Source organism: Eulemur rufifrons, chromosome 25 (genome assembly GCF_041146395.1).
Source record: "Eulemur rufifrons isolate Redbay chromosome 25, OSU_ERuf_1, whole genome shotgun sequence".
Lineage (NCBI taxonomy): Eukaryota > Metazoa > Chordata > Mammalia > Primates > Lemuridae > Eulemur > Eulemur rufifrons.
This window is the reverse complement of record NC_091007.1, coordinates 2,545,830-2,650,872: the sequence shown is the minus strand read 5'-3', so window position 1 is coordinate 2,650,872 and position 105,043 is coordinate 2,545,830. Positions and strand designations below refer to the sequence as shown.

General features: G+C 46.1%; 2 protein-coding genes across 2 annotated transcripts; one reads left to right on the top strand and one right to left on the bottom strand.

Moving 5' to 3' along the window:
• Positions 1 to 263: 263 nt before the first annotated feature.
• ITIH2 (inter-alpha-trypsin inhibitor heavy chain 2) lies at positions 264 to 27,379 on the bottom strand. Its single transcript, XM_069458722.1, has 21 exons — positions 27,189 to 27,379; positions 25,265 to 25,339; positions 23,259 to 23,291; positions 21,679 to 21,842; positions 19,155 to 19,259; positions 17,944 to 18,106; positions 16,257 to 16,364; positions 15,622 to 15,750; positions 15,115 to 15,231; positions 13,194 to 13,362; positions 12,528 to 12,653; positions 11,558 to 11,739; positions 10,527 to 10,712; positions 10,061 to 10,200; positions 8,326 to 8,495; positions 7,575 to 7,712; positions 5,587 to 5,700; positions 4,937 to 5,135; positions 4,220 to 4,392; positions 3,458 to 3,569; positions 264 to 1,972 (listed from the first exon to the last, which is right to left on the bottom strand). Exons 1-21 carry the CDS (start codon positions 27,270 to 27,272, stop codon positions 1,825 to 1,827), a joined length of 2,835 nt encoding a protein of 944 aa, XP_069314823.1. The 5' UTR covers positions 27,273 to 27,379; the 3' UTR covers positions 264 to 1,824.
• Positions 27,380 to 39,000: 11,621 nt separating this feature from the next.
• ITIH5 (inter-alpha-trypsin inhibitor heavy chain 5) lies at positions 39,001 to 104,603 on the top strand. The gene is made up of 14 exons (XM_069458667.1): positions 39,001 to 39,161; positions 44,099 to 44,143; positions 54,426 to 54,589; positions 55,808 to 55,909; positions 59,284 to 59,534; positions 72,485 to 72,654; positions 73,392 to 73,508; positions 90,755 to 90,923; positions 94,098 to 94,407; positions 94,920 to 95,479; positions 98,052 to 98,105; positions 100,416 to 100,532; positions 101,384 to 101,761; positions 103,199 to 104,603. The coding sequence occupies exons 1-14, from the start codon at positions 39,072 to 39,074 to the stop codon at positions 103,495 to 103,497; spliced, it is 2,826 nt and encodes a 941-aa protein (XP_069314768.1). The 5' UTR covers positions 39,001 to 39,071; the 3' UTR covers positions 103,498 to 104,603.
• Positions 104,604 to 105,043: the final 440 nt, after the last annotated feature.

Genomic DNA, 105,043 nt, shown 5'->3' with positions numbered 1-105,043 from the left:
CAATCCATTAGTTTGGAATCAACGCTGTGGTTTTCTTCAGAGAAAGAATGTTTCGTGTCTGCCCCTCACATCAAATTCTTTCCTCCAACATCTCCATGAAATGATCTCAGAAGGAAATAAAGTAGTATAATTGAGATTAAATTCAATTAAATATTTTCAAAGCATAAAAATATGATTCTAGACTTTGGAACATTTTTTTCCCCTCTGAGTTCATAGAGCCCAATAGTGGTTATGTTAAACGAAATGACTATAGACAACTAAAATCAGGCCTTATGTTGACTTTTATTTTTGAAGCATCATAAGCTACTTTTCATTTTTTAAAAATAGACTTTTTAGAGCAGTTTCTACGGGATTTGACAAATGTATGATGACACGTATCCACGATTATGGTATCGTACATAGTAGTTTCCCTGTCCTAGAAGTCCCTTGTACTCTGTCTGTCCCCGTCCTCCCCCCAAACCACTGGCAACTACTGATCTTTTTACTGTCTCCATAGTTTTGCATATTCCAGAATGTCATGTAGTTGGAATCCTACAGTATGTGGCTTTTTCAGATTAGCTCCTTTTACACAGTCACACTTATTCATTTAAGGTTCCTCCATGTTTTTGTTTGTTTGTGGCTTGATAGCTCATATCTCCTTAGCACTGAATAACATTCTACTCTCTGAATGTACCCAGTTTATTTTTCCATTCATCTGCCGAAGGACGTTTTAGTTGCTTCCAAGTTTTGGAAATTATGAAGAAAGCTGCCATAACATCTGCGTGCAGGTTTTTCTATGGATGTAAGTTTTTTACTCACTTAGGTAAATGCCAAGGAATACATTTGTTGGATCATATGGTAGGAGTATGGTTGTTATTTAATGAACAGACCCCTAACCAATTGTGTTATATCTTATTTGGAGAATGGTTATGTGAACAGAATGAGGTTAATCAACTAAGGCCTGGTGATAATTCATCGTATGTGTCAACTTGACTGGGCCACAGGTGCCCAAATAGCTAGTCAGACATTATTCTGGATGTTTCTGTGAGGGGGTTTCTGAGTGAGGTTGACATTTAAATTGGTGGGCTTCAGTAAAGCAGATCACCCTCCCTGGTGTGGGTGGGCCTTGTCTGATCATAGAACAGAAAGGCTGACCGCCCCCAGGTAAGAGGGACTTCATGTCAGGGTCTCTTGTACTGGACTTACAGCCTGTGTATTCACATGAGCCGATCCTTATAATTATCTTCTGGTTCTGTTTTTCTAGAGAACTATGACTAATCCAGGCCTCATGAACTAAAAAGGGTCTTGGATCAACTCTGGGAAGAGAATCTTGGCTAAGAGTATCGGGCCATCACAGGTAACTGTGTTATAGCTATCCTAGCTATCCCTACGGCGGGTGACAGGGTTTTAGTAAAAATCTCTATAAAGCAACTAAGATCAAGTAACTTCTCCTGTTCCTTTCTAGTCCACACTCACCAAATAACCTTCTCTTAATTGAACTTCCCACATAACTAACTGTAAAAATGCAAGGTTGAGGACCCAAGGCTCAACAGGAGCAAAATTTTATCTCAGTAAATGCTAAATCTAGGGCTCTGTCCAGATGCCAGCTTGACATGCCAAAGCAGCTTTCCTTCGCCTCACCTTGATGAGCACACCTTAGCATCTGAAAACACAACAAAATCCTAAAGCTTCTTTGCAAACTATTTATTTTCTTCAGCTATGTTTGTAGGCTTTATAAACCACCATGATATCTGGTTTGCTTTAATTATTCAAACTGAAGCATATCTGCACAGGTGGCAGGAAGAAAGGTATATTTATACACATAATTTCCAAAACTCTAAACCTTTAAGGCCGTTTGAGAAAGCTATAGAGCTGAGGCACGAAATAGTCCTTGTAATGTCCGTCAATGAAGCCTTTCCCACTGTTGTGCACAAACCAGCAGGGAACGTCTGTCCCGAACACGATGTCCGTCCTGTAGTCTTTCTGCAAGCCTCTGCAGGAGAAATGACATGCGTGGTTAGGGAGCAGACCCCCGCACGGTGGCCGGGTGCGTCTAGAAACAAGACACCCTCTGTCCCCTCTTTGTGTCCCTTCTACCACATCTGCCCACCCCCCACTCACCCCTGCTCCCCAAATCGTATGAAACATCAGAGCTGGGGCTTAGTGTTGCAAGGACAGAGAATCAGCAGTGTGTCCTTAGATAATCCAAATAACCCTGATACAGGTTGACCCAGATGGACTTTTCCAGTAAGGTACGGAGCAGCAAATTAACCCAGATGGAAAGAAGGCAGGAACAGAACGCCAGGTGTTGTAGGCCAGCCCCACACATGACCTGAAGAATGAATCCGAGGCGCCTCTTAACTTCACTTTATGGGTAAGTGTTGTATTTAATGGTAGTGCCAGGTATTTTAGGGCAAATTCATGTCCTCCACTTGAAGGACAAAGAAGCCAGTGATTTGCGAAGGTGTACGGCACCTTGCCATTAATGAGCCTTAAACAGACGTAACTACACAGCCCACAGGTCAACTCAGTTTCGGTTATGCATCATCAGGTGCTTGAAGAAGGTGAAACTGAGGTTCAGCATTTACTTTTTGTCATTAGAGAAGATGCTGTTTGACCAACCACAGCGAACTTATTATTAGCATCATTCACTTCCACTCACCCTGTCTTCTCTAAAACGTGCTCACCGATGCCCATGGGGACTCACTGCTCTCTAGTAAACTGATGCCAGCTCATGCCATACTCACTAAGAATCCATCGCTTCAGCTCACAAACCTACCAGTGGTGGTACCTATTATTGTCATTTTAAGGTTTAATTTTCATCGTTATGGTTAGGTCTGTGGAAGCCATTGACATTTGTATGCAAAGCAAAGTTGGCCGCTTTGTAAAAACTCTAAAAAAGGAGAAAAATGCTTTAAAATGATATCAAATTAGGCATCATCGGTGAGACAAGCTGTAAAGGACTCGGAAACATCATAAAGATTTGTGAGAATTTTACACTCAGAGTGCTTTACAAGTGTCCCAGTTCTCACCTCGAGTGAAGCGAATGGGTCTGGTTTGCGTAAGAAAACCTACCAAAAGGCAGTCAGTAGATCCGCACTCAAAAAGAAGGCTCCAGCCTTATATAAAAATATACATTCGTTCTCCAGCACAAAGGTGCGAGGTAGGTATTTTTATGATTCTCTCCTTTGATCGACTTTTTCAAGTATCCAACGTGTTAACATAAGGCTTCCGATGTATGAAGATTCATTAATCTTGGCATCGTATGACACACACATATCTAGTCATTATTTGCATTTCAGGAGGACTATTGGCAGTGTCCTTACGCAAATGTTGTGTGTGTGTCTATCGCTAATGTATTGTTTAGTCTGATGTAGGCAGCGCTTGCATCGCCTTTTCTTGCCCTTCTGTTTTGCTGCTTGAGTCCAGTTCTCCCAGGGCCCCTTTTGGTGGCTGTCTCATGCACCCCAAAGCCCACCTGCTGACGGTCAACTTCTGTCCTTTCACTTCCATGCTGGCCTCTGGCTTCCGGGGGTCTTTTCCCGGTCTCTCATTGAAGATGTGTATCTTGGGCTCCTGCATGAACTGGCCTAGCAGAACAGAACCCAGACACTTATCTCCATGTAATCCCATGCTAAACAGAAAGACAGGCTTGTCACTCGATCCAAGCTACATTTTGATCCTCCCTCTAGAAATTCTAGGGTAGAAGGACAAGTCAAGACAGACAAGTTGAGAGGAAAAAGGAGCGGTGATTTGCTCTCCTTCCTGAGAGCACGGCCATTGTGCAGATGAGGCTGCTGTACGGGACCATTAGTAACTTGGCCACCCCGACGGCAGGCGACGTGTGTCGCACTTGAGAGCACAGCTCATATCAGGAACCCGGTTTGTTTGTGACGTCACATGCTCATGTTTGAACCCTTCCTAAAATACGAGGGACAGTTGCCCAGGAGGCTCTGCCATTATCACAGACTTCCTAAACCAGTTCGCTTTGCTTCAGTTAGAAAAAAATTTTCAGCATAAAACGTAAAATTTATCTGTCCCTTGTCATAACTTGCCCCGTTTGTGATCCCGAAACCCTCGTCTGGAACGGCCACACTCCTGAACCACCCGGCACTGCTGTGTCCGTCCTCCGTGCCCTTGAGTTCCCACCTGCCACTCCCAACTTCTAGCCGCTGTCACCCAAAGTTGCGGAAGACCTAGGGTGGCCCCGCCCTTGCTGGAGGGTTGATTGACATTTTACCTATTAATCCGTGTGCTCTGGGCGAAAACTTGTTCGTGGGGGGAATGTAGATTCCCAGAAAGTCAACGTTAATCGGGTGTTTCTTCCACACACGGTGCAGTAAAACCGAGAAGGACATCTCTCTATCCAGGGTGATGGTCACCGTTTTTTCTTTCTTCACTGAGATAACCACCCTGGTGTGAAAGTCCAGATGGAATTAAACAATTCCAGAACAGACTTTTCTAGAAAGTAATTTTTCTCACCCCCAATATGAACTCTCCATTCCTCCCACTAGTTTTCTAAGAGTTTTATTTATAATGTGTTTGTTATGGAATGTTGTTGTTGTAACTCCCAGCTCTAAAATTCTTTCAGTGTACATGGGTGTAGATAAACGCTCAGATCCTAACAGGGAAGATGCGACACCCAAGATACAGTGCTCGTGTCTGGAGGGCCCTCCCTGACGTCAAGTCAGATACGGGTTCAGGTAATGGATTCGTTCACTGATCCGACACGTGTGTCTTGGTGCTCACTAATGCGAGGCACTAGACTAGGCCTGAGACACAACAGTGACCAAAACCACTGACCCTGCTGCCAGGAACACGGTAAATTTTTCTGAATCTCAACTGCTTTATATTTAAAATGATGATTTTAAGTTCTGTGCTGATGTCCCTGATGCCTGGATTGATTTGTGCAGTGGTGTGTCGAGGACAGGGCTGGGCTCGGTGGACTAACACTTGCCTCTGATTGATGACACGAGCCGTGTCGGCCCAGGTCAAGACTGACGCACGGGACTTCCGGCTCAGGGTGATGGTTTCTGTGCTGATTTCTATTTTCATGTCTTCGTTTTGGAAGTAAAACCCCAATTTTCCAAAATAGGTGCTTAGTTTTCCATTATTGGGCTTCTTGGCACCAATGAGCTGACCATTGACTGAAATTCCTACAGAAAAGAAAAATGTTTTTGTCTCTTGTGTACCCTTTTTTTTTTTTTTTTTTGGCATGTGTGGGCACCAAAATTCAAATTTGTTAAACTTGACAATATGGGAAAATTATTACTATTTTGCTTCAGGATTTAGATAACATTTTTTTTCTTTGTGATTCTTGTTTTATAACTGTGTTTAAATTAATTATATCACAATAAGATCTGCTAGTTTATGCTCAGAGAGAGTATATATTTTGAACTATAATTGTATAGTTGTATACAAGTGTATAATTGAGCTATAATTGTTCAAAATAGTTAGATACATACATAATTTAATCCTCACTAATATCAGAATTTGGAAAATAAAGAACTTCAATTAAGGTGAGAAAGAAAGAAATCCCAGATAGTGACAAGGAAGCATGACAACAATCTAATTGTCTAGTTCGAATATTATTTCTTTTTATTTTACCTGATTCTGGATCAGAAACCAGGTTGAGGATTTTTCCAGGTTCTGAGTCAATATTGAAACAAATGTTATTTTGGCTTTTGGGTAGGTAAATGATGAAATGGGGGTCATTTTCAACTGGAAAATGAAAAGAAACAAAATCAGAAAGAAAGGAAGATAATTTTGAACAGTATTTTGCTCCCAAACACATTTATTTAGCCAGAACAAATATTTATTGCGCTACTACTATGTGCTATCTACTGTTCCAAGCACTGGAGACTCAGTGGTTCATACCCCATTGTCCCTTCCCCACGGAGCCTCCATTAGCATTTTGTTTTCTTTTACAAATACAGTGGATATTTATTCTGTAGCTATCATGTATGTACTAAGCTGGGTGCTAGAGATAAAAAATAGGAAAAACATAAGTAATAAATACACACACCCACACATACATAAGATAAGATATATAGAGAGATAGATAAATAGAGATGTGTTTTTTAAGGAGCCATATATGGTGCAGAACAATAAAGGAGACATGTTATTGTTTACATACAGATTAATATTAATTCCAATAGCAATGAAGAATCAGGCTATTCCCAAGAAATCACTGCTTTGTTATTGAACCTGATTATCCAGCTGATCCTTCCTGGCCTTTTTTTTTTTTTTTTTTTTAATTCCACAAATATTTGGTGAAAGGGAAAAAAAAAACTTACGGACAAAACACTAAATTAGGCAATGTTTGGTGCAGCTATAAATACGTCATGTTTTGCACCTTCAAGAAAGTAATACTTCCGTGCAGGATGCAGACATACCACTAACGTGAGATAGAACCACGTAAACGGCACAGTAATGGCCCAAGCAACATGCTGTGGGAATGAAGATGGGTTAGTGTCCCGGGCAGAACGAGCAAGGGCGTAAGAGAGAGGGAACTGGCTTTTGAACTAAGTCTTACAGGGGAGGAAAGGGAAAGACGGAAGACACAGGAGAGAGATATTATTCTGAGTGAACAGAATCAGAAAGGTAGAACAGTATATGATTTGTTTAGAAAGTAAGTTAATAATGGCCAGAATATAGGTTCTTGGCAAATACACAAAAAAGATAAGACTAAAAATGTAGATCATCAAGACCCTGAAACACTAAAGAATGGGACTTCGTTCTGTTGGGTAGACTCCACCATGCCCAGCTGCTCCTAATCTTTAATAATAACATCCATTTCTTGAGCGATTACTATGTGCTAGCACTTTAGAGATGGCTCCGCAAATAATCTACAACCTAGCTACCAATAGGTATATACGCATCATGATGCCCATTTTCAGTATGAAGGAAGTGAGGTGCAGAAACATTAAGTAACTTGCTCAAGTCCACACAGATGATGTGAACTCCAAAGAGAAGGTTCTTTCCCCTGATACCCCACTGGCCCTTCTGCATGAGAGGAGCAGGTCTTCCCTGCCAGAGGGTTCGCCCCATACCATTGGCAAAGGGTCCTGCGGACTAAACTGTCCCCCTCAAAATCCATCCGTTGAAACCCTGACCCTTCGTGTGATGATATTTGAAGATGGAGCCTTTGGGAGGTGATTAGGTATAGATGAGGTCATGAGAATGAGGTCCTCATGATGGGGTCAGTGCCCTTATAAGAAGAGACACCAGAGACCTCATTGTCTCTCTCTCCCCGCATAGACACACAAGGAAGAGGTAGTGTGAGCACCCCGTGAGATGGTGGCCCCTACAAGAAAAGAAAAGAGTCCTCTGAAGGAAATCTACCTTGTCAGCACCTTGATGTTGGACTTCCCAGCCTCCAGAACTGTGAGAAATAAATGTCTATTGTTTAAGCCCCCCAGTCCGTGGTACTGTGTTACAGCAGCCCCAGCTGACTAATGCATGGAGCCATCTTCTTCCACTGCCTGTCACCTAGTTTGCCAGGACACAGTGATTTTATTAACACACACAAATGCCTCCCGGAATCGTGATCCGTTGAGCTCTGAGAGGCGCAGGCGGCGTGGAAGCTCTCTTACCTCTTATCACGTGTGGGGGGGGCGTTGACTCCAGCACGCGGGCCCCTTGCGCGGGCATCGGAATCACTGGGGTCGGTGAGGGGTTGGCCCACGATGGGACTGAGCCCGGGGCAACTTTGCTGCCATAATACAGGGCACCTGTGCAGAAACACCTGCCTCTGTTAGTTCCCAGGTTTACGTTTCTGTGGAAATTGCCTACCATTTCAGGAATCTGTTTTATGCAGCCCCTCTGGAGGCTGTCAGCTGAGGGTTTCTTCCCTATTTTTATTCCAGAAAGTAGAATGGAAATACAAGTTCAACTAGAAAAAGCACAATATAAAATTTCCAATAATTAATATAGAATTTCTTCATGTATTTTTTTTTAAATGAGCGATGGTGTGCGTATCAAATTAGGTATCCTATTTCATTGGCTGTATTTAAAACAGTGATGTAACAGTTTTATTTTAAAAGGTCAATATTTATAATATTCCAGAAATTATGTTTGTTGCAACTATTTAAAAAAAGTGAAAAAATTTAAATGTTGATTTCAAAAATATCACGGGAGCAGGGCCTATGTAGGTTTTGAGAATTCCTTTGGGAGATGTGTGAGCAAGAAGACCATTCTCGAAGTAAGTTGGCAGGAAGAGCTTGGGCACCTGGGGACACAGGGCTGGGGTGGGCGAGAGCTGCCCGGCGACGCCCACCCGGCGGGAACGCCCACCCGGCGGGAACGCCCACCCGGCGGGAACGCCCACCCGGCGGGAACGCCCACCTGAGCAGCACGTGTGGTCCTGCGGCGGGGAGTCGGCCAGCATGCGCTCGTCCCCGGCCTCGTTCTCAATCACCATCGAGGTCAGTGGGGTCACGATGTGGTGGTCTAGAGACATCTGCAGGATCGTTCTGGTGATCTTCCTCTTGGCGGCAGCCGTGGGAGCCAGGCTTCTGTCTCCAACAAGTAGAGATGTTATAGGACATCACTGCATCTGGAACTCGAAGTCTGTCACCCCTCTTCCCTGCACCCCATGTCTGGCGTCCTACCGGGGGTGGGGGGCAGAGGGGGACAAGGTGACAGGGAGACAGAGCTAACTGGCTTCAAGAAACCTAGCATTTTATCTAGCTGTGTGATTCCGTGGGGTTTTTTTTTTTTAACTTTATTTTTTAGAGCAGTTTCAGGCTCACGATAAGGTACCAAGATTTCCCATGTACCGCCTCCCTGCTAGGCACAGGCCCTCCGCCGTCAACATGCGTCCCACATCAGGGTGGTGCATTTGTTATTAACACAGCTGATGAGCCTGCACTGACACACCTTTATCACCCAGAGTCCACAGTCGGCACTAGGCTCATGCTTGGTGTTGTACGTTCCATGGGTTCAGACAAACGCGCGATGACACGTATCCCCCGCTGTAGTATCAGACAGAGTAGCTTCCCTGCCCTGGAAATCCTCTCTGCTCTGCCTAGTCATCCATCCCCCAACCCCTGGCAACCACTGATCTTTTTATAGGGATTTTCTTTCCAAAAAAATCAATATTTAACTTCTGCAACAATCTGCTCTATGCCTTTACGCACACTCAGTGTGCTCCTGTCAGACAGGGAGGGATATTTCTCACTTACTTCAAAGCCACAGCTTACAGCCTTGTGTATTTTTTATAATCTTATCGACTTTAGGGATTTTCTCCATGAGTCCGGTTATACAACCATGTTTCATTTCCCCAGCCTAGTTCAGACCATCCCGTCCCATCTTCCTAGAGAATCTGATCTAAGAGGTGTAATAGGGTTTGGACGTAGGAGCTTTTGTCCAACATCGTCCTGTCATTCTGGTGCGGGTGGTCAAGAAACCATTCGTTACGCTAGTGATACAGTTTTTATGTCGGAGAGCCAAGATGCAGCTCGGCGGAGAAGCCAGAGGTGACACGGGTGAGCTTTGGGGAGCCCTTCCTCAGGGGACATCAGAATCGTATCACAGTGAATTTCTCTTTGGAAAATAACCTGTCTTCAAGAGTAAAGGCACATGCACCACCAAAACACACGGATATCGTGTTGAGTGACAGAAGCTAGAAACGAAAGAATACAGATGGAACGCTTATGTGAAATTTAGTTACAGGCAAAACTAATTAATGGTGGCAGATGTTGAAATAGTGGTTTCCGCTGGAGGTGGCGGGTGTTGGTTGGGAAGGAGAACAGGGAACTCTTGGAGGTTCTACATCTGGATCTGGGTGTTGATTACACGGGTGACATATGTAGAAATTCATTAAGCTGCACACTTAACATTAATGCAGTTTACACACCTTACTGTAGGTTATTAATCACATATCTCATCAAAAAAGAAACGAGTGAACCCAGCTTCAGCTAAAGTATCCAGAACCAGAGGAAGTTTAAGATCCAAACCTATATTCATTTGCTGCTTTTCTTGGTTCTAAACTCTTTGTGTGTGTGTGTGACTTCAGCTATTCAAGGTGAACGTTTCACCTTGTCAAATCCCCGTGGCGTGCGTGCTCGTCTCTGCTTACCGCTCGGCCAGCAGCTGGTTGATTGTTAGATAGGCCCACAGTTTCCTGGTGAAATCGGGGTCTGCGTGCTTGTCTTTTGACAGAAAATCCTGCAAGTCGTCCATCTGGGCCAGCGTTTCCAAGACTAACTCCGTGTTCGCCTAGATGGTGGGAGGTTCAGTTGAAAGATACCCGGGGGGAAGAGAATTATGGTTAATCCATGTGCATGTTTAGTACTTGCTGTACTAAACTTGCATGTTTAGTACTTGCGGGAGGCATGGAACACTGAGCCTTCCTCAGCCTCTACTGAGGAAGGAAATGCACACCTTGGACTTGGGCTTGGTGAGCAGGTAAGGAGGATTCAAGGAATAGTTGGGCAGACGGCAGAGATACTCGCATGCCTTCTCCTTCACGTGTTGCTTTTATGCTACATACATGACTCTGGGAAGGCAGGGTAACATACAAGATGGCCTGTAAATAAACGTACCGACGTGGCGGTGATAATGCCCTGTAGTTGCTCCAGTTTATCAGGGTCGAATTTTCCTGCCACCACAATCTCTGAACCTCCAAAGTAGTTATGGAAACTGTTTTGAGTGACATCCGTGACTGACGTATGGGGATAGTTGAACTGAACATTCCGGAGCAGTGGAGTAGAGACCTGGTTGTAGAATTTCTACAATTCATTTAAAAGAAAAGAGAGAGAGAGAGAGAAATCATTATTTTCATACCATTTTGTAGGTCTAAATCATTTTTCTCTGAGATTCTTCAAATGCTCAGCAGGTATCTCTTAATTTATTCTCATGGGACCTCTGGGACAAGGAAAAATGCTCCTAAATTATCAGAAGAGGGTAAGGACTTATTAAGAATATTACCCTTGATTTAAGAGCCCAGTATTTTTGTTTTCTTTTCTGTTATGATCAGCACAAAAAGAAAGCTCATGGACACTTATAATAATAAAAATCGGCTGGGTTGATATTCCTCACACTAGAACCTTGTCCCTTACCTGTCCCCAAGCTGAAATATGGTGCCTGGCACTGACAAAAGGCAGGGGAAAAGGCATGTTCTTCTTTCCCTATAGCATTTTCTTGTGCATTTGTTCAAAATAAACAAGTAATTTGTATCTTTTATATTTAAGGAAACTTACAGACCATAGTTTGATCTGTTTTACATGTTCAAAAATTGATATCCAAGATGACAGAGCATTTTAAAGGGAAAACCGGCAGCCATGATGACAGGGAGACCAAGTGCTTGGGGGACGGGGAAGCTACGAGAAGCTTTGATGGTGGCTCGGGAGACTTTTTGTTGAGGGTGGGTAGAGAAGTGTGTCTCCCTGTTAGTGCAGAAATACAGAGGTAAAGGGGAATGTACAAGAAAGGAATGGAACACTGGCCTGATTCTTGCGACTGGATATGGCTGAAATAATGACAATTTTGGGTCAGATCCAGCCCTTCTTTTAAGTGTCAGATATGGGTAGTTAGATGATTTTGAGCAAAGAAAAAAACTAGAAGAAACTGTTACCTTAAGCTGGGAAGACGTGTCCTGGTTTCCGTAAATCCTTTGAGCAATTCCACGGTTGTCATTGGACAGTCTCTTCAAAAAGTCGTAGTCCACATCAAATCCCATCCCCAAGCTGAACAAGGAGATATTGTCTTGTATGCTCTGCTTCACGTTTTTCTGAATTTTCGACAATTTTACTTCACCTGAAGTTGGTGATGACAGAAAGGAAAGGGATGAAGAAGCAATGGTACAATGTTTTTGGGAAAATCCAAGAAGGGCAAGTTTAGCAAAATTTGTCAAAATTTAAAATGCAGGAACTATCTCTGGAAAGATACACAAGAAACTGGTGACCAGCGACCGACTCCGGGGACAAGAACTGGATGGTTGGGAAACAGGAGTGAGAAAGAGACTTAATTTTTTTAAGCATATTTCTTTTTCTTTTAGCATATTTCCTTTGCATTTTAAAAGTAGTGTGAGCTGAGGGGAAAACATGGAATCTGCAGCAAATACGTAACAACGGCTCATTCTACGCTCACTGTGAGCAGAACGGCAGCGCTTCGTCTTTCTCATGCTCCAGATGCCATTGTCGTCAGGCCTCGTGCATTTTCATTCCATGTAGCTGCGTCAGGCACGGGCTAGACAGGGTCCTTGTCTACGTGACAACACACTCAGGCAGCACAACCTAGCGTTCACTATTGCTTATAGTCATCAGTATAAAGACACGAATAAAACAAATAAAAATAAATGTGGATAGGGACAAGTAGGGAGCTGCCGAAGCCAGTTTGCAGATAAGAAAGAGGATTAACTCAGAGGCTGTCTCGGAGAGCCAGGGGGTGAGGGTTTCAGAGGCAGGACACTTTCTTTAGGAAGCAGGGGCTTAACATGTTTTAGAAACGCAGGCAAGCCCCGTTAGAGTTCCCACTTTAAGTAAACCGCCGTTCTCAGGAACAACAGTGAAAGTTTGTCAGGAGAAGACAGAAGCGATACTTGCCTACTGTTGGATCTCCGTCAGAAACCAGGATGATCAGCGAGACCGAGTTGGGGTCCAGCGCCCCCAAGTTATTGGCTTCATTCAAAATGAAGATGGCCCGCAGGAGCGCTTCGTTGATGTTTGTGCCTGTGGAGGGAACATCACGGGTTGTTGCCTGTGCTTTCTTTCCACACACAAAAGTTACATCCCAGATTCAGGCTCATCTGTTTGGTGATGACTTAGGCATAATGTGTCCAATCCCCATTATCTGATTGCTTTTTAAGTGACATAAATCTTGCTCAGCCTGGTGATCCCCTGGGGTACTGAAATGTTCACTTTGAAGCAAACTGTCCCCTTGGAGATGAATTAACCCTTTCAAAGCACCAGTCTGCTATTTTGTGAAATCAGCCTCGCTGAGGTGCGCTGGAGACTAACATTTTACCAAATGCAAGTAATAAAGACATCTGTTGTCACTTCCTGAGCCCTTTTCTAGGGAAGATGGGAATGGTTAAAAACTTGTATTATGTGCTGTGCTTTCATGACAAAGTTAGTATTCACCGTTTGCCAATAAAGGTATTATTTAAGGCAGCCCATGCTAGACTGTGCGAAGACCACCATGACAGGGCATGATGCTGCTTACGTGAACCACAGAAGTCTCTCAATGGGCTTTAGACCAAACCCACTCACCTCCACTGGGCTGGATTTTCTCAATATACCTCTTGGCGTCTTCGACCTGTGTTTTAGTAGCTGAAACTAAATCATTTCTCCAGGTTCGAACGTTCTGGTTGAAATCAACCACAGAGAATTGGTCTTCTGCTCGTAGGTCCTCCAATATGGTCTTCATTGCTTCCACAGTCTATTTCGAAAGAGAATGAAAGGTCTCATTATATAAAATCTAAGCCTAAGAAGAAACTAGGAAGACCAGTCATTGATCCTGGTCATCTATCAAGTACTGGCTCGAGCTAAACTTCTTTTAGAAAACGTCTTAAGATCACCTCAGTCAATACAGGCCGACCCTTTGCTTATTCTGAACGTGTTATTATTGACTCTTTTTTTTTTTTGAGACAGAGTCTTGTTCTATGCCCCAGCTAGAGTACAGTGGCATCATCACAGCTCACTGCAACCTCAAACTCCTGGCCTCAAGTGGTCCTCCTGCCTCAGCCTCTCGAGTAGCTGGGACTACAGGCGTACACCACGATGCCCAGCTAATTTTTCTTTTTTTTCTCTAGAGACAGGTGTCTCACTATGTTGTTCAGGCTGGTCTTGAACTCCTGGCCTCAAGCAATCCTCCCCCTCGGCCTCCCAAAGTGCTGGGATTACATGTGTGAGCCACCAACCTGACCTTTTTAATACTTAAACTTTTACTGTCTTATTTTGTTATGCGTGACCAGTTTCACTAGTTTTTTTATTTGTTTGTTTTTTGTTTTGTTTTGTTTTGATACAGGGTCTCACTCTGTTGCCCAGGCTGGAGTGCAGTGGTGTGATCACAGCTCACTGCAGCCTCAATCTTCTGCCTCAAGTGATCCTCCTGCCTCAGCCTCCCAAGTAGCTAGGACTACAGGTGTGTGCTTCCACGCCTAGCTAATTTTTAAAAAAAGTTTTGTAGAAATGGGGTCTCATGTTGCCCAGGCTGGTCTCAAACTCCTGGCATCAAGTGATCCTTCCGTCTTGGCCTCCCAAAGTGCTGGGATTACAGGTGTGAGCCACTGTGCCTCACCCAACTAATCTTAGTTTAAGGATCACAAACTTCAAAACCATCAAATCCTACCTGGCAGTATGTGTATTAGCTGGGTGTTGTGTTGCACACCTATAGTCCCAGCTACTTGGGAGGCCGAGGCAGGAAGATTGCTTGAGCCCAGGAGTTTGAGGTTTCTGTGAGCTGGGCTGATGCCATGGCACTCTAGCCGGGAGACAGAATGAGATCCTGTCTCAAAAAGCAAAAAACAAAAACGTTTGCCAAATGAATGATGGTTGGTTGCTCACATTGGTTGGATGGATATTGCCTTGTTTGTTATTTAGAATGGCATCTACACCACTTGTCACGGAATAAGCCTATTCTGAGCTCCAAACTGGAAAACATGACAAAGGAGAGCCACCCCGAAGGAATTACAGTATCATTAGAAACATATGTACATATTGCATATATTGCACATATTGATATGCACATATTGATTTAAAAGTTGCATGTGAACTATGGCAAGATAGTAAACTAAAACGTTATGCAGAAGAACTGAAGGGATATGCGTGATCAGAGTGAGAGGAGGTGACGCAGAGATGAAATTTTTCAAAGAGGTCAAAGAGACAGTGTTTCAAGGAAATTTTGGACGCAGAACAGGAAAGAGAGGAAGAGAGGGAAGAGGAAGCCAGAAAGAGGAAGATGAGAAGGATGGGAATTTTACGAGGGAGGAGTGATTAGAAGAGGGGGGTGCGCATCCTGTGAACTTGCAATAATCTCAAAAGTTTGGGCGGAGTTCACACCCCCAGTCAGTAGCCGCAGGCCCTGCATTTGCGCCCTGAAAGGGGAGGAAAGATTGAATGATTGCGTTTCGGGAGGGGATCCAGAAGCCAGGGAGAGCCTGGCGACCCACTGCAAAGGAGGGCCACTTACCTGTTTCATTTTAATCCCCCACATGGAGCCGCTCACGTCGATAACAAAGAGGATGTTCTTGGGAATTGGGTCCAGGTTTTCAGGAGCAAAGAAGTGGACAAAATATCCATTGAACACCTGAAAACCAGAAGGTGTCTGTGAGCCAAGTCCTGGCCAATGTTCAGAAGGTCGGGAGATGGGGCCCGGAGAGGAGAGGAGAGGTGAGGAGGTGGGAGCTTGGCGCACACCCGTCTCCCCTTCCCCTGCCTGTTCCCCCATTCCTGTCCCGTGAGGGTCCACGCCTTCCCAGCAGAGTTCACTCTGCTAGGATTATAGGCGTGAGCCACCGCGCCCGGCCTTATTTGGTTTTTACGACATAAAAGATAATGCCCAGCAACATATTAAAGGAATGTAATTTCGGTCCGTTCTCTGCAGCTAGAAACTACCCACAGGCCAGGGAGTTTGTTCCGCAAGCAGCAGCCCTGCGGTGTCAGCTTGGCGGTGGCGCTAGCGTCCCTCTGCGCTCACCTCGAGCTCCCCAGCCTTCTCCTCTCTGTTCACGTCGTACATCACCACCAGCTCCCCGTCCACCGCGGTCTCCAGGCAGCTGGGGCATATTCTCTGCTGCTCCACTGTGGGCTTGAAGGAGACGTGCGCCTGGAGAGAACCGTGGCGTCAGACAGCTGCTCCTCGCGCATGCAGGGGAAGAGGCGGCCCAGTGGCCGTGCTGCACGCAGGCAGCAGCCATAGGCTTGTCCCTGATGTAAGGGACACAGCCAGGGCTTTCGAGGGCCCGCAGTGCTGTCTGTTTGCCTGGTTTGAGGCCTTTTTTAAGGAGATCAAAGAGTTTCCTCCATCCCCCATGGAAGGGATGACGACAGGCTCTGGAAAGAGTCTGTGCAATGTTCCTAGAGGAGTTTGACCTTAGAGGAGTCACAGTGGGTCATCACTGGCCATGAAGGCAGAGAGAATGAAGCTGACTTGCTCTTGCTGCGGTTGATGGAAACCTGCACATTATTTGAAAGCTGCCCCTTAGCCGCTGGTCAAGTGGATGACTTGGGGAAAACGAGGCTTGAAAGGGACAGCCTCGCGTCTAAAGGGAATGACGTGACTGGGAGCGTTGTCTTGCATGCCCCCCGGAAGACCTGCAAGGCTCACGGTACCTTCTGGTGTCCTTTAGAGATGACCGGAACTCCATCGAAATGGCCTTCAAAGGTGTCGGGGACATGAAGAAACCTTATTCCCTGAGGTTCAATGATCCACACGTCCACCTGCGGGTGGGAGAGAGAAGTACCCAAAGCATCACAAGTCTTTAAAGGAGCTTCAAGCAAGAAAGACAATTACTGTTAAGTCCTCTGACGCTTTGCTCGTCTTCGGGTTTTCCCAGCACGGTTCCGTGGTCCCTTCTGCAAGTTCTTTTATAGATTCCCCAGGACGCGGGTCATCTCACCACGGAGGCTAAACCCACTCTGGCGACTCAGTGCTCATGGTCTACGGCCTCATTCTCCTGGGGTTTAACTCCCCTTCTTCATTCTACTCTAGTCTTTTTATTTATAAAAGCATTCACAGTGCTGGGGGGAAAAGGAGGACATTACTTATCAGATATGCAGCTTTTCAAACGGGAATGAAAATGTCACCGTGATTCATTTGTCCCCTTTTGTCTCCTGTGTCTGTGGGCCATTCACAGCCTGTCTGCCTCACTCTCCCACGTGCCAGGCAGGCAGGCGGGTTGGATGGTGCTTCCTGGTTTGCTTCGTTCTGCCTCCTACACAACATGCTCATATGGCGCCAGAAAGATTTGAGCAAAGAAAAGAGCATTTCAGACTTTATATCGAGACGTGAAGATGACGGCACAGGTGAGTTCAAGGGGTGGCCAGTGCAACCAATGCCAAAGGCATCGCTCCCCTGCAGCGACAATGGTCGGGATGGCAGGGAAGACAACTAACTGAACACTCATGGAGCACCTATTATCTGCTACCTAGTTCCGTGAATTCACCTCACTTAGAACTAAGGAACAAAGCATGTTATAGCATCCTTTTGTAGAGGTGGAGTCTTGCTATGCTGCCCAGGCTGGTCTCAAACTCCTGGTCTCAAGCGATCCTCCTGCTTTGGCTTCCCCAAGTGCTAGAATTACAGGCGTGAGCCACTGTTACAGTATCTTTTTTACAGATGAGACAGTGGAGACTCAGGATAACCTGTCCCTGGAGATTAGCGTTGTGGGTTGAATGTGGCAACACCCTAATGATATGCCTACATCAAATCTCTGGAACCCGTGAATGTGAATTTATTTGGAAACAGGGTTTTTGCAGATGCAGTCAGGGACCTTGAGATGAGGTCATCCTGTACTGGCTGGTGGGCCCTAAATCCGATGACAAGTGTCCTTACAGGAGAGAGGCAGAGCGGGATCTGAGATGCTCAGAGGAGGAGGTGATGTGACCACAGAGGAAGAGATTGGAGTGATATGTCGCAAGTCCAGGGATGCCAGCAGCTGCCAGACAGCAGAAGCAGCAAGGAACAGACCCTCCTCTAGAGCTCCCGGGGGAGTGTAGCTCTGTTGACACCCTGATTTAGACCTCTGTGAGAGGATAAATTTCTGTTGTGTTCTGTGCAGTTCGCGGCAATTTCTTACGGCAGCCCCAGGAAACTGCTGCAATACAGTTAATGAGGGGCAGAGCTGATGCTTAAATCCATCAGGACATGGTTCACTCCAAACCCATAATCTGCTCAATACACCTGCAGCGTCGAGTGGCATCCAACACCACAAACAGTGATGACAAACAGAAAGTATACATCGGGGACAGGGACCATGAAAGGGCGGGTTCACTGTCCGCCCTCCAAAGCCATGCTCACCTCCAAGTGTTTGGCCAGCCGTCCCGGCTGCAGAGAAACCCTGTGCTCATAGGATCCCAGCTTCCTCCACTTCACCTCCTGGTACTGGAGTTCGAACTGCACCTTTGCCCCGGGAAGGACGTTCACTTCCGTTTTGAAGTTCTCCATATCGAGAGCCCCGCTCCTGAAGGTGAGAGCCCCCAGCGTAAGTCAGCACATGCACGACCGAGCTGCAAGACCGGGGATCTAGGCGGAGGGCGTGGAGACTTTCCTGGGTGATCCAGCCTCTCAGCCGTTCATGGAAATGAACGCTCCATACTCTGGAGATAAGTGCAACGTCTAGATCTGGTTAATGCCACCAAGAACATCAGTCTCTTCTCCTACCTGATCTTCTGCTTCCAGAGCATCTCACTGATTTGAGTGTCATCTGCAAAAAGCTACTAGAGATTGCTTCCTATTCCGGGCCAGGACCTTGACATATGTCACCACTGACACAGCAGCTTTGCAGGACAGATACCATCTCCCTGATCTTTCAGACAATGATAAACGAGGCTCATAGAGGATGAGGAACCTGCTCAACCACCGCCAGCCAATTCAAGGACCAGGACTCACACCCAAGGTTAGACGACTCCAAAGACAGCACACATTTCCTATGCTGCACTGGAAACTCACTCCAGGAAGTCTTCATTTTTTTATTTTAATATTTTATTTTATTTTACTATTTTTTTAGAGACAGGGTCTCACTCTGTCACACAGGCTGGCGTGCAGTGGTGTGATCACAGCTCACTGCAGCTTCAAACTCCTGGGCTCAAGAGATCCTCCTGCCTCAGCCTCCCAAGTAGCTAGGATTACAGGCATGCGCCATCACTCCCGGCTAATTTTTCTTATTTTCTGTAAAGATAGGGTCTCGCTATGTTGCCCAGGCTGGTCTCGAACCCCTGGCCTCAAGCGATCCTCCTGCCTCAGCCTCCCAAATTGCTGAGATTACAGGCATGAGCCACTGCACCTGGCCTCTTTATATATTTGAGAAGAATTCTATTATTTCATCACGTTGAATATGTATTTCTAGTGTAAGAACTTATTTGGTCACTGTACATATTGAGTCCCATGTGATTATTTATTTTGAGGCATTGATGATTTTAAACAGAAAACAGCTGGTTTGCCGCTGGGTGAGGGGACAAGAGAGGAGCCCCCGGCGAGAGGGAGGGCAAGTCCTGTCGTTCAGGCCTTACCTCACCAAGCCCGCCGTCTTGCCTTTTGCTCTCGCCTGTGAGTACAGAGCTTTGCCCACGGTTTTCTCCTTAATGGAACTCCGAAATGTCGTACCATCCACAGTCCTAGAAAAGGACAGAAGGCAACTGTTGGTCAGAGTAGTAGCCTTAGCAGAGCAACAAAAACAACCCAGCATGCTTGACGTAATGAGTGGGGAGCAATGACCGTTTTGCATCCAGCAGAGATAGGAAGAGACACTGGAATAACTCACAGACAAGACACCCTTTATTTGACAGTGTGATTTGAGAGGGGCGAGGTGAGCTCCCACCCTGAAAACGTGCCCTCATGTACCATTGTTTGTGTTTAAACTTTTTCCTCATTTTCAAATTGTGTCCTTCTTTTTGGGTATCCATGGTTAATGACCCACGTGACTAGGAGAGGTGACTGATAAATCACTAAATATCTCATTACATTGGGTTCACCGGCACATTCTTCTGCGAGGAAAGAACTTGGCACAGCCTGGGCGTATGCGATGGACCGTTTGTGTTCCCTAAAATCCGCATGTGGACTACCACCCGCTGATTCGATGGGATTAGAGGTGGGGCCTTTGGGAGGTAATTAGGTCAGGTAATTAGGGCATCCCTCAGGAATAGGATGAGTGCCCATAAAAGACACACAGCTTATTTTAAACTGCGATGATGAAAGAGCTGTCTTCTCTGGTCTTATAAACTCGGCCCTGTGTAGAGGGAGACCAAAATAAATGCAAGTTTCGCTATTCTGTCTTCTGTCACCTCAAATCTTCTGTGGCAGCAGTCCCCAACCTTTTTGGCACCAGGGACTGGTTTCATGGAAGACGATTTTTCCACGAACCGTGGTGGGGTTGTGGGGAGGTGGGGCTCAGGTGGTGATGCGAGCCGTGCGGAGCGGCTGTAAATACAGATGAAGCGTCCCTCACTTGCCCCCTGCTCACCTGCCATGTGGCTTGGTTCCTAACAGGCCGTGGACCTGTACCAGTCCTTGGCCCAGGGTTTGGGGACCACAGTTCTATGGAATGAGATGGTAAAGAAAGAAAAGAATGAAGGAAAATAGAAGAGATCACTAAAATAAGTTCTGATCATATGGTTTAAAAATCAGAATTTATTAAATATAGTTTTAAAGGTCATTTCTAAGCACAGCGTCATACAATTCAACTACAGAAAAGCTTTTCCTTCTCCCTTGACTTTTTAGAAAAGGCTGACCAAAAAAAGTGATGCATTTTTAAGCCAATTCAAAGGATACCAATCAAAGTCACATAATGCTTTTTTTCTACCTACTTCCTTTTGTTTAGAAACTATAATTAACATGGCTCTGCAGTTTTTAGCAGCCCAGGTGCCTGGTGCTTGAACCCTTTATTTTATTTATTCACAATTATCATTGATTACCTTGGTAGATGAAGGACAAAAGCAGATGAGAAGTAACTCAATCTAATGTCTTAATATAAAATAGGCAGACTGTACGCAGGGGACCGTGCTCTGTCCTGGCCAGCCCAAGAGGGACATGGACCAACTGGAGCCCACCCTGGGGTGGCCACCATGATACTCAGGACACAGAAGACTATTCCAATCACATGGAGGAACAGGGAGTATTTAGCCTTGGTACACAAAGCCTCCAAGTGGGCAAGGTTACTGGCCTTAACTCTGTGACCAGTATTAGAATAATTAAAAAACTGTATTACGGAGATTTTCAAACATACAAGAATAGAGAGAATCATAGAAGAGACCTCCTTGAAACCATCACTGAGCTACACTATTGTCAACACTTGGCCAATCTTAATTTGTCTAAACTCCCACGCTTCCCACCTCAATTATTTTGAAGCCAAACTCAGATGACACATCATTTCATTCACGAGAACTTTCAGTGTGTATTCTGTAGAGATTTTTTTTTATTATTATTCCATGTGAGTAGAACTAGAGTCACTGGGTAGTAAATGGAAAATATTTAAATGAAGGAAAAGAAATAATTCTAACAGAGTTGCTGGCCGTTGCCTTGTGAAGGAATGAGTTTATCGTTAAGGAAATCGTCAAGCCAGGAAAACCCACCCGTCAGTGGTATACTAGACAAATTCAAGCGCTGGCTAGTGATTGGATTTAATCAGTGCTTCTCAACATTTTTTTTCCTTGGAGAAACGTATGGAAGATGACACTGACCTGCTGTACACACTCTTGTGTGTGGTTTCCTGTAAGCTAGAACAACTCCGTATATTTTTTCCCCACAAGAAAGTACATTAAAATGCAAATAAGTGGGAGGTCATCACCATAGAGATAGCCTTAAGTTTGCTTTAACTTACTAGAAATGAAAAGCAATTCCTTCACAAATTCTGATAATTTGAACAGGAACAAATGATTGGGCCCCACCCCCAGTGACCCTCCCCACCCAGCAGGTGCACAGCCCTAGAGGTGAGAACCACTGGGACAGTTGACCACTAAGGTCCCCTTCTAGCAGTGAGGGTTTTGATTCTGTGAGCAGAGCGTACGCACTTTCTGGTTCTACCTAGGAGTTACTCACATGGAGAAGTTGGTAATGAAGGCTCCTTTGGGAATCTGGACATCAAACACGACGTTCTGAGGCTGCGGGGAGTTGTTCACCACTTTGCTCTGAATGATGGTGGTGGCTGAACGAGAGGTGATAGTCGACTGGACTTTATAGCTGTAAAGAGTTACTTGATCGTCCTGAAAGTGCCAAGAAAGCACAACTGTACTGACGCCAAAATCACACAGACCTTCGCTATGCATTGATGCTAACAGTGGTCCATTTCCCTCGTCACGCACAATTCCGGGGTGTTGGTAAGCTATAACTCAGGTGTTACTAAGCTTTCTCTTAACGTCGTGGACGACGCCACAGGCAGAGGTCTGCCTTTGTTTCGAGACAGCCTGAGATGCCCTTTTAGATTAAGGAGTCCATTAATAACAGTGTTTAACAAATCAGAATGTAAGTAGAAAAAGGTTGCGGGGAGCCAGATTGGATGGAGGAAGTCCAGGAAATAACTCTAAATGCAGGGCCACAGCCGGGGAGAGGATTCAGGATGTCGGGGTTGGAAGGGGACCCTGGCTGTATCTTCAGAGTGAGGGTGCTGTGGGGTGCAAATACACATGGGGCCCCCCAAGCCCCCTACAGCTCCCTACTCTCTTCAATCTCATCTATTACAATTTCACCTTCGGTCTTTTCCTCGTCCCCCCAATTAAAACAAGCTATGAGAACACCGATGGGTGTGTGCAACGAACACTTATCACGCAGAGGGCATTTTGATGCAATGTTTGGTCCAACTCTCTAGACCTTCTTTTCTTATCTCTGCTGATTTAAGGCAGCCCCAGTGTAAAAAAATCACAGGACATCAGTTTGATCCAAGGCAAGACTCTAAAAACCCACATCTTTTAGGAGGTGGCCACAAGCTTCTTCAGGTCTATGGCAATTATGTGACCCATTAGATGTTGCTTTTTTCTCCAAAAGGATTTGCTTCTTTCAGTACTAGCTGTCATTCCCCAAACTCTGTGGCCCGAGATTAAACCTTCCGGTTAATTAACATGCAGCTCGCCTCAAGCTAAGATAAAATCCAGGCTAATTTGCTTGTCTTTCCCTCCAGGTAAGCGTGCGTTTCTGGCAGTTTCCATCTGTTTAGAGCAGGAAGCACAGCATAAACCGCTTCCTCAGGCTGTTTTCTTGCCACAGGAGGGTCTACTTTGAACAACTCAGGGAACCGGGCCATTTTGTGCCTAAGAGTTCCTTCCCACAGACACTCTTTAATTCTCCAAGGCTGTCGGGTGTCATATTTTTAATCAAAACGGTTAAGTTGGAATAAATAATGCCTATGGAGGGATGAAACCTATGCTTTTGATAAAACCCGAGGAAATACATAGAGAGAGGACATCTCAGCTCCTGGGGGCCTCTCTCCTGTTTGAAAACACTGTTCTCATCAGTGCTGACTTTCAGAGAAACCTCCAAACAGAATTGGGCAAGGGGGTATTTTGCAAGTCAGGTAAACACCGATGAAGACAAAGGAGACACCTGGATCGATTTCCAGGTAATAGTTAACAAGAAAATCATTCCGGCATCAGTTTCTAACCAAATCAAAATCAAAGCAAACGTACCGTCGTTTCTCCGGATTCTCCGGAAAGGCTTCTCTGTGAAAGGAAGTTAGACAATCATTCTTCAACTGGATGTTACTTCTGACCTCAAGGGCAAAAACCATTTTCTCAGTCAAAAAAATTTCTTTTTCTGCAATACTGAGCTATCATTCATTCACTGAGCTGAGAAGTAACTATCAAATATTCTTGAAAATGATTTTCCCACTGGCGAGTTTCTCTGCACAAGCTTCCCCACCATTTTTGATTGCACGTACATCACTCTTTGATATAATGCAAAACCCAGTATTTGTAAATAAAAGCATTCAGCCACAGGCAGACTGGGTAGCACATAGCCCTGTCACTCTATTTGTACCGTTTATGTTTTATTCAGTTGGATGCTGACCCCGACGTTCCTTTCTACCCTGGGGCTCTGGACATGCTGTTCCCACTGTGTGTGATGCTCCTCCTGCCTGGCCCTCTCTGTCCCCTACTCCCACACATGGCGAACTCCTACTCACGCTTCAGATCCCCGCTCCTCTGGCCCCCCAAGACCAGGTCAGCTTCCTTCACTAAGTGTTTCCATAGCAGCATATTCTTCCTTCAGGACTCTCGCTTTGCTTTATATGAATAATTATCTGTTCTATTTGAGGGATGGTTTGATTAAGGTCTGCCTCCTAACTTCAGACTAAGCTACATGAGAGCGGGCACTTTGATGTGTTTCCTCCATGGTGTAGCCCTGGAACCAAGCCTGGTGAGTGGCACCTGGAAAATTCTGTGCTCTTAACCACCACACTAGGGCATTATCCACCAAATGACTGTCCTGGGGGCATGGACAAAGGTCATCTCCTTGCCTGTGAAAACTGAATGGCTCAAGAGTGACAGGTGAACATTTAATGTCTACTGGATTGTAAAATAATAAGGCAGGTGTCAGATGGAAGCTCAGCTAGCCTGGTTTGGGGTGAACCGAGGTTCTAGTGCTGTGTGATAGAGTGGGATCACCGGTTGCCTTTGTTTGGACTTCTTGAATGGAACACTCAAGGACTAATTTTCCTTTCTTGTGGCTAAATAAAGACTGACGTGAGGTCTTGCCTATTGGGTTTTAATATTATTGTTCTACAAAAAAGTACTTGAACTTTTAGAAGAAAGCCAAAAATTCATACCCACAAAAAATAAGTCACTAGTCAGCTCAGCTCTCTCTGCCTCCATAAATAACTCCTTTCTCAGCGTGCGGGCTCTTGCCGGAGAACTCGCCCCATTAATAAGAGGATTTCGGCCACCTATGTGGCCACTGATAGATGCAGCCTCCGGTGTGGCCAGGTCTGAGCCACTTCCCAAGACAGGGTGACGGGAGGAAGGAGAGTGTGAGGCTGCAACGGGAAGTGTCTGTCACCACTGGAATAAGAAAAGTCCTCCTGAGGCCGGGCACAGTGGCTCACGCCTGTAATCCTAGCACTTTGGGAGGCTGAGGAGGGAGGTTTGCTTGAGCTCAGGAGTTCAAGACCAGCCTGAGCAAAAATGAGACCTCGTCTCTATTAAAAATAGAAAAATTACCCGGGTGTCATGGCATGAGCCTGTAGTCCCGGCTACTCTGGAGGCTGAGGCAGGAGGATCTCTTGAGCCCAGGAGTTTGAGGCTGCTGTGAGCAGTGATGACACCACTGCAGTCTAGCGTGGGCCACAGAGAGAAAACTTGTCTCAAAAAAAAAAAAAAAAAAGAAGAAGAAAAGTCCTCCCAGTAGGAAATCTTCCTTATAAGGCAGTGAAATCATTCTATAATCTTAAATTTTGAAGAAAACACTCCTTAAGGCACTAAGGCGACTGATGAGGTTTGGAGGCTGCTGGACAGCCACGTGGAGGTCTGACTGTATCTCACCTGGACAATGCTTCCACCCAGCTGTGAAACCACTGGGCTCTTCTCTGCTAAAAATCAAAGCTCTTGAGAAAATCTAGCAAAAGGCATCTTTATCCTTCTCTTACTTCTTCATCCTCTCTGTCCTTTACGCTGCCCTCTGGAAGGAAAGCTTACCGTACCTGGTGTCTCCGGTTCTCTGGAGCAAACTGAAATTTGCCTGGGGCCAGTTCCACCAGATCTTCATATTCTACAAACTTAAAAAAGAATTGAGGATGTTTATTTTTATTTTAAAAATAGGTCTAAAGTCCAAAAGGCAGCTGGTGGTATTCATTATATTATTTTATATCCTTTCCTCTCCCTATGAGCAATCTCATTTATTAAAATACAATTATTCCTTCACTGTATTTATGTTTGCTAGTTAGGTCTCAGAGATGTCTAAGTGGAATTTAACATCCTCAAATTTGCTGGATGCGGGAATTCATTTTTTAGTTTGCCAGGAGATGGTAGGAGAGACAGGTCAAAGGGCCCCAGTGACTAGACTAGGTAGGGCCCAGGGGGAGTATCTGTGGGAGGGGTCTGGCGGCATTAGCAACATCTGACTGGAGGGACGTGAACCATACGTCTCCCCAGGTTGAAAATGCAGGTATGGAAGGAATACCAGTTAGAAATGACTGAAAAAGCACAAACACATTTGGATGACTTGGCTTCCACTGGAGACTCCCAACACACTCTGGTGGTTTTCAAACCGTTGGAAAATGTGATCATTTCTAAGCAGACAGAGTGATATGTTCCCCCCGTAAACATGCCATCGTATTCTTCGGCATTTTTTGTAGGTAATCCACTCTGCACGTCTCTGCCTTTGCTAAGATATTCCCATAACACGCTTTGCTTTTCTGGCATAAAAATAGCTCTTGCGTGACTTTCAGAGTGACTCAGTCCAAGACTTTCCCTGTGTTGGTGGCTAAGGGTCCAAAGCAGAGGCCCTGAGCTCCGTGGGAACGGATCCCGCACTGTAGCAGACGACACTTGCCGTCCTCTCCGTGAACAGGAATATTTCACATGCCCTATGTGCACACATGGGAGAAAACTCAATGGAAACCAAGCGCATCGGGGGTGGGGTGGAGGGGATGGGTAAATTCACACCTAATGGGTACAATGCACACTGTCTGGGTGATGGCACACTTACAACTTTGACCCAACCTGTACAAAAGCAAATTATGTAACCAAAATGTTTGTACCTCCATAATATTCTGAAATTTTAAAAAATGCCCTTATTACAAAAGTCATTGTTCACATAGGTGTGAAAAACAATGACAGTTTGATAAGGACTTTTCTTACACTCCTAGTAGAAAGTGATGATGGTATTTCTTCATCATCATATTAATAGCTAATAATTATTAAGCACTTGCAACTGCAGACACAGTGCTAGGTAGTTTATGTACGTCATTTAATTCTCGTAACAAACCTTTGGGTTTGGTCTGTGATTACCCCATTTTCTAGGTAAGGAGCCAGCAGCTGTGCTCCATAAATGCCACGCTAGAATGGCCCACCCACTGAACTTGACTTAACTCTCGCGCAAAACCTGTTAATGCTGTAAAGGGTAAATACACGTTCTGGTAATTATAACAGTAAACACCTGTATTCAGATGACCTTTTTTTTTTTTTTTTTTTTTGAGACAGAGTCTCACTCTGTTGCCCAGGCTAGAGTGAGTGCCGTGGCGTCAGCCTAGCTCACAGCCACCTCAAACTCCTGAGCTCAAGCAATCCTCCTGTCTCAGCCTCCCGAGTAGCTGGGACTACAGGCACGCACCACCATGCCCGGCTAATTTTTTCTATATATATTTTTAGCTGTCCATATAATTTCTTTCTATTTTTAGTAGAGATGGGGTCTCGCTCTTGCTCAGGCTGGTCTCGAACTCCTGAGCTCAAACGATCTGCCCACCTCGGCCTCCCAGAGTGCTAGGATTACAGGCGTGAGCCACCGTGCCCGGCCTCAGATGACTTTTATCATGAGTTTCCATTATGCACAGAATAAGGCCATGGACTAGCAACCTCAAGAGCTATGCGGAGGCCAACAGCAAGGGGTCTTCTGGAAGTACTTACTTCGGGCAGTCCGTTTGTGGGGATTTCAAAGCCTGGGGCTTCCGAAATAAGCAGACAGATGAGAAAGCACGTGAGTCGTCTCATTCTGCGGGACAGCTTTGCCAAGCTCCCCGGAGCAGGCGGCCGGGGAGGACTCCACTCCTTCCTGCTAAACTGAGTTCAAAGGAACAACAGAGGACAGTTCGCTGGAAGAAAGAAGAAAAAAAACCTCTCTAACTTTGTTCGAAATTGGAACAAATATTTGTTCTGGAGCTCCAGCTTGAGCTGTGGGGGTGGATCGGACACCCAGAGGTTATTCAAACAGCAAAGCCAGAGGCAGCTGCTCACCGTGAGCACAAGTCAGGGTCAGATGGATGTGATTCTTTTTTTTTTTTTTTTTTTGCTTTTGCTGATTTCTATTGATCTTAAAATCAGAGAGCCCTAACAGCAATTGTCATCCTTTTTTAAAGGACCAAGTGAGGAACTATTCTAAGAAATAGAGTCAGAGAGAGAAAAACTAAAGTGAAATTTCAGGAAATAAAATCTTTGGGTCTAAATTACAGCAGGAGAAATTTAGAAAAAGTGGGAGAAGACACAGAATGGGTTTCTGAGCAAAGAATTCATCGTGACTGTTTCTCCCTCTGTCTTTGATAACTGAGAACCTGTTACAGCAATCGGGGAGCTGCCGGGCAGGACAGCGGGGTGCTCTGTGACTGTCTCTGGTTAGAGTGACAGTATCTGTCCTGCTGCCCAGTCACCCGGGCTTGGGTCAGCGGCAAATCAACTCTCCCCGTTCCCAGAATCGGGGAAAGCGGCCCCTGGAAGTCTGATATTATCCCTTCTCCTTCATGGCCTAGATAGTATAACAATATTAACTGAGATTTATTGGGCCCTTCCTGGAGACAGGCACTTACGTTCTTGCTTTATCTTTGACTCTTTTTGTTATGTATAAAAGAACCATAGGAAGTGTGGACTCATTTACCGGGGGAGGAAAACAAGTAACCCGCCCCACATGTGGCAGTGAGTGAGTGGAGACTCAGCCCAAGGCAGCCAGGCCCCAAAGACCTTGCCCTTCATGAATGAACCTGGGGAGGGCCACCTGCGTGCCCACCTCTGGGCGTCTTCTAGGTGCGCATTTAGACTAGAGCTCACCTGTTATCCCCAGGCAGGTGGCACGCCTGCATCACTGGTGTTTTCCTTGAGTCTGGGTTTCCCGGTCTCTACTCCAGACACCTGATTGAACAAGGGCCGGGCCGTGGACACCAATTAATGATGCTGAACCTGAACGCCCACGTTGTCGCTGGCAGTTTCTTTCCCCGGAACAGAGCCCGTGGGTTCTGCTGTCTCGGTGTTCTTTCGCCCAGTGTTGTCTGATCCAGCACCTGGTCGTGGGCTGCAGGCTGGGACAGTTGCTCTTTAAGAGGTCACTTGCACAGGAGGACTTGCACCAGCCCGAGGGCAGCAAGTCTGCTCTGGCCTCTGAGACATGGTGATTTAGGGCTTTTTCTGGCAGGTCCTATCCTACCTGGACCCGGCAGCCTCCCTCGTCCTGTACAGAGTCTCTGTGAGGATGAGCTTGAACACCGGACAAAGAGGTCAGTTGTTTGCAATTGTCTTCTGACTTTGTTTAAAGGGAAATGGTTTAGAGTTTATTTTAAAAACAATGCAAATGAAAAGAGAAAGCCAAGAAGAATGCCAAAAAGGGGAAATTTACAGATTAAAAGGTATAATACGATGATACTAAGATAGAAACAATGATTTTATTATATTCAACCACATGCTAAAAATAATTTGAAGTGTTGGTTCAAATATAATATAAAATGCAATAGATCAAATTCACTTATAAGATGATGAGGGGTTATTGACTTTATTTTTTAGAAAAGTTCAATCATATGCTGTCTCTAAGAATTACACTTTTATCTCCAAGACACAAATTAAAAGATTAAAAGCTGGCCGGGCGCGGTGGCTCACGCCTGTAATCCTAGCACTCTGGGAGGCCGAGGTGGGCGGATCGTTTGAGCTCAGGAGTTCGAGACCAGCCTGAGCAAGAGCAAGACCCCATCTCGACTAAAAATAGGAAGAAATTATATGGACAGCTAAAAATATATATAGAAAAAATTAGCCGGGCATGGTAGTGCCCGGCTACGTGCCTGTAGTCCCAGCTACTTGGGAGGCTGAGACAGGAGGATCGCTTGAGCTCAGGAGTTTGAGGTTGCTGTGAGCTAGGCTGATGCCACGGCACTCACTCTAGCCTGGGCAACAGAGTGAGACTCTGTCTCAAAAAAAAAAAAAAAAAAAAAAAAAGCTGAGATTGGGTTACATTCTATCTTATGTATTCAAAATACTTGAAAACAGGGGTTACAAAGATAGTATCAGATTAAAATAGTTCTCATAGCTAATAATAATAATAAAAAGAATGTCAGAGGAGAGAATTAAATCTAGGGTTAGGAATGAAATATTTGGAACAAGAAGATAATAAAATTTTAAAGTAGAAAATAGTAATAGATCTGTCCAAGTAATAAAATATACAATAATAAATTATAAATGAAAATGAGATGTATGATTAATATGAAAGATATTTTAAAATAAATTGAGATATTACACTCAGTCACTCAGCTATCTACTTTTAAATTGACCAGTATGTCAAATTTGTAAGACATCTGTGAAATGTAAATATTAAATATGACTCATAATATAAAGGTAAACAGACCAAACCAGGGAAAGAAATAGAAAAATTTACATAAAGAAGACAGTTGAGGCTGAGTGAGTTGGCTCATGCCGATCATCATAGGCAAGGTGGGAGGATCGCTCAGGTCAGGAGTTTGAGACCAGCCTGGGCAACATAGTGAGACCCCACCTCTACAAAAAAATTTATAAATTGGCCTTTGAAATCGCACAGCAATATCTGCTGGGAAAACACAACTTCTGAAATAATGGGAGGGAGAAAACAGATCCCCCCTTGTCTAGGGTGGACTGGGTGAGCTCCCACCCAAGCCCGGGGGAGCCTCAGCGGAACCCCATGGAAAAATCCTGTCACTGATTGTCATTCTTTGCTGAAATAATGCTTCTGGGGAATTAAGGCATGTTTTTCTCAAAAATGATTGAGATTTTTCAGTGTTATGATACCTTCCATCAATCATTTCATCCCTTGATGATTTTAATCTAATTTTCAGAATTATCTCAGAATACACCAAACTAAGGCAGGCTGGGTCACACTTCTCTTTCCATGCTGATAGTGTATCTCCAGATCTTACGGTCTTGGAAAAACACACTGTTTGCTCTCCCTTGATGTTCAGAAACACACCTGAAGGGACTCTTAGAGATATGTGACCATGGAAAACACACACAACAAAAAGCTGGAAATGGGTCCAGACTTAGGAAAGGACAGGATAATTCCCCAGGAGTAGACAAGCTGCTCACTGAGGATCTGGAGATATCCAACGGGAAGGAGGCTTCTTCAGACTGCCATGAATGAGATTTTTAACAAAGAAATCAAGTGCTTTAATTCTCAATGTTTTACGCATTTTAGTGTATGGTATATTAAATAAATACTAGTTTTACTATTTTTAAATTTTCCTATGCATTTATAATCAGCAGTAAGAGAGCTTTTAATGTTTTGAAAAAAAAATTTAAAGGACAACGAATAATTGTAATTTTTCTCATTGATTAAGATTGCTTTACACAGTAGCAGCCTCCGTGATGATGTTTATGGTCCCACAATACAAAGTGAGGACTTCCCTGTGTGTGTGTTTGTGTGTCTGTGTGGGCATGTATGTATGCATGCAAAAATAAAAATAAATACACATGCCCACCCTTGATTTGTGATTAAAAAAAAAAAAAAAAAACAGGGAGAAGGGAAACACAGAGGGGGACATCGGTTGACTGTTCCTACCTGCAAGTGCTGCATGTCACCTCCATTCAGAGTTCAGTGGCCACAGCAAGGCGCACGGCCATGCTTAACTTCCAGGTGGCAGGGAATCCAATCTTTCCCTGTGCCTGGCAGTAGGAGGGAACCGGGTTCTGGTGCAGAATAATGTCTACCGCCAGAGGAAAGCTCCGACACTGGGAATTGAACATGAAGAAAAGCCAACGTGACCGTGAAAATGAGCCCCAGAATTTGCAAGAACCTTGGGGAGGCCCTTGAACTTGGCGCCGAGCATGGACGAGCAACCTTCAGACAGCACTTGTATGGGTAGCGAGGGGAGTGACTTCAGCCACTAGGCATGGCGAATTTGCACCTTCCGGCCCCGCCTGCACCCCTCTCCCGGGCCACTGACTCTGCCAGGAGCCCCCTCCTCATACTGCGAAGAACACAGACCTCTGGGGTCGACCCATCAGGAGTGTGGTCTCTTCTAGAAATGCGGAGGGTGCTTGCGGTAGGACGCTGCTGTGTGGAATCAGGAACAAAGGACCTGGGAGAAGTTGCAAGAATAATTTTGGAGCAGCTACTTATTGGGGGGTAAGATTCTAGTTTTATTCAAAATGTTTCTGTTACTTTCATTCATACATCTCACTGTCGCTTTTGGATGCTGTCAGCGTGGTCTTCAAAACGTGTGTCCACTAGATGGCGTGAAGTGCTCACCTATTTTGAGCTGATGTTAGGAACCTGCGCTCAGGACTGGACTGGAGACTTGAGAGTAAAATAGCGCCTCACGCTGGCGGCCAGTGGGACACGCAGGCAGTGGACATAAAGGACCATGTCATACTGTTACAGAATAATAATATAATAAGGGGCTGTATGTCAGTGGCACTAAATAAATACACACATAATATCACTAGAGCCAATCGTGTTTTTTCCTTCTCCAAAATCATAAATAGTCATATATTAACATTATTTTTTTTTTTTTGAGGCAGAGTCTCGCTCTGTCACCCTGGCTAGAGTGCCATGGCGTCAGCCTCGCTCACAACAACCTCAAACTCCTGGGCTCAAGCGATCCTCCTGCCTCAGCCTCCCGAGTAGCCGGGACTGCAGGTGCACACCACCATGCCCGGCTAATTTTTTCTATTTTTAGCAGAGACGGGGGTCTCGCTCTTGCTCAGGCTGGTCTCGAACTCCTGAGCTCAAGTGATCCTCCCACCTCGGCCTCCCGGAGTGCTAAGATTACAGGCGTGAGCCACCGCACCTGGTCTGTTTTGTTTTGTTTTTATTAATTTTTTAAGTGGAGGTGAAATTCACATAGCATGAAACAAACAACTTTAAAGGGAACGATTCAGTGACATTTAGTACCTTCACCATGTGGTGAGGGTTTTTGTGAGGGTGTTTTCTGGGTGAGATTTTCATAGCAATTGGTGGATTTGAGGAAAGCAGATCGCCCTCCATAGTGTGGGTGGGCCTCGTCTCAGCGGGTGAAGGCCAGACTAGAGCAAAGACTGAGCTCCCCGAGCTGGGGGGAGCAGGGGGGATTCAGCCGCAGCCAGAGGGCCTGTGGACTCGCACTGCCTGGGTCTCCCGCCTGCCGACCTGCCCTGCAAATTCTGGACTCCCCAAGTCTCCACGATTGTGTGAGCAATTTCTCAAATGATAAACTTCTTTTAAAAATATTTTTATTTTTAATTATTATGGGTACATAATTGTATATCTTTATAGGATGCATGCGATGTTTTGATACAGGCGTATGATGTGCATTAATCAAATCTGGGTAATTGGGGTACCTGTCACCTGGCATTTTACATTTCTTTGTGTTAGGAACGTTCCAATTCCACTCTTTTAGTTGTTGTAAAGTATACCCTAACTTACAAACCTCTTAGCAGGGTCTTTTATAAACAAAAGATTTAAAAATCTGGTGAAGTCCAATTTATTGATTTTTTTTTTTCTTTTATGGATTATGCTTTTGGTGTTATGTCTGTGAACTCTTCAGCTCGCCCTGGCTCCTGATGGGGAAGGAAACAGCCAGGTTTCCCTGGGTGTCTGAGCGGGTGGGATGGTGTATGGAAACTCAGCAAACCCGGACAGGATTTGCAGATAGGAGGAGGGGACTCGGGGTGGACAGGGGATGGCCCTTAGAACTGGAGGCCACATGGGCACGGGAACCACTGAATGGAGTCCAGCACAGAGGCAGACACGGTTCTAAGCCAGAAGAGATGGTGCACAGCCGGCACGGACAAGTCGTGCTAGTCAGCTTGGGCTGCTTTATGTCTCACAGTTTTGGAGGCTGGGGAGTCCAAGGTCAAGGCCCCAGCTGATTTGGTTCCTGGTGAGGCCTCTCTTCCTGGCTTGCAGATGGCAGCCTTCTTGCTTTGCGTCCTCCCATGATAGGGGAAGGGGGAGGGGAGAAAGAGAGAGATAGTGAGAATGACAGAGAGAGAGGAGAGAGGGAGGACGAGAGTGCAATACAAGCTCTGGTCTCTCTTCCTCTTCTTATAAGAGTACTAATCCCATCACGAGGGCTCCACCCTCACGGCCTCATCTAAACCTAATTACCTCCTAAAAGCCCCACCTCCTAATGCCATCGTATTAGGGTAACAGCTTCAACACATGAATTTTGGGGGAATACGAACATTCAGCCCCTAACACAGGTGATGACCAAGGACCAGTGACCCCTCCCTCATCCCCCACCCCATTCCCTAAAGACTTCATGGACCTTACAACCAATCCAACGGAGAGTTGGGAAGGCAAAGAACTCTAAATTGACTAAGAAAACAATCATTTGATTTTTTTAAAAAAACCCATATTGACGGTTTATCATGAATTGGCAAGAGTCAAGTTTGCTCAGGAGGTGGTGGTTCAGCATGAAGATAACCTCGAGACATAGGGAAAAAAAGCCGCCTTACATATTTTTGTTCAGCAAGTCTGTTCCTGTGAGGTGCAAACCTGCTACACATCTTACACAGCCAGTCAAGCACCGAGCCCGTGGGCACCACTTAAAGAACCTGACGACACCTCGTTATTAGGTCTTGGTTCGACGGAGTTCGACGTATCTCTGGGCATCAACCACAAACCCAACCCTGCCTTGCTTTCGCCAAAACTTCTCCAAGGACACATCTGTGGCTTTGGGTGAAAGCTCTCTGGAGCCTCCCCGCTCCCCAACATCTGTCTGAAAAGCACCTGGCAATACTTCAGGGAGAAAATACACCCTCTGGATTAACGTCAAGTTTTTCTGGCTTCTGTCTTCATGCCCGAGAGTCAAAGATAGCACCAGGTGGGGAGATTAGAATCTGGGGTTGCGGCAGGTTGGACTGAACCTCTGTCTTACCCTGTAGTCCTCTGTGCTGCCCCAAATCTTCTGTGATTGCAGGTTAAAGCCCAGAAAACAAGGATACAACTTGTGGCTCAAGGCATCTTTCCAAAAGAGAATATAAATGATCGTTAAGTTTGGACTAAGATTTTTTTCAGTATTTAATGAATCTCTCTATAGGGACAAGCCATTGCTCAACTAGTAGATATTTCTTCAGGACTGTTCCCTGGCTTTGCACTGCACGCAAACTCGCAGGCAAGAAAGACAACAAAGACAGCACCAGTGCCAAAGCGCAGAGCACTGGCTTCGATCACTTTTTTGGGGGGTTGCACTTTCAGGAAATAAGTCAAAATTCATGCTAATTGCGTCCTGTGATGGCTTCAGGGACATATTAAAAATGTATTACTACATCTTATAAACCTTAACATTTTTCAGGGGAGAGAAATAGTTTTAGTGCGTGTGTTTGGAGAAAGGCTGTAGCAGTTTCTGAGAGCAGAGTTTTGGGGTGAGATCCTTGAAGGAACAGGGTTTGGGATGGAAAAATAGGGGTGAGGGTGTGGAAATGGATGGATTAGAACTTGCATCTCCCTCTATGCAGAATTTAAGACTCTCTGGAATCCAATAGTGTAAGAGAAAATTAAGTACCTGACATGGTATATATTGAGGGTCTAAAATTCCGTTGTCTTTCCCCGGTGTTTGTAATTATTAACTCCCAGAAAAATGAATAGATAATGAAGAGGGAGGATGGTGTCCTAGAATGTTTTTGGCAATGGAGGAGTCAACATCGTGCTGTGTCTCCCGGATCTCAGCGGGTTGGTAAGTGCTACTCACGCCACTAACAGGGCACTCAGATCTTTGTTCACACGTCTTTCTTTCCCACTAAAGCGAGACCCCGTGGAGGGCAGGCTCTGTGTTCTTTCATCTCTGTGCACCCTGTCAGCATCCGGCATGTAACCAGAGCTTGAGAAATGGTTGTTGAATGAATAAGGAACACTTAGTTAGAATGGTATGCTCTTCATGTTGTGCGTTTCATTTGGAATTTCTGTAACACCAATCTGCATAGCTACTGATTGGATGCAAGACCTTAGATGAAGTATTTATGTCTTTGGAGAGGAATATGTACCAGAGACTGCGGATATCAAAATAAGCATGACATACTCCTTGCCCGTGAGGAAATGAGAGTCTAATTGAGTTCAGATCTGTTAGCAGATAATTAAAATAAAATATACTAAGTGAACACTTGATTAACTCAGCCAGTCATCAATCATAAATTTAAAAACTGCATTCTCTATTTCTTCTTTCACAGTCTCCGGACAAAACGCAATGCTTGGTAAATAGATGAGAAGTGGGTAAAATAGATGAAAAGTGGGTACAACTCCACTCCTGTGAGGCAGGCTTCTGAGAAATCACTCAGCCAAAGCAAGAGGAACCCATTTCCTCCCCACGCCCTTTGATCAAGGAAAAAGCAAAACAGAACACCAAGGTTGTAAGAAACTGTGGCAATTATAAAAAGTTGTCAGGGGTCCAAAATAAAAACAAGGCCATATAAGTAGATAAAAAAGGTGCAGGCCCAGGGCGGGGAGAAAGGGCTGGCCCGGAACAGAACAGTGGCCTTGCAGACGCTCAAAAGGAAGGGCGGGTCGGGGGCCTGAACTGTGCCGTAGCTGCATATAGGAACTGTGGGGTGTCAGGGTGTAAATTCAAGGGAGAGGAAAAGAAAAGAAGTACACAACCTGCTTTCACCGCTTGCCTCTCAGCCTTGGCTAGTTTGGCCATGGCTTTGGGCCCAGCAATGGGCAGTCTCAAGTAGGAGACAAAGATAAAGCTGATAAATGGCTCATAAACGCCAGAATCCTAAAATTCTAAAATTCTGGAATCTTTTGGCCTATCATTGAGATACTGGGGGGAGCCATTCCTAGAAATACCTGGGACAGACAGGGGAGCACCTCTGGCCCGGAAGAAGAGCTCCTGCTCATTCCTGGACTCTGAATCCCTTGTCACTGAGATCAAACACTGCCAACAAATGCCTGGGTCCTTGCCTGAGATTGGTTACCAAGGGCATGCCGTCCTGGGAAAGCCCCCAGAGGTGTCTCTTTGGAAAAATCAGCTTTGGGCTAGATGCCCTAGGGTCTTTCCTAGCTTTGAGCTTTTATGTGTTTAATAACTGGAAAATCAGCTCCTCCTGGGGGTAAAATGAGAAACATGGGATCAAAGGACACATGTGTGAGGGGACACGTTGGCCCTTATTCAAACATGTCTGCTTCTCGGGGGTCAGTTGATTCTTTTCAGCCTTACTTACAAGGCTTACTTATAAATCATTGCCTATGCTTGTGGACAGTCTTGGAAAACCTTCACTGGGTCTTATTTCCAAGATGATCATGCAGATGTTCCAGTCCAGAACACTGGACTATCACAGTTTGACAATAACAAAGTTCAGAAACTCTCAGGTCATGTAGCTCGTTAGTGGCCAGGTTTGCACCGTAGTGCAGCCCCCTCTGCCCCAGCACGGCTGGCCCCTGCCCCCACCCTCATGCTTCCTGTCCACTAAAGGGTCACTAAGAGCTAACTCTATATTTAGCACAGTGCTAGAAGTTGTGGAGGTTGCTTGTCCTCGGGGAACTGCTGATCCAAATGGAAGAAACCAACCTTAAAACCAGCCTAACAACCCATGAGCCCAGAGTAGAATCGGAGTGTCCTCCAAGATGAAGAAAATAAAACTCGCTCTCCTTAATGTTGGACTGCTGCAGAACTCAGCACAAACTTGGAAAAAAGGACAGAGACAAGGGTGAAATAGTCCAGAACGGCCCTTTTCAGCATTTCAAGAGAGGGACGGTAGGAATGGGAAGATGAAGACGGAGTCTCTGTTCTATTGAAATAACAGGATTGAAACAGTAGCTGCAGTTACCATGTCCTTTCAAATAACCTGGCTTTGTCCAATTTAACTTTCAGTTCACAAATAGTTATTCTTCTCTTGGGAGAAAATAGGCAAACCCTGATCCTAGAAGATTCGGGATTATCCTCCTTGGTTAAAAACAGGTACAGGATTTGCTGCAAGATTTCTAAGTGGTTTTGTTGTAGAGACCTTGCAGGATCAGCTACTGGTATTATTTCCTGTTGGTTGCGTGCTCTTTAATTAGTCAGAGGTTAAGCTATCAAATGATCAACCGCCCATGAGGATGGCTTTCTCTCATTTGTTTCACAGTAGCAACATGTTTGTTTGTTTTGTTTTAACCTCTCCTACTGTCTTTGTGGAACAAATAACATTTCAACAAGAGTAAGTAAATATTTTAAGAATCGATATCACAGAAACTTGACCCATCCACTGTTTTCATTTTTAATGTTTTTTTCCTCGTGCTTACGTCTTTGCATATGTATTTCCACCTAATTACAGTCGCACTGTTGATACAGTTTTGTGATCTGATTTTCTCTTGAGGTTACACTGTCCATATTTTCCATGTTTCTAGACACCTTGTGATTATCGTTTAATGACAGCACAGTATCCCACGGGATGGACGTTCCATTATCCACATTTAGGATTCTCCAGTCCCTGGCCCCGAAGTCCTGTTATGCACCTCATCTATTAGATGGAATTGTCACAGAGACACAAAAACTGTTTTGGAGGCGATTGTCTTTTGGAAGATGAAACAAACAAGTAGCTCATTTACATTCTGTATCTACCAGATAAAAACCTGGCACCCAGGCTATACAAAGCCAGGTGTGGATGGTTGGTGGATAATAATTCTCCCTAAGGCAGGATGGAAATAGCACCAATAGTTTGTAACTAAGATACATAATGACATTCATTTTCATGATTACTAAGAAAAGATTAGAAATACCACTACACAGTGCCAATGTACTTTCCTCTTTTCTGTCGCCTGTGCCAGAACAGCGTAAAAGGGGACAACCTTGCTAATACCTTCTGCACCTGGCTACAGTTGCATCCTTTAGTCTTAACTTCTAAGCATCAGTGGCCCATCCGAGGGGAACGTGCCGCTCTCTGGGCAGAGGACAGCAGGTCTCCTGCAGGTTTTAGGCCAGCGGGGGAGGGCGTGGGCTGCTCCCGCGTCCTCTGGCGACAGGAATTAAGTCTCCAAAGAAGCACCTCGCACCTTGAGGGAGAAGAAGGAAGAGTTTGGGGAGGGATGTTGGCAGCTGGAAATCGAGCGGGAGGCTCCGCAGGGGGAGAGTCTGGTCCTTAAAGTGTCACACGCTGCATGGGAGGGCGCGGGATGGGGCCTGGAGTAGCCCTTCTCCCGGGGGCAGAGGGAATCCCGCTGGGACTCGGGCACCGGGAGGTGGGCCTAGGGTGAGGTTGGGGGAGGGGAGGCCTGGGATGGGGTAGGAACGGTGAGGCGGGGCCCATGTAGACAGGAGGGGGGACCAGGGATGCGGGCAGGCGGGGAAGCTGGGCCCGGGGCGGAGAGGGGCGGCAGGCGGGGAGAGGAGGGCAGGGGTGGGAGGCGCGGGGAAACACGGCCTGAAGCGGGGAACACGCGGGTAGGTGGGGCTGGGAGGGCCGGGAGCGGCGGGACCCCTGGGGGTGGGGGGGGCGCGGTGAGAGGGGCCCCGTGGTTGGGGGCTCCGGGGAGGCGGGGCCCGTGGGGGCGGGGCCCAGGGAGGCGGCCCGGGGAGAGGGAGGCGGGGCCCGAGCGCGTCCCGCGGCGGCCCGAGCCCTGGGCGCTGCCCTGCCCGTCCCGCGGTCCCGGAGCGGTGGCCGCCTCGCCACGCCATGCTCCTGCTGCTGGGGCTGTGCCTGGGGCTGCCCCTCTGCGCGGGGGCGCAGGGGGAGCCGCGGAGCTGGGGCGACACTTCGGAGCAAGTAAGTGGGAGAGCCGGGGGGCGCGGGGGGCCCGGGCGCGGCTGCTGTCCCCTCCCTCCGTCTCCCCGGGCCTCGTGGCTGCTGGCCGGGCTCCCTCTGGCCGGTGCTGGCCGTGAGGAAGGAGGCATCCCGCGCCCGGCCTTGCGCGGCGTCCCTGTCCCCAGTCTGCTGCCCGCGAGTTTCCCCAGCTGTCGGTCACGCGTGGGTCACTTCTGCCGCGCGCCCGCCTCCGCCTGGGTTCCCCGCAGGGTCGCGCCCGCGGCTTCCAAGCCCTGCAGAACCGGGTTTTCTTCTCGGCTCCTGTTATCCGCGCAGATTTCTGCCAGTCGTTGTTAATTTCTGACACAGAGCCCCCAAGTTAATGACAAGATTTCTTCTTTACCATGTGTGGGGACAGTTCGTTGTTGCTGTTCCTAGTTGGTCCAGGCAGAAAAATGCCTTAACGTCACAGGTGAATACAACCTGCAGGTGTGGGATCTCAATACGATGTCTGATGACGGGGAACGCTCTTGGGAAAGGGTAAGGCAGGTTCACGTGAATATCATTAAGATCTTATATGCAAAGTGGCTCTATCACACTTCAAATAGTGCTGTGGACGCACATATCATTTAAATGTCAAGTCCTTTAGTTTACGTATGTTTTCGCGTGACGGGAGGAAGACAGAACGTTTCTTGTTTGGAACAGCAGATCTGGAAGACCAACTGTCCAAACATCAGATGGTTGTTTTCACTCGGACCCTGTCCTATGAATGTGCGTGTGGGTAAAATGGGGGTAATGGCAATTTTCTCTTGGGGTTGTCAGCAGGTGTAGCTAATAGAAAATCCCAGGAGGCTTCGTGGTGGTGTCGGAGAAGTGCAGGCTTTGGGTGCAGACAGACAGGTTGGTGTCCACTTGGTTGTGTGGCTCCAGCAAACCCTTTAAAGTCTCTGAGCCTTCTTTTCCTTGTTGATCACAGCTGGGAACACAGCTCCTTTTTAACATCTTGTAAGGATGCCGCTAATTTGTGTTCAGGACCTGGTATACAGCTGGCACTCAATAACTGGGAGATGTTTTCGTAAGTGGTTAAGGGCACGGCCCTGGCACCAGGAGGTCCAGGTTTGATTCCCGGTCGTGTCACTTACCAGCTCTGCGACCCGGGGCTAAGTCCTCATCGCCTCGATTTCCTCTTCTGTAAAGTGTGGAAAAACAAGAGGGTTGTGAGGACTGAACGAGTGAATGCCCCTAAAGTGCCTCCGACAGCGTCAGCACCGCATGCTGGCCGTTGCCGGGGGCTTGGGCAGCTGCAGTGCGGACAGAAGGAATTTAGGGTAAAGATCTTCAAGCTTTTTTGGAGGGTGGAGCCAGGAGAGTGTGGGATGAGCTGAAACAAAGATTCTGTTTGTGAACCAGGAAGACCAATGAGACTGTGCCGTTTCCAAGGCCAGGCAGGCTTAGCACTCGCTGGACTTTGCTTCACAGGGATACGTGGGTTAGGCCCGTTTTAGTCCTTTCGTGCTGTCTTCAGCCCTCAGCACTATTTATTTACCTTGAAAATGACTAAATTGGGAAAACCCTGATTTAAAACCCAAGATACAAAGTTCTTTGAAATGTAGGTAAAATGTGCAATTTTATCTTTTATCCCTCCTCTCTATATGTTTTTAAATTTAGCATTTGTGATGTAGAATCTGAGAGCGTGGGCTTTGGCATTAGACTTCCCGGGTTCAAATCCTGGCTCTGCACTTGCTGGGAAGTTCCTTCATGTCTGTCGGCCTCTGTCTCCAAATGAAGATGATGCGATTACTTAATTAAAAGGATTGTGAAGTATGAAAGAATTAGTATACTTACATTTTTTAACAGAACCTGGGAATGTAGTGAGTGCTCTATTCTCAATAATTATGGTCTTTGAAATTGTATGTAAACTTAATTTTTAAAATGTAACAGGTTATGCACATTTTAAGGTAACAGACTGTGGCTATTAACTTGCATTGCAATTCTTATTTGTCCTTTGCCTTCACTTGGAATCTAACACTTTAGATTCAGGTTGGTTCACCTCTCACCCTCTGTCCATCTGCACGCAGTATTACCCAGAGTGGAATGACTACTGGCAGCCGTGGTTTTCAGCCTTCAGTGTGCTATAAAAATAAATGAAGCACAACAGATTACACATTCTGACAATCCGATAAACACCAGAAATGTCGCCTATTGTTAGGGGCCTATACAAGGAAAGGAGGGTCCCAAAGCTTACATTTATTAGCTTTTAAATAGTAATCAAATATTAAATAAAAAATAATAATTCCAGTTCTGCTTTTATGGTCGTTGTGAGGATTAAATGAGTTGATTCAGGGAAAGCATTTGTGTATAGTAAACACTCAAGTAACATTAGCAGTTCTTAGTATCTATGTACAGCCCAGCTGAGGTCTTAGTGCACTTGCTTTAGGGAGGACAACCAGGAAAGCCCTTTCCCAAAAGTGACGGATTCAAGCTACTCTGTGCAGAGGCTGGATTAGAGCCCAGGTATGCTGAGTGCCAAAGCTGGGGCCCTCAATGACTCCACCAAATAGCAAGCCACTTTCACACTTGTAAATTTTGCTTAATTTGTTTAAATGCAATTTTGTTTTTGAGACAAGGTCTTGCACTGTTGCCTGGGCTAGCATGCAGTGGCATCATCATAGCTCATTGCAACCTCCAACTCCTGAGCTTAGGTGATCCTCCTGCCTTAGCCTCCCGAGTAGCTGGGACTACAGGTGTGGGCCACCACACCCAGCTAATTTTTCTATTGTTTTGCAGAAATGGGCTCTCACAATCCTCCCACCTCAGCCTCCCAAAGTGCTAGGATTACAAGCGTGAGCTGCTGCGTCCAGTCTAAATTCGATTTTTATTTGTAGCTCCTGGTACCTAGAGAGTGTTCAATACATGCTGGTCAGAATTCAAACATCTATATATATTATGGTGTTATGGATCTAATTCCCTGAATTGGAAGTTTTCAGATTTTTAATTTCTTACAAATTCTCACTCAAAACCAAATCTTTGCATTTGGGGAAAAAGGAGAGAATCAAGACAACTGGTTTTTTTTTGTTTTGTTTTGTTTTGTTTTGTTTTGTTTTTTTCTCTTTAAAAAATAAAGCCAGTGAAAGATTTTGTAAGCTGCAGGCCACTCAGTAATGTCTCCTTTATGTGCACTGGTGAGAGTGTTGCGATGGGAATGCAGAGCTGAGCGAGGAAGGAGGATGTTATGGGAGAAATTCCAGAGATTTGCTCACTCCCAAACCAGACATATCCCCTTTCTTGGGGGCAGAAAGGAGGGGTGGGGAAGTCCAGGGAACTGGGTGATGAGTGGTGTGTGCCTTTGTGTTCCTAACCAGCACTGCCCCCTGTCCTTGTGTGCTCAGTGCAAGGCGTCTTGCTGACTGTGCCATCAGAGCTGCTGTTGTATCCAAGCAACAGGAGGGCCGATCTGGGAAGCTGGGACCTCAGATGGACACCTGAGCTTTTCTGAGGTGTCAGGGACGCATTCCGAACCACTCATTATTTTCCCACGAGCAGGGTCCATTTTCCTGATTTTTCACAGGAAAAGAAAAAGGGTGACTTGCCTAAGGCCAGTACTTTTTAAAATTTTTAATCTGCTTGGAAATTGTTCAGAATTTTCGCTGAAACATTAAGTTTCTTCTTCCATTTACTGAGGTTCTAGGCACCCCAAATTGAGAGTAGCTCACAGCTGAACAATTTGCAGCGACATTACTCCAAAGCAAGGTGATGTCCAATTACCCAAGTGGGAATATTCCCAGACCAACCGTTCTCAGCCCACATGACAAATGGCATCTCGTGTGACTTCCCAACTTCTAGCCCTTGGTTTTGTTCCAGTGGTCCAGGCACCTTCTGTTCTGATGCTGGAGAAATAAGCTCAGCTGGGTAGAACCAAATGCACCCTAGTGAGCCAGCTCCTAAGTCCATGAGGCCCCAAGCAAGTGAGCAGAAGCTCTGAGATGACTATTTATGGTAGTTCTTGTCACGAAGCTGAAAATCAGTTAACTTCTCTGTCCCCAAACCTCACCCTCAGTTTTTTATGAGGCGACGGGGAAACACACGCACAGTAAAAAGGACCAGGAACTCCTAACAAAACACAATGATGATGACATTAGGGCCATTTCCACTTCCAGTCCTCGCGGGCACCAGGAATCTGTGTGTACCAGGAAGTTTTGATTCTGCGTCAAGCCGAGTTTGAACTTGGACTGAAGTAGCCATAGTTGGTCCCTGGGGACGTCAGATAGTCATCTCAGAAATGAAAAACCAACTTTTCTTGTTCTTCTGAAAGCATGCTCATTTTCTTGGAAGATGTTTAGAAAGGAGGAAACTTCAAAGAAAATACTTTAAATCAATCAGCAAACTTAATACCTGAGAGGGGCTGGGCTTCTCTGCTGGCCGTGGTTATTTTAAGTGGTCCCCAGACTATTCTGCAATTTTAGGGAGGGAAAGGCCCGAGATGAACCTGCAGACCTGGGAAGGAACTTGCCCAGGAACCGTAGGATGGCCTTCCTTTGAGGGTCTCTCCGACACCTCACTCGTTTTAGAAATCTGAAACCGGCATCCTCCTAGGAATGGTTTGTCCTCATTTGGAGGCAGGGTGGATGTCAGCCTAAATCCTGACATTTCTCTCTCTCTATTCCATGGTTTATCACACAGGGGGCTCTATCGTGGCTTAGAATGGTAATTTACAATAGTATATATATTTTTTGGAGGGGATATAAGAGAGAGGATGAGCTTAAAATAGTTTCTGTTATACTTTCTGTTTTCAAAATGGAAACATCCTTCTCATTTTTCTACTGTGGAAGCAATACATGCCAATTTGTCGAAACCCAAGGTAATACAGAGAAGCTTCAAGACAAAGATTTCAGCCACCCAGAGGTAGCGTTAACAATGACCTCACAGTCATGTTTTATGTCTGTCTCCTCTTTTTACAGGTTGGACTCAGGGTCCCGAGGCAAGTCCGGCTCTTGCAGAGGCTGGTACGTACATCCACGGTGCATCTCGAAAGCCCACTCCCTCACTCTTCTGTGTGTCTTGAACCAGGCATCCGCGTGGCTTGCGGGTCCTCCAAATCTTATACAGTTGCTTGCAGAAGAATTCTAAAATGAAACAGCATAGCCAGTTCTTTTTTTATAAGGCTTTCTTTAAGTGGATTTTTTTTTTTTTCTAGAAAGAGAACTGATTATTTCGATAGGACTGTTAAGGACAAAGCGTGGAGTATCAAAGACCTTCTAAAAGAAAACAAACAAAACCTAAATATAACCTTGATGTTTTTAATGACATCCTTACCCGGGAAATAAAAGCTTTGTTATAAAGTAAACAACTAAAGCAACCAAAGAATCCACGTTTGCAGATCAGAGCGTCAGGCGATGAGGGTTGGGCAGGCTCCCGTGTCTGTTGGAGGCTGACAGTTTGGAACTCGAGCAAATGTCCAGAAACAATAAGGGCTTATTTGAAATGATCTCAGTTCTTCCTTACTACTGTGCGTGCCGTGGAATAGCCAAATGTGGGACGTGCCCTGAGGCTCTGCCGAGGCATTTATTCGAGCCCTCCCTGCATCTGGCTGGTGTGTGAGTCGATGCTGATTTCTTGTTATTACTAATGTCACAATCGTTACCATCTTCTTTGGCCTGGGACTTTGTATTCTTTTCATTTATAGCTTGGCTTTTCTCTTGCCCCTCCCCTCCCCCAATTCTCCCAATCCTACCTCCCCGCACCCCAAATTTGTTAACTTAGAATTCATTCTTTCATGTTTTCTCCATGTTCACGTACTCCTAGACAAACATATGTGTACATAGGTATGTCAAGTATTGGGAAGGGGCTGAGATTTTACCCTACTTACAAGCTAATAAGTTTGTTTGTTACCATTTCATGGATGCCGGCAGGTAACAGGAGACTCCAGGGTCAGAGACAAAGGACGACTTATTACTCACAGTGAGAGCAGCAGTCAGAGCATCCGCATGTGTGCCCTTCCCCAGTTCCCATACGGGGACACAGAGAGGGCCAGATGGCACCCATGCATGCAGGTGGTTTGCGCTGCATGACAGCAACCCCGGCTTGGGGAACTTGACTCTTTAGTAATGAGCACCAAGCCCACCTGATCTTCGCCCCCCAGAGGGAGAAACTCTCTTTATTACTCTGGACATTAGGCCAACATGCCTTCCTCTCTGGAGGGAGATACCACCTGTCTTCCAAGGCTGTTCACTGTACAAACATCCTCGAAAAGATAGTTCAGAGCAAAAGCAGCTAGAGCCTCTGCTCGCAAAATGTGCAGCGATACCAGAGACTCACGGGGAATAGTCTCCTGGCAATATATACATATTCATTTATTCATTCATTCATTTATTTGCAAATTTTTTTTTTCGAGTGCCTGCTACCTACCCAGCACTGTTCTGGGCGTTAGGGGCACAGCAGTAGCAGAACACACAAAACACCCCATCTTTCACAGAGCTTGAATTCTAAAAGGGGCAGAGACAGACAAAACAAAGTATATAAATAACTTATAAGTATATTGGTAATTGAAAAGATTAAATACCAATGAGAAAAATAACACAACAGGGGAAGATGGGGGGACCCTGCGTACATTTGCACGTATGAGATTTCTGACCATTGCTTTAAAACCAGGCATCATATAGAGACAGCTAATGTTCATTGAGTGCTTCCAACGTGCCAGGCATAGTTCTAAGTGCTCTATGTGTCATGACTTAATTACTATTATAACAGTTCTTTGAGGCATCCTATAGATGAGAAAACAGATTCAGAGAGATGGAGTAACTTTCCCAGAATGACACAGTGGGGAAGAGATGGTAGAGCCAGGATCTGAGTCTCAATAATCCAGCGTCTGAAGCTACGCTCTTAACTAATACACCAAATGTCTTCTCAATTCTATGCATTTTTCTATCCCTTATAATTTTCACTCAGCAATTCCTCACTTGGCATAGCTCTATCCACTTTTTACAATGTCTGATAACATTCCATACTGCTAGCACACCAGAATTTATTAAGCATTCTACTATTGATGAGTTCTCAATGTGTTTCCAGGGCCAGGCGTGGTGGCTCACACCTATAATCCTAGCACTCTGGGAGGCCGAGGCGGGCGGATCGTTTGAGCTCAGGAGTTCGAGACCAGCCTGAGCAAGAGCGAGACCCTGTCTCTACTAAAAATAGAAAGAAATTAGCTGGACAACTAAAAATATATAGAAAAAATTACCCGGGTGAAAAAATTAGCCGGGCATGGTGGCGCATGCCTGTAGTCCCAACTACTCAGGAGGTTGAGGCAGGAGGATCGCTTGAGCCCAGGAGTTTGAGGTTGCTGTGAGCTAGGCTGACGCCATGGCACTCTAGCCTGGGCAACAGAGTGAGACTCTGTCTCAAAAAAAAAAAAAAAAAAACGTGTTTCCAGCTGTTGCTCCTATAAACAATGCTGCAAAAGAAACCTTCTTTCATTTATCCCATTAAATGAGTGACTTCAATTCTGTGGCTTAGATTTTCAATAGGAGGATTGCTGATTCAAAGTGCGTATACATTTTAAATTTTGATAGAGGTTGTCAGGTTATTTTTTGATACTGTTACTCTTAACACTATCTGTCTTTGTGGGCAGTGATGAGTACTTACATTCCCATGAGCAATTGATACAATGACTCTTTTTGATTTTGCAGTCTTTTAGATACAGTGATATCTCATTGCTCCTTTAACTTGCATTTCCCTGACTACTTATGGATTTGGACATGTGAAAATATGTTCGTTATCAATTCAGAGTCATTAGTCTGTGAATGGTTTTTTTCAAATCCTTTGTCCATCTTTTTATTGTGGTTTTTTTATCTGCCTAATTGTCAATGTATCAGAGATCTTTGTGTGTTATAGATACCCTCTGTCTTCTGAATTGGAAGACTTCCCCCTAAAACTGTCATTTGTCTATTAACTTTGTTTATTGGTATCTTTGCCATATAAGTTTTAAGTTCCTAAGTAATAGATAAGTTTATCTCTGTCTTTGTAACCTCTAAGTTTTCATTCTTGGTTTCAAAGATTTTCCTGACCCCTTGGCTTAGACTGTTGGTATAATCTCTTAGAAACCTCTTAGAATTTTAAAAGTCTTACTGTCACGTGTATTTTAAATTTTTAACACTAACCTTATTCACCATCCACCTGGTACCAGAACGGTCTTTCCAGCCGCACACCTGGCACGTCATGCCCTTGCGTGAATGTCTTCAGTGACTCTGCAACACCTATGGGACAGACTCCAAGGGCATACACGGCCCTGCGTGGCCTGGCTCCTGCCCGGAGCCTCAGTTCACCCAGGAGCTCCTTATAGCCTGTGCCCCGCCATCCGCCTCTAACTGTGCTTCTCTGAACGTTCCGTGCTTTCGTTAATGAATAGAGTGTGGATGCCAACAGCTGCTACTCTCCCACCATTGCCAGGACTGCAGGGATTTGCTTGATTTTTTCTTCTGAATTAATTAGATATCCTTTTTACAAGTTCCTTGGCATCACATGCACACGCAAAATATTTACAACTTGGAAAGCAGGGGTATCTTTGTGTCCGAGTTTCCATGGTGCCTCACAGATGCTGGCCTGGTTTTCCTAAGATGATTCACTGCTGTCATTTAAACCTCCTGACAGCAGCCACTGTGTCTTGGTGGCAGCTTCATAGCAGGTGTGTTTAAGTGTGTACCCAGGATTTGTGACTGTCATGGAGGAAGAAGTTCACACTCACAGGTCCCTAGAAACAGGCCCCAGGGCACACACCATGCAGGGCCACGCAGGGAAGTGCCAGACAGGGCGGAGGACAGAGCATGGCCCAGGGCTTTATCAGGGTTTCATGCTACAGAACGGGCGAGGCAGGGCAGGTGTGCTGGACAGGCTTAGGATTGGACAGTTGGAACAATTAATGGGGGAGCAGGCTCGGGGTTATAGGGGTGGTCCCTAGTTGTCTGGTACCTGGCCCTGGTGTGACTTAGGACAGAGGTGTACTGGCTTCGTGCTGGAGGGTTAGAGGGAGGAGGTGGTTGGGGGCGTGTGCTCTGGAGTGGTGGGTTTGCCCGTCAAAGGTGGGCTCCCAGGGGCCTCGTCTGCTGTCTCTAGGAACGAGCGAGCCCTGGGAGGGGCGTTGTCTCCAGGATCAGAGTCCCAAATGTCAGAGTATCAAGAATAGGGAAACTGAGAAAATACAGTCCATCCAGCAGGCAGCGTGATTCTGGACGTCATCACCTTGCTGAGCTGAGGGTGGTATATGTGTCTGTGTCCCCGTCCCCAACTCTAACCACCATGATCTGTCCTTTTGAGGAGGTGTATGCAATGGGGGGCTCTCCTATATAAGGATGATAATTGCATTTTATACTTCTCCTTCTCTAAATACAAGGAAATATTGCTAAGTAGAACTTATTACCGCAAATAGACAATTCAGAGCGGATGATTTTTCCGTATACAGAGAGGTAAAATTATTTCCCCAAGGAGGTAAATCCAGTAGTCAGGGAAGTGCTCTTGACTTCTGTTTCATGGAGTAGCAACATGCTCTATGTTCTTTTTCTTAAAAAGGAGAGGCATTGAAGTTTAGTAAAGATTTTGGACCCATGCTCCAGTCTTCTCCTCTAAAAAACAAAAAGAGCGCAAAGTTAGATGATTGCTAAGGTCTTCTGCCACCTCCAAAACATTTTCTTCTAATGGTCACTAAAAGATTTTTAGATCAGAAAAAAGCAGCAAAAGTTAATCTTCTAGGAAGAGGTGCTGAGGCCCGAGTTCTGGCAAATCCCCCCAAACGTTCCTCCGTCACATTCCAGATGGCCACATGGGCAATTCAGGACATCCTCTGGGTGGCTTGATTTTAAGTGACTCACATGACTCATACAAAAACCTTTGGTCCCTTGAGCAGCTAATTAAGACACTCCCTGCCTCAAATACTTTTCCATCTGTTCTGCCTTTGTAGGAAAAAATAATGAAGAAATTACATTATGTCACAGGAAGAGTCCCTTTTTTTTTGCCTTTTTTTCCAGTTGACATCCCAAAACCAAATTAATATTTAAATATAAATATGGAAAGCATGTTGGATTTTTAAGAACTGTGCACGGGGAAAAGTTGAGGCAACTGCTTTATATCCTTCCTTTCATGACGTGTTTTCATGAACCTCTGCCGTGCAGAGCTCGCGCTTGTTGTTTTAGGGTCATGTGTTCCCTGACGATGACACCTGCCTGTCCGATATTATTCTCACAGTGTGTCTTCCTTTCTAGTTATTGTTCCAGAATGTGCTGTGCTTCATTCCCACTGCCATGTCTTCTACATTCTTAGAATGTTCTTTCTGTTCTCTTTCACCACTTACAAATACTGCATCTGTTTTAAAATCTTTTCTTACTTTTACAGACTTCACTGATTTTCTTCTGAACTCTGGAAGATCTTATAGTAAAGGTCTTTATCTATCTATCTACTTATCCATCCATCCATCCATCCACTCTCTCCCTGTCCTCTCTCTCTCTTGATATCTGTATCTCTCTCCCTCCATCTTCCTATGTTGCTTATATTTTTTGCACTTTCTTCCCAACTTGATTATAAATTCCTTGAGAGAAGGAACCACATATAATATTTCTTCTCAAACCTTCATAGAATTTAATCTATAATAGTGCTTCATAAATACTAGTTTACTACATTTCCTTTTTTGGTATATATATCATTTTCTTTCATTGTTTAGATTCAGAAAATTCAATTCCATAAATAATTTTTTTTTTTTTTTGGAGTTTTTCTCTATCCCGTGAGCTGTGGGGTGAAAACAAAAAAAGAAAAAGAAGAAGAATTCCTGGTTTCTGTTCCCCACGTTATTACAATCTAGTAGGGGCAGGGTAAGCAGCTGGTGACTGTTGGGCGGGGCGTGGACTTGTACCGAATGGATCCTAGTGGATTCTAGAACGACGGTGCTGTAACGGGGCTGTGGCGTGTCAGCAACAGCAGGAACTCCCGGGAGAATAATAACTGGGCAGAAACAGAAAAACTCAAACAGTTCCTTGAGACTTTTTTAAGCCTGTCTCTTGGGCCCATGAACTATGCTTCATATTTTTCATGTACTATTGTGGGAAATTCTGGTACATCCATAATCTTTTTTTTTAATTTCAGCATATTATGGGGGTACAAAAGTTTAGGTTACATATATTGCCCTTGCTCCCCTGCCCCCCGAGTCAGAGCTTCAAGCATGCCCATCCCCCAGACGGTGCACACCGCACTCGTGTGTGTATACACCCATCCTCCCCATCTGCCATAATCTTAATTTAAGGGATAAGAAAATACTGTAATAAACTTAATATGGTGTCGGGTGCCTGCTGATTTCCACATTTCAAATTAAATACAATTATTCCTTATAAATAAGAACAAATCAACATGACATCAAAAATAGTCTCAAATGTACCAAGTGAAGAAGATTTTCCATTACTTTAAAAATAGTACCGGCCGAGAGCTATCTCACTGAAGGGGCTGCATGGTATTTGCAGTGCTGTGTGGTCAGAGCTGGAAACTTCTGCTTATCCAAGATGTAAACATCATGCGTCCTTCTCTCCTTGGTACTCTTTTATGTAAAAGCGTTCAGAGACAAGTTGATAAGGAGAACTTTGGGAATGTATCAGGACATTGGCTACAGGCAGAATAGATTCTGGTTAATGTCCTGTGTCTTCAGGGTTTACAGTTTAGAGGTTGATAGCTGAGGTTCATAAGTAACTTTTGAATCGGCAGCAAAGACTGAGTTATGTGTAGCGTGCTTTCGAAGTTCTATGTTTTGTTGGTGGTCTAGCCACCATCACTGTGAGAAGCCCTGAGTGGCCAGGTTGCTGCTGAATCCCTTTAGGAAAGAGGCAGGATTGGACATTAGGGTCCTTCGATGCCACCCCAGATTGACCACCTGTGTAACCTGGGAGAGTCCCGCAGTTGGTGGCTTTAGCCTACGTGGGAAAGCGAGGGGACTGGACTCCAGAGGCTCTTTTTATGTATATTTTGCCTTTGCAATTCATACTATATAGCAATTTAAGCAAGGTGAAGGTAGATCTTTTTGTTCAGTGGTAGCTTGCGTTTTCCAAAGGTGGTGGCGCTTTTGACCCTCCACCCTGCCCAGCCCATGGAGATGGGGTCTGTGCCCTCTGCCTGGGAAACTGAGTGCGCTTTTGTGACTGTTTTGACCAACGGAGTATGATAACAGTGATGCTGTGTGATTTGGGAGGTTAGGGCATAAAAGGGGATGTGACCTCCACCTCACTGCCAGGAAAGCCACCAGGTGACTGGTAACATCTATGACTCCCAGGTGGCCAGTCTGACTCACGTGTGTGGTCCCCGTGCTGCGAGCTGGCCTCCACCTGCTCGTTTGGAAGAAGTACATCGAGAAGCTCTGGGTCAACATGAGAGGGACGGACACCAGCCAGCCCTGAGAAGAAGTATGATGAGTGAGACTGTTTTAAACCACGGAATTTTTAGAGTGATGTGTTAAGCAGGGTGAGATACCCGGAATGTAGACAGAAAAAGAAAGGCGAACATTAGGTGAAATTAAAGCAGTCAGCACAGTATATATTTATGGGAGGATATACAAAAACTGTTAAATATTGTCTCTGGGAAGCAGAACTGTGAAATAGCGTGGGAGGGAGACTCTCATATACTTTTCATTTTCTATTCAGTGTAATGTTGAAGTTTTTACCATGTGCATATGTCACTTGATAATTTTTTAAAAACTAGTTTAAATTTTAACCAAACTGAAGAATGATAAAGCTGAGAATACCTGATATTAGTATTTTATGAATTCACAGGATTTTTAAAATTTATTTTTATTTATTTATTTTTTGAGACAGAGTCTCACTCTGTTGCCAGGGCTAGAGTGCCGTGGCGTCAGCCTAGCTCACAGCAACCTCAAACTCCTGGGATCAAGCGATCCCCCTGCCTCAGCTTCCCCAGTAGCTGGGACTATAGGTGCCGCCACACCTGGCTAATTTTTTCTATCTTTAGTAGAGACGGGGAGGTCTCACTCTTGCTGAGGCTGGTCTCGAACTCCTGACCTCAAGTGATCCTCCCGCCTCAGCCTCCCAGAGTGCTAGGATTACATGGAGGGCTTGTTAGATCACAGATAGCTGGGTCCATTCTCTGAGTCTCTGATTCTGTGGGTTTGGGATGGAGTTTGAGAATCTCTAACAAGTTTCCAGGTGAAGCGACTGCTGCCAGTCTGGGGCCCACACTTTGAGAACCCCTGCTTTCAAATAATTCCTTCTCGGACCAAATTTGGAGAATTTTCTTCTCTTTTAGTCAAAAATCTTTCAAATATGCTCAGATTTTTTTTTTACTTGATCTTTTCTTAACCACACTCTGTATGTTTATCCCTTCCGGCTTTCTGAGAAAGCTGTACATACCCTGACATTTTCCCTCAGCTGTTCCCATCTGTCTTTAGATTTTTAGAGTCACCAAGACTGGAAGTTTGGCCACCGCCTGTCACAAGGACGAACAGTCCTGACACCTGTGCATGGAGCACCTGCCCGTACTGTGTTCTTGCTCTGGTACCCGCGCTCACCCTCTCGTGGGGGGTTTGAGCCTCTCTCAGACGTGCTTTGTATTTACAGCCACTTCTCTAAGATGGCGCATAAAATATCTCTTTTGTATGAGACACACCTTAAGCTTTTGGTGGTTTGCTGTGCAGAGCATCCTTGGACTCAAATGTCTTTCAGTAAATATTTGGTTTAAATAGAAGAGCCCTCTGTGGTCACCCTTGTGACACAGGCTTTGTCATCACCGTTGGATGTCACAGGAGCAACAGGCCTTGATATCAACAGATCATCACCTTCTATTTGTTTTGAAAATAATTACAGCCCAGGGCTGTAAATACATTAATAAGGCAGATGAGGATTGAAATAAACACTTCCCAGGTAGCCCACAGTCTCTACAGGAGGGAGTAGGGTCCTATTATAGTAAGTTGGTTGTAGTGAACATTTATTGAGCTGGGCTAGGGGGTGAGCACAGGAAGATGAGTAGGATGAGTCCACAGAGAGCGGCCAAGCAGGCTTTGCAGCAATATGCGCTCTCACTAAGCTCGACTTCCTTCCGTCTATGAAATGGGAATAAAACACGTACTTCAAGTATCCGTCCCGAGACTGTAATGGGATAATGTCTTGCCTTAGTCTGTCTGCTTGGGCTGCCATAGCCTCTCTGTGGCTTAAACAACAGAAATGTGCTGTCTCACACTTTTGGAGGCTGGAAGTCCAAGGTCAAGGTTCTCAGGGTTTGGTTTCTGGGGAGGGCTCCTGTCCTGGCTTGCCGATGGTGTGCTCACGTGGTCTTTCTAGCTGCGTGCACATGGAGAGAGAGAGAGAGCTGTCTTGTGTCTCCTTTGGTGAGGGCACTAATCTCATCATAGGACGCACCTTCATGATCTCATCTAACCCCAATAACCTTCCAAAGGCCCCATCTCCAAATATCACCACATTAGGGGGTTAGGGCTTCAACATACGAATTTTGGGAGGACATAGCCTGTAACATGCATGTCAATTCCTTGGCCAGTCCCTGGAGTGAGATAATGGCTCTGTTATTCGGGGCTTTTCTCAGGAATGTTCCTTCCTCCTTTAGCCTTCTGCTACCAGCTGTCACCAGATGTAGCATGGTGCAAAGGCTGGAAAAAACCCTGAATGGTTTTAACAGGCTTTTAAATTTACTCCCTCTAGCTGCTGCCCTGAACAGAGATTTGGGGATAAATTTGAGGAGCACAGACTTAGGCTTTCCTTCTTCTGGGTTCGGATCCCCCCAGTGCTCTGCTGAGTTTAGTATCGATTCGTGTCTCACGCTAAGGTGGCCGCAAACCAGGTGGGGAATCCCTGGGGCATCGTTTCTCTAAGTGGATATTGGGACCGATTTTAAAATATGAGAATTTCTTTAGGCGTGTTCTGATGTTTTGATCCATTCAGCGGTCCTGTAAATGTGATCTAAACGTGATAACTTTTGTTAAAAGAATGATATCTGTCACAAAATTTACTTCTGAAATTCTAGTGATTAATTGCATTGCTTAAGCAATGTGTATTTTCCGTTTAATTGGAAATCGTCACTGTGTTAAAGGTTTGCTTGTATGTTATGAATCGGTTGTTTCACACGTGAAGGGAGTGAGTGGGAATTCAGGACAACACACAGAAAGGAGAAGGGAATCGCAGGCCACAGGCTCTCAAATTGAGGATTATTTCCCTCGTAGGGAAAAAGAGCCTCACCTCCCCCTCATGTTCGAATCACGCTTTCATGCATTGCTGAGACTGCTGCATGGTTTTGTTCCTACAGAAAACTAAGCCTTTGATGACGGAATTCTCGGTGAAGTCCACCATCATTTCCCGTTATGCCTTCACCACGGTTGCCTGCAGGCTGCTCAACAGGGCCTCGGAGGACCAGGACGTTGAGTTTCAGATGCAAATTCCGGCGGCCGCTTTCATCACCAACTTCACGATGTAGGTGACGCGTGGGTCGGAGACGAAGATTTCCATGTGGGGCGGTCGGGGGGGGCCTGGGATGATGTGAGGGCCACAGGCTTGGGAATTCGTGTGCTGGTAGATGGTGTATGGGTGGAAGGCTGACTCGTTTGTTCCGTCCTCTCTCCCTCCTTCCTATCCTTCCTTTCTTCCTTTCTTCCTTCCTCCTTTCCATTCTCTCTTCTTTCATTTCATTCCTCTCTTCTTTCCTTCACCCTTTCCTCTTTCTTTTCTTCCCTCCTTCCCTCCAACAAATGAGTGTCCATTACAGGCCTGCTACTCTTCGAGGGGATTGATATATTTCTATGGAAAAAACAATGCTGGCTGGGCGAGGTGGCCTGTAATCCCAACACTTTGAGAGGCCAAGGCAGGAGGATCTCCTGAGGCCAGGAGTTCAAGACCAGCCTGAGCAACATCTGAGACCTCGTCTCTACAAAAATTTTCAAAAAAATTATCTGGGCACGGTGGTGCACGCCTGTAGTCCCAGCTACTTGGGAGGCCGAGGCAGGAGGATCACTTGAGCCCAGGAGTTTGAGGCTACACTGAGCGAGGCTGATGCCACTACACTCTAGCCTGGGCCACAGAGTGAGACCATGTCTCCGGGGGGAAAAAAATAAAGACAATGTCACTCTACTGCAGAAATTCCAGTGGGGAGAAATGGTCAATAAATTAGTAAACAAAATAGTAAATAAAATAATTTCAGACAATTGTGACTGCTATAAAGATAACAAGTCAGACTGAGAGGGGCTTCGTCAGGCAGTGCCGTCAGGAAGGTCGAGTTGAGACGGGAGCCACGAGGCGGCCCGAGACCTCTGACACTCTGCATTGGCTAGCTTTCCTCTTCTTCTGATCCAAGAGGTAAAGATATGCAAAACAGGGTGTGTGTTGGGTTTCGTGTTTGGTCTGGACAAGATTCGAGGTGGTGAATCCTCATGGAAGTTTGAGCCGATCTTGTGATCGTTTCCTGCAGGATGACAGGGGCACCGAGGGCTGGGTCCCACCGTTTGGACCTATTGCACATTGCCCTGGGCTGAAGTGAATGATTCCAGGGTAGTGCCCTCGTCCGGAATGCGTTCTTTCTGCATACCCAAGAGGCAAATAAAAATATTTTCTAGGGTTGTCATGGTTATAAGAGCCGCGTGTGAATTTGTCTTGGAACTGCTCGCTGGTAACACAGCTCGGTCTCTTGTGTTTCAGGCTTATTGGAGACGAGGTGTATCAGGGTGAAATTACAGAGAGAGAAAAGAAGGATGGTGACAGGGTGAAAGAGAAACGGAATAAAACCGCAGAAGATAATGGGTAAGTATTGTTTGATTAAGGAATTAAAAATCCACTTCAGCAAGGTGGCGTGTTTTCCATCCTTTTGCCTCCTCATCTTGTTCTCTTCTCGACCTCCAACTATTTTTCTCTTTCTTTTTGGGGGGAGGGAAGACAGTGTCGCTCTGTCACCCTGGGTAGAGTGCCATGGTGTCATCATAGCTCACAGCAACCTCAAACTCCTGGGCTCAAATGATCCTCCTGTCTCAGCCTCCCAAGTAGCTGGGGCTACAGGTGCAGACCACCATGCCTGGCTAATTTTTTCTATTTTTTTGTTGCCCAGCTAATTTTTTTTTTTTTCTATTTTTAGTAGAGACAGGGTCTCGCTCTTGCTCAGGCTGATCTCGAACTCCTGACCACAAGCGATCCTCCTGCCTCGGCCTCCCAGAGTGCTAGGATCACAGGCGTGAGCCTCCACACCCTGCCTTCTTTTTCATTTTTATCAAAATAAAAATATACATCTAGTTGACAATATATTAATAAGTGTTTATGATAAAAAGGGAAATTTTACTGTACTCATCCCATGGTTCTCTCTTCCTAGAATCATCCACTTCTAATATTTCTATGTTTAGCTTTCTTCGTAGTTACCTCCCTAACACTAAATACTGTGATAGTCATGCTTTGATGCTTTGTCTTGATTTCTTTTTCTTTCTTTCTTTGGTTTTTTGGAGACAGAGTCTTGCTCTGTTGCCTGCGTGGAGTGCAGTTGCATCATCACAGCTCACTGCAGCCTCAGACTCCTGGGCTCCAGCGATCCTCCTGTCTCAGCCTCCCAAGTAGCTAGGACTACAGGGGTATACCACCACACTTGGGCTTACTTCTCGATAAAAATAAGACATTATCTGTTGAGTCTCTACTGTGGAGAAAGAGGATTTAGCAAATTTACAATACTCCTACTTTCCCTCTGTATTCCAAATTTTCGTATTATTATTTTATTTTTTATTCCATGTGTTAATCGGTGTTGAGGCCATCTTGTACAGTCTTTACTGTCAAGTCATTAAATGATAACATTCCCTCTCTTAACCTTCACTCTGCCTCTCCTGTCCCATTTCCTGTGCCTGTCTTTTGTTACCTAATCATTTATTTGGTATTATCATAGTTATTAACATTTAAATTCTGATCTGTAACAATACTTGTACTCTCTGTTTTGTCTCTAAACTGAATCTAAACGTTGACAACCAATAAATAGCATTTGCTTTTTAAGGGCTGTATAACCAACATTAACTGCAGAGCCATACAGTGCATGAAGATTGCATTTCCCTCGCTATTAGCCTGACATGAAGGGCTCCATAACCTTTGCAGAAAAGTGATCTTTGAATCTAGATAAAATGATGTGAACCTGTACACCTGATTCATAAAAGGACATAGCTTTGAGAAAGCCAGTTCTCTAAAATCTTAAACTGTCAGAAACTTTGCTGTTGGACATCTCACTCTTCTCTGGAAGGCTTGAGCCAAAGGTTCACTGTGCTGCAGAAAATCAACCTAGGTTCAGAGCTTCAGATAAGGGGGTTTCAGACACAGAATTCCACATTTATCTTAATGTCATATTTACTAAGGACACACAACCTTGAGTCTGTTTCTCAGTCTAACTGATATCAACAGCTTTAAACAAAGCCATACTTTGCTTTCAGCCTGTCCAAACACTGTTTCCTTTAACTTTTACCTCCACTCCACTCTTTTCCCAATCCTATAATAAGCCTGTCTCTTTCTTTGTTTGGTGAGATGCCTCACGGTGCCTCTGGTATGTGGTCTCCCTTGCTGCAGCAAGTTATTAAAACCTAACTTTGTTAGACTACAGGTGTGTCCCAAGCAGTCTTTATCACAATTATTCAGAATCATGCCATAGTTTAGTTTATTTAGTTAGATCATGCCCTCTAAGTTTCTGATTTTCTTAGAGTTTCCCATTGCCTTTCTTATTTCTCGTGAGATAAAATTTAATTTTGTCACTGTTAACATTTAGCAAGACACATAACTCATTTGAAATGATGACAAGACAAATAGTTATGGCAAAATTTCTGCAAGGAATCACATCTGTATCACCCCTGATATTGAAAGACATCACTGTTGGGAAGACATTCTGATTTTAGAGCTGTTAAGACATGCTGTTAAAACATGGTTGTCTCCAGATCCATGAAATATCATCATTGCTTTGCAGCCTTATTGCAAAACTTTTCTCCAGGTGTTTCTTTTCATTTTCTTCTGTGTTGGTTTTTGTTATTTCTGTATTCCATATTTTCCTCTTTCTTGGTTTTCACCTTTACTTGGCTGAAGTGTATACTGAAGTAACTTTCTCAGAATGGATGCATGAGAGGTAAATGTTCTGAGATCTTGATTAATATTTTGGTCGTATATGAAATGTAAAGTCAAAGTAATTCTCCTTCTGAACTCTGACATTGAGGCATTGCTCCAATGTCTTATAACATCCAGTCTTATTGATGATGCGTCTCATGTGGTCTAATATTCCTTTTCCATGTTTTCTCTATCTGATGTTCTGAAGTTTTATAATGATTCATTTAGGCATCAGTCTTTTTTCATTTATTCTGCTCAGTGCTCAACGAAACTTTTCCATCTCAATACTTGTGTCTCTGGGAAAGAGGAGTGTAGGAAACCTATTGTCTTAGTCATGAATGCACATATGGACTTGGTCCCTTTGTCACTTCCACCTGGTGGTGTCCTACTGGGTTCAGAGTAGACAGTTGTCTCTCTCCATTACTGCAGTCCCTTCCTGCAGGTTCTAAGCTGTAGAGTTCTTGCTCTACCGAATCTCCCCAAGTTTTCTAGAAACCTTTGGGATTGTCTTACCCACTAACAGTCACCCTCATGCTTATTCCTTTGGTGAACACAGTGAAAGCATTCAGAATAATTTGTCTTTTTATAAAGCCTTGCAGTCGTTTATTCCTTACCTTTCCTCCTAAACACACCCACCAAACTTAACCAAGGTGTACAAACCTAACGTACTGGCTATTTTAAAATTACGTAAAGTGTCAGCATTCATTTGGCCACCCCTGTAAAGCGGAGAACGCAGTTCATACCCTGACTGCAAAGCTCTGTCTTCTAGCGGTTCACGGCCTTAAGTGTCCTCTCTTTGGATTGTCCCCTCGGTCTGTCCCGGGGAGAGGTGGGGAGGTCAGTCATCTTTGAAGTCTTTCCTATTCAGTGTTCCCCGACCCTTGGCGACTTCCTCTAGTGCAGGTCTTCTTCCAGGACTGATTTTTCTGTTTCCTTTCTCAGGACTCCCCACTGGTCTCCCTGGAAGCCGGTGGAGAGAGTGTGGCCGGTGCCCTGAGGGGGACAGAGGGAACCTGGCTCTGTCCTGCCCTGAACCCTCCCTGGGGCCCCTTTGTTCTTCCCGACAGGGAGAAGGGGACTGAAGTGTTCAGAGCCTCTTTGGTGATTCCCAGCAAGGACAAAGCCGCCTTCTTCCTAAGTTACGAAGAGCTTTTGCAGAGGCGCCTTGGGAAATACGAGCACGTGGTCAGCGTGCGGCCCCAGCAGCTGGCCGGGAGGCTGTCGGTGGAGGTGAACATTCTGGAGCAGTCGGGCATCGAGTCGCTGCAGGTGCCGCCCCTGCAGAACAGCCGGCAGAAGGGCAGCGGGCGAGGGGAAGGTGAGTCCTGATGCCGGGTCCCCTGCAGCTTCCGTGAGGACACAGAGCTGATCCTGGGCTCCAGGGACATCTGTGAGGGAGGACACCCCTCCACAGAGGCTTGGAATTGGGAAGACAGCAACCAAGCAAACACAGGCCTTGCACTTTATTATTATTATTTTTTTTAAAGTGCCAGGCTCTCATAGATTTTAAAGTGTTTAAATTCCTGACACAGTAATACCACGTCTAGGGATCTGTCTTGGGTAAAATATCGAAAATATTGGATATGTTATATGTACAAACCTCTTTGCTAATATTTGTAGTAGCAAAGACATTCCATCAGCCTAAATAGTCAACAATAACAGGGAGATTAGTAAATTACCATTATAAGACAATTCAGCATGTGACAGGGAGAAAAAGATGAAATTGTACATATGCTATAATATTAAATATGTCAGCTTTGTTAAACATGAAGTGATAAAAAAATAGAAAGTTATAAAAATAACCATTTTATATTAGGGGTGTGGGAATATGGGGTCATTTTCTACAAATCTGTTTTTAAACATTCAGCAATATGTTATATTCTTTCTAAAGCACAGTTGAGTTAAAGACCTTGTATGGGAGAAATTGTCACCCTCAAAGACTGTTTCCTGGTTCCATGGGAGATGCTGGTGGTTTATTATGTGTTGCCTCCAAACTCTGAGCTTGTCATTCTCAATCAAGGTCTAACGGAAGAAGCAAAAATATCGTCAAGGTCTCTGGCATTTAGAAATGGCATGAGGTACAAGACGCCATTCTTATGTCATATAGGTGGCAGTCATGTGGTTAGTGGGTTGTAGTTTAGTTATTAACTCTAACCTTGAAAAAAATTACTGCAAGCCTGCAAGACTCAGCCTCCACATCTGGAAAACAGGGATGATAACTACCTCCTAGGGTCATTGTAAGAGTTTAATAGTTGTTATCATTATTATTATGCTTTTAGAGTTGAGGGTCTCACTCTGTCACCCAGACAGGAGTGCAGTGGTGTAATCATAGCTCACTGCAGCCTTGAACTTCTGGGCTCAAGTGATCCTCCTGCCTCAGCTTCCTGAGTAGCTACAACTACAGGCATGCACCACCACACCTGGCTAATTTTTTAAAAAAAATCTTTTATAGTGACAGGGTCTTGCTGTGCTGCCCAGGCTGGTCTCAAACTCCTGGCCTCAAGTGATCCTCCTGCCCAGGCCTCCCAAAGTGCTAGGATTAAAGGCATGAGCCACCACCTGCTATCATCATGGTCATCACCTTATATATATATTTTAAAGCAGATCTCATTTCCCTGGTAAGAGCATAAGTGTCTTTGAAGGGAGGTCTGTGTCTGCTTAACCTTGGCCACTTGGTATTTAACACGGTGCCTTTTAAACAGTCCATGGCCAATTGAATGTCTTCAGATTAGAGAAGAAAGGAAAACACACACATACAAATGACAAAGAATATTTTATTTTATTTTATTTTTTTTTGAGACAGAGTCTCACTCTGTTGCCCAGACTAGAGTGAGTACCGTGGCATCAGCCTAGCTCACAGCAACCTCAAACTCCTGAGCTCAAGCGATCCTCCTGTCTCAGCCTCCCAAGTAGCTGGGACTACAGGCATGCACCACCATGCCCGGCTAATTTTTTCTGTATATATTTTTAGCTGTCCATATAATTTCTTTCTATTTTTAGTAGAGATGGGGTCTCGCTCTTGCTCAGGCTGGTCTCGAACTCCTGAGCTCAAACGATCCGCCCACCTCGGCCTCCCAAAGTGCTAGGATTACAGGCGTGAGCCACCGCGCCCGGCTGACAAAGAATATTTTAAATTTTTATTTCTCTCTAATCGTAATTTAGAGGGGGATTTTCCTATGCGCTACTGTAGGAAAGTTTTCTTACAGGAGGAAGGAGGCGGAGCATCTGTGACGTGTGTCTGGGGTGATGCGCAGCATTCAGTAATGTGGCACGAGGGGACGCTGGGCGTGGTCATGCACAGTAACGAAATGTGCATTTTGCCTGCTTTTCAGAGCCACTGTGACCCTTCAGAGCAGTGTACGTGTTGTGGGGAGTGTGTGTGTGTGTGTGTGTGTGTGTGTGTGTGTGTTAGGTTTGGAGGGCGTAGGAATTACGGTGGTTGGCCAAAAAGTTGCTTACTGTTTATATTCAGGGCCTGCTAGCATCTCAGAGGAATTTTTCCAGACCACTGATCTCTCGGGATCTGTTTATTTTTAAGAAAATTGTTTTCCTAGCTCTTTATACCAAAGCAGAAACTTCGCTGTCCAAAACATGGAGATTTCACAAGCATCTCCAGAGGCAGGTGCAGTGGGCTGATTCCTTTCCTGCCGTCCCCGTTCCCGTGGTTCCCAGCCCAGCTGTTACTGTCCCTGCGGCGGGGTCGCCCAGCAGCGCGAAGCACAGGGTGTTGTGATTTTGTCTGGACATCACCGCGTGTTTCCAGAAGAAGTCTAGGGTAGAGATCAAGCCAGAATTGGGCTTGCACCAGAACATGAGCTGTCCTTGCGTGGCTGTGGCCCAAGCCAGGACATTCCTCAGGCAGATCTGGCTGTGGTTAAGAAATCAGACTTCTGCAATTTGTGTAAGCAAACCTCTGACCACTCGAGACGCGTTTTCATCGTTAGAGATAACAATTCTAGATAAGGATTACTCTGTGTGGTGGATACTAGACAAAGCACTTTGCATGTAGTATGATCTCATTCATCTTTATAACAGCTCTTGTAGGGCATATTTTCTTAAATCCCCATTTTGTGTATGAAGACTCTAAGGTTGACAGAGGTTCAGTAATACGGACAAGATCTCATATTTACGTATGGATAGAAACAGAATTTAAGCGTAGGTCTGTCTGACTCCAAGTTCACGCCTTTGGAACTTGTGCTGTCCCACCTCCCCACTAAACAGAAGATTGTAAACTACTGAGGGTGTGAGTTCAAATCCCAAGTGTCTCCCTCATTAAATATAAAAATAGAAAGACGAAAAACAATATGATCTACCTTTGCCTTAGTTCATTTGTCTGGTGTATCAGGATTGGACCCACATCTATGGAACTGTAAATGAATGGGCTCCTTCCCAGTGTGAATGCCAATTCTGTGAGATGTAATTTGGAAGCCAAAGCACTATCATCTCTGATTATTAAAGCAGTTAACACAGGTACGAAATCTAAAGGATTAGAAATTGGTATAGGTGAGAGCCAAGACTCCCTCTCTGGCCTGTCTCTCCCCTGAAATATTCGGATGCTTCGTGAGCTCGGTGGGACAGAGTTTGGAATGAACACCTTCCTGGGACATCCCTGGGGTGAGTGAGCTTCTGAAGGTGGACACCGAGACAGATTTTCCACCTGTGTGATTGGCTCAAGGCTGGTCACTTGACTCTCTCTGTTCAAATCTCTTAAACTTCCTACTCTCTTACCCCAGGCACCTAAATTATAGACTTTGCCAAGATCCCAGTTTTGGGGGGCAGGAAATTTTCATTTATGACAAGACCCCTGAGGACTCAAGGCAAAATAGAATGAGATAAATAAAGTGAGAGGTAAGATACCTCACTTCTTTTATTCCCCTGTAGGTGTTACATCAGCGGCACTCAAACCTGGTGATGCTCTCTAGTGACTGAGGGGTTTAGAAAGAATTCCAGACACCCCAGTCTTACCCCAGAAAGTGAATTCCAATTTTTTTTGGGTGGGGACTAGGCAGCTGTACTTTTGGGTGTGGTATTCTGTAAATTTATCTTAAAAACTTAAAAATATATGAGTGCTTTTAAAATTTTTTAATTATTTGTAAAGTTAAAGAATAATGCTGAATATTTTTCCTACCACTGACCAGGTATAGTTATATGACTTTCATGGTTTATATTTTATATTCCTTGCTTTTTATCTTTTTTTTTTTTTTTTTTTTTTTTTTTTTTACTTTTACTTTTTGTAGAGACAGGGTCTCGCTATTGAGTGCCCAGGCTGGTCTTGAACTCTTGGCCTCAAGCGATCCTCCTGCCTTGGCCTCCCAGAGTGCTAGGATTACAGGCGTGAGCCACCGTGTTCAGATGTTGCTTGCTTTCAAAAAAAGTTTTATTGAGGTTTAATTTACATACTATAAAATTTACCCATTTTAAGTGTATAATTTGATGATTTTAAGTACATTTGCAGAGTTGTGCGACCATCTTCACAATTCAATGTCAGCACATTTGTGTCACCCCAGAGAGATCCTCGTACCCATCTGCAGTCATTCCCTGTTCCCACCCCAGCCCCAGGCAACCGCCCATTCACCCTCTGTCCCTACAGATTCCCGACAGCTGTATTTTTTAAAACACCTCAGGTGATTCTCATGCTTAGTACAGGTGGGAAACCATCACGTCGGACTTTGCAGTGGAATTTAGGGACATCAGCTATGTCAGGATCTTGACCTACAGAAGCAAACAAGATTACTCTTCAATTTCATGGGGCCTTCAGAATACTCTGACTTTGGATCCTCATTAAAATGTGTATTATTCCTCTTTTCCACCATGTTTGCACCATGAGATCCAGGGCACTGTAGAATTACCCACATAGGTGGCAGAAATACCTCTTCCCATCTCCAGCTTCTGCTCATCAACATGGAAACCGGAGGTGAAGAAGCACCAACAGGCCATCGTTATGGAGCATCTTTGTGATGCAGCCTCGGTGCTTTAAATTCGTATCCCATCTGCTCTTGGAGCAGGCAACGTGATCATTCAGGATGTTTTGGTGTCAACAAAGAGCTTATCAAATTAATGTGGTTCCACCGTGGCTTCTTGGGCTTGCAGGATCGCCCCTTCCCCAGACTCCTGAGCCTCAGCCTTCGTCCTCGCTGGTGGACACGGCTCCATCGCCGAGCTCGGTGGTTCCCAAACTTTGCTGCACAGTATAATCCCCCAGGGAGCTTTTATAACTCCGTTGCTCAAGTCTCACCCATGCCAATGAAATCAGAATAGCTGCAGATGGAAACCGGTTCTCGGTATTTTTTTTAAAGATCCTCGTGTGATTCCAACGTGCAGCGAAGTTTGGGGTCTACACTGTGACTTCTTGTTTTCTAGCATTGGTTGGCTTTCGTTCCTACCCCTTTCTTCCCTAAAATTCTTTTCTTGGTCTGGTGAGTCTGTTTCCAAGTCCCCCAATCACAGTTCCTCGTCTCTGTCAAAACTGAGGGACTCATGTGACCTCACCCCAACCTAACATTAAAAGGAAATTTTAGTTCCAAGAATGAGGAGACCTTTGTAACTGTTTTCATGTTCTCTGGCTGTCTGGTTCATCATTGGCAAGTGCCTCACACTCAAAAACACAGAAAAAAGAGTGTCAGTTTACTAAAAAGACAACCTACAGAATGGGAGAAAAAATTTGCAAATCATGTATCTTGTAAGAGTCTAGTGTCCAAAATATACAAAGAATTCTTACAACTCAACCACAAAAGGATAAAGGGCCCAATTAAAATATGGGCAAAGGACTCGACTAGCCTTTCTCCCAAAGAAGATATACGAGTGGCCAACAAGCGTAAGAAAAGATACCTAACACCATTAGTCAGTAGGAAAATGCAAATCAAAATCACACCCACTAGGATGGTTATAACGACGGGAAAAAAAGGAAGATCACAAGCGTTGATGAAGATGTGGAGAAATTCGGACCCTCACATATTGCTGGTGGGAATGTCAAGTAGTGCAGCTGCCGTGGAAAACATTTTGAGGGACTTTACGAAGTTAAACCATTTGATCCAGCAATTCCTCTGGGTATATACCCAAGATGATTGAAAACAGGTTCCCAAATACTTGCACAGGAATGTTCATAATAGCAGTATTCACAATAGCCAAAGGTGGAAATAACCCAAATGCCCATCAGCAGGTAAATATATAACCAAAATGTAGCACGTGCATATGTACGATGGACTATTGTCCGGGCATAGAAAGGAATGAAGTGCTGATAACATGCTACAACCTGGGTGAGCCCTGAGAACATTATGCCGAGTGAAAGAGGCCAGACACAAAAGGTCACATATTACATGCTTTCGTTTAGTTGACATGTCCAGAATAGGCAAATCCATAGAGACAGAAAGCAGATTGGTGGCTGCCGGGGGCTGGGGAGAGGGAGGAGCAGGAAATAACCACTTAATAGTTGCAGAGTTTCTTTGGGGGTGATAAAAATGTTTTGGAATTTACTAGAGGTGGTGGTCGCACGGCATTGTGAATGCACTAAATGCCACTGTTCTGTGCACCGTAAAATGGTACATTTTATGTTCTGTGACTTTCACTTGGATTAAAAAAAAAAAAATGAAAAAATTACATTGTAGGTTGTTAGAATCCACCTCCCTCCTCGTGGCCTGGAAGCAAGTTCGGTGTGTTCTCCAGCAGTTTTCTGTGAGTCCTTTAGGTGTCTAGCAAGGCAAATGATAAGAGTACTTGGAACTCAATTCATGGCTCGCTTTTTAATCTTATCACCCCTAGCTAAGCTTCCTATGAAACTTTGATCTTCAGATAAATAGAAGAACTAAGGAAGCTTTATTGGAAAGAAGAGAACCACTGGAAACACAGCTTTATGGTCTTTCATATTGGAGAGGGGGTGGCTTGACGCTGTACCTGTCTTGGAGAATAGGTTGGTGACCATCCACATATGCTGTGAATCCAAGTCCCCTTGGCCTCCAAATGTTTTCTACTAGCACAGTGTCTTGTATTTCAGTAGATGCCCAATAAGGAATTGACTCGAATCTATTTTAAAGTTTTATTATGTTTTTCTTTGGTCTGTTAACATCATGACTCATCTTGCTCAGCAGGCTCTCCCAGGGTTGTAGTCTTAGGCACCTGATGTGCTGCCTGGCGTAGGATGAGGGCATAATTGGTATTTGTTCCTTGAACTAAGGAATAAGTAACTGCTGGTTATGATAGTGCTATTAGGTTTTCAGTGCTCTCCTGGCGTGCGTTGGTGAATTTTGCCACGTCTTGGGTTTGGCTCTTATGTTGTTACGAAGCAGGGATTAGAAGACAGAATTAATAATTCACTTTGGTTCCAGAAGACTTTGGTTACAAAAATCTAGCTCTAGATAAATCCGCCTTTGCTAGGGTTGCCAGGTAAAATGTAGGATGCCCAGTATCATTTGAATTTCGGGTAAACAATATGTCCCGTGCAATATTTGGGACATACTTATACTAAAAAAACAAAAACTCATTGTTTATCTGAAATTTGGATGTAACTGAGCATCCTGTATTTTGACTTGCTAAGTCTGGCAAACCACCCCCCATTAAAGGGCTGCATTGTGACAGATGGTTAAGGCCCCATTCCTACATTCTTGCCCCAGATCCAGGGTCCACTCAGCAGCTGGAAGGGCACGACCCTGTTTGGCCTCCGTGAAATCTCTGTAAATTGGCCAGGAAACTATCTAGTTGTTCTGAGGGTTTCCAGCATTGCTCAGCACAGAAACTATTCAGGTATGAATCATTTGGCCCAGAGTTGGCTTTGTTTTGATTTTTAATGCCAGTATGAAAACCCGAGTTATCTTGTTTGTTCTGACATCAGCTGTCATTTGTAAACCCTGGGGAGTGGTGCAAGGTTTGGGCTTTGTCTTTGTCAGCCTGCTGTTCCCTGGGAGACCTCGCTGTGTTTCTTCCTTTTTCCTGTTGTCCCGGTTTGTTGTTACCTTGTGTGTATGACACGGTCCACCACAGCTGTGGCTGAACCCAGAGGTGGGTCCCAGGATGTGACCCAGGTCACACACAAGAGCATCTGCCGCACCCACTCCGACACTGTCAGGATGAGACACTTCAGTTCTCTCGAAGGGCTCCTCTGCCATCTGCCCAACCACGTGCTGGTGCGTTTGTTCCATTGTTCTCGCGCTCGGTGCTTGGCGAGCCTGTCGTGAGCTCTCACCATGTGTCTGGCGCTGTGCTAGGCGCCTGGGATCTGAAGATATTAATATCTAAGACATTGTCACCACCGTTGCAGAACTTAGAGTCGGCAATGCAAAATTATTTTTAATTTTAAATTGTGGGGAAAACCACATAACATAAAATTTACCGTCTTAACCATTTCTAAGCATTCAGTTCAGTAGCGTTAAGTATATTCACATTGTTGTACCACCGACCTCCTGAACTTTTCCATCTTCCCAAACTGAGACTCTGTACCCATTAAACACACACGCCCTGTCCCCTCTCTCTCCAGCCCTGGAAGCCACCGTTCTACTTTCTGTATCAATGAATTTTTTTTTTTTTTTTTTTGCTTTTTTATTTTTATTTTTTTAATTAAAAAAAATTTTTTTTTTTTGAGACAGAGTCTCAACCCGGGCTAGAGTGCTGTGGCATCAGCCTAACTCACTGCAACCTCAAACTCCTGAGCTCCAGCGATCCTCCTGCCTCAGCCTCCCGAGTAGCTGGGACTACAGGCATCACCATGCCTGGCTAATTTTTTATATATATATTTTTAGTTGTCCATATAATTTCTTTCTATTTTTAGTAGAGATGGGGTCTTGCTCTTGCTCAGGCTGGTCACGAACTCCTGAGCTCAAACGATCTGCCCGCCTCGGCCTCCCAGAGTGCTAGGATTACAGGCGTGAGCCACTGCACCCAGCCACTGTCTCAGTGAATTTTAATACTTTAGATACAAGTGGAATCATAAGATACTTGTCTTTTTGTGCCTGGTTTATTTCACTTAGCGTAAATGTCCTCAAGGTTCATCCATGTTGTAGCATGTATCAAAATCCCTTTTCTTTTTTAAGGCTGAGTTAGAGTCCACTGTATGCATGGGCCACATCTTGTTTATCATTTATCCGTGAATGGGTACTTGGGTTGTTTCCACCTCTTGGATCTAGTGACGAATGCTGCTATGCTCTTGGGTACACAAATATCTTTTCTACATGCTGCTTCCAGTTCTTCTGGGTCTATATACAGAAGTGAAATTGCCAGATCATATACTAATTTTATTTTTAATTTTCTGAGGAACCGTTGTACCATCTTCCATCACGCCTGCACCATCTTACGTTCCCACCCACAGCGTACACGGGTTCCAGTTTCGGCATATCCTCACCAACACTTGTATCTTCTGTTTTTTTTCTTTTTGATAGCAGTCATCCTAGTGGGTGTGTAGAGTTGGCAGTTTTGAATAATAAGAGAGGAAAATGCTGTAAGGCTGAACCTACAAAAGGCTGCCCAGCCTGTCTCAATTGTTAGATGGAGTTCCACCTGCATGCAAGAGGAAAACGTAAAGAAATTTAGCAGAAGTCTCTCGACCTCCTATTCCTTGGCTGCTCTAGCACTGCTTTCGTCGGGCTTCCGTTCTGTTCAGTTTCACGCGCTGTGAGCAGCGAGTGTCTGAGGTCTTCAGTGGACACTGGCGACTGCAGGGGGGCTGTGTGTATTTTCGGGGGTTAATAGTGCTTACGCTGCTGTTTGCTGCTGAGCTAGTGAACGCTCCTTTTCATGCATAGTCTCCCTTGGGATGTCAATCAAATGTGGAAAACTGAGCCTCAGGAATGTTATTATTTTAGGAAGAAAGAACACCGAGTAAGTAGCGAAGAAAGCGGCTTTTCCGAGAAACCTGGGCAAACAGCATTTAACTATAAAATACTAGAGTTGAATTTGAACCCCTTCGGCTGTAAATTTGCATTATTAGTCTACGCTACATGTTGCTGTCCTGTCTATGTGACGGTATTTTCCGAAAGGATTTAAAATACCAAATGTCAGTGTGGGGTAAAGGAAAATCTTTTTCAATGAGAAAACGGTCACCATCATGACAAAACGTAAACTCTGTGTTATCAAAGAGAAAACTGTATGTAGTGAGAGGCTGGTGAAGGTATTTAGCCAAATTCCCTTTCATCCTCACTGCCTCGGCTTTGCCAGCCTCTCCGTCCTCGCCTGGGGCGCTCGATGTCGGTCTTCCCGCTGCCATCAGAGGGGAGTCACACAATTATCCACAGTACCTTTGGCTGCCATATATTTAAGAAATTGCCTGGTTGGATCCCAGGTGAGCAGGTTACATAAACAAACAGCCAGTTTAGCCTCTCTCCGCAGAGGAAATGAGCAGGCAGTGTGTGTCGGGAAGGCCTTTTGTCAAAGCACCAGGTGCTGACTGTTTTTCTCCCACAGCAGCCAAAGCCAGGGACGGCAGGAAACGGCCCAGGAATCCCTCTGTCCATCTGCCCAAAGGGTCCAGCCTCCAGCCCACGTCCTTGAGCATGGTTCCTTGCGTCCAAATCTTGTCACCTTTGCACACTTTCCATAGCAGTTGGCTTCCTTTGTTCCCCATGTGGTTGTCTAGGAGGAGAATGTTTATTTGTGACTCATGTTCATGTTCCAGGACAAAACTAAGGACACATGTTTTGTTCTCTTCAATCTTTATGCGCTATATTTAAAGTGCTTTGTCATCACAAGGTAGAATCAAACGGGGGGCTATTTAATAGCAGTTACAGGCGTGGTTCTTAACTCTCTTTTGACTCCTTGGGGCATGTGGTGATAGCTACAAACCCTTCCTTCAGAAAAAAATATACATATGCACTTAACATGCAGGACTCTGCATGTCATTTCGGGGGGCTTTGGACGGATACCGGCTCCATTCTGCCTTACAAAAATTGTTCTTGATAGAAATATATTGATACATTATATATATGTCATATATATATTGAACTCCCTGTTATGAATGTTCATTATTCAATGTCTGTCCTTTCCAAACACTTATTTGTTTTTTTATCAAGCTTTTAGGAGTATAGAGAAAGCCATGATGACAAAATGTAAACTCTTTGTTATCAAAGAATATTTTTTCTCTGTAAGTTGCCTGTCAGAATAGACAAAGAGTACAAGAAGCTACTTCTGAAGGGGAAGAGGGTGGGAATAGTATGCATTGAGCACCTACTGTATGCCAGGCACCATGCGTATGTGATATCACTTAATCCCGACCATGACCCTGTGATTGTGGAATCAATTGTTCCTAGTTAACAGGCCTGGAAGTGGGGCTCAGGATTAAGTCAGTCATTGATTCTGTCCTGCTCTAGAGCCCACTGTCATTGGTACTATGTGACTTCCAAGGAGGACACAGCTTCTTACTCACAAATGTGGGGCTTTAGGAGGGAAGAGAGCCTCCCGGGTGCCCTGGGGCTGCGAGACAGAGCAGAGTCGGTGGGGGGAGGAAGAGTGATTGGTGCATTTTCCCGAGGGTGCACGACAGGGTCGTCTTGCGTGGGACCACCAGTGCTCGCAGAGGGGTGGCATTAGCAGACTCGGCCTCCCCCAAAGCAGGGCAGCCCCCGAAGTTCGCTGCCCCCCAGCCAAGTGGGCGAGGAGGAAGGGAAACAGAGGAGGAAGAGATACGTGCTTCTCATTGGGAAAGTAGGTCAGATTCTTCCCTTTTTTGGTCCGCTCCCAATCTCTCTCCTTGTGCTCTTCATTGTCCCTGGAGTGCAGCCCGTGACTCCGAGGGCCCTGCTGGGGACACCAGTGTGCCCGGCAGGATAAGCCCGACTCACAGTCAGGAGAAACGAAACAGTATCATGCTGCTTTAGGATTTTGGTCAGTGACTGTGGAGCTTTTTCCCTCCTCCTCTGCTAAAAAGAGGGTTTTGTTTTCTAGAGCTGTTACTCTGGAACTGTTCCCAGTAAACTTTTTCTAAAAACCAGGTAGTGGAACATGTACTGGGTCACACGTCCTGTCCGGCGGTTCACAAGTGGACGTCGGGTCAGGAACTGGGCTTCTGGCTGGGTGACCACACTGAGGATCAACCCGCTCCTTGGGCGTGGAAAATAAGCCCATTTAGGCGAATCTCATGAATGTTCATCACGAACTAGCCAGCGCCAGAGGTCAATAGGAAACCATCATCATCATACGCCATCCTTTCTCATGGTCGATCTGAAAGAGCCCAGTCACAGGAATTATGAAGAGAGAAATTATACTTTCTAATCCCCAGGGCTTTCATGCGGCCGTGAATGGCATTAATTCAGGGTCCTCGTCAGAAGCATTTTCGTGGGAGAGATTTGAAGCAAGACAAAGTAGGCACACACTGGCATTATAAAGAGAGTCAAATCTATTTACTGCAGAATCTTAGAGATAATCTAAGTGCTGCCTAATGACATACAACACATTTCATTGACTCTTGTCTGTGTGTAAGGCACAGGTCTGTTTTCTACGGGCTCTGTCCCCGAACAGAGCATTGGGGACATCCAGGTATTTACTGGGTTCGCTGTTGCTGTTTCATGTTGGTTGCAGAGGCTTGTTAGAATACACATCGCCAAGTTCCACCCCCACCCCACCCCGAGCGTCTGATTCAGGGTTCCCGGGGCGGGCCGAAGAATCGGCATTTCTAGCAAGTTCCCAGGTGACGATGCTGCTGCTGGTCCCAGATCGCGCTGTGGGACCTGCTCTATGCCATCCTGCAGGTGATTGTCCCCAGGTTCACTCGATGGGAGGACTTGTGACATCTGCCGGTGCCAACAGCACGTCTTTCTTAGAGTGTGCAGACACCGCACGGAAAAGTGCTCCGGGTGACTCTATCCGGGGTCCTAGCTCTGCTGGTATTAAGGGATCATAAGGCCTGGGGCTTGCATTTTGTTCCTTGTGATAATGGTTTTGTGGTTATGTTAGAAAGAAAGTTGTTACAGTCAGAGATCCACAGTGAAGTAGTTAAGGATGAACTATGACGTCTGGGGTTTGTTTTAAAATACTCTTGGAAAAAAAATGGTGGGAGAATAGACAAAAACAGATACAAAAGATTGATAAAAATGCTGATAAGTGTTAAAGTTGGGTGGTAGATACACAGGAGTTGTTTTTACTATTCTCTCTACTTTTGTGTGTTTTAAAAATTTTCATAAGAGAAGGTTCCAAAGGGGGCATAGAGGTGAACTCTATGATACTGTGTCTCTTGCATTGTGACATAGTATCAGCACAAAGTCTTAGAAGTTTCTGTGAAATATACCTGCGATACAATGTGTCCATGCAAAAAAAGTTCGATGTTCAGTTATTATGTTTACATTTTGTTTGCAGATGATTCTGGACCTCCTCCTTCTACTGTTATCCAACAAAACGAGACTTTTGCCAAAATAGTCTTTAAGCCCAGTGTGGTACAACAAGCCAAGATTGCCCAGAATGGAATTTTGGGAGACTTCATCGTTCGATATGATGTCAACAGGGAACAGAGCATTGGGGACATCCAGGTATTTACTGGGTTCGCTGTTGCTGTTTCATGTTGGTTGCAGAGTTTTTTTAGTGGGACTCAGAACTATGGATTCCACACTTACCTAAGGGAAAGAGACCTTTCTGGTTCTTAGGAAATTTGTTTTAACCCAAAATATATCTTCAAAGAGACTAGTGGTGGTCTTTTGCTGGAAGCTGAGCGAACCTATTTCCTGCTTCAGTAATCTGGAGAGCAAATGAAATCTGTAATATGATTTTCCCTGTGGCGTTTTAGATTAAGTTAGAATTTCAGTTCATCTTCAATTTTAATTAAAAGAGACCGCTCCATGCCTCATTTCCCTTTAGGTTTTATTGCTCCAGAGACAGGCTGGGAATATTAAAATGTATTAATGTGCATTTAGAATGTAGACAACCTTGATGTCTCAGCTTGTAAGATGCTTGGTTAAAACCAGATAACGAGGGGGAAGCAGGATTCTCAAGTAGCAAGGGCCAGGGAAGGAGGGGTAATTAAAATTGAATTAGTAGCCATAATTGATAAATTTTTAAGGGAAGATTCTATCCTTATACAAATTAAATTAGCAATTAGTTCTCTTGGAGGGATCAGGACCATAGATCATTTTACTCTGGGTGTGGAATCGCACCCCAACTCTGCTTCCTGCAGTCTTTGACCTTTGGAAGTTCCATAGACACTCTGTTTTAGGTATTTTTCCTCCCTATTCTAGTTACTAGCGTTTTCACGTTCTTTTCCCTCCACCAGGTGCTAAATGGCTATTTTGTGCACTACTTTGCTCCCAAAGACCTGCCTCCGTTGCCCAAGAACGTGGTGTTTGTGCTCGACAGCAGTGCCTCCATGGTGGGAACCAAGCTCCGGCAGGTGAGTGCCACCTGCCCGTCTTGTTCCTCCCTCGCTTTTGCCTGGGACAATGATCTGCTTGGTGAATAACATTCAGGCAGTGCCAAACATCAGCTTTCCTGTCCAGCTCTTCCTGCATACAGAGAACATTCCTGAACGGATTCAGTTAATGCATCGACACAAACATTTCAGCACGGTGGTTTTAAGAGGGCAGAGGACGTGCTATGGAAACACCTTGCCCTAGCAAAGTGGATGATGTGAGTGAGGCAGGAACACACTGAGAGGGCCACACTCAACAGCATCCCTGTTGACAGAGTAATTCTGGTCAGTGATGCTTCCCCTGAGAACAATGGGATAGAATCACTGGAAGCCACCTTGGCTTATCCTTAGAACAAAGAGCTCAGGTCTCAATAATTCAGGGCTGATAGTCTCACAGAATTTAGGATGAACTTAAAACTCTAGAGCTGGGTGGAGGACATTAGGTGGACATGTAGTCTATGCCAAAAAATTAAATTTCCTGAAAATGCAACTATTTACATTTTTCTTGCATACCACTGGAAATAGCTATTTCTTATCTTAGTCTGGTATCATAAATGTCAGAATTTTATATTTATAATATATTGCAAGCTCACATAATGGAAAACAGAGAGCTACTGGCTGCCAGACCACCTAATGTCTCCAGTCTCTACATTCATCAAAAATTTAAATCACTTAGTTTTTATTTCTAAATGCATTATCTATTTTTAAATAATTAACAATATAATTGTGGTTTGATGAGTAAAATACTACCTATTCCACCTGTTTTGACTCCTAGGTCCCACCTCACCTGCGGTTGAGCCTAATACTAGTTGATAAACTATTGCAAATATTTTCTCTCGGTCTAGTACTTTTTAAATTGTTTCTTTGGCCATTTATAATTTTAAAATCATCTAGTAAAATCTGTGTGTGTCTTCCTCATGGCATCTGGTTTTCCTCCACTGTAATATAGCAAAAAATATATATTCCAAAATGTTATGTAGGATAGGGTTTAACTCTTTGCTTTTAGAAGATAGCCAAATATAACTTCTAACTAATATAGGGGGAAGGTAACCTCATTCTGTAAGTCAGCTTTTTGTAGTTCTTCAACATCACATTCTTGTACAGAGTTCAGCCTGCGGACTCCTCCATTTTCATTGTTTTTTCTTCCTTCTGCATCTCTGACCTTCCACCTGGGGTTACTTTTCTTTTACATGAAGCACATTCATTAGTATCTTTTTCAAAAATGAGGATCTGCTGGTGAAGAATTCTCTGTTTTTGTGTGAAAATGATTTATTTCACTTTCATTCTTTAAGGATATTTTTACATACCCAGTAAAAATATTGACAGTGATTTTCTTTCAATCAGTTGAAGATAGATAGATTCCATCGCCTACTGGCTGCTATTGTTGCTGTTGAAAAGTCAGTAAAATTTTTAACTGGTTTTCCTCTAAACAACTTATAGCTGTCTGCTTTTAAGATTTTCCTTTTTGCCTTTAGTTTTCTGTAATTTTAATATGATGGTTCTAGATGTGGCTTTTCTTCTTATTTATTCTGCTTAAGATTACTAAAACTTCATGAATTCGTGGATTTGTGAGAAAACCCTCCGCCATTGTCTCTGAAACTGCTTCAGTTCACTTTTCCTTCTGGGATTCCAGTGTTAGATTTTCTCTTTGTATCCTCTATGTTTCTCATGCTCTCTTCCGCACATTCCAACTTTTGCTTTTCCATGCTTCATTCCAAACCTATCTTCCAGTTCGCAGATACTCTCTTTAGGTATGTCTAACTTGCTGTTAAACTTTTCCATTGAGTTATTTCAGTTACTGTATTTTTAGTTCTGGAATTTCTATTTGGTTCTTTTTCAAATCTGCTCTGTGACTTTTTAGGATTTTCAGTTGTTTTACAAAGTTTTCAATAATTTTTTTATTTTCTCAAGCATAATAAACATAGTTATTTTAAAGTCCTTGTCTGATAAATCCAAACTTTGGAGCCCTTTGGGATTGTCTCATTGTCTCTTATCTTCTCTCCTGCGTGACTGGTTGTCTATGATTGAATGATGGGCATAATATTTGAAAATTTGTTTGTAGAAATAGTTTGAGGTCTAAGATGATGGTCTATTTCTCTAGAGAAGGGTTTGGCTTGTTTCTGTTAAGTACCTGGGGGAATTAAAATCTGGGATTGTTTTAGTCCATTTTTAGGACTTGGGCTTTTTCTGGGTAGCCCAGATGGCTCAAAGCTGGATTGTAGTTTTTTCAAGAGCTGGTATATTTCTGTTTTGTACAAAGTGTAGAGAGTTTGCCAAAGCACTCATCCTTGGTGGACTCTGACTTTCAACTTTTGTCCCCTTAACCTGCAAAAATGATGCTCAGTTGCTCAGATATCTCTTTGACCTTGACAAACATCCTTTAGATAAAAGGTCCTAAATGCTGAGCTCACCTCTAAATTTTCATCTTCTCTCGTATTTTTTTTCTCACTATTTTGTTAGCTTTGTGCTACTTTCAAGATAAAAAAGAAAACATCTTGTTCAACTTTTTTAGTTGCTCCCACTGGAAAACTGAACCAAATGTTTGTTTTGGTTCTTTTTCAAATCTACTTTGTGACTTTAGGATTTTCAGTTATTGTACTAAGCTTTTAATAATTAAAAAATAATTTCTCCAGCATAGTAAACATAGTTATTTTAAAGTCTGTGTCTAATAAATTTAAACTTTGGAGCCCCTTAGGGTCTAAATTACCTATAGGTTTCCCAAAGTTTTAATCACCCTAAAGTGAAGTGTTTTTTCATAGTGGCTGATATTTAGTGACGTTTGAGAGGCCTTTCCGTATTTACCAAATACTCTGTAAGGTGCTTTGCTTTATGTACTGCAAGTTCTTATGCAAGTGCCATTTGCTCACCAAATTGTTTTTGTGACTTTGGTGGCTGGACAATAGATATTGACAGAAGAATAATTATGGCCTCTTTTCTTTTAAGACCACCGTTGGCCACAGAACACGGTATTAATTAGATCTGACATATGACCCAGTGTGATAATAATCTCATTTGGATTTTGAATCAATTAATAGTTAACTGAGCAGTTGCCATGGGCTAGGTTTCCCCATATATCTCATTTAATTCCTATGTACACATGTATCTTCAAATTTTTTTCTTCTTTTTTCTTTCTTTTTAAATAATGAGCTTGATGAGGGCTGGGTTTGTGTTTCCTCTGATCAAAAATAACTCGATGAAGATATTGATGATTAAAGTTACTGCAATGACTCTGAATTCCTGTTACCACCGAATAGTGTATGTTCTGAGATTTTTATTTACCATCGTATCATGAATCTGTCTTATGTTATTAAATATTCTTTAAAAATCTGATTCTAGTGGCCATAGAGCAGCACAATCCAATAGAAGCTTCTAGGAGAAGGGGAATGTTCTCCACCCGTGCTGTCCAATAGGATAGCCACTGGTCGCAGAAAGCTACTAAGCACTTGAAATGTGGCTAATGCAACTGAGGAACTGAATCTTTAGTTTTGTTTAATTTTAGTAAACTTGAATTTCAGTAACCACACGTGGCTAATAGTTGCTACGTGGACAGTGTAGCTGCAGAACATTTATTCAGCCTACCCACCATGGGAGACTTTTAAGTTCATTCCACTTTTTGCTGTTATAAACACCACTGAGATGATTTTCTTTATGTAGAAATCCTTGACACAGGCTCTGCTGTTTTCTTAAATTTGATTCTTAGAAGTGGAGTTACTGGGCCAAAGAGTGCCAAATCCTTTGTGGGTTTTGATGTATGTTACCAAAACAGTCCAGAAAGGCTGTGCCAATTTGTAACACATAAAACTGTTACCAGGGTCAGTATTCCAAATAGATTAAGGGGATAAAAGGTAATCAATCAAGAACCACACCCCCAAAATGTAAGAAACATAGGTGCATATTGAACTAGTTTTGAAGTGGGGGAAAACTTTCTAAAAAGCCTAAAAGCAATGAAAATAATTGCTGTAAAAGAAAAGAATCAAAAACTTTAGCTACCTAAAATTTTCAAAACTTCGGTTGTAAATAAAAAAAATAAAAGTAAACAAAAGACGGGGAAATTGTATGCAGGAAAAAGACAGGAGTTTATCATTAATGTGTAAAGTGCTATTCCGGATCAATAAAAATTAATCCTGTGTAAGGAAGTAAGCAAAGGATGTAAAACAATCCAAAAGGGAAGAAATGAGAGGATTCAGTAAGATCATGAAAAAGGGGTGAAGCAGTAATTAAAGAAATCCTCAAAGGACTCCCATCTTCAGGTGCCGGAGTCACTTCAGGATTTAAGCCCAAACCTAGTCCCTTCCGGAGCACGGGGTCGTCTTCTCCTTCTGATGGGAGAGAGATCAAGAATCTTCTTACCAAACAACCCGTAGAAAGATAAATCCTGCCCCAAATTGTCCAGAGAAAAACTAATGAAGTAAACCATGGTCTCCCAAATTTCTCTTTAATCATAAACTAATTTGGGCACGTCTTAAAAATATGGCATGGGGCATTTTGAACATATCTAAGGGTATTACATGAATTCTTTACTATGAGGATATTTAGTCTTTGTAACAGTTTGGTCATTCCCATTTTACTGATGGAGAAACTGAGGCTTTGCAAAGGCAGATAACTCAGCTAATGAGTGGCGGGGCCAGTCTGACTCCCAAGTCCATGAACCAAACACAAAGCTATGGTTCCTTTGTGCGCGGTGTGGTGAGGCAACCGAGAGACATGCACAAGATGTAAGGTCAGTGCAATTTTACATTTTAGGACCCACGTGAGAAGAAGGCCGCATTGCAGAAGGCAGGGATTTCCTTGCATTATGCAAGAGCAATGTAAGAACAGATGTCAGACCATTTGTTATTCTCTCTTCTTCCTTCATTCCTGGATGCTACGATCCATTCCTTGCCGGCCGCTGAGGGTCTGGCATGCACTCCGCTGGCTGCTAAGCTACAGCGTGGCTTCCCTCCAGGACAGCCGCCCCGAGCAGCCAAACACATGTCTGAGCAATTCCTCCCGCCCCTCAATGCCTTGAGCGGTTTGGAAACTGTTGACTGTTTTAGCAATTCAAGGCTTCTCCGAGGCCACGGCACTAAGCAAAAAGCTTAGTTGGCTCTTCGTAGAGTCTTGTATGTGGTATGATGTCTACTGGTGAGAAGGAAAATCACCCCACGCATAGGGCTTTCATATTGTGTCAACAGGCTTGACAACACGGGACATTTGTCACGGGTCCACTTGGATTCTGTTCTGAATGATTCACTGTTATTCTGGATGTTCTTGGCACCCCCATCGGCGAGGGGCCTGGAAGACTTCACTGCACTTATCTCAATGTAGGGCACTTAGTTGGTGTTTGATAATTACTTGTCAAGATCATTCAACCTTAAAATGCACATTCAGGAAGGGGTGTGTCCACACTGGGGAGCCCCCGAAGCTGTGCGCACCTGGAATTCTCTGGTTCTTGTCCTAGTCCCGGTGGGAATATGCGCCCAGAAGCCAGGACTTCCCCAGCTTGGGAACAGCGACAGAGCTGCCCCCGGCTGGCTGGCACGTAGCTTGGCTGTTTTCTCCTCCACGTGCGCCTGCAGATGAATCACGGAGAGATGGCTCTGGAGCTGGGGCAGGCAGGATCTCTGCCTCTCGACTGGAGTTTGTAAAACTTCTCAGGGTGGCAGCTGAGAAGAGCAAAAAGAGGGGAGACAAATGTGATGGGGGTCGACTTCCTTCTTCCTTGCTAGTTGCACGCTAAAGCATTAGCACTTGCAAAATCGCAAATGTACATGTCCTTGGGGGCGTTAAGGATAATGCCTTGTCTGTTAAATACATTTTTCCTTGACCAAGGCCTGCACTTGCTTCTCTTTCTTTCTCTTAATCTATATAATTTTATCTACCACTGTCACCTTCATGTTAAGGATCTTGGCTAAGGGACCCTCTTTGGCAACCAAGCAGTGACGGATGGATCATTTTCCGGATGCTTTTCCTGCTGTAACTTTTTCCAAACTTGTTCCCACACTCTGTGCCTCTCTATGCCAACCCGGGTTCCCATGTAGCTTTTGAAAGGTGGTCTCCCTTTTTCTGTTTAATTAGTTTTAGAGGGTAAAGAACAAGCATTTTTCTGATCTGCAATTGCCATATTAAAATGAGGGAAAATGTAATGAATGGGTTGGAGAACTGCGTGTTGCTCGCGCTTCATTGGCAGGTTTACTTTATGCTCTAGAACACGAGGTTCTTCCTCACTGTCCAAAACTGGGCTCCCAGGAGCTATTTGGGCATTTTATGTGTAACCTTACAGGGGGATAGTTGGTTAGCTCCATGATTTGGGGAACATCTTGCTTTTGATCATCATAGTATGTATTCCTGGCTCTCAGCAGATTACCTGACACACAGTCGGGAATGACATTTGCTGCAAAGCTCCCAGCACATAAACAATAAATGTACTTTGCATTTTTTTTTTTTAGGGCACAATAGAGACCATTGAGTGATGAGTGCGTACAGAGCACTCTGAGGGTTTTACATGCATTTTTTTTTTTCATTTAATCTTTCGGCTTTCGATAAAGTAGACATTGCTATCCTCATTTTATAAATGGGAAGGTGATGTAATTAGGCTGAAAGACCCAAAGTTACAAGTAGAAGAGTTAGGTTTCAAGCCGAGGTTGGCCTACCTAAAGCACTTGACCGTAACGTTAGATACGGACCGTGACGTAGCTGTAGCCCACCTGTTAAGCTTCGAGGCTCTACCTGTCCTTGTCAACGAGTAATGAGATGGGCAATGCTGCCCATCTCAGGTGCGTGCACACAGCCGTCACCTGCCCAAAGAGGCATCAGCCCGCAGACTGCTGTTAAGAGGAATTAATGCAGCTGTTCTTGTCTGACCCATAGAATTAATGTGCGGCATCCCTCGGGCATGTGCAGGGCCGCAGACGTCGCTCCCTTTTGTAATTTGGACGGGACGGGTTGGGTGCCAGCGTGCAGATGGTGGAGGTGCAGGCTGAGGAAAGGTGGGTCACTGTCAAGTACAATGATGTCCAGTGGTGTGACGTTCTAGCTGTCCTCTTCACGACTATGCGGCTCTGCCACATTTTGAAAGGGCGGGTTCTGGAAAGATATTAGCATGTGAGCATCCAAGAAGGCAGCCCGAGGTTCCCTGAGCAGCCTGGAGGAATGTCAGGCACAGGCTGCAGGGCCCAGAAGGGCCTCAGAAGACTAGCAATCTGGTTGGGAAGGGAGAACTCCCCGCACAAACGAAGGCTCTCGGAAGGAAGGAGGACGCCAGATGCCCAGTGAGATCTGGTCTAGAAAACTGGGAGAGTCTCAGAAGGCAAGCGCTCCGTGGCTGTCCCACAAATAAAAATCAACAATATAGAGCTCTGAGTCCACCTGCGTTGCCTATGCAGGTTGCGGGGCTCTGTGAGTGTCAGAGAGCGTGGCCCTAGAACAGTCTAGCTTCCCTCTCTGGTTTTCTGAAAAGGGGTCAGCAAACTTCTTCTGCAAGGGACAGGTAATAGGTATCTTAGCTTTGCAGGCCAGATGGTGTCTATGGTAACCGCCCGACTCAGCTCTGCAGTCATAGTGCAAGAGCACAGGCACAGCCGCGTGCAAAGCAGTGAGCAAGGTTATGTTCCAATAAAGCTTTATTAAAAACAGGCAGCAGTATGGACTTGGCCCCTGGGCCAGAGTTTGCTGACCGCTTGTCTAGAGCAGTGACTAACTGGCATGTGACTAGAGGTCATTTCAGTGGACAGTATTTATTCTCATCTACTGGGCTGCCCTTGTCAGAACAGTCCCTCTAGCAGATGCATGTTTCAGGAACACGTTGCAAAACAGAGATCTGGGACGTGGGGCAGAGGAGAGAAGTCAGTGGGAAAACTGGAGTTTTTGTCTCTGACTCAGACTATGAGGAAACCAGTGAGGGACGGAGGGCGGAGTATTTTTTCCCTAGCCCATCAGTGAACACTTGGGTTTTTAGTTTCAAGAAAAAAATTGCTCTTCAACAATGACAATGCAGATAATTTTAGATAAATTGGGAGATCCTCGTTTTTAGAAAATTTTTTTGTCGAAGTAGTTAAGATGTACCCAGATGAGGTCATGTTTTTAAAACGTTGAGCGTCTCTGAATGGAGCCACTATGTGGCTGTGGACAAAGAGAAACTTGTCACTCTAGAGCTCTGAGTGCTCCTGCGTTACCTGCTCAGGTTGCAGCCCCGTTGCGAGCACCGGGAACATGGCGCCAGGAGATAACGGCAAAGCCCGGCTCCCCCCATTTCTGGTTTCCTAATTTTACACTCAAGTCTCCAGACTTTTTCTGTGAAGGGCCAGATAGGGGCTGAAAGGAAACTTTGCTACAAGCAACAACCAGATAAACACTGCACGTCAAAGAAAATTAAGTGAGATAATAAGCGTGGAAGTGCTTATCAGAGTGTCAGAGAGCTTTGTCCCTCCGGGCATTGAAGGAGGTGGATTGAATTGCAGCTGGGTACCCACGATTCCTGATAGCACAGCTGCCACCTTCCCTTGTTCGGGACACCTGACTCTCGCTCAGGTTCCCGTCTTGGCTTTGACTCTGGACTTCAGATTCTCCAAGAATGAAACAAATATGGGCTATCTGCGGTGGGAGAGCTTTTGGGGGGTACAAAGATAAACGAGACAGAGCCTGTTCCGTCGAGAAGCCCAGAGGAGAAGAGAAAGTCAGACGAAGGTTACACGCAAAGAGCTCCCTGTGATGGAGACATACGCGAGGTCCCGCCGTTGCACAGTGGGGGGGTGATCGGTTCTTCTTAGGGCCGGAAGGCGCAGGGCTGATGTGTTCACCACCACACTGCCTGACTAATTTTAAATTTTTTTAGAGATAGGGTCTTGCTATGTTGCCCAGGCTGGTATGGGACTCGACCTCAAGCGATCCTCCTGCCTCGGTCTCTTAAAGTGCTGGGATTATAGGTGTGAGCCACTGTACCCACCCACTAGCTCAGATTTCTGAGATACGTGGCACATCTGAAACCTCGGCCGACGTACTACCTTTCTGATTGGTCAGAACTTAGTTCTGAAGCCATTTTGCTTTTCCTCCTGGTGGCTGAGCCAGCCGACACGAGCAGAGATGTGAGGTTTCACTTGGACCCCCTTCCCTACAGAGCTGCTGTGGACTCTCTTCTGGCTGTCCGGGTCCCATCCAGTGCAAATAAGGAAGACAAGAAAAAGTAACCAAAGGGTCCTCACCCGGTTTTATAATCCTTTCCCTTCTGCAATAAAAATCTCACCTTGACCAAGTCCAGGAAGGTGGAAAGAGACACTGCCTGGTGGAGGGAGGCTCTACTTCCTCTAAATACTTTGTCGTATATACAAACTACATTTGTTGATATACTGTGTTTACTTCTCACATAGCTGTTCCATGATTTTACGTGGAGCATGGCTTTCTCCCAGCCTCTTCATACTTTTGTGTTTTATGTTCTTAACATTTGTCAAGAAAAATCTCTAGGAATTTATAGCAGGAGGCAGAGGGTGGACCCAAGCCCAGGGAACAGGACTCACGAGAACTCAGGCTGCAGGGAGGACAGAGTGGGTCAAAGGCAGGCAGAGAGTCTGACACCAAAAATCTGTAGAATGGAACAGCCAGGACTCCGGAATCCAAACACACAGCTGGGAAATATAAACTTCAGAATCTAGACCAAGGCACTGGAGACTGGAACTCAATCATTTTAGCCAGCAGGCGTGTCAGAACAGTGGCCGGAGGTCACCGGCTTCTCGGCGATCTGTAGATGCAGGTGAACCTCACCTGGTCACCATCCTTTTGCACCTGGAGATGACCGCCTGCACCCCGCAGGTGTGGGTGGCTGTGTTCTCGGGAAGCCTCCTCAGGCCACGTGGGAAGGCTGTATTCTTGGCTGAGCGAGAAGTATAGAACTGACCATGGACATCGCTCCTCACAAGTACTAACCTTCCACGTGGAGAGAAATGGGAAAAAAAAAATCCATTTTGAGCCTGGAGTCATTTACACATCAAGTATAAAAAATAGATGTGCCTAGTATGTTGTAAAGAATCAAAGAAATTTTATTTGGCAAAGAGCTCTTGAGACAAATGTACAGTGACACTATTAGGTGAATGTTTGACACGCTTGTCAAGGCAAAGTCAAAACATCAGGAACGGATCCTAACAGGAGCAGGAGGGTTGAGACGAGACATAGTTGGCTTCTCAAGTTAGAATAACGTTATCCAAACACAGAGACTGATGCGATTTAGTTATGTTTATATTACAAAAATATTTTAATATCCGAACCTAATCGGTTCTTTTTTTTTTTTTTAAGTTAAGCCTGAATTTAGCCAGAATTTAAGTCTTTAACAATCATTCGATTTTAGAACCAGCCCTGAAGTGATATTGGTATTTCCATCTGAATTATAAAGGTGGTTTTTATCTTGCTATAAAGAAATAGCTGTTTTATATTTTTACACAGATTAGGTAAACACACCTGTGAAGAGGTATTCCAAATCAGAGTGTATTATCTCCACACGGTACAGCATTGGAAGAGCATTTGAAATTAGATTTCAAATAGTACATGAAATTGTTGTTATTTAAAATAATATTGTTTTTGTAGAAGGGACAGGAATAGGGTTAAAATAAATAAAAAATAAAATAATATATTTTTGAATACCAGGAACCCTGTGATTTTGTTTAAGAAATATGCTTTTCATAGTAGTGTGAACACTAAAATGTTGAGTCCAAAGAACACCGTGTTTCCTACATTTCCTTCTACGTGGCATTTCAAGTTACTATATAGCATCTACTAAACTGTTGTAACGTACTGGAAGATGTGATGACTTCTATTCCAAATTTTCCATTTATATAAAGAAAGCTTATCTTAGGTTCTGCTGTTTCTCCCGAAAGAACATTTTATTTTAGCCAGTAGAAAAATAGTTTCAGTTTCTTTCAACACGATACCCCAAATTTGACAGAGATACCTTTTTGGTTACAGTCTCTTTCTTTTATTATAGTTTAGAATTTTTATTTTTAATACAAATTATACAGTGTTTTCATTCCAGGAGATATTTATAGCACGGTAGCAACAAGAAGGAACCAGAGATTGTGCTAGTGTTGATTGCTTTATGAGTTTGCACAACTCCTTGAAGTGTTACTTATATAGTTGACCCTTGAACAACAAGGGGGTTGGGGGGCGGGTGGCTGACCCCTTACAAAGTTGAAATCCAAGTATAACTTTTGTCTCCCCCCCAGTGTTTCACTACTAATAGCCTCCTGTTGACTTGAAGCCTCACTGATAACATAAACAGTTGATTAACTCATGTTTTATATATGTATCATGTATTATATTCTCACAATAAAGTAAGCTAGAGAAAAGAGAATCTTATTAAGAAAATCATAAGGAAAAGAAAATATATTTACTATTCATCACGTGGAAGTAGATCCTCATAAAGCTCTTCATCTTTGTCGACTTCTCTTTGAGTAGGCTGAGGAGGAGGAGGAGGAAGAAGGGTTGATCTTGCGGATAAGTGGACCCACGCGGTTCAAACCTCTGTTGTTCAAGAGTCAGTGGACTAGCATTACTTTTTAAAGTTTTGGTTGGTTTCTTTTCTGAAGCCAATCTGTTGCTAGATTTTTTTACGGGTAGCAATGATATAAACACAAACATATTATAGAGAAATGGTCTTTCTCCCTCAATTTAATCACCTTCCTCCTAAAGTTGGGATTCAAAAAAAAAAAAAAATCTGGTTGCTTGATGGGTCAGTCATGGTAAGATTTCATAGAACTTTCCTTCAAATCATGGAAAAACTGACAGGGAGTCATAGAAGTTGATGCTGCGGTTTTGCAAAATAAGTCTTTATGATCTTGCAACGCCATGATCTTGAGATGCTCCCGCTGAGGCAAAGCTGGTGCCCACGGACTGGCCACATCTGCTGGCAGGTCACGGCTACTCTGGTTTCAGCTGTGACTGTGACGCCAAGGTGACTCAGGACTGCGCCATGTACGGCTATCTGTGGGGTTCAGGGAGGGGTGACAGATCTGAGCCGGGCTGGTGGACATGTCCATTCTCCTCGTTTCAGGCTGAGATACATAGTTGAAGGTTGCAGTGAGAATCTGTCGGTGCAAACTTTGATGGAGTCCGGACAGTTTTTATTTCCATCTGTCCCTTTGGGTGGTATGACTACAGGGCCATACTGCCACCCCCAGCGAGGGTCAGGGGTCCCGGGCTCTGAGACCCTCCTGCCAGCTGGACCAGGGACGACTCACAGGGAAACAGGTGGACAGTGGGGACACACACACCCTGCCCTCTGTGTCCGCTGCCTGCCCACCTTCCGGAAGGTGAGGCTGACCTGCAGTCGCAGTCATCATCTTGGGGACTTCCCATTGTCCAATATTATCTCAGGGCTGTTCTCCTGGGATGTATTTCCTGATCACGATTCTCTTCCATGCCCCACTTCAGCCTTTGGAAGGTCTTTGATTTCTTGGTTGGATTATTCTAAGCTATTGGTCTTAGATCTTCCTCTTGGGCTCATTCAAAAGGGCCGTGTGGACCAACTCCGTGTGGAGAAAATGTTAACTCCTTGGAAAGCATTTCAGATGAGACAGGGCATGGACCGCTCAGGAGAACAGCCTGATCGTTGTGCTCAAAGCCTGGCCTGGCCAATACCGAATCCCCTGAACTTGGATTCACCTATGATGTCACTGGCTCCCCTCATCTTAGATCTGAAGACTGAGGGTTTGTGATTTTGTGATACAAAAGCCTTTTGTGTCAGCGTCAGTTTGCAGCTGCCTCTTGCATGGGCTCCATTGGCTTCTCCCCTGAGGTCTTGTTAGATAACGTGTGTCCACTTGGGAGGTGTTCGCTGGTCACTGACGCCATGGCAACGGCGTGGGATGCCGGCTCCTTTGGGGGCTGGGCCGGGAGTCTGGGCTCAGTTTTCTAGGGAAGAGGGAGAGAGAGGAAGGGAAGGGGGGGACCCGTCCTTGTTCCTGGTGCAGCTTCATGCAGGGCGCACAGTGCACAGGACAGAACTGCCCCTGACACTCCCTTCCTGGGACCTGTGACGTGAAAGGAGGCTGTGTGTCTGGGGCCCAGCTCGACCGTCTACACACACCGTTAGAAGAGACCGTCTCATTTGCCTCCCTGAAGATCCGCTGGAGCAAGAGGGACCATCGCCAACCATCGCCAATGGTTGGAGAATCTGAGTTGACTTTTATTTATTTATGTCCCGCCTGTGCCTGGAAGAATTTAAATAGAGATTAAACGACTTAGTAGTAAACCAAGGCAGAGCTGGAAGGAACGTCTAAGACCGTGTTTTTAAAAGAAATACTTTTTTTCTTCTGTTAGCCCAAGGAAAGTACATATAAGAAGAAGAATCCATCACCATGAAATAGTTTTAAGCGGAGAGTAATCCCTATTCTTTGTGATTCTAAATAACTAGGATTGGAAGGAACCTTGTCTGACGCCTGCAGTCAGGCCCAGGTACTTCTTTGCTACCCAGATAGTCAGAAATATATCTTTTCCATGTATGGTTTCTGTGTCCCTTTTAAGAAAAATCTCCCTTTGGTCCAAACACAATCTGGATTTTTTTAGAGATCTCTTCTGCTGTCTCCTGTGGGTGGGAACCGTGTAGTGTGTGTGCTCGCAGATTCTGTACGTTCATTTTGTTATAAAGATCTCCAAGGGAGACGTTTCCGCGGTCTCCTGTGGTCACCTATTAACAGATTGATTTGGGGGTGTCATTGCTCCACGTTGCGTGTTTTGGGGGTACTCGTCTCGAGCAGGGTGGCTCTTTGCAGCGTGGAGAGGGCAGAGCAGGCAGAAGTCCAGGGGACGGGGCATCCTGGGGTGTCCAGGAGGAAGGGCATTGGCGGGCGGGTGGCCACCAGCCTGGTCCGTCTCCTGCTCTGGGGGAGTGTGCAGCTCTTCCTAGTCATGTCACAGGATCTCAGACTCGGGAGGGACCCTGGCGGGCACCTAGTCCAGCCCCTCGGGGTGGTGGGTGGGGTGCTCCTTGCCTTCAGGCAGTTCAGGCCTCCTGACAGGCTTGATTCCAGGCCCGCTGCCTCTGATCTGCCTGGAATGTGCTCACCCTGTGCTCCGGACTGAGCCTGGGTTCATCTTCAGCATCTGAACACGGTGTGCAGGAGGCCGGGCTGCAGCTGCAGGCCGGCGCGCTCCGGTGTGGACGCTCACCTCCTGCTCCAGCCTCCTGCGGGTGCAGAGCTCTCAGTGCGCAGCCCAGGGACGGGCAGGGGCGGGCCAGGCAAGGGTTAACAGCAGCTGGTAGCTGTAGGAAGCAGCAGCAGTGGCTTCTGGTGGCCCCCTGGGACCAGGGCGGGAGACCATCCAGGGCTCTCCCAGCGAGTGGGGCCAGAGCAGCCAGAGGCGCCCGCCCGCCTTCCCTGGTGCACGCGAGGACAAGTCGCAGCTGCGGCCTTACAAGGTCATACGGAGCCTCTGGCTGCTGAGCTGGGGAAGGAGGGGGACTGAGCGACTCTCAAAGCAGAGTACCCGTCACCACGGGGAAAAATACCAGCACAGGAGCCAGCCGTCCCCCCGCAGGACCTCGGCACGCTATTTACGGATCCTGAGGATACCAGCAGCTAACAGGCCTGGCTCGCCGACACGGGGCCCCTTCCCCACGCCCCACCCTGCAGCCCGGCCGCTGGCGTGGTTATCTGAGTTGCTGGTCGCTGCTGCGGCTCGTCCGTCAGGAGCTCGGAGCTTCCTGGGCGTCATCCGTGTCAGTAGTACCTGTCCAGGGCCCCCGGGGCAGGCTGTGTCTCTCTCACGACCTTTGTAACAACAGAACCAACCCCCATCTCTGTCTCTCTTTGTGTCTCTCTCTCTCCCCCGTCTCTGTCTCTCCCCTGTTTCCCTCTCTTCTCCCCTCTCTCTCTCTGTGTCTCTCTCACTTATTTTCTGATGCAACAGACATTTACTAAAAGCCCACACTGTACAAAACATCACGTTGGGAGGACGGGAAAGGCCAGGGGAACAGCTGTTCGAGGAGCTCCCTCTCTAGCGTGGCGGAGAGACGGTTTACTCACCACTCACGTATTTAGGAAACATTTATCAAGCATCTCTTATGTGCCAGGCACCACTGGGCATTAACTATAGAATATAGAATAATAAAATACACTATAGGGCATTAACTATAGGATAATAAGATAGAAAACGTTCCTGCCCCCAGGAACGTGGAATGGAGGACAGGTCAGTCCATGCACAGAGGAGAGTGACGTCCCCTCCGTCCGTGCAGTGAAGGGAAGGACGGGGTCGGCAGGGGGGACAGGCAGGGCTCTCTTGGGACAGAAGGTGTAAGCCCAGAACCACAGGAGAAGGGACAGCAGCAGTGTGGATGGCGAGGAAGGGCATCCCAGGGAACGGGAACAGCAGATGCAAAGTCCCCGAGCTGGGAAGGAGCGTGAGGAGGTAATGACAGCACAGCGTGGACGTACCGTAGCGGGTGGAGCGTCAGGGGACAGAGCCACCGCCTGGGAATAGCCTCACCCAGGAGGGACAGGTCAGGGGTCCTGAAGGGACCGTGGTTCAGTGGGGGGTGGGGAAGAGGGGCCGGGCGGTAGCTTGTGCAGCGGCAGGAAGTCCTGCCAAGGCAGGCTGTGTGTAGGGAGGTCGGGTGCTCGGGGAAATGAGACCTTAGAGTCTGCGGCAGGGGTGGGAACAGCAGGAAACGAAGCCAGAAAGTTCCACTGGGATCACTTAGTTTTATGGATCTTGTATCCAAAAAGCATTTGAACTTCATGCTGAGGGCAGTGAGGAGCCGGCAAAGGCTTTTAAGAGCGGAAGGTGGAAAATCTAACTCTGGCAGCAGCGTGGGGACGTGCCGAGTCCTCCCCAAAGTGCAAGCCCTTTGTTGCTCCAATTCCATTTTTGGGAATTTGTCCTAAGGCGGGAGTCAAGGGCAGAGCATGGCTGAATAACAAGCTTCATAGCAGGGCTGCTCAAATGCTCGAAATATTAAAGCACGGTGTGTGCGCATCTTGTGCTGCTGTTAGAATGTGGCTAACATTTATCCACTGACGTGAAAACTATGTATGATACAGTAAATGAAAACTTTGCAGCATGGTCTACACTGTACATGCTCCCACTTCTTTAAACTCAGACACGCGCACACACACACACACACACACACACACACAGGAAGGTTCCTGAAGCTGCACATGGTACACCCACCTTTTAATAGTGGTTGTCTCTAGGTGGGTGGGACGATGTGGGTTTTATATGCTTTTCTTCTGATCTTTTAAAAAAAGGAATGATATTATTTTTGTATTAGCAAAAATACAAAAGAAGGAAAAGTCCCCTCAGAGTGTGGTCACTGGGATACTTAGAAAGAGGAGCTAGGATTGCAGGGCAGGTGCTGAAGGACGTGAGGGTCAGGGACGAGGGAAGACTTGACCTGGAGTCCCAGCTCTGCCCTGGAGCCCCAGCTAAGGGTGTCACCCGGGCTCGAGAGCAGCAGAGGGGAGAGAGAGGCTTGAGTCAGAGGATGAAGGTTCCGGTCTCCACGTGTTGAGTCTGAGCCACCTGTGGGACAGGTGGGGACAGCCACAGACTTTAAAATGTCTTCCTGGAGAGCGCTGGCCCCTTTGGGGGTGGATTCTGCTTATTTACACAGGACACTTTGACACCTTTCCTGGGGGCGGGAGCCGGGCTTGGGAGACGGGGGTCTCCGCAGAGTGGGGAGGGGGCATCCCTTGGGAGAGCGAGAAGATGGATTTCACAAAACTCATCCCTTGCTCTCGTCCTACAACGAGCTTGCAGTCTGGTCAGGGAAAGGGACATAGAACGGTCATTCCTGTGTGATGTGCACTTTGTAACAGGACAGTGCCAGCCTGAGGGAGGGGATGACCCGCTCTCTTTAGGGAAGTTAGGACGAGTTTCAAATAGAGACTTCAGCACGGTTTTCTGGGTCTTGAAGAATGACCAGGGCCTTTTGCAGTGAAAGGTGGGACTAAGGCACTAGGGAAGAACATTCCAGGCTGAGAGAAAGGCGATGGTGAAGACATGGAGGCCCCGATACACCACGGCTGGTGGCAGCATGTGACATTTCACGTATTATATTAAACACTTATTCATATCTTGTATACAACTGTTAACATATTTATACTGGTTTTTTTTTTTTCCCCCACCTCGGTGACAAGTTCTTTTACATTTAGCCAAGTTACTGTTACAGCATAGACACTGAACTTGAACCCTGAGATTGTTCCAGGCCGGGGACAAGTGCACTAACGCGATTGGCTGTGACCGGTTCTGGTTTTGTGTTTGCCTAGACCAAGGACGCGCTCTTCACGATCCTCCATGACCTCCGACCCCAGGACCGTTTCAGCATCATTGGATTTTCCAGCCGGATCAAAGTGTGGAAGGACCACGTGATCCCAGTCACCCCAGACAACGTCAGGGATGGCAAAGTCTACATCCACCACATGTCCCCCACCGGAGGTACAAACGATCCCTTCTTTCACGTTAGGTTCGCTGTGATAAGAAACTGATTTTTTTGGCCAGGAGTCGAGGATCTGAAAACCACAGCTGATTATGGGGAGGGGGGTAGCAGGCGAGAGCTTTCCCAGAAGCTCGGGTTTCTCTGAACGCCAACTGTAAATTCTCCGCTCCCGGTTCCCAGAGTTGGTCCAGTTATGGGGCGAAATACCTGAGAGGTAGTTGGAGGCCCTCCTGCTTGTCGCAGGGTCCTGTTACAAAGCGCTTTGTTGTTACAAAAACGAAGCCGTTTTTGTAACTTGTGTTGGGGTGGAGAATTGAAGCCAAATAGATGATGCGGCGTTTCGTGGGCACCTCGGGCAGTGGCGGGTGGAACCGCCCTGCAAACCGAGCCACCCTCTCGGCAGGGCCACCACAGAGTGAGCAGAATGTGCCTCACGGTGGCCTGGGAGGGGCTGCGGACATACAGGGTGATGGGGAGGGTGTGGAGCTCCGAGTCCCTGCACACGTGTCCTGGGGAGGGTGCCAGGTAAGAGAGGAGAGAAAGGGCCGTGGAACGCTGGGAAGACGAGAGAATCAGAATAGTGTGTTACCTACTGTGCCAGATGTAAGTTCCTTCACCTCGGGACATGGGTCTTGCTCTTACTGTCACTTGTGTAGCTGGCACAGTGGGCACATTAGAGGTACCCAGTGTTGGAGTGTTTAGCGGAACCGAACCTCCCCCGCCCTCTTTCTTAAAGGGCCTTTGCAGAGACACCATCTCCCGGAGTTGTGGTCTCCGCGAATTCCGCTTTGGTTATTTGGAAACATACCAAACACTCAGTTCAGTCTCCTCCCTTCTGGGATTTTTCCTTGTTCATATATTCACAATTTCCCAAATGAACTTAATTTGCGACTCGATCTTGCTTGGCTGATGCTTTGATTCACGATGGGATTTCCTAGCAGTCTCTAAAATGGAATCGTCTAGGAACTGTTTTACTGTTTGATGGGAGAAATAAGAGATGAGGTTTAATATTAGGGTGATGATATAAAGCAGGAAGTTGACAAGACTGTGACGTCATTGAGGGAAGATATTCCTCTTCAATGTCACATAGCCGATAGCTCCTGGCACAGCTTTTGATGTACAGTGCATGCTCAATGAATATTCATAGATTGAGTTTATCTTAATGGTACTGCTTACTATGAGAATGGTGTGTGTGTGGGGGTGTGTGTGTGTGTTGTGGGGGGTGGTCAACAGCTTCAGAAAACAGCCGATATGTATCATGTTCTCCCATCCAAGTACTAACCAGGCCTGACCCTGCTTAACTTCCAGATAAGAGGAGATCAGGCATGTTCAGGGTGGTGTGGCCGTAGACAATACGTGTTATGTTCCTTCAGAATCCAAACCTCAGAAACCCTTTCGGTTTCCTTTATTGCCCCAAACTCTGCAGGTGGACGGCAAATTTACCTGCCTCTCTCTAAAAAAGTGTAGCAGCAGGATTGGGAGCCTGGATTTGAATCCAGCTTGACCTCCTGCTTGCCATTTAACCTCTCCAGGCCTCAATTTCCTCATCTGTCAAATGGGATAACAATGGAGTTGTTACAAGAGTGAAATGAGTTCAAATATTTAAAGCGCTTAGAACAGCCCTGGCACATGGGAAGTCCGCTATGAGCGTCAGGTGTGGCTGTGGCTTTTGCCCACTTGAGTGGTCCTTCCTGCTGGTGCATTCAGTGGTTTGATGGCAGCTCCTCACTGCTGTGAGTGGGCGGGAGATGCCCCAGCTTAGCACAGGCTTCATTGTAAACCCTGGGGTGCCCCGGCATCAGGAAAGCCAGTCCGTCACTTTGCCTTGGCTCGCGTGGCTGTAAAGCAAGGGAGCAATTTGGCACCATCGCTAAGTGCAGATTAAAGAGAAAACAAACACCAGCGCGTCCATCCTGCCCACACATCCAGAGGCAGCGTGAGATGAGACCGGGCATTCGGAAAGACAGATGAGCGGTCCTGGTGACATGTTGAGGACGGTTGCAGCTGAAACTTTCCCTTCCATTTTGATTCTATGTGCATGTTAACAAGAATTATGAACATTTTGGTTCCACACATTAGACTTATCTAATTTTTTAGCCAGAAATTCTGGAGAATGTCAAGCCATGGGGGAGGTGAGCTGGTTCAATCAAATGTGGTCAATTTTGCAGGTAGACAAAAGTCACTGCAGTCAGGGTGTTGGGTGGTGGTGATGGTTACAGAACTCTGTGGACTTACTAAAAATCATAACTTTGGACATTTGGAACGGGTGATTTTTTGGGATGTAAATTTTTGTCTCAAGCTGTTAAAAATAAAAACTAAAGGAAATAAGTGTTCACGGTAGGGTAAGAACTCTGTTGTGCCTGGCGATGGTGGGAGAGTAGTAGCTTAGTCGAATGGAGTTCGTAGCTGCTCCAGAAACCTCATCGTAGCTGGCGGTTTCAACCTCAGCCAACCAACCGCTCACCTCTCCGTCCACCAAGCAAGTACTTGTTCGGCCCCTGCGGCGGACCCTGGCTACAGCTTTAATCAGAGGCTGATGACAAGGGCCTCTAAAGGAACAAGGGTGGGCCGGGAAGTGACACATTTAAATGCCCCCTTCTGTCTCAGGGTTCTGACAAGCAGAGGTAATCCCCAAAGGGCAGGAAGCCAAGGAAAGAAGGGACAGTGACCCCACCGATTGATCCGTTCTTTGCTCGGAGCCATCCAGGCCTGGGCAACGGCTGAAGGCCCTGCATGTCTCCAGCTGTTCTCCTCCTCCTCATTCTGTGCCCCTTTCTCCCTTCTGTGACCCTGTCCCCTCCAAATTCCTGCTGCCACCTCTTCCCAACACACTCCCGCTCTTTTTAAAGCCCTTCTCGGGAAAGGGGATCGAAACCATCGATGCTCAGGTAGTGAAGGTTTCTAAGCTAACGTGTCATCACGCACCTTCCAGAGAAGGTTTATTTACAGAGCGATAATCCTGAGTCCTTTATATTTATTTAGCAAACACTTGCCAAGTTTCCAGACAGGTGGCGTAACCCGGGCTTGCCCCGCACGTGTGGGCGGTTTCTTCCCCCCACGTCTCACTCCCACTAATGCTTGAACAGCTAAGCGTTACTTGCAGCTGTGAAGGTGCGTTCAGGGTCAGCAGGTGTGTGCAGAGGCCTGAGCTGTCCCGTGTTGGTGTCCTGCAGGCACAGACATCAACGGGGCCCTGCAGAGGGCCATCGCGCTGCTCAACAACTACATGGCCCAGGACGACATTGAGGACCGGAGCGTGTCCCTCATCATCTTCCTGACCGACGGGAAACCCACCGTGGGCGAGACCCACACCCTCACGATTCTCAACAACACCCGGGGGGCGGCCCGAGGCCGCGTCTGCATCTTCACCATCGGCATCGGCAACGACGTGGACTTCAGGCTGCTGGAGAGACTGTCGCTGGAGAACTGCGGCCTCACGCGGCGCGTGCACGAGGAGGAGGACGCGGGCTCGCAGCTCATCGGGTCTGTCGTCTGTGTCTCGAGGGGCGGAGGGTCGGGTTCAGTGGGAGGCCCAGGCAGGAGGCTGTTTTGCTGCCCCTGAACCTTGCATGTGCCGGAAATGGTTACAGCTGGTTGTGCTGGGAGACGTCAGGGTGTGTTTTGAAACACAGGCAGAGCTGGGTTCCAATTCTGGTCCTGCTTGGTGACTTCAGGCGAGATTTTAGGACTGTTTGTGGCTTAGTTTTCTCCCCTATAAAGTGAGGATTATGGTCGATTGACAGAGTTTAAGGAAAAAAACCTACATAAGGTGTTGGCGCGATGGCCATCACAGTGAGTGTCCGGTGAGCTCCTGTGGTTATAGTTGTCTTCTTGGCATTTCAAGGCATTTTCTAGTAAGTTCACCTTTAGTCTACCCTGTGAAGTAGGTGAGAGAGGTAATGCAGTTAAAAGATCTTTTTTTCTGGGACAGAGTCTCACCCTGTTGCTGGGGCTGGAGCGCCCTGATCCTCTCCCTCCCTGTTCTGCTGCTGCAGGTTCTACGATGAGATCAGGACTCCCCTCCTTTCTGACATCCGCGTGGACTACCCGGCCAGCGCAGTGGAACACGCCACCAAAACCCTGTTCCCCAACTACTTCAACGGCTCGGAGATCATCGTGGCCGGGAAGCTGGTGGACAGGCAGCTGGATCAGTTGCACGTGGAGGTCACCGCCAGCAACAGCAAGAAATTCGTCATCCTGAAGACGGACGTGCCCGTGGGGCCCCAGAAGGTGGGGGCCGACCTCCCTGGGAGCCCCGGGCCCCGAGGGGACGGTGGGGAGGACCCCAACCCCCTGGAGCGCCTCTGGAGCTACCTCACGGTGAAGGAGCTGCTGAGCTCGTGGCTGCAGAGTAACGACGGGCCCGAGAAGGAGCGGCTGCGGCAGCGGGCCCAGGCCCTGGCCGTGAGCCGGCGCTTCCTCACGCCCTTCACCGCCATGAGGCTGAAGAAGCCGGGCCCTCCCTCGGGCAGCCTGGAGGAGGCGCACGGCCTGTCGGCTGCTGTGGGACCCGAACCGGTGTTGCAGAGCTTGCGAGGGGCCGGCACGCCACCAGGTAAGGCAGCAGCTCCGGTGACGGCCACACGTGTGGGACGCTGGGTGCACGATGCACATTCTAACCCCACCAAGGGCCGCGGTGACCTCAGCAGGGATCTGTTTGATTTTATCATATTATAATTGGTGCTTTCTTGAGACAGGGTCTCTGTTGCCCAGGCTAGAGTGCAGTGGTATCATCAGAGCTCACTGTAACCTTGAACTCCTGGGCTCAAGGGATCTTCCTGTTTCAGTCTCCCCAGTAGCTGGGACTACAGGTGCCACCATACCTGACTAGTTTTTAAAATTTTTTTTAGAGATGGGGTCTTGCTATGTTGCCCAGTCTGGTCTCCAACTCCTGGCCTCAAGCGATCCTCCTGCCTCAGCCTCCTGAAGTGCTGGGATTACAGGCATGAGCCACTGAGGCTGGCCGTATTATAATTTTTATAGACAATAACCCGACAGGCAGCTCATGGTCTTCGGAGAGTATCTTAGATTGTTGTTATTTGTATTGTTATAAACTGTGGCTCTCTAGAGAAATGAGAAAATGTGGCATTTGGCTCAGAAATGGTGCCCATGAGGTCAGTCCAGCGATAAATCATCAGTAAACCAAGTGCCTCCCAGAAATGGAGTTACTGAGATGAACAAACAAGTGTCCATTTTTATATGCCTTTGTGTATTTCAAAGTACCTCAGAGTTATGTTACTTTGTGTGCTTGATTTTATTTTCCTGAAAACATATGGGAGGCACAAGGATATGGACCCTTGGGAGAGTTCGCCCTTTCCATACCTCTTGCTCAGTCTGAACAGGAAGTAGCAGAGACGATCAGGCTTGGGGACATTTTGATGGGGACACGGGGGTGGGGGGGCAGTAGGGACAAGAACAGGAGAAAGGAAGAGCAGTTAAACCAAAGCAGGGGATTGTATCCTTGGCAATATCCCTTTGGGGAAACTTTGTGTTTTTTATGTGTAACATTTTTATTAGGTTCCAGTGAAGTTTCTGTCCCCTAGGACAGGGATCAGAGGTTAACCAGGCCTCCTGGGCACCCCACCAGCGAGGACTCATAGATCCCTCACACCCTAAACTCTGAGGAGCACCCGGTGTGGCCGAGGGAGCGTGACGTTAGCATCTATCCACCTTGACCCGCTGTGAAGCCTGAGGCAGGTTTCTGAACCTCTCTGAGCTTCCCTCACCTGTAAAGTGGAGCTCTTAATAATGATAATTTCCCTGAAGGATTCTTGCAAGGATTAAATATGGGAAGTCTCTGGCCCCTAATGAGTTTTCTACAGATGTCGGATCCACCCCCCCCCCCCCACCGAGGCATGGAGTACTGGAAACTTCGATGCTCAAACCCGGGAGGGGAGGTTACCAGGGATCTGGGGGGCTTGTCTTGGCACAGCTAGTGCAGTTTTCGTCCTGACTGCAAACCAGCTGCAAGATGCTATTATGTCCTGCTTGCAGGACCCACGCCACATCCAGGAAAGATGGCTTTTTGAATAAGATCTTTATTCTGTGTCATCAGCTGGCGTCTCAGTAGCTTCAGGAGAGATGAGACTCGAATGATGCGAGACCTGGAGGGCCAGGAACAGAGACGAGGACATAGCCAACTGATGGCTCGAAGCAGTTTTTGGGAAATAAGATCCTCCGGAAGTGTCCGTGAGCACTCGAGGCAATCCTGCTTTTCGTAAAGCTCTGATGGCGTTTTAATTTTTGTTTTTTAGTTTTTCAGCGTCTGTGGCAGCTGCCACGCTGCAAAGCAATCATCCCATCCAAGCACTCGGGCTGGCCAGGGACCAGCACTGAGAAGGGGGTGCTTAAAACCATTTAGGTACTTTGAGGTTTAATTTCTGTGAGGGGCAAAACCCAGTGAAGAGGAACACAATTTTGCTCGTACAATGTGATATAAGATACTGATCATATTTATAGAAATGAATTACTTTTAGGTTGTTTTTTAATTGAATACTTATTCAAAGTACAAAATATTTTGTGTTTCAAAGTGTTTCAAAGTGTTTCAAAGCTGGATGCTTTGTGAACTATGCTTGGGCACATAGCTACACTGGGTTATAACTTTTTTTTTTTTACATTTTTTTTTATTTGTCTTTTGTTTCTATTGTGGTAAAAACCGCGTAACTTAAAATTTACCATCGTACCCATTTTTGAGTGCACAGTTCAATGCCGTTAAGTAGTGTTAAGTATATTCGCGTGTTTCGAGATAGATCTCTAGCACTCTTTCATCTTGCAAATCTGAAACTCTGCACCCATTAAACAAAACTCCCCGTTTCTCCGTCCCCCATAACTGCATCTTGAGTGTGATAAAGTATTTCTCACTATCATATACACAGAAATCAAAGAAAAGAAGAATATCATCTAATTTATAAAAGAATAATTAATCCTGCAATTCCCCCCCAACCCCGTGTGTTTTAAAGCGATGCTCGCGCCTTTAAGACAGACGAGGTTTTGAAGATGTTGTTTTGATTCTTTAAGTGGCTGCGGACGTATCTGAGAGCTGTATTCACTCGTCTCCAGCCCTCTCGTGGGCCTCTCCCCTCATCCTTTTTAAGGAATAACAGTGGTGTCCTCTTCCTTCATTTCAGGACCCGCACTGGAGAAACCATACGAGCCAAGAATTAAAATCTCCAAAACATCAGGTAAAGAAAAGGGTGTGGTTGTGTGTGGATTGAGAGTATCAGGGATGTTCAGAGAGTGGGCAACCAAACAGCCCCCCCAAAGCCGGTTAAAATACCAGCTCATAGAACCCGGCATCGAGCCAGCCGCGGGAGGCAGATGCTAGGAGGCAGGACCGTCACTGAGCTGTCACGTAAACACCGTGGAGATAACACAGTCGGAGGAGGCCTGGCAGGAGTCCCGGCAGAAGGAGAGACAGACAGCAGACGCACGTTCTGATCGTTGCTGAGTTTAAGAGACGTTTGTTTCAGCGATCTGAAGCCTGCGTGCTTCCAGCCTCTGGCGTTACGGATAAAAAAACGGTGCTACAAAAAGAAAAGTGTCTGGTGTGACAGGCAGGGTTTTTGTTTTTGCTTTTGAATCCTTGGCTTTAGAAGAGAAGAACAGATGAAAAAAGAAAAAAAGTCCTAACATTTCCTTTTGCCAACCTGCTGGGATTAAGATAAAAATCCAGAGGAAGAACAACATAAGAGCTGGGGTTTGTTCCTACAATGTGCGTATCGTCCCTTGTAAGCCTTTGGGATTGCCTGTCTGCCGCCGTGCGGTACGTGCAGGTTCATAAACCCGGGACATCCTAGAGCTTAGCTAGCGGGGTAGAAGCCCACGGTCTCTGGTGGACAGAGTGTAATTCCTCTGAGCACACGCAGGCTTTGCGGAATGCAAGGAAACCTTCCTCCTGGATGCGGTCTGGGCTGATGACTTTGGGACCACCCCTCTTTTCTGTAGCAAGCAACGTCTTTCCCTGTAAAGGGCTTGAGACTATTTGAGTGGAAATGGTGTGGGATGCACACATAGAAATTCTCAGAAAACAGATAAGTTATACAGTTGCCCTCTGTATCCGTGGGTTTCGTATCCGTGGATTCAACCAACCTCAGATGGAAAATACTGAAGAAAAAATATTGCATCTCTGCTGAACATGTACAGACTTTTTTCCTTGTCGTTATTCCCTAAACAATACCGTATAATGACCATTTCCATTGTATTAAGTATTATAAGTAATCTAGAGATGATTTAAAGCATTTGCAAGGAGGTGCGAATGTTATATGCCATTTTATAACAGGGACTTGAGCATCTGTGGATTCCGATATCCTCAGGGATTCTGGAACCACTGCCCCATGACACTTGGAGGTGACAGTAGTCAGATCTAAAGAATGCCAAAAATATGGATGAGAACTTTTGTCTCGTCTGGGTGTCATTTTTTTTCCATCAGCAAAAAATCAACACCTTGTGTTTCTTCCCACATTGCAGTTCACGGGGCGCTTGAGGCCCCCCCGTGGGGAGAGCAGCCAGATTCTTGCAGGGGCCCTTCTCGGCGATGCTGGGGGCAGTGACAGCGAGGACGTTAATTTGCTTGCAGCTTGGAAAGACCGGCCCCCTCCGGGCCCACACCCTCCAGCACACGGGGACACACGCGTGCACACCCACGTAGACAGAGAGAGGTGTACGTGAAGCAGGCTGTGTTCGGTGTGTACATTAGAGAGAAACCGCATCTCCCATCTCGTCAGAGGGACTTGGCGCCTGTCGGGACCACGAGAGGAAGGCCGTGCCGCTGTGACACAGCTGAGGCTGAGGGGAACAGACAGGATCAGGGACCAGCTGAACGTATGGTCCCGTCTGTGGACAACAATTTGAGAGCAGCGAAGTCAGAATGGCCTGAAGGAGGCATTTCCAACAGCGTCACTCACTCTGTGTCTCACGGGTCCCTCCCCTGCATCGGGCGTGGCTCTTAGCAAGGGCTGCACACAGCTGGCGCCATGAATGTGTCTGAGATAGCCTGTGGCTTCCTGGGAGGAGAAGAGCCGTAGAACTCTGGCTGTAGGAAGGGGAAGGGGCCTCGTTCAGATCTCTCCTCTGTGCTGTCAGAGGGGAAGCGGAGGACAGGGAAAGCCACATGGGAAACTGAAGAGCGTGGCTCCGTGACAGTTGAGGGTGTGTGGCGAGTTCTCTCTGTCCTCTTCTCATCCCTCTTGCCTTGCAAAGCTCGGTTGTCTATACCTAGCTGAGGCAGGGTGAGAGGAGCGTTATATTTGAATTTAGAAGGCCTGAAGTCAAATATTTACTTTACCACGTAAATATTGCCACGTAAATGGGTCACTTTGGGGAGTTGCTTTTCTCCCATCCATCGTTCTCACGTGGAAACTGAGGACCTCTTCCTTCCGGTGTCATTGGGATTGAATAAACCATCCATGGGAAAATAGGAAGTAGAATTTAATGCCCAAAAGGCATCCAGGAAACGCCTTTCTTTCTCCCTCCTTCTTTCCCGCGTCCCGCAGTGGATGGAGACCCCCATTTCGTGGTGGACTTCCCGGCGAGCAGACTCACCGTCTGCTTCAACATCGACGGGCAGCCCGGGGACATCCTGAGACTGGTCTCGGATCACGTGGACTCCGGTAAGTTCTGCCCCGCATCGCGGCCTCCGCGCAAGGACCAGGCAGGTATTCAATCCCCTCTGTTCTCAGGGTGAATGTCCAGTTGGTAAAATATAAGGACCACAGCCAGCGCGGAACCATGAGGCTCACGGGCCTCGCTCAAGTCCAGAAAAGCCACAGCCGTGTTCACAATGAGGAAGGAAAAAAGAAAGGAGTTATATTTGGTGACACTTTACAGCTTACACATACGCAACCTCCTGGGGGCCTCACAAAAACTGTTAGGTTTCGTATCCCCCCATTTTACAGATGAGGGAATTGAGGCTCAAAGTTCTCTAATGACTTATCTAAGGATGAACCTAACTGGAAGAACTTGAGTTTGGGGACTACGAAAGCTAACTTTGCTTTCTACCACCCTGCTCAGTGGCATCACAGCGTCCCCTAATTAGGATCTGTGGCCACCGGTAGATACAAAACACACGTCAGGGCCACACAAGACTTTTTGTCACTACAGCCAGACACCGGAATGAAGGCAAACAATTTTATGTTTAGCTACATTTGGATGCAGAAATACTTAGCTTTGTGTCTCCTTCTATGGTATCTTGATCCGAATGTGCATCCTCCTTCCCCTGTCCCAAGGTGCTCGTCAGACTCGGGGGGAAAATCCACCAATAACTTCCTGCACTCACTCTTCACTCGCTCATTCGGTAGCCACTGTGTGTCCTCTGCGTGCGCCGGCAACGTGACCCGTGCTGGAGATGTTTGTATGATGAGCCCGGAGGAGGAAGGACGTTCTGATCAGATGCCTTTAGCAGGAAAGTGGGGATATAGTTTTTGTTTCTCTAACCCCTGTTCTTTTCCCCTCGGCCTGTGAGGCGTGACAGTGAACGGAGAGTTAATTGGGGCCCCCGCTCCTCCCAACGGCCACAAGAAACAGCGCACGTACTTCGGCACCATCACCATCCTCGTCAACAAACCCGAGAGGTCGTACCTCGAGATCACACCCAACAGAGTCATCCTGGACGGGGGGGACAGGCTGGTCCTCCCCTGCAACCGGAGCGTGGTGGTGGGCAGTCGGGGGCTGGAGGTGTCGGTGTCCGCCAACGCCAACGTCACCGTCACCATCCAGGGCTCCATTGCCTTCGTCATCCTCATCCACCTCTACAAGAAGCCGGCGCCCTTCCAGCGGAACCACCTGGGCTTCTACATCTCCAGCAGCAACGGCCTCTCTGGCGGCTGCCACGGCCTGCTAGGTGGGCAGCGGCTTGCTCCTCTGCACTGGGTTTAGAGCAGCGGTCCCCAGGCTTTGGGCCAGCAGGGACCGGTTTCATGGAGGACAGGGGTAGGAGGATGGGGGATGTGGGGGGCTGTGGAGCTCAGGGGCAATGGGGAGCGCCCACCCCAGGTTCCTAAGTTTCACGGAAGACACTGTTTCCATGGGTGTGGCAGGGGGTGGGCGAGGAGCTCTGTGACACAGTCCCCAACAGGCCATGCACTGGTGCTGATCTTCGACCCAGGGCTTGGGGACCACAGGTTTAGAGGATAAAATTAAATTTCCCAAAGTGAAGTTGATATTTCCAGTATCTTTAGCTTGATTGAGAAATGCAATGGGAGTGTAGCTGTTGTAGACATATATATGTGTGTGTGTGTGTGTGTGTGTGTGTAGCCATGTGTCCCTTAACCGTGGGGATATTCTGAGAAATGTGTTGTTAGGTGATTTCGTTGTGTGAGCATCATGGAGTGTCCTTACACAAACCCAGAGAGTGTGGCCTAGCACACACCTGGGCTCTGTGGTGCCGCCGGCTGCTCCTGGCTGCAAACCTGTGCAGCGTGTGACTTTCCTGAGTACCGTAGGCAGCTGTAACACAGTGCTAAGCATTTGTGCATCTAAACACATCTAGACCTAGAAAAGGGACAGTAAAAATATGGTGTCATATCCTCCTGGGACCACCAGTGTATGTGCAGCCTGTCGTTGCCCGAGATGTCATTATGAGGCACGTGACTGTCTGAATAATGTGCAGGTTAGGTTTCTTGTCTCCCGATGACTTTCCGGGGTAAGAATGGGCTTTATAAACCAGTTGTCACTCGCCTTCTGGGAGAATGGACAAAGAAATGGAGAGAAGTCATCGTAAAGTGTGGTTCCCGGCCCCTCAGCCAGAAGGCACAGGGAAGGCCGGCCACGGAGCTGTCTCCCAGCACTCGGCGCGAGAGGGGTGTTAATATTTCCTTCGTGGGAGTCACCTGTGTGGCCACTCTGGCTGGCTTTCTTCAGTGTGCAATTTCACGTGGGCCCCGTGCCTAAAAATAAAGAATGAGCCACTGTCAGGGCTCGGTGCAGCGGCAGGATTTCCTGGCCCTTGAGCGGGACGGGTTCTGTGGTTCCTGGCGGCCACGCGAGCCCCTCGTGCAGATGCACGTCTGTGTTCCTCGGGCTGAGCAGTGTCCTCACCCAACCTGCAGAATTCTGAGGACGAAGTGTCGGGAATGAACCGGACCCCACCCCGCACATACCACCCAGCAGAGAGCGTGGGGGAGTCTGTGACAGGCAGGAGAGGGAGGCCCAGACCCCACCTCCCTGCTTATCTGCCCCTGTCTGAGTCCTCCCAGCTTTCTCTCTCAGTTCGTTAGGGCAACTTTGCACGCTGTGGTCCCCATCGGACTCAGCCCCGGTGCTCTCTTTGTCCCCCCAGGTCAGTTCCTGCACCAGGAGGCCGAACTCACGGAGGAGCCCGGGGGGCTCGGCAGGAATCTCACTCGCCCGCCGTCCTCCCAGGCGGAGCCGACTGAGGCCGTCCTCAAGGTGAAAGGGCGCCGGGTCCCCGTGGTCTGGAAGCAGAGGAAGATTTACAACGGGGAGGAGCAGGTGGACTGCTGGTTTGCCAGGAACAGCGCCGCCATGCTGATCGACGGGGAGTACGGGGATTACCTGGCGTCTCACCCGTTTGACACAGAGATGACGCTTGGCCTGGGAATGCCGGAGGGACGCTGAGGCTGGCACGTGTGCGCGGCAGGAGGGGTGGCCTGGGGGACTCGGTGGTGCAGCTCATCTTGGGGCCTGTGTGCTGTGTGCGCCTCCGCTCTTGGCAAGTAGCTGTCCCCCGTGCCCTGCGCCGGCTGGGGTGTAGGTCCCGCGTCTGTGAGCAGAGGGGACGGGCGGGGAGCTCGAGCGCCAATGTCACCTCCTCCTGCTCACTCTTCCTGCTTCCTGCACCCTCCCTTCTGCAGCAGAGAAACACGGTAGCACCTCGGGGAGAAAGGTCACAGTCTTGTGCCAGCCGGCTTGTCTGTCCCACAGCCCACCGTAAGGTCACACCTGCTGGTGAAGGAAGGTTGCTGCAAAGCGTGTTTGCTCCGTGGAAACGGCCAACCTCGGGCGGTCTGCTTTTTGCCTTATGCTGACACTTAGGAATCTCTCCGTTTAGTACCGTGCGCTCCCCAGGTGCGCGGCCAACCTCTGCCTCGCAGGAAGCTCCCGTCGAAGCCAGGCCACCGGGCATGCAAATGGCGCATGAATGCGATCACTGTAAACCATTAAGTCTTTCCTTAGGAGGGGGTTTTCTTCTGCTGTGGTATCTCACCCTTAAAATTAGTTTTCATTTGCAAAAGTAATTGAACGTGGAACAATGGTGATTCCAGATGCTGGTCTCTCTCTGATGGGCTCTGTAAACCGCTTGACTTTGCGAGTGGGTATTCTCCAGTTTATTCCAGTAGGACAAGTGCTTTTAATAAACAGGACAACCCGCATGGGTGGCTTTCACTGGCCCGTCTTGCTGCTGGAGAGTCTGCCTGTGGAGGGACGAATCTTTTACTTGGAGCTCTTCGGCCTTTGCCAGAGTTCCTGGACCGTTCCGGCTTGTGGTCCTCCAGGAGGCAATGAATCACATGTGCACGGCACTGGGACGGGGGGAGAGCCAGCACAGGGCGCGCCCGTCAGCGGACCCACAGCGGGAAGCGTGTACGTGCTTAGAGAAGTTGAAAAGGCTTCCCTCCTCTCAGATGGGCAAAAACTAGGAAATCTGCGTGAACGGGGACTTTGGTTCCAAAACTTGTACAAACCTGATCCGCTAAGAAAAAGGTTAAAATCAGTGAAGGTCTCCCTTCTCATTCTAAACACCCCCTGTCAAGTCTGGTTATATCATCAAAGGCCAATGCCCCAAGCCTCCATCACCACCCCTGTTAAAGGTTTTTGATTTTCTTTCTTGCTCGGTCTTCTCAGGGCCTGGACAGGAAGCGGATGGCTGCAGGGAAACTTGGGCCAAAGAGCAGAGAACGAAAGGCTGTGGTCAGAGAAAGAGGCTGTTTTGATGCGGGCCGGAGGTAAAGGCTTTGGGGCCGGCCTCACAAGCGGCTTCGTCCCCAGGGCACGACGCCAGGGCGGCCCCCGCGTGAGTGCTGCAGGCGTGCTTAGCGCTTCGAGAGAGAGCCGAGTTAGGAAAATTGTTTATCGTGTTCACCTTCCCGGGGGAAACATTCCGGCAGCAGAACGACATCCACATGTTCCTGTCGGCCCCGGTGGCTTCGGGAGGCAGTTAGGG

Bases quoted from the DNA above. Each gene is read 5' to 3' on its own strand.
- ITIH5 (XM_069458667.1), top strand. From the start codon at position 39,072: ATGCTCCTGCTGCTGGGGCTGTGCCTGGGGCTGCCCCTCTGCGCGGGG. The intron at 54,590-55,807 runs GTAGGTGACGCG...CTTGTGTTTCAG, and splicing joins TTCATCACCAACTTCACGAT to GCTTATTGGAGACGAGGTGT. The intron at 95,480-98,051 runs GTAAGGCAGCAG...CCTTCATTTCAG, and splicing joins AGGGGCCGGCACGCCACCAG to GACCCGCACTGGAGAAACCA.
- ITIH2 (XM_069458722.1), bottom strand. From the start codon at position 27,272: ATGAGACGACTCACGTGCTTTCTCATCTGTCTGCTTATTTCGGAAGCC. The intron at 18,107-19,154 runs GTAAGGCCTGAA...TCTCACCTTCAG, and splicing joins AAGACGGCGGGCTTGGTGAG to GAGCGGGGCTCTCGATATGG. The intron at 8,496-10,060 runs GTAAGCAGAGAC...TGTTGGAGACAG, and splicing joins AACCAGCTGCTGGCCGAGCG to AAGCCTGGCTCCCACGGCTG.